General features: G+C 42.5%; 1 protein-coding gene and 1 pseudogene across 2 annotated transcripts; one reads left to right on the top strand and one right to left on the bottom strand.

The window, feature by feature from the left end:
• Nucleotides 1-4,449: 4,449 nt before the first annotated feature.
• On the bottom strand, nt 4,450-5,728 carry LOC471546 (heterogeneous nuclear ribonucleoprotein H-like; annotated as a pseudogene).
• An 11,331-nt stretch (nt 5,729-17,059) lies between these two features.
• Nucleotides 17,060-88,205, top strand: IL31RA (interleukin 31 receptor A). Of its 2 annotated transcripts, none has more exons than XM_016953300.3 (15): nt 17,060-17,340; nt 25,220-25,310; nt 34,337-34,454; nt 37,797-37,978; nt 48,550-48,701; nt 55,480-55,645; nt 61,909-61,988; nt 65,319-65,535; nt 71,511-71,693; nt 72,764-72,865; nt 73,670-73,816; nt 75,945-76,085; nt 78,888-78,981; nt 80,259-80,340; nt 82,056-88,205. In XM_016953300.3, the coding sequence occupies exons 1-15, from the start codon at nt 17,278-17,280 to the stop codon at nt 82,530-82,532; spliced, it is 2,295 nt and encodes a 764-aa protein (XP_016808789.1). In that variant the 5' UTR covers nt 17,060-17,277; the 3' UTR covers nt 82,533-88,205. The 2 variants fall into 2 exon arrangements, with proteins under 2 accessions (XP_016808789.1, XP_016808790.1); XM_016953301.4 differs by lacking the exon at nt 17,060-17,340 and adding an exon at nt 19,021-19,266.
• The last annotated feature ends 12,726 nt before the right edge of the window (nt 88,206-100,931 follow it).

Raw genomic sequence — 100,931 nt, 5'->3', positions numbered from 1 at the left:
TAAATCTTCTTGGTCTCATGGGATACACAGAGAACTGACTCTATCTTCAATAAGTCAGAGATTTTCAAGTAGAGAAAGTCACCGACTATGTGCTATCTCTGAGAGTAGGAGTGAGTCAGATTTTCATGTTGATAAGAAGAGTGGGCCAGGCACAGTGGCTCACGCTTATAATCATAGCACTTTGGGAGGCCGAGGTGGGGGGATGCAACATGGAGAAACCCCATCTCTACTAAAAATACAAAATTAGCCGGGTATGGTGGCACATGCCTATAATCCCGGCTACTCAGGAGGCCGAAGCAGGAGGATCACTTGACCATGCAGGTGGAGGTTGCAGTGGGCTGAGATCATGCCATTGCACTCCAGCCTGGGCAACAAGAGCGAAGCTCCATCTAAAAAAAAAAAAAAAAAAAGTGAACTTTTTATGTTGAGAAACATGGCTCTAGAAGAGATACAAATTTGGATATGAAAGATTGCTGTGAGATTTGCAAGAGACAGTGATTGGTCTGTCTATACCTTCATTCAATAAATATTCATGGCCTAATATATTGCCAAACGCCAAGCTGCATGGCCAACTTCCTTTTGTATTGTGGAAATTTCCTGTGCTTGCTTTACTTTGGGACTTTTGGGACATAGGGTGTTTATCAATGCCTGTTAATGGGAAGGGGCAGGAGCAGGCTTGGGCAGAGGGAGAACTCTGAATTGAGTTGCAGGTCCAACAAAGCCTGGGGATCTGCATTTCTTTTTTATTTGTTTATTCTTCTTTTAGAGACAGGGTCTCACACTGTTGCCCAGACTGGAGTGCAGGGGCACAATCATAGCCTCAAACCCCTGGTCTCAAGTGATCCTTCCTCCTCAGCCTCCTGAGTAGCTGGGACTATAGATGCATGTCACCAGTACCAGCTAACTTTTTTTTTTTTTTTGAGACAGAGTCTCACTCTGTCACCCAGACTGGAGTGCAGTGGTATGATCTCCGCTCACTGCAACCTCCACCTCCCAGGTTCAAGCAATTCTTGTGCCTCAGCGTCCTGAGTAGCTGAGATTACAGGCATGCGCCACCATGCTCAGCTCATTTTTGTATTTTTAGTAAAGACGGGGTTTCATCATGTTGACCAGGCTGGTCTCAAACTCCTGACTTCAACTGATCTGCCTGCCTCGGCCTCCCAAAGTTCTGCGATTATAGGCATGAACCACTGCACTTGGCCCAATTTTTTATTTTATTTTTATTTTTATTTTATTTTTTTTGTAGAGATGGGGGTCTCACCATGCTGCCAGGGTGATCTGAAACTCTTGGCACTAAGCAATACTCTCACCTCAGCCTCCCAAAGTGCTGGGATTACAGGCATGAGCCACCACGTCTGGCCAGAATCTGCATTTCTACACAAGTTTCCAGTTAATGCCCATGTGACTGATCATGGCCACAGTTTGAATAGCAAAGTTCTGTAGCAAACTGACTGGTTTTCAGCTGATAATAAAACAATGAAGGAAGAAATGAACAACTGCTAACTGTCTATGGGTTCTTCATGGTTTCTTTTTTAATTATAATGATGTGGAAAAACTGTGAGCTATGCTTAATTATGTGATGAAAATGCAAATAATACTTTCCCTTCATGGTCTTAAAGAAATATTTTTGAAGATTAATGAGGTGAATGATTGAAGGCTGGTAGAGTTTCCAGAAAGCATGGTACTGCTTTAGTGCTTGGCATGAATATGTAGTGGAGTCCACAGGTGAGTATTTCCTCGGAAAGTTGTTATGTGATTCTATTATATTTCAGAAAAGGAGACTTCAGAAACTGCATTTGAAAGTTTCTTATTCACATCACTGTTCTTAGGGACAGTGTGCACAGAGGTTTGGGCATTTTACTGCAGCTTTCCCTGCTGAGTTAGTGTAACCACAACCATATTCCGTGATTAGCCTATTAAGCTCCCAAGCCCTGGGAATGGGATTGTTTCTTCTTGAAGGTATAGAGTTGGAAGTGAGCACTGCAGAAGGCATAACTATACAGTCTAGAGATTTATTTTTTGAAAACAAACCAGAATTTAGTAATCTGAAAGAGTGTTATCCATCAGGGTGTCTGCTTATAAGACCACAAATGTATTTCAAGGATATTGCAGTTGCTCAACATTCAGTAATTCCGTCTGCCCTTTTGGATATCCACGTCAACTGGCCTTTCTCAGCCAGGGCTCTGTGCAAGAATTAAGCCTGATTCCCTAAAGGTATCCATTGTATATAGTACATATTGTATGTGATAGGAATTAACTTCTCTTCTGTACATTTAGATTGGTACTAATTATGTTCCATTCTTGGTAAAATAAGAGTCACTTAAATTCTTTTCTGTGTTTTGTGGTTCAGATAAGGAACCTGGATGGAAAGGCTGCCAGTGATTCTTATTGTTTTCATAGAGCTATAATTATTAACTGGCAGATTGCTGTGTAATTAGTTCCTGCTATAATTATTAATTACAATAATTTAATAATTATTAAATTGAAGGAAGAAGGAGGGAGTCAGAAGTTTAAAGAAACAGTAACATATTTGCAACCTCCATTTGAGCTGGGCCAGGAAAATAGTCTTTGACTTAACACCAAAAAGTAGTATAGTGCAGCTGAAGATTTTCAGAGGCGGAGTAGAGGAGGAGAGAGGTAGAGGCAAGTCTGGAGTAAAGATCTCGAGGAGCGCTGTCCAATAGAAATACAATGTGAGGCCGGGAGTGGTGGCTCAAGCCTGTAATCCCAGCACTTTGGGAGGCTGAGGCTGGTGGATCATGTGAGGTCAGGAGTTCAAGACCAGTCTGGCCAACATGGTGAAACCCTGTCTCTGCTAAAAATACAAAAATTAGCCAGGGGTGGTGTCGGGTAGCTGTAATCCCAGCTACTCGGGAGGCTGAGGCAGGAGAATCGCTTGGGAGGCGGAGGTTGCGGTGAGCCAAGATCACACCACTGCACTCCAGCTAGGGTGACAGAGCAAGACTCCATATTAAAAAAAAAAAAAATCACAATGTGAACCTCATTTTAAAAAGTAAAAAAGATAAAATTAACTATAATAATATATATCATTTAACCCAGTGTTTTTAAATTATGATCAATATAATTATTTTTAATGAGAATTTTACATTCTTTTTTTTCAAAACCTTGTATGTATTGGATTTCCAGCACGTCTCAGATTGGAATTGTCACATTTCAGTTGCTCAGTAGTCACCTGTAGCTAGTGCTACTGCATTGGACAGCACAGCTCTAGATGCCATATCACTACAAAGATTATGTAATTTATAATTAAACAGTAAAGTTGTATTTTTCAAAATGTCATAAAATACAAATATGCTAAAAGTAAAAATAAGTCATTTGTAGATTTTCTCTTTTTTTCCTCTCTCTCTTCCATCTTTCCTTCTCCCTCCATTCCTTCTGTCTAAGCCTTGGGGCACTCTAACATAGAGAGGTCAGGGAGAACAGGAGGCCTAGGTAAAGGGACTGAAAAAAGACCGGTGAGGCAGGAGGAGAACCAGGAGAGTGTGGTGCTCCAGAAGCCATGGTATCCTGGAACCAGCTTCTGTCAGTTCACGAGGGCTGATTGGTAAATTTTCTGGAATTTAGTAAACAGGTTGAAGTATGGTCATTAATAAAAATTATATAACTTAAATAAATTGTACTTTTAAAAAGTAGTACTCAAAACTCATTTCTTCTTAATTTTTTTTAAAAAATGAGGATTTATTTGACAAGTTTTACTTAGCGCAATATACGTAAAAGGAAATCACAGTACAATGAAAGATTTAAATCAAGGCCTCAGAATCTCATACAAACATCAAGACCAAAATCCTAAAGTATTGGTATTGCATCTCAAATTTTTCCCATTAACTTAAAAAAAAACAAAACTTAAACTTGTGTGCCTTACAGGTTATTAAATAAAACTAGAATTAACAAAGAAGCCAAAATGTTTCACTTTAATTGTAGACAGACACAGCTCCTATATTGAGTTTTACAACAAAAAATCCCATGTCTTTCAGCATGCATCTACACAGTGTTCAATGTAATGCAGCAAAGGGCAACAGTGAACATAATTCAACTCCTTTTACCTCAATACACTTACTGCTTAAGAACATCCTATAATATAACTAACTTGAGCAAAGCTGGAACTTGTTTAACAGTTATAGTTTACTCAACTTCACTGTTACATCCTAGATGAGTATTGTGTTAAAAAATACTGAGCCTTAAGTCTTCATAACAATCCTGATTTCTACTTAGAGTGTAAGCATAAATCATAAGTTTGTATTGCAGAAACTGTTAAACTGAAGTTTTGGGTTTTTCTTAAAAAAAAAATTGAGCAAGGGTCGGTGATCAATTATATTCCCCATCCACCACTCATACTGGACATGGTAGACATCCCTCCCATTCCATTCACACCTATAGATGCACAGCTTCCATTACTGTAGTAGCTGCTGTTCATTGCTCCTTGGCTACCTATGCAATGTCTGATTGAAAATCACATGAGTTTTCCTGTAAAACTTGGTCATATCCACTCATGCTGCTGTGGCCACCATAGCCACCTCCATAACCACCACTCAGCTGCGGGCTGGCTGGGCCACCATAACTGGACTGGATTGACAAACCCATGCCCCCCATCATTTGGCTACCGTAAGCAGTACCGCTGGCTCCTGCTGCAGAATTCAAGAAGGGTTCTACATAGCTGTGTTGCATATTTGCTTTATCTTTTGACATAGCTGCCACAGCATCTTCATGAGTTGCAAACTCAACATCTGCTTCACCAGTTACTCTGCCATCAGGACCAATTTCAATGTGTACCCTCACAGGATTGAGCAGTCAAAAAAAATTACAAATGTCATTCTCAGTAGCTCTGTAAGGTAATCCACACATATACACTGTGTCCTGTTGTGCTCTGGAAGGTAGAGCCACCATCCCCATATTTGTGATCAGACATTCCTGAAAAACAATAATTGAGGTATCTTCCAAATCCATCTGACCCAAATCCATAGCCATAGCCATTATAATTGTCATAGGCTCCATATCCTCCACCATAAGCACCATGCCTCATCCTCTGAAAGCCAGCTCCTCTGCCAATGCTGTTAAAACCTCTGCCAGAACCAGGTATGTCATGGGACCTGGCCGCTGCATGGCCATAAGCTTTTATGGTGGATTGTAGTGAGTTCTAACTTCAGCCCTGCTGCTCTTAAAGATTTCAATATACCTGTGCCCTATTCTTTCCTTGTGTTTCTTTAGAGCCTTTTCGGTTATTTTCTGTGAAGCAAACTGCACGAAGACCTCCCCTGTACTCCTCCCCTGGAGTCCACTGGCAATGTTATCTGATTTGGCACGATTTCCAACCCTGAGAAGAACTGAACAATTTCTTCCTTGCTGCATTCAAAGGGAAGTCCTCTAAGCTGTACAAAGCCATCATTGGCCGTGTCAGGACTATTTCGACCGGTATGCTTCAACACCCAATCCATTTCAACGTTGTTTGACTTGAATGCTTCAACAAAACGGTGTCCCATAGTTTCTCTGTCCTTTTTCAGGGCCAATTTGACTTCATCTTCTGATTCAAGTTCAACAAAAGCCTTGTCACCCAGCCTGCCTTCTCTGTTGTAGATGAAACGAATACCTTGAGCCTTATTTTGAATTTTGCAGTCAGAAAGAAACGCTGCACTTCATCGGCCAAGCAAGACCAGGGCAAGCCGTGGACCTTCAACATAAACCCCTCGCCACCTTTGCTGCCCAACATCATTGTCTCTTACGTGGTCTGGTGTCAAAACAGACCAGACACCTGACTTCGGCAGGGCTAAAAAGAAATGGCCCACTTCTTAATTATTTTGGTAGACTTTACTAGTATCTATGCTCCTGAGATTATGGCTGTTGCATCTGTGTGGTGGAAATACTACATAATGGGGTGTACTACTGTTCATCTCTTTCTAACTCAGCAGTCACGCTGGTAGACTGAAATTGGCCATAGTGGGAGTACTTACATCACAGAAATCAGCAAAGGCAACAAATCGGAACTTTTGAAAATTTTTCTGGAGAACCTGTTGTTAAACATTTACCAGCACACTACTGCCTGGAAGCCAAGAGAAGATGGAGTATCAAGGGGAGAGGAATCAGTTGTGTCAAGTGCTGCTAAGATGAGGTTAGTAACGTAAGGTTTGGGAATTGAACATTGGATTAAGCTCCATGGATTTCACAAGGACTAAAAAAGACAAAATCGCTGCCTTTGTGGAACTTACATTCTGATGATTGACTTGGAAATTTAATAGCAAATAGAACAGAAAAAAATGTCCTGCCTTCATGGGTTGGGATGTAGTAGGCATTTTGAAGGACCTGCTGTTCTTGGAATAGTAAATTTCATTCTCTCCACCTTCTAAGCTTTGTATGTTCTCTGTGTTTAGACTGCCCTTTGCTGTCTTATTCTGCTGGTGTACATCTGTCTATACATTTCTTTAGGATTCAGCTCAAATGTGTATTCCTTTGGGCAGCTGTCTCTGAACTTTGCAGGCAAAATTAAATGCTTGCCCTGAATATTCCTGTGTTTTTCTTATGCCTGTATTTTTCTCATTGCTGTAATGATGGCCCATTTCTACATCTTTCCTTGATGAGCCCACTGACTGATAATGGCTGCGATCTTCATCTTTGTATCTCAGGGCCTGCCACCATCCTTGGCACATAGTAGATGCTATGTTTCTCTACATCTTTAGAGACTGAAGGAATCAAGTAATTAATCTGGGATTAAGATATTGAGATCTGATCCAAGGCAGAGGGACCACAAGACCTACTCCATGGGGGGATGTAAATGGTTGTCAGTAGAACTGTGCTTATTTCTGTCTCTGGACCATTTGACACTCTCTCTTTATCATTCTCTCTCCTGATTTGAATATCTAATCTGGGGCCTGAAACAATCAATGTGCTATATTATAAAATAAAACTTGTTTGCTTTTCTATTCAGAGACCTTTTATTGCTAAAATTTTCCACTTGTTACCTTTTCTTTCTCAATCAATTTACACTTTGAATTTATTCATTTGTTTAGCAATTTCCATTTTATTTTCACCTCCTCATGTTTTCTTAAAACTAAGTTACTTCTTAGCATCATGGTTACATCAGGGATCATTTGGTTGCAAGGAACAAAAACATGTTCAATCTACTTTAATAAGCAGCAGTTTATTGCATTGATATAATAGGCAATGTCATGGGCATCCACAGGCAGGGACTTAATACAACAGGGTCTCTTGTGTTCCACATGAGCACCTGTACTGAACTGTCAGTCATCACATGGACTCTCACCCTTGCTTCTCTCTTTGCTTTTATTCACTCTCTCCTTAGCCATCTTTCTTTTCTCGCATGTCTAAAACAGGGCTGCCAGAACCCATCACCTGATAGCTCCACTCAGCTGACTTTGTTTCACATTCCCATGTGAGAGGATCCGGTGAGTTAGCCAGGTCTATGAACCACATGTAACCTGGGATCCTATCTCGATGAAAGGGTGTGTTCTTCATTTCCTAGTGATGTTGTAGCAAATTACCACAAACTTGGTGGCTAAAAAACCACAGAAATGTATTCTCTCACAGTTCTGGAGACCAAAAGTCCAAAATCAAGATGTCAGCAGTGTTCCTTCTGGAGTCTCTGAGGGAGAATCTGTTCCATGTTTTTCTTTAAAAAAAACAAAAAAAATTTTTTTTAAAGAGATGGTCTTGCTATGTTGCCCAAGCTGGTGTTGAACTCCTGGCCTCAAGCAATCCTCCCACATCAGCCTCCTAAAATGCTGGGATTACAGGCATGAGTCACTGCCCCTGGTCTTATTTCATGCCTCTCCTTCTCCTAGCTTGTTGTGGCTCCAGCAATCCTTGGTGCTTCTTGATTTGTAGACACATCATGCCAATCTCTACTTAGTCATGTGGTTTTTCCTTGTGTCTCTCTATGTCTGTCTCTTCTGTTTCTTACAAGGGCACTGATTATTAGATTAAGGGCCACCCTAATCCAGGATGATCACATTTCGAGATCTTTACCTTAATTATATCAGCAAAGACTCAATTCCAAGTAAGGTCATATTAGGGTACCAGGTAGACATATCTTCTGTGGGCCACTATTGGACCCACTATGGGAGGTGTATGGGAGTATATGAGAGGTATAGTCAAAGGCTACCAGCATGGCTTTGAGGCCCCATTGCAGGTGCCAGTAAATGCCTAGTTGTTCCACACCTCTACCAGGAATACTTGTCACTTTATCATTTTGAACATTTACTTTCAATTAACATGTTCTGCTGAAATGTCCCTTTCTCTAAATAACTTTCAGGGACTCACATCCCTTAGGGCGGAATTAATGACTTACCTTTCCCATTTCCCATAGCATTTTATACACACCTCTGACAACACTTGCCATTTTCATTTATAGCACTTTGTTTACGTGTCCATTTTCCCACTTAAGTTGTGGACTTTTCCTGGGTGGGGCCCGTTCCTTACTCAGTTTTGCTTCCGCAGTGTCAAGCACAGGATCCAACTTTGAGTTATGTTTGTGGAATTGCGTTGAAAGTCGGGGCTTCATGGATTAAATCTCTCCCCTTCCAGCCTTAGTGTTACTTGATTCAATTGTGTTAATTGTCCATTCCAGCCATTTTCGTCTGGGATTGTACTCTGTTGTGTTCTCTGTTACATGCTCAGCTCTGCCCTGTCTTTCCTGCTGCCACAACCTATGTTAGCCCTCATCAGCATACTTCTGCTGCCCAAATTCTTTAGGCCCTGCATTCTCAAGTTGTCCCCACGACCCCTTCTGTTCAGGTTAATCTTCCCTTTTGCATGCATGTGCCCACACATGGGGATCCACTTTACATGTTTATCTTAGCCATGGTCGATGCAGTTAGGATTTCCAAATTACATTATCAGTACCAAATTAGGTTTGAAAAAGGAGAGGGAGCATTTCTTTCTTTTGCAATCTTGTCACAGTGTTTCCTGTGGTCCCAGAAATCATGGTGGAAAGAAAATTGGGATTTCAGGAAACATTGCTTGATTCTGCAGGAAGTGAACAACGTTTTCTAATGATTTCCAGAAAAAGAAATGTCATATTTTTCTGGAGTACTTTAGGAGGAAGTAGTGCAGTCAGTGGTGGGAAATATGTCCTCCAGTCCCTGTTAAGTTCTCTGTGGCAGATCTTACATATTGCCAGTGAGTTCCTGCTCTTATTTAAAGAATGAAGATAATGATATTCTGCAGCTATGAATTTTGAGTTCAACTATGTAGTTGCTGATTTTCTGCCTACTGGGTTTGTCCATTTCCAATACAGGGGTGTCAATATCTTCAACTATCATAGTGGATTCTTCTATTTCCCATTGTAGTTCTGTCAGTTTTTGCCTTATGTATTTTGATGCTCTGTTGGTAGATGCATACAAATTAAGGACTGTTATGTCTTCTTGGAGAATTGGCCCCTTTACCATTATATAATGTCCCTCTTTATCCCTGATAACTTTTCTTGCTCTGAAGTCTGCTGTTTCTGAAATTAAGGCAGCTACTTCAACTTTCTTTTGATTAGTGTTAGCATGATATCTCTTTCTCTATCCATTTATATTTAATCTATATGTGTCTTTATATTTAAAGTTGATTTCTTTTGTTTCCTTTTGTTTGTGTATGTAAAATGCAATCTTCCTTCTGCAACTTTCTTTATTGAGGTGTTTGGTATATATTTGGTGCTAGCATGGCCATTGCTAATTCATGAATTTTTTTTTTTTACTTTATTTATTTGTAATTTCAACTTTTATTTTAGAATCATGGGGTACATGTGCCAGTTTGTTACATGGTATATTGTGTGATGCTGGGGAGCCAGAGGGGAAAATAAACCACCTTTCCTATAAAGGCACAAAAGAATTACATCCAATGTCTCCTCAGAAATCATATAAGGAAGACGAAAGTAGAATGAAATATTTAAAGTGTTAAGAGAAAAAAAACCCCACCAACCTAGAATTGTTTATCCTATAAAATTATCCTTCAAAGTGAGGGAGGAATAAAAACTCTCGGACAAAAATTGAGATAATTTGTTGCCGGTAGACCTGCCTTGCAAGAAATGTTAAAAGTTCTTCCAAGAGAAGTAAATAATATGAGTCAGAAACTCAGATCTACATAAGGAAAGGAAGAGATCACAGAAGAAATAAGTGAAGGTAAAAGAAACACTTCTATTTTTCTTATTGTGAGTTGACCTAACAGATAAGTTTGTTCAAAGTAATAATAATTATAACAATGTATCTGATTAATATAGTTTATGTGTAAGTGAAAAACAGTCATTTTACTTTTCATTTTCTACAGTTTTAATGGTATACCTAGGTGTAGTTTTTCTGGAATTTATCTCACTTGGTGTTCTCTGAGTTTATTGGATCCTTGGTTTGTTTTCTGATGTTAATTTGGGAAAGTCTCTGTTTTTACTGCTTTAAATATTGTTTCTGTTCTTTTTTCCTTCTTCCCTTTCTGGTATTCCCATTATGAGTATGTTACACCTTTTGCAGTTGTCCTGAAATTCTTAGATACTGTTGTTTATTTATTTTTAGTTTTTTTCTCTTAGCTTTTCCACTTTGCAAGTTTCCATTGTCAAATCCTCAAGCTCAGAAATTATTTCTTCAGCTATGTCCAGTCTACCTATGACCCCAATAAAGGCATTCTTCATTTTTGTTAGTGTTTTTAACCTGTAGCATCTCCTTTTTATGCTTCCTTAGAATTTCCATTCTGTGCTTACGATATCCATCTATTCTTGCAAATTGTCTACTTTTTCCACTCACCCTTAGCATATTAATCATAGTTATTTTATATTTATAGTCTGATAATTCCAACATCCATACCATATCAGGGTCTGGTTGTGATGCTTGCTTTGTCTCTTTAAACTGTGTTTTTTGCCTTTTAGTATGCCTTATAACATTTTGTTGAAAGGTGAACATGATGTACTAGGTAAAAGGAACTGGGGTAAACAGACCTTTAGTGAGGTGATGACAAGATGTGAAGGGAGAGGAAGTGTTTGACAGCCCTATGATTAGGTCTCAGTCTTTTAGTGAGCCTGTGCCTCTGGACTGTGAACTTCACAAATTGTGTTAATTGTGGTTCAGGTGGATTTCACTTAGGTGGTACAGGATGGCAAGAGAGGGCTGTAGTGGGGTATTTTCTTTCCCATTAGGTTAGGCTCTTGTAAAATAGTTTCTCTTGAGGGCAGGTGATATGGTTTGGCTGTGTCCCCACCCAAAATCTCGTCTTGAATTGTAATCCTTGTAATCCCCACATGTCAAGGGCGGGACCAGATGGAGGTAATTGGAACATGGGGGCTATTTCCCCCATGATGTTCTCATGATAATGAGTGAGTCACATGGGATCTCACGGTTTTTTAAGTGTCTGGCATTTCTCCTACTTGCACCCATTCCATCCTGTTGCCCTGTGAAGAAGGTGCCTACTTCTCCTTTGCTTTCCGCCATGATTGTAAGTTTCCTGAGACCTCCCCGAGCCATGTGGAATTTATAAAGGAAACCTCTTTCCATCATAAATTACCCAGTCTCGGGTGTTTCTTCATAGCAGTGTGAGAACGGACTAATACAGCAGGCCTTGTTAAGAAGAACGAAATGCTCTAGTATATTTCAAAATGGTTACTCCCCTCTGTCCCTCTGCTACCTGCTATTTTCTCTAATCTTTGCTATGAGAACTTGATGGTTCTTATACGAGCTCCTGTAGGTAAAACTCACAAAGTGTGAGGGCCTCTTTATGACTCGGGCTCCCTGGAGTTTTTGACTCTTATACTTGTCCACACTGAGCCTTGAGTGATTTAACAATGATAATTCAGGTTTTCCTACCCTGGTACTGGTTCCTGTGCAAATGAGTTTGTGTTCTGGGGAGCTGTGATTCTCTGTATATCCACCTGTCTGTCTCTCCAATTCTGGGGACAGTGGTTTGTCCTGTGACCTCACTTCTCTGATGGATCTAAGAAGAATTGTTGATTTTCAGTTTGTTTAGCTTTTTACTTGTTGTTAGGACAGATTGATGCCATTTAAGCTCCTTACATGGGGAACCAGAACCTGGAAGTCCCAGCTGTAAATATTGAAGGCATAATGATTTCTTAACTTTTATATTCTGATTTGTATTGTTTGGTTCTCTGCCTTTCCAAAATAGGAATTGACCCCATAATATTTCTGTACATTTTAACTGGGAGTGTTAAGACCTGGATAAATTCTAATCTTGGCTCTGCTGCTAATGATGTTACCTTGGGCAAATCAGAGACTGAGTTTTCTCATCTATAAAAGTGAAGGGTGCAGACTCATTTCTAAGTCTCCTTCTAGCTTTAAAATTCTGAGGTGGGCGGATCACGAGGTCAGGAGTTCGAGACCAGCCTGGCCAACATGGTGAAACTCCATCTCTACTAAAAATACAAAAATTAGCCAAGCTTGGTGTCATGCACCTGTAATCCCAGCTACTTGGGAGGCTGAAACAGGAGAATCGCTTGAACCCGGGCAAAGTTCAGTGAGCCGAGATCGTGCCACTGCACTCCAGCCTGGGTGACAGAGCAAGACTCCATCTTGGAAAAAAAAATCTATATTTTATGATGTTACAAAATATTCTCTGATTTTGAACACTAATACCAGTACTCTGGGTAAACCTGTGTGCTCAAGCAGGTGCCCTATTATACTTTCTGGAATTTAAAAATAAACTTTTTATTTTGGAATAAATTTAGATTTATAGAAAAGTTGTTAGCCAGACATGGTGGCTCACACCTGTAATCCCAGCACTTTGGGAGGCTGAGGCAGGCGGATCACGAGGTCAGGAGTTTGAGACCAGCCTGGCCAACATAGTGAAATCCCGTCTCTACTAAAAATACAAAAATTAGCTGGGCATGGTGGTGTGCGCCTGTAGTCCCAGCTACTTGAGAGGCTGAGGCAGGAGAATCACTTGAACCCGGGAGGTGGAGGTTGTGGTGAGCCGAGATCATGCCACTGCACTCCAGCCTGGGCAACAGAAAAATAAATAAATAAATAAATAAATAAATAAATAAATAAATAAATAGAAAAGAAAAGTTGCAAAGATAGGGCTGGGCGCAGTGGCTCACACCTGTAATTCCAGCACTTTGGGAAGCCAAGGCTGGTGGATTACTTGAAGACCAGCCTGGCCACCATGGTGAAACCCTGTCTCTACTAAAAATACAAAAATTAGGTGGGCGTGGTGGTGCACTCCTGTAATCCCAGCTATTCTGGAGGCTGAGACAGGAGAATCACTTGAACCCAGGAGGCGGAAGTTGCAGTGAGCCAAGATCGCACCACTACACTCCAGCCTGGGTGACACAGCAAGACTCTGTGCCCCCCCCAAAAAAAGTTGCAAAGATAATGCAGAGTTCCTGAATACCCCTTACTGTTTTCCCCATTGGCAACATTTTATATTATTATGGTACATTTGTCAAAACTAAAAAGCAGATCATGAATGGTACATTACTATTAGCCAAACTCTAGGCTTATATTTGGATTTCACCAGTTTTTCCATTAATGTCCTTTTTCTGTTCCAGGATCCAATGCAAGCTACCATATTACATTGAGTCGTCATATCTTTCCAATCTCCTCTGGTCTGTGACAGTTTCTCAGTCTTTCCTTGGTTTTCATGACCTTGATGGTTTCGAAGAATGTTGACTAGATATCCTGTAAAATGTCCTCAAACCTGGGTTTTTCTGATGTTTTCCTCATTACTAGACTGGGTTTGTGGGTTTTTGGAAAGAAACCACAAAGATGAAATACCTTTCTTGTCACATTATATCAGGGATTGGTTATATCTATATAACATCACTGGTGATGCTAACTTTCATTAATTGGTTAAGGTAGTGTTTGCCAGGTTTCTCCACTGTAAAATACGCTTTTTGTCTTTCCCAACTCTGTTCTTTGGAAGTGAGTCATCAAGTCTAGCATACCCTGAAGGTGGGAGAAGAGAGGGAATTAAACTTCATTCACTTCTTAAAGATAGCAGTAACTACAGATCACTTAGAATTTTTCTATAAGGAAAATTAGTCTCTTCTTCCACATTTATTTATGCAATCATTTATTAATATTAATATGAAGTAACGTATATTTATTTTATACTTTGAATTATAATCCAGCATACATTATTCACTTTTTTGCTTAAATTGTTCTGGCTTTGGCTGGAAGTTCTTTCAGACTGGTTCCTATGTCCCTTTGACATGCTCTATCCTTTTGCTTTTTCAACATTTCCTTACTTTCTGGTACTACAAGATACTCCAGGCACATTTTGTATTTTCGTTGCCCAAGTCCTGAAATCAACCTTTTCTCCAAAAAGCTCTGGGTTTTAAAACAAATTACAATTTATCTGTTTTAGTTTTTATAAGCATTGCCATGATGACCATCCTTGATGTTATATCTCTGGAAAACTCCATGATTATTTCTTTTAGATAAATATCTAAAAGTGGAATTCCGGGATTAAAGGCATCTAAAATGCTTTTACTATGTTTTCCACTAGCAAGGCATGAGATGGGGGGGCTGCCTCAGGGGCTGCAACTCAAAGACCACTTCAAATGGGAAACACTATCCATCCATCAATCAATTTATCTATCTTAGAACTCTCTTTCTATGACTTTCTTATTTTCAAAACAAACAAGGAATAAAGAAAGAAAAAAATGAAACAAGTAAACAAAAGACCTCTCATCTAGACTCTCTAACCACCCAACAAATCACATTGCTCCTCCTAGGAGGAAATGGTTGAGGTGTCAGACTGAGAATGACATCTATTTCCCTTCATGGGGAGAGCACTTGTTAATTCACCTATTAATTCACTTTTAAAATATAATTTTACATTTTATCAAAGTAATACATATACATAGTTTAAACATTCAAGTGGCACTCTAAGACTTATCACGAATAACAGCAATACAGTGCTATATCCCTTCCCATTGCCAAACTTTCTTCACAGAAAAAATCACTTTCATTTCTTTTAGCTTTTTTTTTTTTCTGGGGTTTATTTCCATATCTATAAAGAACATGTTTATACTGCAATTTAAATTTTTTTTCAATTTTAGACATTATTGACTTCTTACTAACTATGGAAGATAAAGACTGAAGTCTCTTACCAATTCTATACACAAACACACACATATGTGCATCCTTTCCTAACCCCATTCTTTCAATATAGTTATAACTTTTGTTAAATCCATTAATGTTTTCATTGTTGTGACTCTATAGTTATTTATAGCTGAGCCACATATTGGACTTTAAATATATTTTCTTATATAACATTTTCTTTTTCCTGGAATTAATAATTATGCCATTTTTTGGTTTCCTTAACTTACTGAGCCGATTACTCATCCTTCTCCAAACTTTCTAAGAGAGCTGCAAAACTTTTCAAGTTTCAACATCTGTCAGATCCATTGGGTCCCCTCCATGTATTTTTTCATTGGAAATATCCCTCCTTGAGCCTGGCGTCTGCCACTCACTTGGGCTAGTTGCTCTCCAAGCCTGCTGCACTCTTATCATCTTGGGATCTCCCTTGGCCACCATTCTTGGAATTCTCTCTCTTCTATTTGAAATTTGCTGTTTTTGGGAGCCCATTTTTCCTTTTTGTTTTGGCTTATGCTCTTGTTTTTGTAGTCACTTTTTCCAATAACATCTTGAAAATGGTCACATGGGAGGTAAAGTTCTTGAAACTTGGCATGGTGGAAAATGCAGTTTCAAGAACTTTGTTTTACCTTTCTTTCTGATGGATCATTTGGATGGGTAGAGTATCCTAGGTGAGAAATAATTTTCCAGTAGAGTTATAAAGGAATTAATCCATTGCTTTCTAGCTTCTGGTTTTGTTATTAAGTCTAAAGCCATTCTCATCCTTGATCCTTTGTGTGTGACTTATTTTTTTCCTATCTGGAAACATTTTTTTTCTGTTTATTCTTGATATTCTGAAACTTCACTGTTTTGTACTTCAGTGTAGATTTATTTTCATTTATTATGCTGTTTACAGTGGGCCCTTTCAATCTGGAAACAAATGTTCCTCAATTCTTGGGAATTTTATCGTATCACTTGTCTCATTATTTCTTTCCCTCCATTCCTCTGTTCTGTGCTTCTGGACTGCTGGTAGTCAGATGTTGGCTATTCTTCATCTCTTTGTCTTTTCTTCTATCTTCTGGAAGATTTCCTCAACTTTATTTTCTAGTCTTTAGACTTCAGCTCTCATATTTTGAATCTCCAAGAGTTCTTGTTCTCTAATTATGCCTTTATCTTAGCATCGTATTCATATTTTGTGGGTACAACATTTTTTCTTATTTTCTATGAAGGTTTAAGTAATATTTCTTTTAAAAAATATTCTGCTTTCTGCATTGCCTTTCTTTCAAGTTTTTTCCCCCCCATCTGCTGTTGGGATGGGAGAAATTTAATGAATTTGGCTTTGTGGGGTTAGGATTAGGTAGTCTGTTTCTTTTTCAGATTTTCAACCAATCTTATGATTTTTGTTTCAGAGGTATAGTCAATTCTCATTATTCCTGGCAATTATGTTCAATAAAGTCACCACGAACACTGAATTAGAAAATACTGCTGAGCGTGGTGGCTCATGCCTGTAATCCCAGCACTTTGGGAGGCCGAGGCAGGTGGATCACCTGAGGTCAGGAGTTTGAGACCAGCCTGAACAACATGGAGAAACCCCGTCTCTACTAAAAATACAAAATCAGCTGGGCTTGGTGGCGCATGCCTGTAATCCCAGATACATGGGAGGCTGGCCTGAGGCAGGAGAATCACTTCAACCCGGGAGGTGGAGGTTGCGGTGAGCTGAGATGGCGCAATTGCACTCCAGCCTAAGCAACAAGAGCGAAACTCTGTCTCAGAAAAAAAAAAAAGAAAGAAAAAAAGAAAATACTGAATTATTCTCTGTGAGGGAAATATAGAGTTAGGTGCCTGTGAGCCTCTGGTCACAACATTTTTGTCAGCTAATCAATACATAACCTTGTTTTGTGTGTGTTTCTGTTTAAAGACACCTTATTTAATATACATTGTTGATTCATCAACATTGAACTCATGGCTAATAACAGTACTATGACTCATGCCTGAATAGAGCTTATTTAACACACATATTTTCTCCATGAGGCACAGCCTCCTTCTGCTTAGGAACACCAGACAGCACTCCAGCACTCTGCTTGGGGGGCATTCGAAACAGCAAAATCACTCGTAAAAGGCAAAAAATTGCAAAAAAAAAAAAATAGTAATAACCAGCATGTCACTAAATAGACCATGAAAAGACATGTGTGTGCAGTATGAAAATTGAGACAGGAAGGCAGAGTGTCAGCTTGTTCCACCTCAGCTGGGAATGTGCATCAGGCAACTCAAGTTTTTCACCACGGCATGTGTCTGTGAATGTCCGCAAAACATTGTGAGTATTGATTTGGGGGGTTACAAATAATTCCTAGCAAGTAGGTGAATTCACAAATAAGGAAGCTGTGAGTAATGAGGGTTGATTTTACCTACCTAGTGTCTCAAATCCTGAGCCGTATGAGATTCTGTGGCATAATTATGTTTGCTTCTTGTTGGCAACCTTATTAGGCATTTCTAGGTTTCTGCTTTCTCATCTTTACCAGTTCAGTTATGGCTTGATTCATTTCTCTTTTTCCAAAGGTTTGTTGACATCTCTTATTTGCTGTTGCCTCTTCCCATTTGTTTTGTCTTGTGGTTCTATACCTTTGCCATAATTTTTGTGGAGTTTCCTGAGAGAGTGGAGATAAATGTATATACTCAATTGGTCTTGTCTTAACCAGAATTCTATTTAATACACAACACCTTTAGTGAGCTGTTATGCATGTAATAGGTGTTTACTAAGTATTGGTTGAATAAATTCAAGAAATGCTTGCTATTTTTGTGCTAGCATTTAGCTTTTCTCTATAGTATGTTATAATGGAATTTTATTTTATTTATTTTTTGAAACAGAGTTTCACTCTTGTCGCCAGGTTTGAGTACAATGGCATGATCTTGGCTCACTGCAACCTCTGCCTCCCGGGTTCAAGCGATTCTCCTGCCTCAGCCTCCCGAGTAGCTGGGATTACAGGTGCCTGCCACCATGCCTGACTAATTTTTTTGTATTTTTAGTAGAGACGGGGTTTTGCCATGTTGGTCAGGCTGGTCTCGAACTCCTGACATCAGGTGATCCGCCTGCCTCAGCCTCCCAAAGTGCTGGGATTACAGGCGTGAGCCACCACGCCTGGCTGGAATTTTAAATATCTCATAATTATAATCTGCTAGGTAAAAGACTAGCTCTCTTTCTCCCCCTTATTCCTCCTACTTAGTGGAACATTGCCTAAGGAAGATGGGGAATGGGTTAAAAATTAAAATGTGGGGCTGGAAAGCATAGCTTGTTTTAAAACTTAGTTTTCTTTCCTTTTGCATCATAATCTCTTCCCCGGTCTATTTATTTCTCGTGGTTTTGTCAGTCCATTACAAAAGGCTGCAAAATTGTGGTACTAGAAGGGATCCTAGAAATAATCTAATTTGAACCTTTGATTGCTAGGAAACTGAGAGTCAGGCTGCCTTGGTTCAAGTCTTGGCTCCACCACCCATGTAGGACATGTTGCTTACTGTTTTGACCTCAGTTTCCTTGCCTATAAAGTGGGAATAAAAATACTCCTGATGTTATAGGATTGTTGTGAAGATTAAAAGAGATAATTAATGTGAAGTTCGTAGTACTATGCCTGACACACAGTAAGAGCTCCACAAATTATTAATGATGATTATTACTAGTGGCTAAACTGAAGCTCTGGTTTCTCAGTTCAGTGTGTTTTCCTTTAGATGTAAATAAGAATTTGTAAGCCTCTTTTTGGAGTCAGCTACCATTATTTTCTTTCCTTCATCTCCTTCATTGTCTAAAGACAGTTAACATGATTGCGTATTTCTCATTTCAAGCTAAAGATACTCTCACTGTTTCAGCTATTACCACATTTGTAAGGACTTCCTGAAGAGAAAATTGAAAAGTTAGTCACTTCTTTTAGTTGTTTCTGGTCTTTCAGATGATCCTTTTTTTTTTTGTAGAGTTGAGTGTTTTTGTTTTTGCTTTTGTTTTTAGTTAACAATAATGCAATCCATTTCCCAGCATAAGTGGGTAAGTGCCACTTTGACTTGGGCTGGGCTTAAAAGCACAAGAAAAGCTCCCAGACAATCAGAGTGGAAACACTCCCACATCTTAGTGTGGATAAATTAAAGTCCAGATTGTTCTTCCTGTCCTGACTTGTGCTGTGGGAGGTGGAGTTGCCTTTGATGCAAATCCTTTGAGCCAGCAGAACATCTGTGGAACATCCCCTGATACATGAAGGTGAGTGCTAACTCATTTAGAAGAGTGATAGTTTGATCATCTTTTTCTACTCTGTAAAAGTCTTTTTCTGTTTTCTTCAGTGAAATTATGGGTCAGACCCACCACATGAATTTCTCCTTGAACTGGTTGTTGATAGTTAAGGGAATCTAATCTTTTGGCAGGCAATATTTTAAAATGCTGAGATCAGAATGGAGAATCGTGAGTGTTAGAGGTGAAGGATTGGGGAAAATATCTGAAATAATGGATTTATCTTTCAGGAAACTCTAGGCTAAAGAAAATTAGACCTAGAGGATTCAGAGGAAAATCCTTGTGTGTACTGGTATTTCATGGCAGGAGAGCTGAGAGAGAGTAAATCACTAATAGCTACCACATGATTTTAGTGGAAAGAGTCCAGGTTTGGAATAAGACAGTCGTGAGTTTGAATCTCATTTATGCTGCTTACATAAAACTATTATTTTTGGACCATTTACATGATATCTCTTGGCCTCAGATTCCACATCTGTAAACTAGAGATGAGTAATACAAACCCTACACGGATTTTTAGAAGTACAGGATGTAATTTGTATAGTGTAGTTAGCACTTTGCAGGCTGTCACTGTTCCAACATGATAGTGCTTTTGCCAGTCTCACTAGTGGCTGTCTCAGAATGTTCTTTAAATGAAGGCAGCCCACAACCCAAATGGATATTATAGACTTTGAAACTGGAGGTAGTCATCTGACAGCTCGCAATCTCATCTTGGGCAATGTATATATAATCAATATCCTCATCCAAAAAGTAAGGATGTCATTATTTTATTAGGCTGAAATTGCCAATATTTAACTGTTTTTGACTTAATAAAAATAGCAATTTCATTTGATTTAACCTAAAACATAATATAGAAATAAAATTTAAAATATGCTGGCCGGGCAAAGTGGCTCACACCTGTAATCCCACCACTTTGGGAGGCTGAGGCAGGTGGATCACCTGAGGTCAGAAGTTTGAGACCAGCCTGGCCAACATGGCGAAACTCTGTCTCTACTAAAAATACAAAAATTACCTGGGCCTGTTGGCAGGCACCTGTAGTCCCAGCTACTTGGGAGGCTGAGGCAGGAGAATCACTTGAACCCGCGAGGCAGAGGTTGCAGTGAACCGAGACTGCACCACTGCACTCCAGTCTGGGTGACAGAGTGAGACTCCATCTCCAGAAAAAAAAAAAAAAGAAATAAAATATAAAATATGCAACTATAAATAGAAAATATATAAATAGAAAATATAAAAATATCTGTCTCATTTACCTGAAGGGTGACAAGAATCTAAGGAGATAGTATACATGAAAGTGCTTGTAAATCTAAGGCCATTATTATTGCGACTATTATCATTACTGCAAGCTCCAAATAAACATTTAAAAGAGACTGAGAACAGGGCACCCTTCTACTTGATCAGTGAAAGTAAAACTATAAACCAAGTCCTGTGTGTTTTGAGGAATTCTGAGGCACTGAGAGAGGCTGAGCAGTGCATCGCTTGGCTACCTCCCTCTCAGTGTTATGAGTCTACAGGTGCTTGAACTTATGGCCATAGTGCTGGCCCTAGAAGTTACTCCCTCTTCTTTGCCATTTTTTATTTTTTTATTTGAGACAGTCTCCCTCTGCTGCCCAGGCTGGAGTGCAGTGGTGTGATCATAGCTCATTGCAGCTTCAAACTCCTGGGCCCAAGCGATTGTCCCACCTCAACCTCCCGTGTAGCTAGGACTACAGGTGTGCACCATGACACTCAGATAATTTAAAATATATATATATATTTTTTAGAGACAGAGTCTTGCTATGTTGCCCAGACTAGTCTTGAACTCCTGGTTTGCCATTCTTTAAAAACCCAGTTCTATACTGCAGGAGATAGTGTTTGGCACAGAATGAGAATCAACAAATAGTAGCTGAGTGAATGTATGAATGAATGAACCAAAGGAAGGCAAGCCCTGGGAAAATCACGTAGTGGTACATTCTTGTACAAGTGAAATGAAATGAAGCTCAGCATCCAGGACACAGCCTTGAGTGGGAGCTGAATGGCCAAAGAGCACCCTGTGAAGTATCCATTTGATGGGGGATTGCGTGGGAGTAAAACAGCCACACTCTATTTCCTTTGCTTTGGTCCTGTGAGACCGAATGTGGGGAGGCAGGGATAATTTAACATGCTGAAATGTGTAGCATTTCCCAGCAGAGGCAGTAGCTTCCGTCTTTGCTTTCTTCTCGCTGTGTTCCCAGCCACTGCTGGTAGCCAGTAATAAGTGCTTAGATTTGTTTGCAGTCGTTCTACTCCAAAGAGTAGCTGCTACTAGGTTTACATCTCTTTTGTTGTTGGTTTTGTTGTTGTTTGTTTGTTTGTTTTAAGATGGAGCCTTGGTCTGTAACCCAGGCTGGGGTGCAGTGGCACAACCTCTGCTCACTGTAACCTCTGCCTCTTGAGTTCAAGCAATTCTCCTGCCTTAGCCTCCTGAGTAGCTGGGATTACAAGTGTGGGCTACCTTGCCCAGCTAATTTTTGTATTTTTCGTTCAGATGGGGTTTTGCCATACTGGCCAGGCTGGTCTCAAACTTCTGACCTCAAGTGATCTGCCTGCCTTGGCCTCCCAAAGTGCTGGGATTACAGGCATGAGCCACCACGCCTGGCCAACATCTTTAAGCATAGGACACCACTAGTTACTTAAGTGGCATCACTGTATATTCTAAGAGTCTTTTAGTTCAATATGGCACATTTGTAGTGTTGTTGCAAGATTTTATAGAGCTCTGCTAAATGCTGTACTCAAATGAGATCCCACCAATGTGAGATTGTTTCTAGGAAATGACCCCTTTTTGAAGACCAGTTATTCAAAACTGCTGCATTTCAAAGTTAAGGCTGATGACCCAGGGATGCAGGAAATGATTGATGGCTCTCCTCAAGAGCACAGCAGAATCTTTGGGAATTTCTTATGGCCCAGATTTGGGGAGGCTGATTCACCTCATTTAAGTCTTCAAGAGACTGATATATTGAAACCAATAAGAAATAGTCTTTCTAATGCCTGGAAGGCTCATATTCTTTGTTCAGGGCCTTCTTCCGTTAAATTAGTAATCAGAGAGGGCATCAGAGAATCAGAGCAATCAGAAAGGGAGATTCGGGGTTTTGAAGTATCTTTCATCAGGTTCGTGGTGAGGTCTTGTGGCTGCCCTGTCAGAGTCTTTCGCTCCAGTGACAGGAAATTTCATAATTTCCTTTCGTAGATAGTACTGGATAAAAACTGCCAACTTCTGTCTTTTTTAACCATCAATATTTTACATTCTAAGGTGACCTCTCCTTTCTTTCCTCAAAGTCTTCAGTTTAGGATACAATTAGTTGAGTAGATTCCCGCAACTAAATGATAATGAAGGTTTTCCAAATCCAACTCTTTGAGATTATACACAGGTTTCTTTGGCTGGAGTCCTGAATGAACTCAAGCTTATCAACTGCACATCTACCCACCACAGATAACCAGGGTCACCTTGAACTCTCTACTGGACTTATTTCTAAGCCCCTGGGAGGCATCTCACCTTTTTGCATTTTTTTTTTTTTTTTTTTGAGACAGGGTCTCACTTTGTGGCCCAGGCTGAAGTGCAGTCATGAGATCACAGTTCACTGCAGCCTCAACCTCCCAGGCTCAAGCCAGCCTCCCATCTTAGCCTCCCAAATAGCTGAGACTACAGGCACATGCCACCATACCCGGCTGATTTTATTGTGTGTTTTGTAGAGATGGGGTATCACCATGTTGCTCAGGCTGGTCTTGAACTCCTGACCTCAAGTGATCTGCCCACCTCAGCCTCCCAAAGTCTTGGGATTACATGTTGTGAGCCACTGCGCCCAGCCTTTGTTCACATTTTTTACCAGCAAGCAGTCCTTTTTGTGGTGAGAGGAGAATGTGGGAAAGGCTGTGGAGGACAAGCAAGTATTAGAATGAGAGATTTCATCCTAATGGCAAGGCTTGTTGACTTCCCACAGTCATTAGCTCATTTCTCTTTTTAGATGCTCTTTGCGCTCATTTCACTATTGTAACTATACTTACTATGTGATATATGAGACTACTGTCCAGGCTTCTGTCTCTGCAAGTGGACCAGTGGTTCTTAACCCATTTCTGTTCAAACCTACTGCAGAAATATGACATGAGAGTCCTCAGTAACAGCAGTTCACTCTGAAATTGGTAGTTTCCAAAAATATTCCTGCTATCCTCTCCATCCTTTTCTCCCTTCCCTTTGTTAAAAATCACTGAACTAGAATATGAGCTCTTTGAGGTCAGAGATGTGCTCTTCTTTGATTCCAACCACCTAACACATGGCTGGGACAGTGCTGAACACATAGAAGAATGCCTGAGGTCACCAGTTTGTTTGTGAGAGGGCCAGGACCACAACTCAGGCAGTCTCAATTTCTAGAATGCTACACTTTTCAACTACTGTAACTTTTCCAGTTTTGTCTCTGGGATGATTTAGTACTGCTGATTTTTTTCTAAGGTTTTTTTTTTAAAATTTCACAAATAATAGCTGAGTATTTTTATTGTAAAGGAGTCAAGCAATAATTACCATTAACTTAAAAATATTTTAATATTTTATTCAACATTTAATATTGATAAGATTTTAAATGCAAAACCGCTTGTCAGAATAGCAATTTTAGTTTTAGCATCTATTATTATTCATTGATTCACTTATTAAGACTGCCAGCATCTTGGCTTTCATAGCCTTCCTTTTTAATGTGCTTTTAGGACTTGTAAATAATGTGAGCTAGGACTAAAGGCGTGTCTTCTTCTTAACAGATGGAGAAGATTAAGACAACATTCTGAATAATTAGACACAAAAAGAATGTTCTTAGTGTTATAGTTATTTTTAAAGACACCTTTTTTCTTCATTGAAAAATTGAAATGTTTCCCTTTGAGTTATATACCCATTTAAATCAAAATGGCTATCTTTATTATCTTAGGCATTTCCAATTCGCTAAGGATTTCAGTTGGTTCATATGTGAGAAAATGTTATCCCTCTAATTTTCTCCAGAAATCCTGCATGCACATTTTTCTAAAGTAACTTATTTTGTAAAGAACCCTTTTCTTTTTTTTTCTATAATGATCTGGCAGATGAAAATGTAACATCATTTATTTCTTCCTGAAATGAATTACTGGTTTTACATTTGCTTTATTCTTAGACTATCCCACCATCTCATCTTAGATGAGATGAAGAGCCAGCATTCTTTTTGTTCCAATAAATAAGTAAATGCCACAAACAGTATTGTCTACCAGGTACCAGGCACTGCCTTAGATACCAAGGCTTCAAAGAGGAAGAAGAGAGGTTCCACTCTTAAGAAGGTCCCTGTATGTAGGGAAGCCGTCAGGTAAATTGCTGACCACCATTCTTGTGGCAGATGCTGTAGGACACATGATATAGTGGGGCGTGGGGCACAAAGGAGGGACCAACTGGCATCTCCATGCGGGAATTCGGAGAGGGCGTCTTAGGGAAGGAGAGCCTTGAAATGAGTCTGGAAAGGTGATTAATTTGTCAGAAATAAGGGGAAAGGAGCACTGTGGGCATGCATAGAGCATGGAGATGTGAGATAGCGTGGTGCTTGGCAAAACTGTGAGTTGTTCCATTTGGCTGGAGGGCCTAGGCACTGAGGCAAGGGCCAGAGGATGGCCTCATAGCTGCACATACTCATTTTTTTTTTCTGGAGCATATTCTTGGTAGTTGGTATACTTTTCATAAGACATAGTGGAGTAGACTATGGATGAAAGGAAAACGTGTCGTAATTGCAAATCTTTAAAATGCTGACTGGGGTTGATGAAGTAATTATGAAGGATCTAGGTGATGATAGTCAACAAATAAAATAAAATAGGATCCTTCCTCCTTCCAAAATCCCCAGAATCTATTTGCCATTGGAAATAGAGCTTTTGAAAAGAGATATGAAGCAAACCAACTCTTGACTGATGTCATTTTCAGCTCTCTCCCCAGCCTTCATGTGTTAACGTGGGGATGATGTGGACCTGGGCACTGTGGATGCTCCCTTCACTCTGCAAATTCAGCCTGGCAGGTAGGTTGACCTGGGCCCTTTTACAGATCATGTGATTATTATTGCCTTCTTTGGACAAGAGTTGTTAACTTTAAAGCGACACCTGGATTATGGACATCCACAGATAGAAAAGGGGACTTGTGAACACCCTGAATTTGTGTGTGTGTCTATGTGTGCACACATGCATGCAATTTCACATATACTCATGCATGTGCAAATGTGGCAAGATGGCTTACCATATTTTCAAACGGAGACACAACCCCAAAAATGCTGAGATCTACTGTTTTAGAATATAGTAGTCTCTCCTTATCTGTGGGGGAATATGTTCCAAGATCCTCAGTGGATGCCTGAAACTGTGGATAGTACCAAACCCTATATATAGTACATTTTTCCTTCACATATATACCTATGATGAAGTTTAGGTACATTTAGGCATGAAGAGATTAAAACAATAACTAATAATAAAATGGAGCCATTATAACAATTTAATAAAAGTTAGGTGAGGTCTGGCACAGTGGCTCATGCCTGTAATCCCAGCACTTTGGGAGGCTGAGGCGGGCAGATTTTTTGAGGTCAGGAGTTCGAGAGCAGCCTGACCAACATGGTAAAACCCCGTCTCTACTAAAAATACAAAAATTAACCGAGTATGGTGGCTCACGCTTGTAATCCCAGCTACTTGGGAGGCTGAGGTGGGAAGATCACTTGAACCTGGGAGGCGGAGGTTGCAGTGAGCCTAGATTGTGCCACGGCACTCCAGCCTGGGCCAGAGCAAGACCTTGTCTCAAAAAAAAAAAAAAAAAGTTATGTGAATGTGGTCTCTCTCTCTCTAAATATCTCATTGTACTGCACTCACCCATTTTCAGATGGCGTTGATCACTAGTAACTGAAACTACAGAAAGTAAAACCATAGATAAGAGGGAACTACTATAATAGGAAGTGCTTATCTCCATAGTTTTTGTGTTGTTGTTATGGCTTCATATAATACACATACATAAATACAAAAATAAGCAGTTTTCATACTATTTGCCATAAAGGGAAATAATGAAACAACATTTCTATAGTGTTCCAACTCAAGACTACAGGCCTGATATCCATACAATAGCTTGTAGATCTAAGATCCATTTGTTTGATTATATCTTAAGTTTAAAACAATATTAAGAGCAGAGACATTGGTCTGGTAGTGGGAAGGTGGGGAAGGAGTCATGTAGCATATTCGTGTGCTTGGGCTGCCATAACAAAATACCTCAGACTGGATGGCTTAAGCAACAGAAATTTATTTTCTCACAGTTCTGGAGGCTGGAAGTCCAGTGTCAAGGTGGCAGCAGGGCTGGTTTGCAGGTGGCCTTCCTTTTGCTGCCTCTTCACATGGTCATCCCTCTGTGCCCACACAACCCTGGTGTCTCTCCTCCTCCTAAGGATGCCAGTCAGATTGGATTAGGGCCCATCATAATGGTCCCATTTTAACTTAATTACCTCTTCAAGTGCTCTATCTCCAAATATAATCACATTTTGAGGTACTGGGGGTTAGGACTTCATTATATGAATTTTGGAGAGACATAATTTAGCCTATAACATGTACTAATTGGGGTCACCAAGAGGGCAGTCATGACCCAGAGATAATGAGAATGCCTTCAGACTTCTGTCCTGGCATGGCCTGCCTTAGCCCCTTGGGGTTACACCTGTGGCACTCAGGAGCTTGATAGACCAGGGGTCCCCAACCCCCAGGCTGCAGACCATGTTAGGAACTGGGCCACACAGCAGGAGATGAGCTGCTGGTGAGCCAGAGTTACTGCCTGAGCTCCGCCTCCTGTCAAATCAGCAGCGGCATGAGATTCTCATGGGAGCACGAACCCTATTGTGAACTGTGCATATGAGGGATCTATTAATAGGTTGTGTGCTCCTTATGATAATCTAATGCCTGATGATCTGAGGTGAAACAGTTTCATCCCGAAACCACCCGTACCCCAGGTCCATGGAAAAATTATCTTCCACAAAACTGGTCCCTGGTGCCAAAATGTAGGGGACTGCTGTGATAGAAAATAGATGATACAGGCAGGCAGGACTATTGCTCTCCCTCTCATCAGCAATTGCTCCCAGTTATCTAATCTAAACTTCTAATTACAGACACTGTGGCTCCTATCAAGTCACCCTTTCCCTCCACTTGTCTTCTTCTGTTTTCTATCTCTGTTTTCCACTCTTCCTATGTTGTACATATACCAGCTCCTACAACTGGCTCCAATATCCACCATTCTTTTCATCTAGAATATCCTTCCCTTGGTCCTGCTCAGCCTTGCTCTTCTTCTATGTCAAGATATTTTTCAAAACACTGACTTTGCAACAGCACCAAAGTGATATGAGTATAGAGGGAAGGAGGGAGATGGAGAACATCTCTATAATTTTGGAAAATGTTCCTCTTGCGTATGGGAAATTCTCTGATAAGCAAGAACATTCTCCCAATTTTTCTTAGAGGAAGTGATGAATGTTTTTCCCCTTATTTCTAGAAATAGGGGAATATTGCTATGGTTCGTATTTTGAGGGTATAGGGAAAGACAGATGGGAGTGACCAGCAAGCCTAACCTTCAGTTGTTTGTATTTATAAAATAAAAATTCTATTTTCACTAATTTTAGATTTATAGAAAAACTGTGAAAATAGCATAGAGAGTTCCTTTCTACCCTCATCCAGTTTATCCATTGTTACTATCTTATAATACAATAAAAATTTGCCAAAACTAAGAAATTGATTTTGGCACATTACTATTGACTAAATTCCAAATTTTATTTGGATTTCACTAGTTTTTTCCATGAATGACTTCTTTCTACTTTATTTTTAATTTTTTTTCTGAGATGGAGTCTCGCTCTGTCGCCCTGGCTGGAGTGGAGTTCAGTGGTGCAATCTCAGCTCACTGCAACCTCTGCCTCCTGGGTTCAAGCAATTCTCCTGCCTCAGCTTCCTGAGTAGATAGGATTATAGGCGTGTGCCACCATGCCTGGCTAATTTTTGTATTTTTAGTAGAGATGGGGTTTCACCATGTTGGCCCGGCTGGTCTCCAACTCCTGAACTCGTGATCCGCCCATCTTGGCCTCCCAAAGTGCTGGGATTACAGGCACGAGCCACTATGCTGAGCCTGAATGACTTCTTCCTATTCCAGGATCCAATTTAGGGTACCATATTGCGTTGAATTGTCATGTCTCCCTGGTCTCTGCCGGTCTGTTACAGGTTCTTAGTCTTTCCTTACTATTCATGACCGTGGCAGTCTTAAGGAGTACTGACAAGTATTTCTGGGTTTAGGGGGAAAAAGGCAACAGAGGTGAAGTGTTCTTCATTGTGCATCACAATTTTACCCATGTTTGTGACAATCTTCTGAGGGAGAATTGAATAAGACTTAAAATAGGCACACTGATTGCCAACAAGGAGGAAGGCAGGACAACAGATGTGTAGGCTCTGCCAGCCAAGGCAGTTCTAGTACATAGAGCCAAGGTCGTTCAGCTATGTGGAATCACTCCAGATAACTGAAACTGGAAAAGGTAAAGAAAATCTAGAAAGTAGAAGTGAAGTCTAACGTTGTTGATTTGGTTCAATTTTATTCCAGTTTCCCTCAACCCCCTAATCTGTGATAAAATGAATCTAAAATCCTCATATGCAGAATTAAAATGTCATGAGGACACAAAACTAGGGAAAGCTATTGTTAAATTCCTCCTCCAAGTCTGAGAATACTGGAGAGAGCAGGCTATTTAGGTATTAGTCAGGGAGAGTTGTTTATGCTGTAATAATAAACAAGCCTAAAATATTAGTATTTAAAACAGCAAACTACATGTCCATCACAGGTAAGCAGGGGCTCAGGCTGGTGGGGCTCTGCTATCCTCACACACACCATGTCAGCATCCATTTTCAAGGCGTGCAGTAACAGGAGGAGGAGAGAAAAGAGAGTCATGCGCCAGCACTTGGACGCTTCCTCTCACATGGCAAAGGCCAAGGCAAATCCCATGGCCACCCTATTGATGAGCACTGGAAATATTGGTGAGCATTCATTTTATCTACCACAAATCTTTTCTGTAACACCAATATCAAGAGAGCCTTTGTAAGACTATTGTTCTGTCTTACCATGTGCCAACCAGTAAGGAAAAAACAAATGTAGTCTCATAAGAACAGCCTGGGTTGAGCGGAAAGTCATTTTTGGAGCCACTTACTCTTCTCCTGGTGGCTCCAAAAATCATTGACACCTAGTGACACTTAACGGTTCTGAAAAACAGATATTTAACTCTCTTTTTAGCTTATGGCTTCTAATATATGTTAACCAAAGCTTTTGAAGAAGCTTAGGAGAGGTATTTAAGGAAGAACAGGAAAGAGCAGGATTCACTTAGGTTTGACTGGAGTGTATTTAGATCCACGAGGATCTATTCCTCCATTGATATCTTGGTGGCTGGCTTTGGGTTCAACCAACGCAAGGGAGAGCAAGAATGAAAAGGAAACAAAATAAAATATGACTGCAGGAGGCCGTAATGAGAATGATATAAGACTAAGACTATTCTGGGGAAATGGGGAAAGGCTTCTTGTTTCCTTGTTCTCTGGCCAAGAATCAACTTTGAAATCCTCCGGCGAGTTAGTGTGACGAGTATGAGCGAAATGGGGGTGGGGCAGCCTACCCCTTTGTGAATATTTGTAAGAAACTTGGCCAGAGACTGAGGATAGATCCACATATATACACACAGACACACCACACACACACACCACACATATACATCACACACACCACACTACAGACACACATATACACCACACACACTACACACACACCGCACATATACATCACACACACCACGCACACACCACAAACATACCACACACCCCACACTACACACACACACACCACACATACTGCACATATACATCATACACACCACGCACACATCATAAACATACTACACACACCACACTACACACACACTATAAACACATCACACACACTACACACACCACACATATGTCACACATACCACACAAACACATCACACTCACCACACACACATCATAAACATACCACACACACCACATATATGTCACACATACCACACAAACACATCACACACACCATAAACATATCATACACACCACACACACACAGACCACATGCACACACCAACACACTCCAGCGGACACACACTATATACGCATTATAAACACATCACACATACTACACACATACCACACATACACCACACACACCCTGCACACACTACACACACACCACGTACACATACACACTACACACATACCACACACACCATTCACACATATACTATGCACACATACTACACATACCACACACATCACACACATACCCCACACACATTTTACACATGACATACACACCGCACACTACACACACCCCCCATACACACACATGCACTGTACATGCACTGCCCTTATCTCTGAGCCATGGAGACAGGGAGTGAGTGGGACAGTGTGTGAGTTATTTCTCCTGGGTGTTGCAAGCTAACCCTTGGTTCACCTCTTGTAGGACTTTGCACTTCCTCCTGACAGTTGGGAGGCATGAGGTTTATTAACATTCTGCTTGCTGACCCCAAAAGTCCTCAGGGAGGGTTCCAAGCTGTGTGGGCTCTTTGAGAAATGTGTTAATGGTGTAGCTTTCAATCTCTATGTAACATGCAGTATTATTTGATTCAGATCCAGTTAACTTTGGTCTTTTTAAGCATTTGGACCTGGAGATCACTGGCTTCCTCGTGGTTTTCAGCGTGCAAGTAGCAAAGATAGAAAGCCTTTGAACTGCTTGTTGGATGCGTGCTGTGGGTGCCTGGCTCATGTGCAGGACTAGGAGGAAGGCAGCTTCTCTGGAGAGAGCGAGAAAAGTTGACACAACAGGAAGCCATCTAGCTCTCCCTCACCCTCATTTGTCATTCTCAGTGGCTCCTTTACCCATGTAGACAATGCTCAGTTCATAGAACAAATACATGAATGTATATACAAACACACACATTTACAACCCTTTTAAAATCCCAAACCTAAACAAAACAAAACAATGAATGCTACCCATTCTGGAACCCCTTTACACCACCTTCTTGTTATAGGGTAATACCTCTGACAGAGTTGAAATATATATAATATTATTCAGATGTGCAGAGAAATGGAACATCCCTATTTTCTATGATCAAACGAGTCATTTTCTAAAGTCCCCTTACCACTGGAAAGTCAGGCAAGGGTGAGAAAGAGGAGGGTGTGGGTAGCACTTAAATTTGTTAACATTGTGTCATTTCTTCTGGTTTAAGATGTCTTTGGCTAGCTCAGTCTCTTTGGGGTTCCTGCCTTGCCCTCTGCTCCTCCTTAAGATTGTGTCTGAATATATGAGCAAGGCTTATGTGACTGCGGACTTGAATGCGTGGGAATAAGTCCTTGTGTTGCCCTCCGTCTTCCCTGAACTGTCTGGTGTGGTCTGATCCCCCTCTGCCATCTGCCATGGGACAGCTGGCTTTGCCTGTGCTTTGGGCCACAGCTTATGCTCCAGTTGTTTGTCCATGGTCCTGAAGTTCCTCTGTGAATGGAAGCTGCTTCATCCTCATCCCAGGCCTGGTCCAGTCTCACAGCTGTATCCTCGCCCCCGACTTTGAGGGCACAGGGAAATTTCTGGATCCCTGTGTGCTACATTCACCTGCATAGAGCTCACATGACGAGCTGCACCAGGCCACCCTCTGCCAGCACATTGTTAGGACTTCCATGCCACCATAGAGTTGGTGCTTAGTGGAACATGAGGCTTCCCCTAGACTAGTGGTCCCTAGCCTTTTTGGCACCAGGGACCGGTTTCATGGAAGACAATTTTTCCATGGACAGGGGGTGGGGTTGGGAGTTGGGGGATGGTTTCAGGATGAAACCGTTCTACCTCATATCATCAGGCATTAGTTAGAGTCTCATAAGGAGTGAGCAACCTAGATCCCTCACAAGCACAGTTCACAGTAGGGTTCAGCTCCTATGAGAATCTAATGCTGCTGCTGTTCTGACGCAGGGGTAGGGGTGGGGGCGGGGAGCTCAGGTGGTAATGCTCGCTCACCTGCTGCTCACCTCCTGCTGTGTGGCCCAGTTCCTAACAGGCCACGGACCCATACCTTGCCCAGCGGTTGAGGAATCCTGCTAGACTACAGCCTGGCAACCTCCCCCGGACTTGCTGTACCTGGTGAAATAGGCTACCAGCCAGATGACCTTGGTGCATGGGACCCATCCGCATGTTTGTACCGCTCTATCAAGAACACTGACATCAGAATTCTTTGCTTTACCTTCCTTTCATTCCCTCCCCATCCCTGCCCCCATATTTACTTGTTAGAAGTGATCAGCTTTTTCCTACTTCTTGTCTGGTAGAGACTTCCTTCCTAGGAAGCGCTAGACCTTCCTTTGATATATAAAGGTAATTTAAGAAGTTGCCCTCCTCTCTCAAAAATGCCTGCTTCTTAAGACTATGATCTTGCCAAAGGCTCAACAAAGAAGTTAGTATAAGCCTCAGAGCTGAACATGGCCCTTAGTCTAAAATTGCTCTTAGTTCTTAGTTGTGCATGTGTGTTTTTGTGTGTGTGTGTGTGTGTGTGTATATGTTTAGGATCAACCCCTTGGTCATCTAGTGAAGTCTATGGGCTGATTCTCAAAACAATGTTTGTAAATGCACAAATAAAATAAATAGCATTACAAAGATACCAAAATATACTGAAATGAAATCATCAAAATATTAATGAAATCATCAAAATATTAAAGAAACAAATTTGTGATCTGGTAATATGTGGTCTTCTTTATTAACACATTAAATAAGAAGACCTAATAATTGTCTTAATTTAGGTCTAATATTAATAATTACCTTAATTCAGAAATAGTGATAATAGTATTTCATATTTGTATTAGTCCATTTTCACGCTGCTGATAAAGACATACGTGAGACTGGGAAGAAAAAGAGGTTTAATTAGACTTACAGTTCCAATGGCTGGGGAGTCCTCAGAATCATGGTGGGAGGCAAAAGGCACTTCCTACATGGCTGCAGCAAGAGAAAATGAGAAAGAAGTAAAAGCGCAAACCCCTCATAAACCCATCAGATCTCGTGGGTTATTTACTTATTTACTATCATGAGAATAGCACAGGAAAAACCAGCTTCCATGATTCAATTACCTCCCCCTGGGTCCTCCCACAACACATGGGAATTCTGGGAGACACAATTCAAGTTAAGATTTGGGTGGGGGCACAACCAAACCATATAAATATTTTAAGGTACCTGCAGCAACGAAAATATAATATGAAAATATTTGTGATTTATAATGGTGACAAAGTCACAGGCAATGATGCTATTACTGTAGTTTGTTGATTACACTTATGATGGAAGGAAATCCTAAATTTCAACAGTAGGTTAGTGAAAATTAAAGACGTAAATTTTCCCCATTTAAGTTCATGGACCCCTGAATTCTACCCATGGACCCCTTAAAGGTCTAGGTCCCTGTTCTAGATGGTAGTATCTGGTTTCCCTATGAAAGTGTGGATGCTATGGGGTGGGGAGCTCTCAGGAGCAAGATTTCTAAGATGTGAAGATACAGTTGAAGATATTTCATAAATTTCTCTATTGTACAATCTTCTGGAAAAGAAAATTGTTGATACACATGGTTGAAGTGTGGCATGGTTGTATTCTTGCTTATGCCCACATCATCTGTTACCCATGAATTATCCAGAGTGATTCTACCATTTGATGCTTTACTGAGTATATCACAAATACTTTGTATGTATTTCTTGGTGTTTTAAAAATGCTTGCTGCTCAAATGTTACTTTTAAGTAAGAATGTAAAAAGGGATTTCTTAAAAAGTAGAAATCTAGCTCTTGAAAGGGAATAATTAAAGAGATGAAGTTAGATTCTTTCCATTGAACCTGATTGCTAGGTTATACCTAGCAACTAACCAAAAAAATCTAGCTTTTGATCAGCATATTTTCCATTAAAAATGTTCAATGCTGGCAATATTTATTGTGTACTGAAATTTTTGTGTTTGTGTGTGTGTGTGTTTAATTTATTTAGCTCTGCCAGCTAAGCCTGAGAACATTTCCTGTGTCTACTACTATAGGAAAAATTTAACCTGCACTTGGAGTCCAGGAAAGGAAACCAGTTATACCCAGTACACAGTTAAGAGAACTTAGTAAGTACAGGAGCTTGTGTTTTATCAGTCAGGGCATGGGGGAGGCAGAGGCTTCTGATTCATTCATGATTCACAACCCATATGAAGCAAAAAGTTTCCTCAGTGACAGCTTCTGGGTGATTACTGTGTGCAGCCAGTGGCTTGTGGACGGGATCTGGAGCTGCAGAGGGAGGGGAGGCATAGCCAGTGTTGACCTCTTCCTGGATTCCCCATTGGCTGAGATGAGTCACCAGTTATAAGCACAGTGGAAAAATCTGTTTATTTACTACACCCAACTATACCCTGCCTCTTTCCAGAATGTGTTATAAAACTGTTCATTCTTTCTGGATCCAGATATAGTAAGTAAGGTTGTAAACCCAGAACTAACAGGCAATTGCCCATGGTCTGCCACTAATTTGCTGTGTGACCTCTGTCAAACAGTATTCCACAGGACAATGATTCCCCAATTTTTTTTACTACCTCAAGCATCCCTCTTTATTCCAATTCTGTAGAATGAAAATTTTATAATTTTTAATTATAATTCTAGCCAAAAGCTAGATGTTTTAAGTAAATATTTGCAGGTTAAAAAAAAACTTTTTTTTTTGAGACAGAATCTCACTCTGTCACCCAGGCTGGAGTGCAGTGGTGTGATCTCAGCTCACTACAACCTCCATCTCCCAGGTTCAAGCGATTCTCCTGCCTCAGCCTCCCAAGTAGCTGGAATTATGGGTGCACACCACCATACCTGGCCAACTTTTGTATTTTTAGTAGAGACAGGGTTTTACCATGTTGGCCAGGCTGGTCTCGAACTCCGGACTTCAAGTGATCCGCCCACCTCAGCTCCCAAAAGTGCTGGGATTACAAGCATGAGCCACCGTGCCTGTCCTTTTTAACAAAAATTTTTAACATAGCTCATTACTTCCTTCTTGTGAATAATGAATAAGGGGGCCCATGTTGGGAAGCATTGTAAGATGACCTTTAGTCTTTTTCATTTCAAAACAGTCTGTGATTCCAAATTCTTTGTTTTTAAGCAAAATCTCACATTGCAAGGGAAGTCCACTTTATGTTTTCAGTGGAAGAAATGAAAAAAACAAGCAGTATTCTCAGCAGCACTGATAAAGCTACGAGAACCTATGTCAGAGAGATGCTTTAAAACAGGAGTCAGCAAATTTCTCTTCTAAAGGGCCAGATGGTAAATATAGTAATATTAAGAAGGAGATCGGTCTCTGTCAGAACTTTTCAACACTACTGTTATAGCACTCATACAGCTATAGGCAATATATAAACCAATGGGTGCGGCTGCTTTCCAATGAAACTTTATCCATGGACACTGAAATGTGAATTTAATATAATTTTCACACGCCCCAAAGTATTTTTGTTCGTTTTATTTATTTTTCAACCATTAACAGCATGTAAATAGTCTTAAGCCTACAGGCTGTGCAAGAGCAAGAGATGGGCTATATTTGACCTACAGGCTGTCGTTTGCTTATCCCTGTTTTAGAAAATAAGCATGATAAAGGCCCAATAACCCATGATCCAAATGACTTTTCTTCCAGATTTGTCAGTTCTAGTCCCAGTGTTGAATATCAATTGCTAGTAGAATGAGAGTCTGGGCACCTTTATAGGTTTACTGCTATTTTTCTGTCTTATAGAGACATTTCCCCTCTTCCTCCATCTTTCCCTTTGGGTTGTTATTATTATCACCAGTTGGACATGGAGAAATAGAAAACGCCTGGGAATCCCCAGGCCTATACCCAGCTCCCCTTGATGGCCGCAGGCCAGCTAGGCTGTCTAGAACTCCTAGGCCACTTGCATTTTTGTGAATTTATCACCAAGAGGATCTCTTCCAAGCAAAGTGGAAGGGTTTCCCTGTGGATGGCCTACCTGGGAGCACTTTTCAGTAGGTCATGGAATAAGCCAAAAACCTTCTGATGTCCAGAAACAATAGGAAAGAATTTTTCCTGGGGAGTTGGGGATGCCTTCATGGAGATAGTGATTTTTGAACTGAGGCTGAAAGGAGGTCTAGAGGTGTGGAAAAGGAGAGAAAGGTTATTTCTCAAAGGTCACAGCATGAATAAATGCAGAAATATTCAACTACAATTATAGTAATAACAGCTCACATTTATTGACTCTCTGCTGGACATTTTAAAAGTGCCTTATGTGTATTAGCTCATTTCATCCTCATAACCCTATGCTACAGATATATTACTGTCTTCATTTTACAGATGAGAAAACTAAGGCACAGAGAGGTTAAAGAACTTGCCCAAGTCACACAGTTAATAGGGGCAAAGCCACGATTCAAACCTGGTCTGATTCTAGAACCTGTGCTTATAACCACGACACATTGCCCTGGAGGCCATTTTTGTGCTGTAAAATAACCATCCACCACTCTTGAGGTCCTTTCTAGTTTCAAAATTCCATGATTCTATGTGTCTATGTCTCCCTGTATGTATTCCATGTGTATATGTCTTCCCACACACCAGCAAACACTGGTACCTTGCAAGGTGGGCCTTCTTTTCTGTTCTCAGCCTGCTTTATCTCCTCCACAACCCCCAGAACCATGTGGACTATAGCTAGAACCACCCATCTGATTCCCACTAATATGTGTATTTGTTTTCATTAAGTTACAGCTTGATAGTATATATCTAATCAATCATCTATCTATCTGTTTTAAAGATTTTTCTGAAAACAATATATACCAATGTTCAAAAATTCAACCTGAAAAATTATAAAGAATGTAAAAAGTTACCCAGAATCCCACTGCCAAGGGTAGCAGCTTGAACATTTTGATGATCTCTCTAGATATCTCCACAAAGTTATGTAAATATCTTTATGTTTATGTAACTGTGATCATTCTATACATGATATGCATCCTACTTTTTTTCACCAGCAGTAGATGCATCTTTCCATATCAATAAATACAGTATGTTAAAAACCATCACTTACATTCTATTTATGTATCTACCATAATGTATTTAACAAATCCTTACATATATGAATATATTTTTACATACATATGTAAAAGAATAAATTTTTAAGGCTAGAATCTGGAGTTTTCAGGGACCTACTCATGATTTCTTGCCAATAGGACATGCATTGCAACTATAGCTTTTCATGGCTTACAGGGATCCAAAGAGGTTTTCATGGCTCCTAAAGCATCTCAGGCGGCAGAAAGCAGGTAACCTTTACCTTTCCTTGGAGGTGAGGAAGGAATTTGGAAAGAGGATAACCAAATATCCTGGACTATACAGTTCTCAAGAAAACCCAGAGAAAAACTAACAAATTACTGCTTAATACATTAAATATGGTTATGTTTCCAAACCACTGTACTAAACTCATGTTGAATCACTTTTTCTTTCAAAGCGCTTTTGGAGAAAAACATGATAATTGTACAACCAATAGTTCTACAAGTGAAAATCGTGCTTCGTGCTCTTTTTTCCTTCCAAGAATAACGATCCCAGATAATTATACCATTGAGGTGGAAGCTGAAAATGGAGATGGTATAATTAAATCTGATATGACATACTGGAGATTAGAGAACATAGGTAAGTGTTATTTGATACTCTTATATACTCTTTATTAAATGTTTATCTCCTTCTTCTCTGTTCAAGAGGTATCTGTGGACTCAAAAGTAGGCTCATCAAGTTCAAGGATATGTGTTGTGGGTATACAGAAAATTCATCTTCTTATTAAAGAAGAAAGGAAGTGGGGGAAGGAGGGAAGGAAGGAAGGGAGGGAGGGAGGGATTCACCAAATGGGAAAAAAGGAATGAGAAACAAAAGCTATTTTGTGGGCCACTGGTTTCCTCTTGTAGTTTGTAATTGCACTCAAAGAAACAAAAAGGTCTCTCCCCACCACCCCACCCTGCCAATGTCATTGCTCATAAACGAAAAGAGCATAAAATTATTATTTTTTAAAATGCCTCACCACTTCTGACTTAAAAAAAATCTTTTTCAAAGACTCATTTTCACCATATACTTTTAAAATTATAACTGTATTGAGATATAATTCACATTATGTAAATTTCACCTTTTTAAAATGTACAGTTCAGTGGTTTTTATCGTATTCATAAAGTTGTACATATGTTACTACTGTCTAATTTCAGAACATTTTTATTGCCCTCAAAAGAAAATTCATACCCATTAGCAGTCAGTCCCCAATCCTTTGTTTTCTCTTTCCTCCATTCTCTGGCAACCACTAATCTATTTTCTGCCTGTATGGATTTGCCTATACATTTTATAAAAATATAATATGTGGTCTTTTTATCTAATTTCTTTCACTTAGCATAATGTTTTCAAGGTTCATCAATGTTGTAGCATGTATTAGTGCTTTAATTCTTTTTATAGCTAAATAATATTCCACTGGATGGATATACCACATTTTGTTTACCCATACATCAGTTTATGGACATTTGGTTTGTTGCTACCTTTTGATTATTATGAATAATGTTGCTGTGAATATTTGTATACAATTTTTTGTGTGGACATGTTTCAATTCTCTTAGATATATACCTAGTGAAATTGCTGAGTCACATGGTAACTCAATGTTTAACTTTTGGTAGAACTGCTAAACTTTATCAAAGTGACTGCACCATTTAACATTCCCACTGGCAATTTATAAAGGTTACAATTTCTGCATACCCTCACCAACACTTGTTATTGTCCATCTTTTTTTAATTATAGCCATCCTAGTGGGTGTGAAGTGATACCTTGTTATGGTTCTGATTTGCATTTATCCAATGTCTAATGATATTGAACATTTTTCATGTGTTTATTGGCCATTTGTATATCTTCTCTGGAGAAATGCTTATTCAAATCCTTTGCCTATTTATAATTGAGTTGTCTTTATTGTTGAGTTTTAAGAATTCTTTATATATTCTTGGCACAAGTTCCTTATCAGATATGTAATTTGCAAATATTTCCTCCCTGTTTGTGGGTTTTCTTTTACTTTTTAAATGGTTAAGGTAGAAAAATATTTATATGAAGTCAAAAATGTATATATTTTTTATTTGATTGTTTGTACTTTAGGTGTCATATCTAAGAAACCATTGCCTAACCTGAGGTCAGAAAGATTTACTGCTGTAGTTTTTTCTAAGAGTTTTGAAGTCTTAGTTCCTACATTTGAATTATTGATCCATTTTGAGTTAATTTTTGTATATGGTGTTAAATAGGGGTCTAACTTTATTCTTTTGCATGTGGATATCCAGTTATCCCAGAATCATTTGTTGAAAAGATGATTTCTGACCCCATGGCCCCATCCCACGTTGTTGAATTGTCTTGGCACCTTTGTAAAAATCAATTATTTCACCATAAATGTAAGGTATTTTTCAGGGTCTTCAATTCTATTCCATTGAACTATATTTTTGTAATTAGGCCAATACCACACTGTCTTGATTACTGTAGCCTTATGATAAGTTTTGAAATTGGGAAAGTGAGTCCTCCAACTGTGTTCTTTTTCAAGATTATTTTAGCTGTTGGGTCCCTTGCATTTCCATATAAATTTTAGTATTAGCTTGTCAATTTCTGCAGAGAAGTCAGCTGTGGTTTCAATACGGATATTGTCATCTTCATAATAAACAATCTTCCAATCCATGAACATGGAATATCTTTCCATTTATTTAGGCTGCCTTCAGTTTCTTTCATTAATTTGTTACAGTTTTCAGTGCAGAAGTTGTACATTTCTTTGGTTCAATTTATTCCAAAGTATTTTATTCTTTTAAATGCTATTGTAAATGGAATTGCTTTCTTAATTTTATTTTCAGATTGTTCATTGTTAGTGTATATAAATACAATTGATTTTTGTATATTGATTTGGTAATTGGCAACCTTGTTGAACTTGTTTATCGGTTCTAATAGATTTTTTAGGTGGATTCCTTAGGATTGTCTGTATACAAGGTCATGTCATCTGCAAACATAATCTTATTTCTTCCTTTATGATCTGGATATGTTTTATTTTTCTTGTCTAGTTGCCTTGTCTAGAACTTTTAGTATAGTGTTGAATAGAAGTGTTGAAAGCAGACATCATTTTCTTGTTCCTGATCTTAGGGGGAAAGCATCTAGTCTTTCACCATTTAAGTTTGATGTTAGTTTAGCTATGGGTTTTGTAGATACCCATTGCACATTGAGAAAATTTCCTTCCACTCATAGTTTGTTGAGCATTTCCTTATTGTGAATAGGTGTGGGATCTTGTCACATGCCTTTTCTTTATCTGGTGGGATGATCATATGGTTTTGTCTTTTATTAAAATGGTGTCTTACATTGACTGGTTTTCATAAGTTAAACAAACCTTGTATTTCTGTAATAAATTCCACTTGGTTGTGGTGTATAATTCTTTTTATATGTCGCTGAATTTGGATTCCTGGTTTTTTATTGAGGATTTTTGCTCCTATATTCAACATGGATATGATCTGTAGCTTTCTTGTGATATCTTTGTTTTTGGTATCAGGGTAATATTGGCCTCATAGAATGAGCTGGTAAGTGTTTCCTCATCTTCTATTTTTTGGAAAAGTCTGTGAAAGACTAGTGTTAATTATTTTTAAACCTGTCAATAGATTTCCTCAGTGAAGCCATCTGGGCCTGGGCTTTCTTTGTGGGAAGTTTTTGACTTGGTTTCTTTATAAAACATTTTTTTTAAGACCTCCCTTTGGAAGACTTACTCCACACTGTAAACATTGGTGTTAATTCATGATGATAGACCTGGAAGGCGACAAGATTATTCACTTTTTCTCAAAAACCTTCATTATTACTATTTTTACTTTCTTAAAATAAGTGTATTATTACTTTAGCAATTAAAATATTAAAAAGCAAATTCAGTTACAAAGAAAACTCAAAACAAAACAAAACAAACTTTCTAGTCCTTCTTTCAACTAGATTTAGTATCTATTTAAATATTCTGTAATTGCCACTGCTTAAAACTTTGAGGAATTTTGGCCTAAATTGATACAATACTGGAATTATAAAATTAAACTCTGAAGAAACTCTGTTTTTATAATATGTTTCTAGGACCTGGTAAAGTGTTGCTAAGTACTAAGAATTTTTTTTAATCCTTTAATGAAAGCATTTAATATCAGAATAATAAGCATAATAATTTTATAATAATTAGGTTAGTACAAAAGTAATTGTGGTTTTTGCCATTACTTTCAATAGAACTTTTCTTATTTAAATTCAAGTGGATAGAACTATGACAGTGCTTTTAAGAGCAATTAAAAATATTTTGGGCTGGCGTGGTGGCTCACGCCTGTAATCCCAGCACTTTGGGAGGCTGAGGCAGGCGAATCATGAGGTCAAGAGATTGAGACCATCCTGGCCAACATGGTGAAACCCCGTCTCTACTAAAAATACAAAAATTAGCTGGGTGTGGTGGTGCGCACCCCTCCCGAGTGGGAGGCTGAGGCAGGAAAATCACTTGCACTCGGGAAGCAGAGGTTGCAGTGAGCCGAGATCATGCCACTACACTCCAGCCTGGTAACAGAGCAAGACTCCATCTCAAAAAATATATATATTTTGATCTCTAATTGAGATACGTCCTCCCTACCCCCAGTTTACAGTGATAATTTGCTTAAACCTTTTTCACAGATAATGCCGGAGTTTACTTTGGTCCAGCCTCTGACATAAATTATTACAGTTAGTGGTATCTAAATAAATAAACTTTAGCTATGTTTGATATGCATCAGTTTTTGACTTAAAATGTATTCTGTCTGATTTTAGTATGCCCACCCTGCTCTCTTTTGTTTACTATTTGCATGGAACATCTTTTTTCATCCTTTCACTTTCAATCTATTTGTATTTTCAGATCTAAAGTTAGTCTTTGTAGATAGCATATAGTTAGATCTTTTTTTAATTTAAATTTTTTATTTTATTTTTTATAGAGACTTGCTATGTTACTCAGGCTGGTCTTGAACTTCTGGCCTCAAATGAATCCTCTGCTTTGGCCTCCCAAAATGTTGAGATTACCAGCATGAGCCCTTGTGCCCAGCCAGTTGGATTTTTTTTTCTTTAATTATCTGCTGATCTGTGTATTTGGGTTGGAGAGTTTAACCTATTTACATTTAAAGTAATTGTTGATAAGGAAGGACTTACTTTTGACATTTAAAATTTTTTCTTTTATATTTTATAGCTTTTTTATCCCTCTTTTTTTCATTATTGTCTTCTTTTGTGTTTAGTTGATTTCTTTGTGGTGACGTGTTTTGATTTCCTTTGGTGTATTTTCTATAGATACTTTCTTTGAGATTACCATGGGGACTACAAATAGCATCTAAAGTTATAACAATCTAATTTGAAATGATATCAACTTAACTTCAATTGCATATAAAACTCTACTCCTACACAGCTTCATTCCCCATCCCCATTTTATGTCATTGATGTCACAAATTACATCTGTATCCATTGTATACCATAAAGCTGTAATTGTTTGTCATACATTAGTCTTTTAAATTCTTTGGAAAATAAAAAGAGGAATTATAAACCATAATTACAATAATACTAGCTTTTATATTTGCTTGTGTATTTATACTAGAGATCTTTATATCTTCATCTGGCTCCAAGTTAATGTCTAGTGTCCTTTCATTTCAACCTGAAGGACTCCTTTTAGCATTTCTTATAGGGCAGGCCTATTGGTAATGAACTCTCTCAACTTTTATTTATTTTGGAATGTCTTAATTTCTCCCTCATTTTTGAAGAATAGTTTTGCCAGGTATGTAATTCTCAGTTGACAATTTTTTTTCTCTTTCAGCACTTTAAATGTATTATCCCACTGCCTTCTGGGCTCTAAGGTTTTTGCTGATCTTAGTTGAAGATCCATTGTATGTGATGAGTTGTATCTCTCTTGCTGCTTCCAAGATACTGTCTTTGTCTTTCTGGGGTTTGGTTGTAATGTGTCTTAGTGTGGGTCTCTTTGGGTTTATCCTACTTGGTATTCACTGGGATTCTTGGATTTGTAGATTTGTGTATTTCATCACATTTGGGGACTTTTTAGCTACTGTTTCTTCAAATAATCTCTCCACCACTTCCTCTCTCTCTTCTCTTTCAGAAACTCCCAAAATGTGTTTATTGGTTGACTTGATCCTGTTCCACAGCTCCCTTAGACTCTGTTTATTTTTCCTTATATTTTTTCTTTCTGTTCCTCAGACTCAATACTTTCAGTTGTTCTATCTTCACATTTACTGATTGTTTCTTATGCCTGCTTAAGTTTACTGCTGAACCCCTGTAGTGAATTTGTATTTCAGGTACTGTGATTTTCAACTTCAGAGTTTCTGTTTGCTTCTTTTAAAAAAAAATTTATATATTTTTGTTGATATTCTCATTTTGTTCATGTATTATTTTCCTGATTTCCTTTAGTTATTTGTCCATGTTTAACTTTAGCTCTTTGAACATATTTAAGGTGATCATTTTAGGGTCTTGGTCTAGAAATTCTGATGGCTGGGCTTCCTCAAGGACAGTTTCTGTGGATTTATTTTGTTTACTTAAATGGGCCATGTTTTCCTGTTTCTTTGTATGCCTTGCAATTTTTGTTGTTGTTGTTAAAAATTGGGCATTGGAAAAAACAGCTACCTCTCCACGTCTTTGCAGACTGACTCTGTGCTGGGGCTGTTCTTCATAGATTAGCTGGGCTTACTCTGAGCCTAGGGATCAGCCCAAGGTGAAAACTTAAAGTCTTCTCAGTTCTTTTCTGAATATACATCTTGCGTAGGCCTGGCTGGTGCTTTCTCAGTTACACTGTATATACACACAGCTGCTTTTTTTTCTTCTTTTTTTGAGACAGGGTCTGGCTCTGTTGCCCAGGCTGGAGTTCAGTGATGCCATCATAGCTCATGGCAACCTCCCCTTCCTGGTCTCAAGCCATTCTCCCACCTCAGCCTCCCAAGTGGCTGGGACTACAGGCACACACCACACCTGGCTACTTTTTATATTTTTTTGTAGAGGTGGCATTTCACCATGCTGCCCAGGCCAGTTTCAAACTTCTGAGCTCAAGTGATCTGCTTGCCTCAGCCTTTCAAAGTGTTGGGATTACAGGTGTGAGCCACTATGCCCGGCCACAGCTGCTTTTGAATGTCTTAATTTCCCAAAGAGTCTTACCCAGTTTCTCCTTAGATTTTATATAATTTATTGTATGTCTGCATACATAATCTCTTGCCCCAGGCTTCCATGTGTCTGTAGTCTCCCTGTAGCTTTTATGAGCAGTGCCTGGCTCTTTTCCTGCCTGAGATTAAAGTTAGGCGAAACAGAGACCAGTCGTTTAGTCTGCCCTCAGACAGGCTGGAATATAAGTAAGTGTGCTCTGTTCTCTTTAGTTGGTAGAAGAGAAATAGGACCTGAGATGCCACCTTCTTCAAACCAAGACCACTGATGTTTCAGGGAGAGGGTGGGGCAAGGGCAAGTAAGACAGCCACAAAACTATTTTCCTGCCACTTTGAAGGTGACTTTGTCTTGATTTGGTGTTTATAATGGTTATAAACCTTGGGTTGATTTCCAGAGCTCCTACAAGTTTAGTTCAGCCAGTTTCTGTCCTTTTTTTTTTTTTTTTTTTTTGAGATGGAGTGTTGCTCTATCACCCAGGCTGGAGTGCAGTGGCGCGATCTTGACTCAATGCAACCTCCGCCTCCCAGGTTCAAGCAATTCTCCTGCCTCAGCCTCCCAGGCAGCTGGGACTACAGGCACGCGCCACCATACCCAGCTATTTTTGTATTTTTAGTAGAGACAGGGTTTCACCATGTTGGCCAGGATGGTCTTGATCTCCTCACCTTGTGATCCACCTGCCTCAGCCTCCCAAAGTGCTGGGATTACAGGCATGAGCCTCCGAGCCCAGCCCTGTCTTTTTTTTTTTTTTTTCAATGTTTTCATGGGAGAACAAGAACTTAGAGCTACCTAGTCTGCCATTTTGCTGATGTCACTTGATATAAATCAGTTCTTAATGAGATATTCTGAGAGCTATTTTTATTCAGAGGAATAACTAATACTTTCTATCTCCTTGGTTATAGAGTATTAGAGTTAAGTGGAACTACAGTAGGTATTTGTGTTTATTCTGACTGGAGGTGGTTTAGTGTAATGAACAGGGGCAGCAACTTTGGTGTGGACACAAATGAGCCTTAGATTGGCTTCTTATTAGAAAGTTATTTTCCCTTTTCCAATACCAGTTTTATCTTCTGTAGAATGGATATAATAAATGTTAGGTGGTTGAGAGGATTCAACAAAATGATTCACCTAAAAAAATACTTATCAAGTGCTCAATACATATCAATAATTTTATGGAAATATTTAATATGTCTATTGTATACAGCTCTACTTACTAGTGGCCACATGGATTGATGACCACCCTTTAGTCCAGGCATCAGTACAAATTATTTTTTGAGTAGCTACCAAGAGTTTTCTGAATATTTTTACCCAGTTAATGTTTTAAAGTCCATGTCTTTAAGTAGGGATTTTGCTTTCTAAAACTCTTCAAGAATTACAAAGACCCCATTCTCCATGATGTGATTATTTTACATTGCATGCCTGTATCAAAACAGCTCATATGTCCCATAAATATACACACCAACTATGTACTTAAAAAATTAAAAATTTTAAAAATTAAAAAAAGAATTACAAAGACTAAAAAGATAATACTATTCAATTCTAGCTAGCAAGAGTCTGGTGAGATGGGTATTCATACAATGTTGATGGAAACTGAAATTGGTATAACCTTTCTGGAAAGCTAAATGGCACTGTGTGACAGCAGCCCTAAACATGGTCATGCCCTTTTACCCAGTCAGCCTCTGCTAAGGGGTCTAAGGAAACCACCAGAGATGTAAAGGAAAATTCAACCATCATCCATTTACTCATTCACTTAACAAATATTTGATACCTGCTAAATGTCAGGTGTTAATTCTAGACTCTGTGATCAAGACCAGCCTTTGTCCTCAAGGAGTTTTAAATGAAAAATTAGAAACACTATTGTTAGCAGTGGAAGTTATCTGAGTTACCAGCAGCAAATCCGTATGGGTCTGCAGCAACCTCAGTTCTTGCCTCCTCGGAAGAAAGAATTCAACTGAGGGGCATACGACAGAAGAAGAAACTGAGGCACGTTTTAGAGAAGGAGTGGAAGTTTATTAAAAAGCTTTAGAGGCCGGGCGCGGTGGGTCATGCCTGTAATCTCAGCACTTTGGGCGCCTGAGGCGGGCGGATCACGAGGTCAGGAGCTTGAGACCGTCTTGGCTAACATGGTGAAACCCTGTCTCTACTAAAAATACAAAAAATTAGCTGGGCGTGGTGGCAGATGCCTGTAGTCCCAGCTACTAGGGGGGCTGAGGCAGGAGAATGGCGTGAACCCGGAAGGCGGAGCTTGCAGTGAGCCGAGATGGCGCCACTGCACTCCAGCGTGGGTGACAGAGCAAGACTCCATCTCAAAAAAAAAAAAGAAAAAAAGAAAAAGAAAAAAAAGCTTTAGAGCAGGAATGGAAAGAAGGAAGAAGGTAAAGAACGCTTGGAAGAGGGCCAAGTGGGCATCCTGGAGGTCAAGTGCCCCGTTTGACCTTGGACTTTTCTACGCCTTGGGTTTTCTACGCCGGCCTACTTCTGGCACCTTGCGTCCCATTTCCCTTGATTCTTCCCTTACGGTGACGGGCCCACTTGCACGGCGGCCTGCTAGCACTTAGGAGGTGAGCATGCGCAGTGTATTTAGTGGAGTCGTACGCATGCTCAACTGAGGCGTTCTTCCCTTTTCCATTGGAATGCCCCCAGAAGCTCATATACCAGTTAAACTCTGCCATTTTGCCTCTTAATGGCCATGCTTGAGCCCACTCGCCCAGTTCCTGAGATTTTTTTTTTTTTTTTCGGAGACAGAGTCTCACTGTGTCGCCCAGGCTGGAGTGTGGTGGTGCAATCTCGGCTCACTGCCACCTCCGCCTACTGGGTTCAAGTGATTTTCCTGCCTCCTGAGTAGCTGGGATTATTGGCGCCCGCCACCATGCCCGGCTAATTTTTGTATTTTTAGTAGAGATGGTGTTTCACTATGTTGGCCAGGCTGGTCTTGAACTCCTGACCTCCTGATCTGCCTGCCTCAGCCTCCCAAAGTGCTGGGATTACAGATGTGAGCCACTGCGTCCAGCCCAATTCCTGAGATCTTACTGGGGAGCTGCCAATCACCAGTTACGGGTGTTTTTATATATTGGGAAACTGCCTTTCCCTGGTGCTGGCTACAGTCAATTATTAGGTTTGCAAGGCAGCGTGACAATGGTCTGAGCATCACCTGATGGTCACCTGACTTTCCTGGTGGGGTGTAGGGGGAGCCCTCTCCTGTCCTTCTCATGCCTGATTAGCTACCTACTGTAATACCATGAATGTGCGATAATAGAACATAAGTCAAAAAATTATGTTCGTTCATAAAGTAGAATATTATGAACCTTAAAAATCATGTTTTGAAGAATTATTAATACAAGGGGATATATGCTGATTGCATAATGTTATTTTTAAAAAACAAAAGCTTTATTTAGCGTAATACCAATTTTGTTAGAAGATAATGCAAATAATTATACAGAAAACAGCTGAAAGGAAATATACCAAAATGGTAATAAGGGTTATCTCTGGTTGATGGGATAATGGATGATTTTTAGTTTTTCTTTGTATTTTTCTACACTTAAAAAATGTTGTATAATAAGCATATGCTACATTTATAACTAGAAAAATGCATATTTTCAAAGAGAGAAATTTAAGGCTAAAATGTTTGCAGTGTGCAAGGAAAATGAGAGTTATTTTCTAGTGTTTATAGTGGGTATTCCATCATCCTAGGGGTCAAGGAAGGAGAGGCCTAGGGGAGGTGAGAGTAAATAAGAGAGGCAGCCTATTTTCTGGTTGTGTGGTCTCTTTTTACCTCCCTTCTGCTTGGCATAGCATATGACCAATCAATAAGAGGCTGATTTGCTGAAAAATCACAGGAATGCATCCTTCTCTCACTGGGTATTCCTTTTTCAGAGGTGTTGGGGTTGGGGGGGGTGACATTCCTTTTGTACTGCCTTGCAAATGCCATCTTCGTTCCATATAGCAGACCACAATGCACATATCATTTTTTTTCAATTTTGGGTGGATGCTATTAGCAAATTCTTATCTTTTTGCAGATATGAGAGTTGTATGATTTTTATTTTCAGCGAAAACTGAACCACCTAAGATTTTCAGTGTGAAACCAGTTTTGGGCATCAAACGAATGATTCAAATTGAATGGATAAAGCCTGAGTTGGCGCCTGTTTCATCTGATTTAAAATACACACTTCGATTCAGGACAGTCAACAGTACCAGCTGGGTAAGTTATGCCATTATAATAATATTCCTATTAGAGGCCCAGAGGAAAAGAATCATTGACAACTATTGTTGACCTGGAATCATTATTTCACTTTTTACATTAAAAATAGAAGAGAGACATTGCTAAGTACTTCTCCTTCCAGTTTTCCATTTTTCCATCTGGACCTTTTAGATTGGAAGAGTGTTCTACGATAGGCATTTTTGCCTTCTGAGCACAGGGACATAATAAAGAGTGAGAAATTTACTTCTGCATTATATCCAAGTTTGTGTCTGGCTATGTTGGCTACCAGAGAGTCTATGGTTTGGCCATTTTATTTTTTATTTTTCTGACCTTTTATAAAATCATGAGGTATAACATACATTTGGAAAGGTGAACAAAACATAATATTACATTTAACAAATTATGATTAAGTCAGTGCTCATGTAGAAACCACTGCGGTCAAGAATAGAACTTCTCCAGGATGCCAGAGCCCCCTGCTTGCCCTTTGTTCATGATCTCTGTTAGAGCTGTTACCCTGATTTTCATGGTAATCTTCTTTGCTTTCATTTTTTACCATTTAAGGCTGCATCACTGAAGAACATAGTTTAAGAGACTATGCCCTGTTTCCTTGAGTCCCAGGATGAAGAAGCGCCCAGTAGAAATAGAGGAGGAGCATATAAAGGGAATCCATATATTTTGTATTTTCTAATGTTTGGCTTCTATCTCTCAATATTGTGCTTTTAAGACTTATTCATGCTATATAATGCTGTAGTTTATACATTTTCATTGCTGTGTAGTATCTCATAGTATGAACATGATGGAATGGTGGCTTTAATTTGCATTTACCTGACCTTTAATGAAGTTACACACCTTTTCACATGTTTATTGGCCCTTTGGATTCCTTCTTCTGGAAGCGCTGATTTAAGCCTTTTGCATGTTTTTTCTATTGGCTGGTCTGCCTGATTTTTCAATTGATTTGTAGGCATTCCTTACATATTCTATTTATGAGTCTTTTATTTGTTACGTGTATTGCAAACATCTTTCACTATGTGGCATGACGTTTCACTCTCTTAATGGTGACTTTTGAGGAATAGTCACTTAATTTTAATATGGTTAGAGTTTTATCAGTCTTTACCTTTATGCTTAATGCCTTTTGTGTCTTAGGAAATGTTTTCTTACCTCAAAGTCGAGAAAATATTCTGCAGTTTCCATCAATGCAGCCTGAAATTCTATCACCTTTTTGTAATCATCTCATATTTATTGCCTTTTTATAAATTTTAGACAGGGTCTCACTCTGTTACCCAGGCTGGAGTGCAGTGGTGTGATTGCAGCTCATTGCAGCCTTGAACTCTTGGGCTCAAACGATCCTCCTGCCTCAGCCTCTCGAGCAGCTAGGACTACAGGCGTATGCCACCATGCCTGGCTGATTTTTAAATTTTTTTTGTAGTGTTGCCCAGGTTGGTCTGGAACTCCTGGTCTTAAGTGATCCTCCTCCCTCAGCCTCCCAAAGTTCTGAGATTACAGGTGTGAGCCATCATGAGCAGCCACATTATTGACTTTTAATCAACTATTAGCCAATTAAATCTTTAAGACTTTTTACCTCCTGAAGACTTGCTAGTAAAACATACCTCTACTATCTTATCATTTGTTGGTTTTTAACCTAAGTTCAGGTGTTTTATTTATTCTTATTGAATGTCTTCATGTTGGTCTTATCTATCATTCCAGCCTATTTAGAATCCTGTTTGGTCACCCAAAACTTATGATTAACTTTTTACTTTTTAACTTTTCAGTATCCCCAGATTTGATAACACTTCCTTCTATACCTTTATCTAATTATTAATAAAAATGGTGACTACATCAGAGCCCTGTGGTAAACCAGTAGAAACCATCCAGAGGATCAACCCCTCCTTTGGACATGGTCATTTATTCAGGTTTCTATGAATATACCTAATTACCACTATCATCATTCAGCCTACTTTTTTTTAGTCCAGGAGGCTATCATGCGACCCTTTCCCTTGTGGAAACCCATAGACACCCTGTTTACTGCAGCATGCTCTCCTTGTCTGGAACTCTTTCAGAAAAGCATTATTTGTCCTATTGATGCAGAATTTTTGCTCCTTAGTTCAGCTAAATCCGGGTTCTTGTGTCAACAGGAAAAATTAGGCACGTGGACACATTGAAGGGTGAGGAGAGAGGAATTTATTGGGCGAAAAGGAAAAAAGAGAAAAAAATTCTCAGCAAAGCAAGATGGGCTCCTGCTAACAGGCTACCACCTCACAGACTGAATATCAGGCCACCACATAGGAGCTAAAGAGGCCAGGCTCCTTCCCCCTGCACAAAGCGTGAACTTCCCGTGGCTCCACCCCATTCTCCCAGTGCACAGGCGGGTCCCCAGTCTGTTGTCGACATGCGCGGACAAGACCCTGGGCAGGTTTCCTCATCTACACAAAAGCATCTGATGTAAACACTTGGGCGGGTCAGAGATTCTCTGGGAACCCCCCTTATCTGCCTTCTGCCTCTATCACTGTGTTCAGAGAGATGATAATGGCCACTTCTCCCCCCAGCTTCCTTTCTAAGCCAGCTCTGGAACCATTCTCTTTGAACCTGCCTACGTGGAACATTGGATTCATTAATTGTAGTTTGGGAAACCCCTAAGCAGAGCAGTCCCCGGTATAGCACAAGCTCCTCTTCATACCACATGTCATGGTCTCCGTGAACCTGAGAAACTTCTGGGATAATCTACTGGCTATAAACCCTTAATTCCTTCTATTTGGCTGAGTGCAGAGTTACTACAGCTGCTGGGGGATAGGATTCAACAAGAAAAATAAACCAGGACCAGAGTGAGTCCCTCTGGAAAATTACTATACCGCATATAACACTAAGTGAGGGCAACGAGTATAAACTACCCAACCCTTGGCATCCTGTACCCCGTATCTTTGACAAACTCACCCACATCTGTACTCATCTTTGCTTCCTGCCAGTCCCAGAGGTAAAATGTCCTGCCTCCTGTTTTCCTGGAGGATGCAGGAAGGAAGGTGGAAGTCTGTACTACTCTTTCTCTCTCCTTAGCTAGCTTGCTTGCTTGCTTGCTTGCTTTTTTTTTTTTTTTTTTTTTTTTTTTTGAGGTGGAGTTTCACTCTTGTTGCCCAGGCTGGAGTGAATGGCATGATCTTGGCTCACTGCAACCTCCACCTCCGGGGTTCAAGTGATTCTCCTGCCTCAGCCTCCCAAGTAGCTGCGATTACAGGCTTGTGCCACCACACCTGGCTAATTTTTTGTATTTTTAGTAGAGATGGGGTTTCACATGTTGGTCAGACTGGTCTCGAACCCCTGACCTCAGGTGATCCACCTGCCTCAGCCTCCCAAAGTGTTGGGATTATGGGCATAAGCCACCATGCCTGGCCTTCTCCTTAGCTTTCAAATACAAGCAGTTATCCTCAGTTGCAATCCCAGCTAAACCCAACTCTGCTCTTCCCAACCTTCTATCAAAGATTTCCATTGTTGATGGAAAAGGGTCCAAATTACTAACTCTGTGAGACCTGGCCTCTACCGACCCCTTCACGCTCTTGCTCTTGCCTCTCTGGTCATTCTGAATTGCTTGTTTCCCTTGCATCATGTTCTCTCACTCTTTCTGTGCCTCTTCCTAGAACACCCTCTGCTTTTGAACCTCTCCTGCCCCAATCTCTTCACCTTTCAGAACTCAGGCCTGACATATTTCCTTCTGAGGGCCTGGGCCTGGTCCCTCCTCTGCATGCTTCTGTCATTGCACTTAACAGCAATGCATTTCAACTTTCTCTTCCAGTTACACTGTAAATTCTTCAAATGCAGGGACCTTAGTTTTCATCTGTTTTCCCTTTGCCTGGTGCATGCCTGTGCTCAATAAATATTTGTTTAAATGTAGCCATGTAAAACTAATGCTAAAATTCCAACATGTCCATATAACAAGACCCATATTTGTATGATATTATGAGTAACAAAGAGCTTCCTTATACTCCAAATTATTTAATCCTTGCAAATATCCTGTAATTGAGGCCTTGCTATCCCCATTTTTGCAGATTAGGAAATCAAGATGTTGAAAGCTTAAATGATCTATTCAAGATCACAGGGCTTGTCAGTTGCAAACCTAAGCTCAGGTTTTCTGTCTCCCATGTTTGCCATCCATGTGACCTTACCTCAACACCCTCCAGATTCTTTTGTGGCCCTAGTCTAAAGGGTTTGCACCTTTGTATAATAAAGCCATGTGAGCCTCTTAGAAAGGGATCTCAAAAGTATTTTAAGAATTTGATTTATGGACTGGGTGCAGTGGCTCACGCCTGTAATCCCAGCACTTTGGGAGGCCGAGGTAGGTGGATCACCTGAGATCAGGAGTTAGGGACCAGCCTGGCCAATATAGTGAAACCCTGTCTCTACAAAAAATACAAAAAAATTAGCCGGGAATGGCCGGGCGCGGTGGCTCACGCCTGTAATCTCAGCACTTTGGGAGGCTGAGGCAGGTGGATCACGAGGTTAGGAGATCGAGACCATCCTGGCCAACACGGTGAAACCCCGTCCCTCTAAAAATACAAAAAATTAGCCGGGCGTGTTGGCAGGCGCCTGTAGTCCCAGCTACTCGGGAGGCTGAGGCAGGAGAATGGCATGAACCCAGGAGGCGGAGCTTGCAGTGAGCCGAGATCGCCACCGTACTCCAGCCTGGGTGACAGAGCAAGACTCTGTCTCAAAAAAAAAAAGAAAAAATTAGCCCGGCCTGGTGGTGCGGACCTGTAGCCCCAGCTACTGGGGAGGCTGAGGCAGGAGAATCGCTTGAACCCGGGAGGCAGAGGTTGCAGTGAGCCAAGATCGTGCCACTGCACTCCAGCGTGGGCAACAGAGTCAGAAAAAAAAAAAAAAAACAAACCACACACACAGAATTTGATTTAGGTTTTGTATCAGAACTTCTTACTCATCTATTAAGACAAACACTTTGGGTGAGTTAGGATTTGGCTCAAAGCATAGATTGTTAACAGTGAACATGATGAAGCTAATTAATGTTTTAGTAGGGTTCCATTGCCTGTGCAGAGTTGGGGAAGTTTTGGATCTAAGCCTGTATATAAAGGATCAATTGATCCTGGATCCTGTCGGAGCCAGAGGCACCTTGGCTGGACAAAATAACAAAGTAAAGGAGCCTTACAGGCACCTTGATTAAAAGACTGAGCAGCGGTTTCATCTTCTCTGAGGCTGGGGCTGGGAGGAAGAGGCTTCCGTGGCTACATTAGGCAGAACTTTCTGTGTAATGTACGTGATGAGAACCACTACACAGGCTGAGCATGTGCTAAGGGTACAACAAAGCAGGAGGAAAAATTGAAAGGTTAAAAAGAAGAATATTATATATTTTTTAAAGCATGACAAGTAAAATAGAGGTTTATTAGACTTCCTTACACTTGCTGTATGGATTAGTATTTTTATTTTAAATCACATATGGAGGGCACCATGTGGTTGGGCCTTTCCTGGCAGTCTTAATCCTGTTCTAGTTGGATCCCTAACTAACAACAGGTTGTCTCAAGTTACGCTCTCCACAACCCTAGTCTGCCATCACAGCATCTCCGGGGCCTGTTTGAAGAGGATGCTCAGGGAACCTGGGATTTAGCCCCCAAAGTGTCATTGCCTCTTCTTGTCCCACCTCCGTCTCACCAGGCTGGGAGTTCCAAAGTCCATCTGCGGCTGTCAGCTTTCTGCCATAGACACATATCCTCCTTCTGCCCAATTTCCTTAAAGCACAGGAGCTGCAATTAGGTACTAATTTTCACAGCTGGGACATAGATGTAAGTAGTATCAGGACTTCCTTCTCTTGCAGGATCCATGGGACGATGCTGTGTGCATACTAGTTATATAGACATGCCTATTAGTGCAGTTTATTTTTTTATTAATCAGCTCAAAATAAGCTTTATAAACCTTTAGGTTTTGGGTTTTATAAACTTTAGGTTTATAAAGCTATATCGAGCTAAATGTTTATATTGAACTAAAGGTTTATATTGCAGCAACAATGACTGTGCTCAGAAAAGGAATAGCTAAATGTTTAGTTTCTCTTGGAGAGCTGAGTCCCAGAAATTATATAAAGCAACACCTTCACTTTACCAATGAGAAGCTAACATCTAGAGAAAATAACTGATTTATTTACCTCTTTCCTCCCCAAGAGAGTATCAAAATTAATTTATACATTCAGGCCATTGAGACTTTCAGCAGCTTGACTGGTCACCCAAAGACCAGTGCTTTGAAGTGAAAGATTTGGGTAAAACAAAAAAGCTGAGGAGTGAAGAAATCTGTGTTCTGATCCTATTCTGTAGATCTTCTAACTTTCATTTAAATGGTTATTTAACTTTCCTGGGTCTCGTGGATGACGTGAGGATTGCATTTGATGCAGCTAAGGTCTCTGTTTCTGCTGTTCCATGAGGCAGTATCTCTAGGTGTTGGAGTCACCTCCTAGGCCCAGGTTGCCCTGGGTCATGAGGCTTGCATCTTCTAGAACAGCAAGCAGCAGAGCTCTGCTCACTCAGACCAGGCCAGAGGCAGGAATCTCTGCCCCATAAGCTTAGATACAGGAAATGGGAAGGGAGTTGGTGGTTCATGGGGATGTTCATATCTGTGTAGGTACCAATTGTTCCCAGGCACATATGGAAGTCTGTTAATAAAAATGATATATTTTAAAATTTGATTTAGAGTGTTACTAGTTCTAAAAATGTAAAAGTACACTAGGTAGTGAAGAGGAAAATGGGAGGATAACGTGTTTTCTCCATTTCAGTTTAGGATTGTCTCTGTCTTGTAGATGGAAGTCAACTTCGCTAAGAACCGTAAGGATAAAAACCAAACGTACAACCTCACGGGGCTGCAGCCTTTTACAGAATATGTCATAGCTCTGCGATGTGCGGTCAAGGAGTCAAAGTTCTGGAGTGACTGGAGCCAAGAAAAAATGGGAATGACTGAGGAAGAAGGCAAGCTACTCCCTGCGATTCCCGTCCTGTCTGCTCTGGTGTAGGGCTGCTTTGGGCTAGACTTGGTGGAGTTTGTCACCACCTGGTTGGGAATCATGGAATCTCATGACCCCAGGGGCCCCCTGTACCCCCGAGAGTGAGCCTGCACAACTTTGTGCCCCAAAGGCAAAGGATCACATTTTAATACTCATGAGGTTCTTATACTATACATGAAAGGGTATCATATCATTTGTTTTGTTTTGTTTTGTTTTTGAGATGGAGTCTTACTCTGTCACCCAGGAGGGAGTGCAATGGTGTGATCTCGGCTCACTGCCACCACCACCTCCCGAGTTCAAGCAATTCTTGTGCCTCAGCCTCCCAAGTAGCTGGGATTACAGGGGCCCACGACCATGCCCGGTTAATTTTTGTATTTTTAGTAGAGAAGGGATATCACCATGTTGGCTAGGCTAGTCTTGAACTCCTGACCTCAGGTAATCTGCCCACCTTGACCTCCCAAAGTGTTGGGATTACAGGCGTGAGCCACTGTGCCCCGCCAGTATCATATCATCTGAAGGTATCCTGTGATAAATTAAAGATATATATTGTGAACCCTGGAGCTACTACTCAAAAAATAAATAAAGGTGTAACTAATACAATTTAAAAAATCACATTTTTAATGACAGTGAGGAAAGGAAAGAGGCATGGATTGCAGGTTGATGGAGTGCTTACTAAGTGTCAGTATGGTCATTAAGAGCAACGCTTCCAGTCAGTGGGCTTGGCTTAAATCCCAAGCCAGGTGTCTTTGGGCAAGATACCTAAACTCTCAGTTCATTCTCAGCAGTTTCCTCACATTTATTCCCCTTTTCTATATTGAAATAGAATATGTAAGTTGAGTTTATAGTAGTACCTATTTTTTAGTATTATTTTAAAGATTAAATGAAATAATGTGTTTAGCCCATAGTAGATATTCACTAACTGCTAGACTTCCTATTCTTATTATTTATCCTCCTACTATTATTTTTAATCCTCCTTAAAGCACTATAAAATATGTAGAGTCACTCCCATTTTGGAAATGAGGAAACTGAGTTTCAGAGATGCTAATAAACAGCTCAGGGTCACTCAGCGTGTGTTACTTTTCTCAAGAGCCTTGCCCAGAGTCTGACCCTCAGTGGATGATCAATAAATGTGTGATGAATGTATCAGTTTTCTATTGCTGCTGTAACAATACAAATTTAGTGGCTTAATGCAACACTAATGTATTCTTTCATAGCTCTGGAAGTCAGATGTCCAAAATCAGTTTCATTGGGCTAAAGTCAAGATGTCAGCAGGGCCATTTCCTTCTGAGACTCTGAGTGGAGAATCTGTTTCCTTGCCTGTTCCAGCTTCTAGTGGCTGCCTGCATTCTTTGGCTTGTGGTCCTTCTTCCATCTACAATACTTATCCCCCCATCATCACATCACCTTTCCCCACTCTTGTGTGTCAAACCTCTCTGCCTCCCTCTTATAAGGACTTTTGTGATCACAGTTAGGACCCACCTGGCTAATCCAAGATAATGTTCCCATCTCAAGATCCTTAACTTAATCACATCTGCAAAGTCCCTTTTACCATATAAGGAAACATTTACAGGTTCCAGGGATTTGGACAAGTTTTTTTTTTTTTTTTTTTTTTTTTTGAGATGGAGTCTCGCTTTGTCGCCCAGGCTGGAGTGCATTGGCGTGATCTCCGCTCACTGCAAGCTCCGCCTCCCGGGTTCACACCATTCTCCTGCCTCAGCCTCCCGAGTTGCTGGGACTACAGGCGCCCACAACCATGCCTGGCTAATTTTTTGTATTTTTACTAGAGATGGGGTTTCACCGTGTTAGCCAGGATAGTCTTGATCTCCTGACCTCATGATCTGCCCGCCTCAGCCTCCCAAAGTGCTGGGATTACAGGCATGAGCCACTGCGCCCGGCCTGGACAAGATATTTTGAGGGCCATTTTTCAGCCTAACAGTAAATGAATGACTAATTGGATGAATACTTGGTGATGGCCACACATCTTCTTCTGAATGATGGACAAGAAATTTTAAAATGCCCACCCTTCTAACCTTCCTCTGAGGCTTTAACCTTATTTATTTATAAGGGATGTGAGTTTTAGAATATGAATTCCCCCATGGCCATGATTTCAGGCCTCATGATTTCAGGTGGTTTAGGGATACCCATATTGTAATAGAAAATTAGATTTCAGTCTCATACCCAAGTTGCAGACTGGTCTCAGATAACATCTGGGGTCAACTTCTGTGCTACCTCATCCACACAATAATGATTTATTCCTTTGGATCCTGGTTGAGTTTCCAGTATTAACACTAGTATTAACAGATGTTTGGTGCATTCACCACTATGGTCAGATGCCTGGAACCAATTTGATGCCTTCTGAATTTTGTGTTCCCCACTGGAGATGTTCATGCGGTATCATTTAGCAAATAGTTCACTTCCTTTGCCTCACTTTTCAGCAGGCAAGCTGACTATTAAGTGCTCCCTTGGGTGCCATTGTGTTTTGCCTAGCTCTTCCCCTGCCATGGCTGTCACTCTTCTTTCTAGTGACCTCCTGGTGCCATCGTGGCTCAGAGTCTCAAGCTTATCACAGACCAGCCAGTCCCTCGTGTCAGTTTTCTCAGCTTGTTTTGCTGCCAGAAACAAGATTTGCTATTTCATCTGATTTATTAGTTCAGCTAGCTTGATTTAATTAGCAAACACCAGATGCTGGTGTTACCTATGCCTTTCGCTAATTAAACCAAATCAACACTTATTTATCAAAGTCACCACTAGAGAACTTTTGCTTTTGTCCTTCTTCATTTTTTCAGGATCCCAGAAGAAACTGATTAAAATGCACCCCCCAGCCAATCCTCATTTCTTGTTTTCAAATTTATAAAGCATGTGCTTTCCTATTTCAATGAAATGCCATTTGTTTAATGCGTACCACTTCAAACCTTTCTAATTGTTTGAAAACATGTATTCTAAGTTGAATGTGAAGCACTGCCTATTTTCTTTTGGATTTCAATATATTGATTATTAGAGTTACTTACCTATATTTAGGCATTTAAATATCTACTCACTACATGATACAGATATAATTTGATTCAAATCCTGGCTTTATTTCTTAAAAGCTTATGATATTGAATACCTGCTTAATTTCTCTATGCTTCAGAAATGATAATTAGTAACATTATTGCTGTATCTAATTACAGGGCTGTGGGCATTAAACGAGAAAATTCAGAGAAACTGACACTTGCTAAGAGTTAGCTTTTATTATTGTTGGTCTTTAGCAGGGGTACCTGTATATGTCTAACTGGTGGTGGTTGTGGGGATACCCATATTGTAATAGAAATAGTATAGTATCAATTGTTGCTGCATCAGTCCAGACAATTGATGCCTTTGAATATGTAGATATTTTGGTTGATTTGGAAATTTTTAATTTTTTTTTCGGAGTCCTTACGTTTCCCCCTTTGATTAAACTGAAAATCCATTATCAATTTATGGTTAATGGAAAGCTGGCTATAATAACTATAGAAGACTTACATGGTAGTGAGGCAGCAGTTTCACTAACAGCTGCATCTGTGGGAAGTCTATACTGAGAAGATTGTCTCTCTTTGGACCATATTTGCAGGAAATAGTGGCCTCAATGAAAGAAGAAAATATCAATTTAAACTCATTTATTATTACCATCTACGAAAACAAAATGGCTGCCTATGAGATAATTTTTTTTTTTTTTTTTTTTTTTTTTTTTGAGACAGGGTCTCACTCTGTCACCCAGACTGAAATGTAGTGGTGAGATCTCAGCCCACTGCAGCCTCCGCCTCCCAGGCTCAAGTGATCCTCCCACCTCAGCCTCCCAAATAGCTGGGACTACAGGCGTGTGCCACCATGCCCGGCTGCCTATGGGCTAAATCCAAGAAGAATTTCACTCATATTTCTAGTCAAGTGCCTGGAATGATTATTTAATAATCAGTTTAGCTTTGCCTGTATCTATCCTTGAGATGAATATTTAGGACTGGGTAGTAATGAACACCTTGTCTTTAGATTTTTTTTTTTTCTTACTCTCAATATTACTGGCCTTAAGTTTGACTCTCCACATGATTGGAACAGAGAGATTCTGCACGTGAGAGATGGAGTAAAGGTCCCTCTAATCCTGCGGGTTTCCTTGGAAGGTCTAATGACTTTGTAGCCCTGTACAAAGGCTGTCTTCTGGGAGGAACTTGGCCACTGCTTACATCTCACTGGCTTGTAGACAGGGTGAAACCAACCTGTTGCTTCCTGTCTGAGAAACTTGAGTACTGGCTGTCCTGTCTTATGATTCAATAAAAGCCTTTGAGAAATCAGAAAACTCATGGCAGAGCTTTTGAGACAACACCTCAGTGGGATTCAGATGAAATAATATGTAAAGTCAACACAGTTCAATCTCCTTATAAGCAATTCTAATGGAATTGCATTTATCTCATTGGGAGATCCTGGGCCTAACAGCTAGACTGTGTTAACTAGACTTTGGCTTCTGCAAGAGTAGTTGTAGAAGTGTGACTCTCCATTAAAGGCAAAACAAGTTATTAACTCAATTGTACTTGGTACATTTTCCTCATTATAAGATTGTCTTTAGCTGGAGTTCAATTATTTTACTTTTTTAAAAACAATTCTTTTGAGACACGACTTGCTCTGTTTCCCAGGCTGGAATGCAATGGCGTGATCTCAGCTCACCGCAATCTCCGCTTCCCGGGTTCAAGCGATTCTCCTGCCTCAGCTTCCCGAGTAGCTGGGATTACAGGCACACACCACCACACCCAGCTAATTTTTTATATTTTTTGGTAGAGACAGGGTTTCACCATTGGCCAGGCTGGTCTCGAACTCCTGACCTCAAGTGATCCACCTGCCTCGGCCTCCCAAAGTGCTGGGATTACAGGCATGAGCCACTGTGCCCAGCCAGTAATTTTACTTTAAGATATCCAATCACCTACAGTTTAAAAGATCCCTGAAGACAATCTCTTACTTCTAAAAAATAGTTTAGATCTTGGTCTGAGTAGTAGACTCATTCTTTGTGGACCTAATTACATTATCTCCAGCCATGCTACTTCCTCAAGAAAAAATTCAGAGTGCAACTACTGCAGCTTTGACTAGGGACATTTACTCTCTTCTCCAAATCGTGGGCCACTAGCCTTCTCGACATTTGTTTAGAACTCTCTGCTTTCCTCTCATGGCTAAGGTGGGTGGGTCGTTCTCTAATCAGTAGCTCAGCATTTTGATATCTCAGGTGCATGTCAGGGCATTCAACTATAAATTGCCAGTGAGCCATCTCCTGACAAAACTTGCTTGAGACAGGATATTTGAGAGAGACAGTCCAGAAATCAAGTGAAATGTAAATTCCTTGTTTTTTGTTTCATCCCTATATGGTTAGATCATCAGAAGCCTGTACACTTGGACTATTGTCTCAGACTGTGTTGTTTACTGGAAAAAGGCATGTGTCAGGATTTATGCCCTGGCTATTTATAGAAAACAACTATGAAAAATGCACATATATGATATTTCTGTGCTTTTGCTCTATTGGGATTACAGATACTGGCTTTTACGTTACTCTGTGTCCTTTTTGAAAAGATCCACGTGATAAATTCCATTTATGATTTCAGTGTTCGTAACCAGAAAATAGTTTCCCTTCATATGAATTTCTAGGTTTCCTTTTTATTGGGCCATGAGAAATAGGCACCTCAATGTGATTCTTTTTTATTTCGGGAAAACCAGCATTAAATTTACAGCTCAAGGAGGGACCTAGTGAAGCTTATTGTCTTATTCCTTTGTCATTTAATTTTTTCTTTTATTTTATAACATCTCAAGTATGTTGTTTTATTTTTTTGGAAGTAGACTTGGTATAAATTGTATATACATATATCTCCTTGTGAGTTATCTGTGTCATTCCCAGCTATAATATATATGTTAGATCTAGAGGACATGAGATAGTCACATTTTGATCTAGATTTGGGTGACAAATTATATTACAATGGGGCCTATTATACTTTTCCTTTATCTTACATTAAATCATCAGACTCAAGAGCAGTTTTATTTTTTTATCTTTGGTTGATTCCAGTTCCTTGACCACAAAATGAAGACATCTTTGGTCATTGCAAAGCTGCCATCCCTCCACTCCTCACCTTATTCCCACTGGCTCCCTCAAGCAAATCCTTCCCAACTGCCCAGCTAACCTTCCCTGTCTCCTCTGCAACTCCCTTATCTCTGGGTTGAGTACCTCATTCTTGTTCCTTACAGCTCCATGTGGCCTGGAACTGTGGAGAGTCCTGAAACCAGCTGAGGCGGATGGAAGAAGGCCAGTGCGGTTGTTATGGAAGGTGACCTCCCTCTGGATTCTTTTTCTCTCTCTTTCTTCCCCTTCCCTCCCTTCCCTTCCCTTCCCTCCCCTCCCCTCCCTTCCCCCCACCTTCCCCCTCCCCCCTCCCCCTCCCCCTCCCCTCCCCACTCCCTCCCTCCCCTCCCCGCCTCACCTTTCCCCTCCCCACTCCCTCCCCTCCCCTCCCCACTCCCCTTCCCCCTCCCCACTCCCTCCCCTCCCCTTCCCTCTCCTTCCCTTCCCTTGCCTTGCCTTGTCTTGCCTTCCCTTCCCTTCCTTTCTCTATCTCTCTCTCTCTTTCCCTCCCTCCCCACCACCGCCTTTCTTTCTTTTTGGCAGAGTCTTGCTCAATCACCCAGGCTGGAGTGCAGTAGTGAAATCATAACTCACTGCAGCCTTTAACTCCTGGGCTCAAGTGATCCTCCCACTTCACCTTCCCAAGTAGCTGGGACTACAGAAGTGTGCCAGTACACCCAGCTAATTTAAAAAAATATATATATATATATACATATATATATATATATTTTTTTTTTTTTTTGGTTGAGGCTGAGTCTTGCTGTGTTGTCCAGGCTGGTTTTGAACTCCTGGGCTCGAGAGATCCTCCCACCTTAGCCTCCCAAAGCATTGGGATTATAAGCATGAGCCACCATGCCCAGCCTGTTTCTTTATCCTGTTTAAAAGCCCTTGGTCTCTTACCCTTCTAAAAACTGTGATTCTTGAAATTTTACCTCCAGAATTTCCTTCCCTAGAGGGCTTTATGATGCCCCAAATCTCACATTGGTTGGCCAGCTCAAAAAAGCCCTATAGGTCATCTTGCAGATGGCCCAAACATGCATGACAGACGCTGGCCCCCCTCCTCTTTGGTCTGAAACATTAACATTCGGGGTGGGTAGAAAGTGAAAGTGCAGGAGGCACCATGACCTTCTGGAGGAAACGATCACTGACTAGCCTCTGCTGGAAGGCAGCGTAAGTCTCTGGAACCCCCCTCCCCACCCAGCTGTCTAAGAAGAGCTCTGATCAGGGTCAGCTTGCTAGTGTGTCCTCGAGTCATTGGCAACATATATGGCACATGTGTGTTGAAATAGTGGGGCACAAAAACAGAAGAGGGACCACATGGTCCTTCCTAGGGCGGAGGCCTGGGAGTGAGGAACAGGAGAAGTCAGGTGGGGAATGCAGAGAAGAAGAAGAGGGAAGAGGACCTGAGAGAGGGAAGTGAGAGAAGGAGTAGAAAATGGGGGGACAAGGGAATAAACAGGAAAGGAAAAGGGCAGATGGAGAAAAAAAGAGTGAAAAGATGGGGAAGAAGAAGGAGGAGAGGAGTGAGATGCCAGAATTCCTTCGTGTGCCTCCAGAATTCCCAGGAAATGCTCATGATGTTAGCTCATATTTGCTGAAGTCCAGGCAAGTTCAAAATCCTGTTGAAAATGGAGCAAGTGTCCTGCTTTGCCAGATGACATTCCAATTACCTCAGGGTTGGAGGCTCCCGCACCATCGCCCACTCCCTCCACACCCGCAGGGCTATGGGACTCCCTGGGTTGCGGAGGCGGTGCTGCCGCCGCATGGGACAACAGCCAGAGATGGCGGGGAATCCTAGAGAATCAATCCCAGATGCTGTGCTGTCTGTCTTTCTCAGCCATCAAGTATGAAAACAAATGATTGTGGCAACACATTTTTGGGGGAGGAAAGCCAACAACCGCGCACGCCCACATGTGGTCTTAGCTACATAGCAGTGGCGAAGGGCCAAGTAGGGCAGCTTGCGAAGTAGAGAAGATGGATTTCAGTGCCCGCCTCCTCCCCGTCGCCTGTTGGGTCTGGTCTTTTTCTCCACACCACCCCCCCGCCCCCCCGCACCTTCAAAAGGAAAGAGCTCTCTAAGAATTTGAGTTGGTTAAAAAAGAATGTACTAAAATGCTCTAAAATTAAATAATAGTGATAGTTGCATGACTGAACATACTATTAATAAAAGCCATTGAACTCACATTAAAACAGTGAATTTTATGGAATGTGAATTGTATCTCAATTTTTATTATTTTAAAAAGAATGTTATTTAAAAAAGTTATTTAAAATGTTAATATGTTATTTTAAAAAGATTTTAAATAACATATTAATATGTTATTTAAAAAGAATATGTGTTATTTAAAAAAGAAAATGGGGCTGGGCGTGGACTGGGCTGGTAATCCCAGCACTTTGGGAGGCCAAGGCATGGGGATCACTTGAGGTCAGAAGTTCAAGACCAGCTTGGACAACACAGCAAAACCCTGTCTCTACTAAAAATACAAAAATTAGTCGGGCATGGTGGTGCACACCTGTAATCCCAGCTACTCGGGAGGCTGAGGCAGGAGAATTGCTGGAATCCAAGAGGCGGAGGTTGCAGTGAGCCAAGATCAGGCCACTGCACTCCACCCTGGGCGACAGAGAGAGACTCTGTCTCAAAATAAATAAATAAATACAATAAACTAGAAAATGGGTCGTCTTGAGAGATAAAAGGCTCCTGGTCATTAGGAAGATTCTAGCTGACCTTTTATGCCTAGACATAAAAGTAAAGGAAATTCCTGAACTGAGAAGGCAGTGGGACGAAGTGCCTGCTAAAGTCCCACTTATAAGTCCTGGACTTATATTCAGGCATTACGCTCCATCTATGTGTATAATCAGTAACAGAAGGGGAAGCCCTATAAATTCTGGGAAATACTCACCATGCTGTCTCCTAGGCAAATGTCTGGTGAGTGGGCCCAAGTTCAAGGCTGAAAATAAGAGTTTAGCTTAAAGTCCTCAGGATTCCACCTTAAACTTCTCGCCAAGGGTTTGGGACTGGCAGTGCAGCCCTCTTAGCTAGGACGCCTGGCTGGGGCGCCTGGTCCAGGGAAGCTGGCTCCCTTCTCAGAGGGAGAGGCATGGAAATAAAAGACTAGGGCATAGGGTACTCTCCAACCTTTGGATACTCCAGGCAAGAGATGACTCAGAGCCAGACCAGACTTTGGATGGGCTGAGAGGGAATGTGTCAGCTTTTTAGCCCTTACTCCTTTACACGAGTGGGATGGAGCGAAAGATACAGGCAGAAGGAAATAAGGGTGGCTTGTTTACATTGTTTTGGGCATTCTTCTAGTTTAGCCTCATGGAATTAGAAGAAATTTAGTAAATCCCCTCTTCTGGCACTTGAAGTGTTACTATCACAGCCCAGGATCTTATTCATCCCTGGAGGGTAATTACCTGATTGTAGTTTAGTATCTAATAGTTAGCCTTATTCCCCACCCTCACCCCACCGCTTCTCACTGTCTCAATGCCTTTCTTTTTCTTTGTTATTGGCAATAAATTTTGTTTTCTTTGGGTTCAGAAGGCAAGAGGAGCCCCAGTCCTAGAGAAAACACTTGGCTACAACATATGGTACTATCCAGAAAACAACACTAACCTCACAGAAACAATGAACACCACTAACCAGCAGCTTGAACTGCATCTGGGAGGCGAGAGCTTTTGGGTGTCTATGATTTCTTATAATTCTCTTGGGAAGTCTCCAGTGGCCACCCTGAGGATTCCAGCTATTCAAGAAAAATGTAAGTAGAGCATCAACTTCTTCCTTAGGTGCCTGGTCCCATCGATTGGCCAAGGAGCAGTCCCTGTGCTCTCAAGGGTGGCTGTTTCTCTTGAGTCAAAATGAAAATGGAGTGGGGACCTTTTAGGTTGTGGTGAAGCAATGAGAATTTGCTGGTAATTAATGAATCACTTGAAGTCATGTTCCTTTGGAACAAAGCCTGCGTTAAAAATCAGAGACTTTATAAATTACAGAATACAAAGCCATACATCTAGAAGTTCTGTGTGCAGCTTTGATTTGTTCTGGTCTGAGTGAATGTAAGCTGGGTCAAGTCCTATGAAACTGTCCTATTTCTCACATTTGTCCTCCATGACCGAAGCTGCTCTTGAACTCTTCTCCCCACAAATGGGTACTCACCACATCCCCATCCTTGGTTTAATGCTTGCTGTCCTGTTTTCTTCCTTTTCCCCTTCCATTTGTCACTATGGAAAAATTCTAGTGTTTATACTTGCCAATAAATTGTTCATTACACTTTTGATTAAGTAGTTTTTGACATATTACTGCTCCCAGGCAAACTCATATTTATCCTGTTTTGGAATAAAAAACTTTCATTCAAAGAATTGCAGACAATAGATTTCCTCTTTTCTCTCTTATTGTTCTCTTTCAAACTTAGTACTATCCCTTATTCTATAAATTATCTTATTTATTTTACTGCCTTTTTCTTCCTCAATAGGATGTAAATGCCATGAGGGCAGTGTTTTTTTGTCTGTTTTCCTTTCTTTTTTTTAACCTAATTCCCAACACTTAAAATAGCATAGAGCAGTTGGCATAGAGCAGGTGTGCAGTAACTATTTGTGGAAACATATCATAGTTAGGAATGTTCTGTCCAATTCACCACCTTTCTCTATTTGCTTACACCTAGACTGGTTCAGACATTTACACAACCAGTTCTAGAATTCTCTGCCTATGCTCCCTTCCATCTCTTCTCCTTAAACCCTCATTTTATAATTCCTAGATATTTATATTTTTGTATTTTGAGCTACACTTGATATTATTTTAGTTAGCATTTAATAGTACTCCCTGTAGTCCTCATTTCCTGACATCCTAGTTCCTGCCTGTCCAACACCCTAGTGATGAAGTTCCTGACAAATGCACGTGTCAGTGGGGCACACATCCTTTGTTAATAGAGGTGCTGTTGAATAGTAACCTCAGTTTCCCAGTGTGGCCCCAGGATGGGAGGTGGTAAAGAATAGGGTATAAAAGCATGGGCTTTGGAGTCCAGCAGCCCCGGGTTCAAATCTTTGCTCTTCCACAAGATACCATTAACCTTGAGCAAGTTACCTAACTTCTCTGAAGCTTAGCTACTCGTAAAATGGAGCTATTATATAATAATACATACCTCACAGAGCTGTAGTGAAGATTAAATGAGATCACGTATATAAAATGCTTTGTCTGGTGCTAATTATTACTATTGTCATTATTATTATTATTATTATTATTATTATTAATTTTTGAGATGGAGTTTCGCTCTTGTTGCCCAGGCTGGAGTGCAATGGTGTGATCTCAGCTCACCACAACCTCCACCTCCTAGGTTCAAGCAATTATCCTGCCTCAGCCTCCTGAGTAGCTGGGATTACAGGCATGCGCCACCACGCCAGGCTCATTTTGTATTTTTAGTAGACGGGGTTTCTCCATGTTGGCCAGGCTGGTCTCGAACTCCTGACCTCAGGTGATCCACCTGCCTCGGCGTCCCAAAGTGCTGGGATTACAGGCGTGAGCCACTGCTCCTGGCTTATTGTCATTCTTAATAAAATTTCTGATTGATCAAATTTCTGTTAGACACAGATTATCAACTTTAAAAATATTATAAAATACACTTTAAAGTTATGCTAAATTCATTTAAGTTTTTTTTGGCTTTGTGTCAGATACGACTGTGTGATCATCAATTATAAGGGTCCTAGATCAGGTATTGGCACACTGCAGCTTGCAGGTTAAATCTGGTTGGACACTTGTTATTGTAAATGAAGTTTCACTCTAACACAACCACACATATTTGCTCACACATTGTTTATGGCTTCTTTTGTGCAACGGTGGCTAAGTTGAATAGTTATGACAGAGACGACCTAACCCACAAAACCTAAAATCTAAAATATTTGCTATCTGGCTCTTTACAGAGAAACTTTACAGATGCTAGTCCCAGACATTAAAGAAAATAATGTTCTGGATGTGCACGATGGCTCACACCTGTAATCCCAGCACTTTGAGGCCAAGACGGGTGGATCGCTGAGTTCAGGAGTTCAAGACAAGTCCAGGCAACATAGTGAAACCTTGTCTCTACAAAAAAAAAAAAAAAAAAAATACAAAAATTAGCCAGGCCTGGTGGCATGTGCCTGTAGTCCCAGCTACTTGAGAGGCTGAGGGGGAAGAATCTCTTGAGCCAAAGAGGTTGAGGCTGCAGTGAGCCGAGATTGTACCACTGCACTCCAACCTGAGTGACAGAGCGAGACCCTGTCTCAAAAACAAACAAAAGAAAGTAATATTCTACAGAATTTTGCTTACTAAAGTGGAGGCAACTGGAGGATGAGAATAATAACTAGAGAATAATAAGATAATTTTTGTAAGTATAACTATCATTAAGTAATAGTTATCATACATTGTCTACTAGTATGTGTCAGGAATTGTGCTAAGATAACATAGGTTTTCCCATTTTAGCCTTGACATGACTTATGATGTAGATGCTGTGAGATCTATTTTATAGATGGCAAAGGGATTCAGGCAAGCTTAGTAATGTGCCCAAGGTCTCTGGAGTGGGATGATTCCAGCTCGGATCTGCAGGATTCCCAACTTGTACCATATCCCACAACCTTAGATGTGTTATTCATAAAGTGACTTGAATTCCGGTCACAGATGCTGTATGACACTGAACTGGTTATTGACCTGTGTGGGCCTCCACGTTCCCCTCTTGGAATAAGGGCTTGGAATGAGGTTCCTTCTGCTCAGCACGCCCTGGGTTTTGTGAGACCCGAGACAGCAGGCAGCGGTGGCGTGGTCCCAGGCAGGGCATCGGAAAGCCCGGCCACTGTGTCATAAGGCCAGAGGAGGAAGATGGGCCCAAGTTGGGGCAGAGCTCAGGATGGGCCAGGACGGTTGGCAAAGGAGAAGCAGCACCAGCACGTGAGCCCCGGGTGACTGTCTTCATGCAGATCACAAGAAATCAATGGCTTCCACAGTCAAAGCCCCTCCCTGCTTCTTCAAGGAAGGATCTGTGTTTCCCACCACACCTGGGGATGTTTGGAGTAATTGCTCAGAAAGCTCTTGTTGAATGATGGAAGGACCCGGCGATTCGTTTATATTGAGTAGAGTGATGACTTGGAAATTTCCCTTTTGGCGCCTCTTGGTGTGGCCAGGCTTTCCCCTTTCAAGGTTGACTCATGGCTTCCTGGGGCCGGCGCCACGCCCCTGTGGTCTCCGCAGTCTCTGCAGTGCACTTGGCTCTTTAGACCTGGACCTCCCTGCTCCTCAGAGCTCCAGTGTTGGTGAGAAGGAGTGTGGGTTTAGACACCAACACTGGCTTCTTCAGGCCAGGATTTGTGGGCAATCATTTTTTTAAAAAGTGCCTCCAGGGAGATGAGGAAGCTGCAGAAGCAGGCCAGGACAGGGCAGAGGCTGAGATGAAGGTGGGCTTTCAGGGCTGCCAAAACAAAGCACTGCAGACTGGGGGGCTTCAAACAACAGAACTTTATTGTCTCATGGTCCTGGAGGCCAGAAGTCCCAAATCAAGGTGCTGGTTGGCCATGCTCCCTAAAGTCTCTAGGGGAGAATCCTTCCTTACCCCTTCCAGCTTGTAGTGGCCCCAGGTATTCCTTGGCTTGTGGTAGCTCCAGTAACTCCCATAAATCCAATCTCTGCTTCATTCTTCACATGGCTAGCTTCTTGTGTGTCTCTGTTTCCATGCCCAGATTCCTCTTTTCTTATAAAGGGCCCACTGTCTTAACTAATTACATCTGCAATGGCCTATTTCCAAATACAGTCACATTGTGTGGCACTGGGTATATACTTTGGGGGGATACAATTCAACCTGTAACAGGTACAATCTGAGATAAAAGCCCCAGGGAGGGGGGTTCCCACTGGATCTTGCAGGGGACTCTATCTAGAGTGTGAGTGACATCTCATAGTCATCCCAGCCAAGCAAAACACAAGCACACAGTGAGAAGGAAGCTGAGTGGGTCTGGGTGGAGCGCCAACATTGGCTGCTAGAAGAGTCTAGTTACATCTCCAAGGCTCCAGCAGGGACTTTCAGCCAGGACTGGCTGGGGATGCTTCCAGGCGGTGAGCAGGGGAAGGCTGGAAGGAGAAACTCAGAGCCCTAGGGTTAGGTGGGGTCGATCTCCAGGCTCTGTGCTTCTTGCCCCGGCCTCTGCTCCTTCTGTGGCTTCACATTTCCTCCATGCCTCAGTTGTCCTTCTCAGAGTTACCTTTTCAGGTTGACAAATTACCTGGCCTTGCTGCTAGGACTAGCCCCTGGAGTGTCTCATAAGGACCCTGTTTGGGAAAAGGATCCGTCAACTGTGGCTTACAAGAACAAGACTCCTAAATATACACACAGCCTGCTGGGGTTTGTTGCCAAGGAATAGCAGGATGCAGGACCCCTGGTCCCCACCCCAGATTCCTACATGTGGCCTAGGCTTCCAGCTTCAAAAGACTTTTGGGTTTCTTTTCTTTTTTTTTTTTTTTTGCAGGACACTTTTGTGCCTGTATCCAGGATCATCTCTGACATTCATTGAAACACTCTTCCTGGCTGGGCGTGGTGGCTCATGCCTGTAATCCCAGCACTTTGGGAGACCGACTGAGCTGGGCAGATCACTTGAGGTCAGAAGTTTGAGACCAGCCTGGCCAACATGGTGAAACCCCATCTCTACTAAAAATACAAAAAATTAGCCAGGTGTGTTAGCATGTACCTATAGTCCCAGCTACTCGGGAGGCTGAGGCACAAGAATCACTTGAACCCAGGAGGTGGAGGTTGCAGTGAGCCAAGATCATGCCACTGCACTCCAGCCTGGGTGACAGGGCGAGACTCTGCCTCAAAAAAAAAAAAAAAAAAAGAAAGAAAGAAAGAAAAAGAAAAAGAAAAAGAAACGCTCTTCCCATGGATTCGAGTTTTGCAGGTTGAGGAGTGCAACGCTGGTGAGGATTGGGTGAGGGGAGAGCATGCCCTGGAATTTCTGAGCCCCGCCCAGTTTGTACCTTCCACCTCTGCCTTGCTGCACCTCCAATAGTTCTCTTCTGTGTGTTCGAATAGTTTCAGTAAGATCTCTCTCTGATTCTGATTAAGTTCCAGATGTTGGATTGCAAGCCACACACTCAACTTTTCTATTAAATAAATCCTTGTGACCTGTTTCCAGATTATTTTGGCCAGTCCTGCAGAAAATGTTGCCATTTATGTATTGATCCATACTAGGTAATTTGGATGGCAATGTCTTTATCTTTCTGGTACAAATGCAATATTTGCTGCCTTGAGGATAGGAATTCATATCCAGTTTGTGCAGAGCCAGACTATATAGTGAAAGCGTAAAGCCATCTGCCTGGTATGATTTTAAGGTCACCATCTCCCAGCTTCCCAGCCACACAATTCCCCAGAGCCTGAAATTCTACCTTTGGAGATTCTCTGTTTCAGGTTTCCTTTCCATTTGACTTGCAGAGACACCTGTGGAAGGTAAGTCTTTTTAGTCATCAACTGTCTAGTGAGATCCTTTTCTGGAAACAGGTCAATTTGGGGTTAGGTAAAGGAAGATTAAGAAGCCACTTACTCCTCAAGGTGTTGTGTAGGGAAAAAGGATGCAATAAGGGGAGTGAAAAGAGCCCCATCCGGGGAGGCTGCAGTGGAGATCCTGAACTTTGGCCTTGTTTTACAGCTGAGGCAATGAGGATGCCAGTGTGGTTGTTGCATTTGGGGAATGAGTTGGGTAGCTGTGAAGCAGTCCTTTTCTCTCCTTTCAGCATTTCAGTGCATTGAGGTCATGCAGGCCTGCGTTGCTGAGGACCAGCTAGTGGTGAAGTGGCAAAGCTCTGCTCTAGACGTGAACACTTGGATGATTGAATGGTTTCCGGATGTGGACTCAGAGCCCACCACCCTTTCCTGGGAATCTGTGTCTCAGGCCACGAACTGGACGATCCAGCAAGGTAGCCAGGGCGGAACTCACAGGTTCCCTCAGTGCAGGGTTTGGTTTCATTTTCATCCATTTTTAGATCTTTAACTTTGGCTTCAAAGCTGTTAGTGTGGTTAATAGCATTTGTCAAGCTTGTGCAAGCTTAATGAAGTGACACGCTTCTTGGTATTTCCAAGGCAAGGCTGGCACAGAAAGCTGTGGGTGTCAAGCAGACCAGGTATCTGATCGATCTCCAGGTGGAAAACACCATCTTAACACCCACCATCAGAGAGTCCTTCCCGGATAGCTGGGTCATCCCATGGATAACTCCAGAATGTGGATCCCAGCTGGCCTACCTAGGATGCTTTCTTCAGTTCTGATTGCCTGTTTAAGAGTTAGGCCCCCTTCCCAGGTGATTGTTATAGGAATAGCCTTCTTTTCAGGAAAGTCCCTGCCCTACGTAAGATACGCGAGTGAGGCTTTACTCTTTATTTTTAATTTTGTTTAAATTTTTATTTTCTAGAGACAGGGTCTTGCTTGATTGCCAAGGATGGAGTGCAGTGGCACGATCATAGCTCACTGTAACCTCAAACTCCTGGGCTCAAGTGATCCTCCTGCCTCAGCCTCCCTAATGAGGCTTTACCCTTTTAATCCTGTCACCACAATCATTTCTTAATGCTTCAAACATCCATATTAAGAATAATACACAGGCAGGGATGCAGGCAAGTAAAGGAGATAGAAGTCACAGTGTTTGAGATCCACAGGGTGATGATATGTTGTTCTAGGACTTAATTAGGCAGCGTGTTCAGCGATCCTATGGATCTCTCTGCTGCAATAGTATTTGGTCAGAACAGACCCGGGGATTCCCTGCCTCCAAAAAAGAAAAAGCTAAAAAGCTAAATTTAAAAATAAGAATTAATTAGAAAATCTGAGAAAAGCAATAGATATTAGAGACCATTCAACCTAACCTGTTTATTTTCCGGAGGTGGAAACTGTAGAGAAATGGAATATCTTCTATAAGTGTTTGGCCATAACTCTTAGTCTAGTATTCCTCCCACTCTGCCGTGCTCTGCACTTACACTTTTTTTTCTTTCTTTTTCACAGATAAATTAAAACCTTTCTGGTGCTATAACATCTCTGTGTATCCAATGTTGCATGACAAAGTTGGCGAGCCATATTCCATCCAGGCTTATGCCAAAGAAGGCGGTATGAATGGACAAGGCCCTGTGGGGAAAAGGAAACAGTGCGACCTGTCCCACATGCCGATAAGGCTGCAAGTGCCTGTAGCTCATTCCCAGCCATCTTAGGGCTCATTTGTGCTTCATCTTGTAGTGAGCTCTGTATGTTATGAATTTGCTGAATTCTGAAGCTGAGGTAGACATTAGAGATCATTGAGTCCAATCCCCTCATTTCACAAGTGGAAAATTAAAACTCAGAGAGGTGAAATAACTTGCCCAAAGTCACAAATAAACAGTGCAAATAGAGCTGCTACCAGCAATAACACTGAATTAAGACCACATCAGGGAGCCTAGAGTTCATCCTAAGCTAGGGATGTTAAAAAATTATTTTTAATTATATAGCAATAAGCAAAGGCTTTACTGGTGAATTGCTCAAGCTTTACTTTTATCTTTTTGGAAGTTCATGTCTTCCAGATTCAACACTGGAAAATATCTTCTGCCACTCAAAGGTAGCCTATGGAGCCATATTCTTCAACTATTTGATAATAAGTACACTTTACAGATATGAATGAAAAAGCTGGGTACCAAATTGGAGACATCTATGAGAAAGGACTTTTTCAAGTGGTCTTGTTGCCACTTCTCTTCTTGCTTAAGAGAGATGGTTCTAGAAAACAATTTTCCCAAACAAGCTGATTCATCAATTCCCTACTCAACCCTCACCCGTCGCCTCCAGCACTATGGTTTGGTCTGAGTACTGGCCAGGGCCTTTGTGGGGGAACGATCTCCTGGAATGCGGTTCAGTGATTATCATTTATCCCTCTGTCCTTTCCAGTTCCATCAGAAGGTCCTGAGACCAAGGTGGAGAACATTGGCGTGAAGACGGTCACGATCACATGGAAAGAGATTCCCAAGAGTGAGAGAAAGGGTATCATCTGCAACTACACCATCTTTTACCAAGCTGAAGGTGGAAAAGGATTCTGTAAGCACGCCCATGGCGAAGTGGAAAAAAACCCCAAGCCCCAGATAGATGCTATGGATAGACCTGTTGTAGGCATGGCTCCCCCATCTCATTGTGACTTGCAACCTGGCATGAATCACTTAGCTTCTTTAAGTCTCTCTGAAAATGGGGCCAAGAGCACCCACCTTTTGGGGTTTTGGGGGTTAAATGAGAGTGAAGTGACAGTACCTGAGAGGAGAGTCCTGAGGAAATGGAAGGAGTTGTTATAATTTGTCCTGGTTGGGCCCTGAATTGACCTCCCGGGAGCTCCCCGACCATCATTCCCAGGAATGGCGTGCCTGGCTTAAAGAGTGAGGAGGAACAGACCCTGTCACCATGACTTCTACTGCCCCTGCCAAATCATGCTTTTGTTTTTCAGTCCACCTTATCTCCTGACATCTTAAATACTGGGCAAGGCTTGGATTCTTGCTTAGGCTAAATAATTTTTTCTTATGGTAAAATACATGTAAAATATTTTTCCAGTTTAAACATTTGAAAGTGTACAATTTAGTGGCATTAGAAGCATTCACAATATTGTGCAACCATCACCACTATTTCCAGAACTCTTCTATTTCTGCCCAAATAGAAGCCCTATACCCATTCATTAGTCACTCCCCATTCCTCTCCTCCCACAGCCCCTGGCAACTACCAAACTGCTTTGTGTCTCTATGGATTGCCTATTTTGGATATTTCATATACACAGAATCATAAAATATGTGGTCTTTGTGTCTGGCTTCTTTCATGTAGCATGTTTTCAAAGTTCACCCATGTTATAGCATGATTTTGTACTTATTCATTTTTATGGCTGAATAGTATTCCATTGTGTGGATATTCCATATTTTGTTTATCCATTCATCAGTTGATGAACATTTAGCGTGTTTCAACCTTTAGGCTATTGTGAATAGGACTGCTATGAACAGATGTCTGCTATGAACATATGCTGCTGTGTACAAATATGTGTTTGAGTTTGTGTTTTTCGTTCTTTGGGGCATATACCTAGAAGTTGAATTGCTGGATCATACTGTAATTCTAGTTTAACTTATTGAGGAGCCACCAAACAGTTTTCCACAGTGACTACTCCACACTATACATTTTTTACTAGCAATGTATGAGGGTTTTCATTTCCCTGCATCCTTGTCAATACGTGTTATTTTTCATTAAAAAAAAATTATTATGGGTGTCCTGGTAGGTATGTAGTGGTTATCTCATTGACTTGCATTTCCCTACTGACTAATAATGTTGGGCATCTTTTCATGTAGTTTTTGCCCATTTGTATATCTTCTTTTTTTTTTTTTTTTTCTGAGACGGAGTTTTGCTGTTGTTGCCCAGACTGGAGTGCAATGGCACGATCTTGGCTCACTGCAACCTCCACCTCCCAGGTTCAAGCGATTCTCCTGCCTCAGCCTCCCAAGTAGCTGGGATTGCAGGCGTGCGCCACCACGTCCAGCTAATTTTGTACTTTTAGTAGAGATGGAGTTTCTCCATGTTGGTCAGGCTGGTCTCGAACTCCCGACCTCAGGTGATCTGCCTGCCCCAGCTTCCCAAAGTGCTGGGATGACAGGCATGAGCCACTGCGCCCAGCCAGCCCATTTGTATATCTTCTTTGGAGAAGTGTATTTTTAATCTTTTTTCTTATGTTTAAATTGGGTTGTCTTTTTGTTATTGAATTTATAAGAGTTCTTTATATATTCTGGATATAAGTTATTTATCAGATATATGATTTGTAAATATTTTCTCCCATTCTATGGATTATCTTTTCATTCTCGATATTATCTTTTGATACACAAAAACTTTGAATTTTAGTGAAGTCCAGCTTGATCTATTTTTCTCTTTTGATGCTTGTGTTTTTGGTGCCATATCTAAGAAACCATTTGAAATTCAAGGTTGTGAAGATTTATCCTATGCTGTCTTCTAAGAGTTTTTATAGTTCTAGCTCTTATATTGAGGTCCTTGATCCATCTTGGTATTTAAGCAGGACATGAGTAGGGGTGAGAATGTGAGACAGCTGAGCTTGGAAGCACAGGTTCCAATGCTCTTATTTTGGTGCTACTGGGACACAATTTTCAGTCTGGTTTGGCTGTGGTGTTTGACCTTTGTATTTTTCCTTTAGCCAAGACAGTCAATTCCAGCATCTTGCAGTACGGCCTGGAGTCCCTGAAACGAAAGACCTCTTACATTGTTCAGGTCATGGCCAGCACCAGTGCTGGGGGAACCAACGGGACCAGCATAAATTTCAAGACATTGTCATTCAGTGAGTATTTCCTTCAAGCCTTAGGTACCTCTCCCTCACGTTTACCTTACATCAGAGAGAAATGACATCTGCCAAAAGCTGGAGGAAGCCAAATGAAAGGGCAGTGCCTAGTGCCCTGCCATCCTGCTCTCTGTTCACCAACCTTCCTGGAAAGCATATAGGTGAGGAGATGGGAGGGAAGAGCAGGCAAGTTGAGAGCCGAATTTGGAAATGCTGGTCATTTTGGTCGTTCCTCATGGGCAGCCACAAATCATCTGGAGGAGGAGGTGTCAAATTAATGCCAACTTCAGTCTTAGCACCAAACCAGCTCCCGTCTCAAGGCTGTCTCCCCGTTCACAGTCACCAGTTTCTGCATGTTGTAGGTTACGGTATGTATTAGTCTGTTTTCACGCTGCTGATAAAGACATACCCGGGACTGGGTAATTTAGAAAGAAAAAGAGGTTTAATGGACTCACAGTTCCACGTGGCTGGGGAAGCCTCACAGTCATGGTGGAAGGTGAAATGCACATCTTACATGGTGGCAGGCAAGAGAGAATGAGGACCAAGTGAAAGTGATTTCTCCCTATAAAACCATCAGATCTCATGAGATTTATTCACTACTATGAGAACAGTATGGGGGAAATTGCCCCCATGATTCAATTATCTCCCCCTGGGTCCCTCCCACAACATGTAGGAATTATGGGAGCTACAATTCAAGATGCGATTTGGGTGGGGACACAGCCAAACCATATCACTGTACAACAGGGCCTTCAAGGGAAAACCTTGGTTAACTCAGGACTACTGACCCATAGGAAGGGGCTTAACCTCATCATTTGTGGAGGTTTCTTTTGAGCAAAAAGACATATGATATATTTAACTTACCCACTTTTACATTAAAAAATAGCAAGAAAAACTTACTAGAGACAACAAATAATGTAAAATAAAATGTAGCTTCATATGATGGCTGGTGAAGGGAGATATTTAGAGGCAGGCAGATGGAATGAGGAGGGGGATGAAGCAGAAAGAAGGAAGGAGAATGGGAGAAACAGATGTATATTAATTTTGCTAAGTCCTTGAGTGACAGAGATTTGATTTTTAAGTACGTACTAAAACTGTCTTAAAGAATGAACAACCCTTTTTAGATTAAAAATGAAGGAACACTGCCAAGTTTTTGCAATAACTGAGGCAAGCTAAAAATTGCTTGAAATATTCTTGAAAGCCTCTTATGCATCACATTTTTCAAGAATAAAATGCTTTATGACTCTGGAAAATGTGAGTATGACATGTTTTTTTTTACAGAGAAAACATATTCTGTTTTGATGGACTAACATTGCCCTCTAGGAACTCTTTTTGATATGCTGTTTAAATTTTTTTAAAGCTGTATTGAATTTTTGCAACACTGGGCACAAATTTCATCAGCTCAAGGAGTTTTCTCCAAGGGTTAAATGAAGGCAAGATCCAGCCCTGGAACCTAGAAGTTTCCTACCCTGGTCTATAGATTATAAATCACCCTTCTTCCATTTTTGATCCTCTATAATCCATTTTCCACACAGCAGCCAGAGTTTCAAACCCTGAATTCTCTGCTTAAAAGCCACAGTGACTTTTATTATGTTTTAAAGAAAATCCAAACTCCTTCCTATAACTTTCAAGGTCTTTCATCATCTGTCCCTTATTGACCTCATTTTTCCTACTGCTTTCTGCCTCTATTTATCTTCCTTACCTTGTTCCTGCTTCAAAGCTTTTGCATCCACTGTTTCTTCTGCCTGGAATGCTTTTCTCCATGGTTTTGCATGGCTGGATCCTTCTCACTATTAAGATCAGCTTGAATTTCACTCCTTCCTTGGACACCTTAGCTAAAGTTGCTGTCTGGACGCAGTGGCTCATGCCTGTAACTCCAGCACTTTGGGAGGCCAAGGCAGGAGGATCACTCAAGGCCAGGAGTTCAAGACCAGCCTGGCCAACATGGTGAAACCCAGTCTCTGCCTAAAATACAAAAATTAGCCGGGCTTGGTGGCACGTGCCTGTAATCCCAGCTACCAGGGTGGCTGGGGCAGGAGAATCACTTGAACCCAGGAGGCGGAGGTTGCAGTGAGCCGAGATGCACCACTGCACTCCAGCCTGGGCAACAGAGCGAGACTCCAACTCAAAAAAAAAAAAAAAAGTCTAAAAATTAGCTGGGCATGATGGCTTGCACCTGTAAGTCCTAGGTACTTGGGAGGCTGAGGCAGGAGGTTGCTTGAGCCCAGGAGTTCGAGGCTACAGTGAGCTATGATCATGCCAGTGCACTCCAGCCTGGGCGACAGAGCAAGACCCATCTCAAAAAAAATTTATAAAAATTAAAAAGTAAGTGCTCAATAAGTATTCACTGAATGAATGCTGTTGGAATGAATGCTGCCAGGAAGACACCTAGATGGGGAGGCACAAAATTCTGTTTTTTGTTTTTGTTTTTGTTTTTGAGATGAAGTTTAGCCCTGTCGCCTAGGCTGGAGTGCAACGGCATGATCAGCGCTCACTGCAACCTCCGCCTCCCAGGTTCAAGTGATTCTTCTGCCTCAGCCTCCTGAGTAGCTGGGATTATAGGTGCACACTATCACACCCGGCTAATTTTTTGTATCTTTAGTAGAGACGGGGTTTCACTATGTTGGCCAGGCAGGTCTCAAACTCCTGATCTGGGGTTTTTTTAGTGGAAAGAAATTGAATTTAACTGAAAGAAAACTAATAAGACATTGTGTTGCTGAAGCTACTAGAAGAAAAAGTTAATCATTGATTTTTGTCAAGAAGGTGAGGAACTCACTACTGACTTTTGTTCTTTCTTTTTCAAAGGTGTCTTTGAGATTATCCTCATAACTTCTCTGATTGGTGGAGGCCTTCTTATTCTCATTATCCTGACAGTGGCATATGGTCTCAAAAAACCCAAGTGAGTCTGCAGACAACAGTGGGTGCCTTAAAAATCAGGGACAAAAAGGAGTTGAAGTCATCATAGGTGCTTCGTAGGAGAGGGCACTCTACCATTAAGGGGTGTTCATTCATTTATTAACTTGGTGCGTATTTATTGAGGTTATTAAAGGCCACGCTCAGTGGCTCATCGGAATTCTGACCAAGCAAGAGCACTTTCATTTCTCAGAGCTCCATGCCCAGGTCTAGGCCTTTTTGAGGCCAGGAGAGTGCCAGCTGCCCCACAGGCTCTGTCTGCTCCATTTGCCATCTGAGACTTGAGTTGGAGAGCAGACCCTTTCTCTCAGTGTCTAGCAGGGCCCCTGGCTGCAGCAAGAGGCCTTCTTGCAAGCTTCTGTCTCAGGCAGAGCGGGGAGCAGTGTCTCCACGGTGTTGGAGTGCTGGCCAGTCGTCTGTGGGTGCAAGCTTATTGCTTGCTTGTGGTGCAGTGTTGAGGGTCTGGCTGCAGGGGCCTTTACCCTGCTTGCCCTGGCCACTGTGGGGAAGAAAGCATGTCTTCAGGGTCTTAGACTTTCTCTCTGCAGTGAGCCTTATGGCACCCTAATGGTCCTTCCCTGGTTGAGCTGTCTCTCCAAATTAGACAGTTGTGAGTCATCTCTGTCAAGCAGCTGCACTTAGTTAATGGTCAAGCTAATATCAACCTCAGTTACCAACTGTAGGTAATAACCAAGCCACCAGCATAGATTCTTGTACATTATGCACTTAAGTAATCATTTTGATCTTAGCATGCATCAGAATCAGGCCTCACCCCCAAAGTTTCTGATTCAGTGGTTCTAGGGTAAAGCCCCAAAATGTTCATTTCTAACAAGTTCCCAGGTGATCCCAATGCTGCTGGTTGGGACCACACTTGGAGAACCATTGCAGGAAAGTGTGGGTAGCTTATAAGGTTTATAAAATGTTGTCCTTCCCAGAGGATAAGCCTCAAAGGAATGACTCTGTGATGGTGCAATTTACAGCATTGGGACCAGGTATGGAGATGCTGGGATGGGAGAGAGGGGAAGATAAGCTTTGTATGGGGAGAGTCTCCTTTGATCACATCCCACAGAGAACTTGCAATGTCACCCCCCAACACACACCGCAAAACGACTCCACTTTCCCAGGTTCTATTAGGCAGACATGCCCTTATTTAGGAGGGAACCTTACAATTCCCTTTAGCACAGCCTCACTCTTTTGACTCAGCCATATGGTGCTAATGCTTCTTGGATTCAATTCCCATCTTAAAATCTTCTCTCTCATTAGCAAATTGACTCACCTGTGTTGGCCCAGCATTCCCAACCCTGCTGAAAGTAGTATAGCCACATGGCGTGGAGATGATTTCAAGGTAAACTCTCCTGTTTTTATTAAGGAAATCATTGCCGTGGGAGGTAGACGAGGTGAATGGAGATGGGGAAAGAGTCCTAGGATGAGCTTTTTTCAAGGTTCACATCAAGAGAACTGGAGTTGAAAAGTCTCAGGGAATGGCAGGCAGGGCAGATGGACTCAGCCTTCCTGGAATGACTTTGACTTCATGCTTTGACAAGGGGAAAGGGCTTCACCAGGCTCATGAGGACCCAGTGCGTTCCCAGGTGGAACTGGTCCCATAAAGGATGCTGCAGAATAAAGACACTGGCCCTACCCTTCCTGACCTGATGGGCTAATTAGAGAGAGAGGAGCCTTGGCTATAGGATTTGAAGCCATTTACAAAGCAGCCAAGAGCACATTAATCTAAAGACTGCCTAAATATCACCAGGGAATGTTGATGGGCATGGCAGTCTGAGGCTGCCTCAGGTTGTTTTTCTCAGGTTGGGGACGTCAGAGTCAGGCTTTATTTAACTGGCATTGGGGTTTTCTAGTGAGTATTCCTTAACTAGAAACCCTCCATTTGCATAAATTTTTAAGTGGAAAACTGTTAGGGAAATTTTAAGGTTTAATTTCTTGCTTACGTAGAAACAAGCCCAATCAAATATAACCTTTAAATCCTCGTTACTGAAAGGCTGTTTCCAGTTTTTCCTTGATGCACAAATTTTAAATATTAGTCCTTGTTCCCACTCAGAAGTCTTTTTTGAGCATGGGCATTTCGTTATAATGGGCTTTCTTTCTATTTCCTCCTCTTATCAGTCCGGTATACTGGACTGATTTATACCCCCATTTACTTTCCTGCTTATTAAATGTCATTTAGAGAGTAAATGGATTCATAGGCAGTGCTCTCTGATAACTAACATGCTTTTTGAATAATCCGTAGGTTGGGCCTCTAGAGCCAGCACTTATTAATCACTCACTACATGCCAGGTGCTGGGCTAGGCCCTAGGGATACAAATGACAAAGTCACTGTCCCTGCCATGAGGCCACTTCTGATTTTCTGGTGAGGTTGAACAAGTCTGTCTCTATGATGTGGTTTTTCCATCCCTAAGAGTTCTAATTTTAGTTCTTCCATCTTAACTGGGGTTTTGTGAACATGGGATTGTGTGGAAAATAGCCTTGCACACTCTAGCAGAAGAAATTGTTTGAATTGGCTGGGTACAGCGGCTCATGCCTATAATCCCAGCATTTTGGGAGGCCAAGGCAGCGGGGATTGCTTGAGCTCAGGAGTTTAAGACCAGCCTGGGTAACATGACAAAACCCCATCTCTACAAAAAATTAAAAAGTAGCCAGGTATGGTGGTGTGCGTCTGTAGCCCCTGCTACTCAGGAAGCTGAGGGGGAAGAATTACCTGAGGCTGAGAAGTTGAGACTGCAGTGAGTGGTGATCATGCTACTGTACTCCAGCCTGGGCAACGGGAGTGAGACCCTGTCTCAAAAAAAAAAAAATTATATACATATAAATAAACAAATTTTAAAAATTGTTTGAATCTAGGGCACTGTTTCTCAGGAAATGTGCCACTCCTTCCAAGCTCTGTGGAAGGGCATGCAGAGAGGGTTGGCTACCACTTCTGGGCCTGGGAGGAAGGTGGGGGCTGTTCCAGAGGTGGGCATTTGCTGTCCCAAGCCTAACGAGTTTTTGGCTATGTCATATGTGACTCCTAAATGACCACTTGGGATGTCCCTTTTTCTTTTCCAGGATAAGCTAAACCTGAAGGAGTCTGATGACTCTGTGAACACAGAAGACAGGATCTTAAAACCATGTTCCACCCCCAGTGACAAGTTGGTGATTGACAAGTTGGTGGTGAACTTTGGGAATGTTCTGCAAGAAATTTTCACAGATGAAGCCAGAACGGGTCAGGAAAACAATTTAGGAGGGGAAAAGAATGAGTATGTGACCTACCCCTTCAGGCCTGACTGTCCCCTGGGGAAGAGTTTTGAGGAGCTCCCAGTTTCACCTGAGATTCCTCCCAGAAAATCCCAATACCTACGTTCGAGGATGCCAGAGGGAACCCGCCCGGAAGCCAAAGAGCAGCTTCTCTTTTCTGGTCAAAGTTTAGTACCAGATCATCTGTGTGAGGAAGGAGTCCCAAATCCATATTTGAAAAATTCAGTGACAGCCAGGGAATTTCTTGTGTCTGAAAAACTTCCAGAGCACACCAAGGGAGAAGTCTAAATGCGACCATAACATGAGACCCTCGGGGCCTCAGTGTGGATGGCCCTTGCCAGAGAAGATGTCAAGACTCGGCATGCAGCGCTTGCTTGGCCCTGCCACATCCTGCCTAGGTTAAAGTTTCCCCTGCCCCTGAGCTGCCAGTTGAACTTGGTCGGCAAAGATGCGACCTTGTACTGGGAAGAAGGGATGGTGATAAGCCCGAGTATTGTAAAGGAACGGCAGTCTCTTTTCGTTTGTTCAGATACCAAGCTCTCACCGAGGCCTCCTGACAGATTGACTTTGGAGGAAGGGCCCAGGTTCTGAGCCCAAAGGACCCCCAGGGTGGACATATCTGGCCTCCCAGGAAATGGGTCATGGTCCCAGCCTTTGCTGGGGCTGAGCCTCAGAGTTCCAGAAGGCCTTTCCCTGCTGCCAGAGGACAGTTGTTTTGTTGGCTCTTGGGTGGTCTGGTGGGAGCCTGGGCTCTGGTCTTCCCCTACGAGGTAGCCCTGAAGCCTTCCTCTCTCCCCATAGTTGGGGCTGGAGGTGGAGTGGACCTTCCTAAGGGGTTGTCTGAGGCTCCTCACATCCTCTTAGATCTCAAGTGTCTGTAGCAACACCGCACCTGAGAATCCTCACCCCCAATTTAGACTGCATTGACTACTAAAACATCAAGGAACGGGGAGGGCCCTGGGGAATGTACGCTGCCGGGCGCAGCTCTGTCCAGTCTCCAGGGGGCCACTTCCCAGCTGCTGCTGCCCTTCTTTCAGCACCCAGCCTGGGAGCAGAAAGGCACCTGACATTGCAGTGGTTGTCATATAGGGACGCTGGCCCCTCACACTGGTTCAGAGCCCAGGAATGCTTACTTAAAAGGCCTCTTCCCGGAAGCAACAGGGCAGGGCCTGGGAACATGCAATGCCTAGCAACTTTGCAGCCCCAACAGGAGGACTTCTGCTCCTTTTCTCTAGCTGAGCACAGAGCTTGTGACAGTTAGTGGAGCCTTTCACGAAAGTGTGGATTGCTGGCTTCAGCACTGAGATGGTACTGGGCTCCTCCTGTAACTATAGCGACAGAGTCAGCTGTGACTCCCTTGACCTTTGTGGGAGGCCACTAGGAGGCTGGTGAGATCAGGGCAGGCGAGGCAATGAGTGAGTGGCCCAAGGTGCAGTGAACCCAGCACTTGCCAGCCAGGAAGGCTGATGGTATTTTTTCTAGGAGCGTTTGAGGAATCAGTACTAGGATTGCAGGCATGAACTTCGCAAGCCACCCACTCAGGTGTGCAAAACATCACTTTACTTTCCTAAAACTAAAATTAATTGCCAGCCTGAGACCTGACACTTCAAAGTAACCTCAGCCCAGTATGATGATTTCTGAGTTGCCGTAGGTTTGTGACTCAGTCACATTTGGGGTTTTGCCCTCCCCTGTCCTGCCTGGGACTGGCTCTGAGTGCCGAGGATGTTCGATGGCGCAGCGTGCATGGGACAGAGTTGGTCACTCAGTGGCGTCCTCTGGGTCATGTATTTGTCCGGCCGTGGTTTTGTCTCTGGCCTCGTGTGTTTACTATGGTCCCTCCTGTCCCTGTTGGGTCACCTACCACTTACCTTAGCCAATTGCTGCCTCGTTACTGTGGGCACAGGAAGGTGTGGCTGCTCTCTCAAAGCTGTGTCCTCTTAACATCTCCAGCGGCTGCAGCCACCCCCCCACTACCCACCCAGGACTCAGTACTCCTGGTTTACGGAACAGTGACTTCTGGTACGCCAAGGAATGAGGGAGGCCCGAGGCAGGGCACTGGGGAATAAGACTCTAGGGCAATGCCCCTGTCCCGTTGTCCTGCACTCAAGTCCAGGTGTAGGAAGGGACCAAACAAAAGAGATGCGTCCAATTCTCATGCCGCCCCTGATGTCTGCTCTCCCTGCTCTCCCTGCTCTCCACCCCTTCTGTGGTGTGGGCTCTTCTGTGAGCCCACTGTCCCCAGAGTTCCAGATGGGGCCTTTGGCAACCCCACCTTCAGATTCATGAACATATGGGGAGATTCTAGCCTTGCCTCCTGTCTTGGCCCGAGGATGGGGGAGGGCACGGGTACCCCCACAGCTGTTCTTTCAACCCTCCTGCCCACCTGTAGTTGGGGGAATTTTCTCAAATTCTGTGGGAGGTGGGTGAGAGGAGAGCCTGGAACGAGTTCTCCCAAACTTGTCTGTCTCACACCTGGATGTAGATGAAGCTTTTGAACCTGAAATCTAAGAATTTGATGGGAGAGAAAATGGATCCCCAATGGCTCCTGTGAGTGGATTCCAGAGATAAGGATGTTGCCCTCTGGCCCCTGCTCCTTCATCATCAAAGCCGGAAGCGTCTTCTGCTGGACAATTTGCAAATCCCCACCCAGGCCTTCCTGTTTCATTTCTTCTTTCCTTTCTCTCCTCTTGCCCCTATCTTGTGCTTTGTTTTCCCCCACTGCCAGAGCTTCTCATCTTTTAACACTTGCTATTGTTTTCTTGTTTCTTTTCATTCCTTTCTCCCCTTCCATCAGCCTCCTTTGATCATTTTCCATGGTTTTATTACCTTTGAGGGGTGGGAAGATGGTGGCTCTGTTTCTTTCTAGGTGAGAGGAGCTGTTTCTATGAGTCCCCAAAAGGCACTGGTGGGCCACACCTTAGCTCTCCTGAGCAGGTTCACAGGATGTGAGCCTCAGAGTTCAGGGCGCAGGTGACTTCCTCTCCTGGATCGAGTCACCAACTGTCCCCGCTCTGGGCACCTGGGACTGCCTCTGTGGCTGGAGAAAGCCATCTGTGTTTTCCCTGTTTACTGTCAGAGACATTGTGAGGACACAAACAGGAAGACTTGTGTTTTAGCAAGGTCATTAAAAATGGATAAACCAGTTTTCTGAGACCCTGGGATCCATGCAGACAGCTAGGTTAGTGGCCTTTCTTTAACAGTAAGAGCAGAAAATTTTTAAAGAATGGCAGAGAAACCAATCTGTGGCTTAAATAAAAAGACCACAAGTTCCTTCTGGTGTCTTGGGAGGCAGCGGTGTGAAAACACCACGCAAGGGTCTGGAGGAGGCAGGAGATGGGGAGAGATGAAAAAGGAGAGGCCCACAGTATGGATGCCTCCGGCTGCTCTGCTGATGCTCTGTGTGCGAGGAAAGCCTGTGCTGGCCCGTCCACCCCAGTCTGATTCTGTCCCCATTTCCAGCACGCCCCTAGTTACTCCTGCTGCAGCAGGCACCCTGCCACCCAGGGCAGTGGCCCACAGGCCAAATCCAGGCCCTGTTTTTGTAGGTTCATGAACTAAAAGCTATAATGACCTATTTAATGGTTGAAAACAAAAAGAATAACATTTTGTGACAAGAAAAGTCCAAGAAATTCATGTAGTGTTGACAAAGTGTAACTGGAACGCAGCCATGCCCATCGTTGACCTATTCCCTATGGCGGCTTGCCCCTACAAAGGCAGAGTTGAGTAGTTTCAACACAGAGTTTTTCCCACAAAGCAGAAAACGTTTACTCTCTGACCCTTTGCAGAAAAAATTTGTGGACGCCTACCATAACCCACAGACGTGAAACTCAGACTGCCACTATGTTTCAACTTTGAATTAGCTGCAAATTAAAAAGAAATCAGGATATGTCATTCTGAATTTCTGACCAAATAAGGACTGCCCTCTTTGAAGGGCGCACACACACTTACTGGTTCCCCACCAGCCCTCCTAAATTCCTGTCCCCTTCCCATAGCTAAGGTCGAGAGTTGGTGGCTTACACCAGTGGTCTTTCAACAGGAGTGATTTTGACCCCCAGCCTCCAAACCTCAGACATTTGGTGATGCCTGGAGATATTTTTGATTGTCACGACTGGGAAGGTGCTACTGGCATCTAGTGGGTAGAGGCCGGCAATGCTGGAAATTATCTTATAATGCGCAGAACAGCCCTCACAACAAAGAATTATCTGGCAGAAAATGTCAGCAGTGCTGAGGCTGAGAAGTCGTGGCCTGAACTACCCTCTGCCTTCTAGATCCACACACAGTGTTCACATGGGTGAGACTCCCCTCTAGGTGTCCCCTCTTTTTTCTAATTTAAAATTTGTTTTAAATTCAACTTTACAGCAGTAATCCCAAGAGTTTTAAATAGCAATTATTTGTCATGCTTAATTAACTCCTAACATGATCTGTGTGCACCTGTACACATTTTTCAGCTAATTGCAAATCATACTGAATACATTAGTTCTCCCATATATAAAAATTCATGCATGAGCAAAGCATTTTGAACATCCATGAAGAACCCCATGGCGGGCCTGCATGGTGTGGTTTGCTAAGGCATCCCTTGGTTGATAGGATTCGTTTAAAGGTCCTCCTAGTATAGAGTGCAATGCGATAAACATTTATCTTTTCTTACCTTTGTCCTGTCTCTTTGGGGCTGTTTTCAAAAGTGGAATTGCTGGTCAGAATTTTATGGTTGTCACATTTTGCGTGACTGTGTCCCATCAAAGGTTATGCTGATTTACAGTATCACCAGACAAGTCTGACGGATCCTTTGTCCTTTTCCACTGAGAATCAGCTGTCTACCACTGTGAGCTTGATTTTGTCAATTTATCGGGAATAGTTAATGAAACTTTATAGTTATTTGTGTTTCTTTAATCCTTGTGAAGCCAAACTTTTCTTTTTTTATTGTTGCCATGTCCCTGTGTTGACATTACAGAATGTTCTCTGCCTCCGTGCTCCTGGGGACATTGACAGACCAGCTGAGTTGCTAGAAATAAGAGGGACTCAGTAGGCCCTTAGCACAGCGGGTGGACTTTGCCATTTGGTTGACTATTTAAAATACTTGTTTTTGTAGGGCATTTGAAAAAGAAATTTCACACTGGTGTATTTTGTTAATTGTTTCTATGTAAATGTTGATTATTGACAAGCCTACTTGTAATCAAAATGTGTAGTGTGGTCAGTGTCTTGCACTCTTATTGTTGTGGGGGGGGCGGTTCCTGAAGAGTGGAGTGTGACTAAGGATAACAGCAGTCCTCATTCCCTTTGGACACTGGGGTCAGTGGGGAGAGAGTTTGCTCCGAAGCACAAACAGCTCCAATCCATGCTGGAAGAGACCCCAGGCCACAATAGCTCTTGACACAGAGCTCTATGCAGGGCTGTGCTGCCCAAGACGCTTGCCGTGTGCTGATGAAAAGGGCTGGGGAGAAGCGAGGGGCAGGGGAGGGGCAGAACTCCACAAGAGGGCAAAACCTGCTGTCAGCAATGCTCTCGTGGCTGTTCAAGGGAAGTGAGATACTTGCACTATGCATTTCATTTTTAGGACTAGAATTCTCTCTTCCTGCCCAACTTCACTATAAGTGTGGACTAAAATGCGAGAAAGGTGTCCTGTGGTCTATGCAAATTAGAAAGGACATGCAGAGTTTTCCAACTAGGAAGACTGAATCTTTGGCCCCAAGAGAACCGTCTCTGAAGACTGGGTATGTGGTCTTTTCCACACATGGACCACCTACGGATGCAATCTGTAATGCATGTGCATGAGAAGTCTGTTATTAAGTAGAGTGTGAAAACATGGTTATGGTAATAGGAACAGCTTTTAAAATGCTTTTGTATTTGGGCCTTTCATACAAAAAAGCCATAATACCATTTTCATGTAATGCTATACTTCTATACTATTTTCATGTAATACTATACTTCTATACTATTTTCATGTAATACTATACTTCTATATTAAAGTTTTACCTACTCAGCCAGGTGCAGTGACTCACACCTTTAATCCCAGCACTTTGGGAGGCTGAGGTGGGCAGATCACTTGAGGTCAGGAGTTTGAGACCAGCCTGGGCAACATGCTGAAACCCTGTCTCTACAAAAAATACAAAAATTAGCCAGGCGTGGTGGTGCACACCTGTAATCTCAGCTACACGGGAGTCTGAGGCAGGAGAATCACTTGAACCCGCGAGGCAGAGATTGCAGTGAGCCAAGATCGTGCCTCTGCACTCCAGCCTGGGCAACAGAGCAAGACCCTGTCTTCAAGTTTTACCTACTCAGCTATCTAAACTGAGGCTCCACAATGTAAATACGTGAGAGATCAGGGAAGCCTGGTGGCTGTGGGAAAGGGCTCCAGTTGACCAGGACTCGGCAGCTCATTACACTCTTTGCTGCAGGAAATGACTCCTGCCTGCATTTCCTGTGGAGGATCCGAGACCCACGCGCAGGCTCTCATTGTCTTCCTATTCCAGACTCCTTCCCGCTCCTGGAGCTGCCTCTGGGTCTCAGCTCTCTGCTCTGAGGCTACGCCACAGCTACAGCTCCCTGACCTGTTCCTGTTCAGGCTCCCAGGAAACCTCAGAGTGGCAGGTGCCTGCTGTTTCCTCTGTCTCCCGCCCATCCCACCATGGCCTCTCCTGTACTTTCAATTTGTTTTTCTTTAGCCATTCCTTCCCTTCAGCTTCTAAACACAGTTGGGTCACTTCCATTAAAGAAAGAAAGAGCCCCCTGGATCTTCCTCTCCCTCTGGCTGCCCACAGACTCTTGTCACAGCGCAGGCCGTGGTTTAAAGGGAACGTGGTCTACAGCCCGTCTGGCAGCTTCTCCAGGCAGCTGAACTTGTTTCCGTTTTTGGTAGTGAGAAAATTGCACCGCTAGAACTTTCTAGAGGTGTAGAAAGCAGGGAGTCACTCAACCCATTCTGGTTCGGGGGACTGCCAGATTTTTTTTAAAAAAGGGGTGTAGAAAGCAAGCCCTTGAGACCAAACCATTTTGGGACAAGGAATACGGACACAGAACAGACTGGTAAGTACCCAAGTATATGACAAACATCCACCATGGATCTAGGAGAAGCCCTGGGGCAGGGCGATATTCACCCGCAGAGACCCCTGTTCATCACTAAGCTTATGAAGAACCATTGACTGGCATTTAACGCCAGGTGCTGTGCTCAAGGTGTGGCACGCAGTACCCAGTAAGCCTCACAACTGCATTGTGAGTAGGTAGCTCTGGCCAGTGGCAGATGAGGAGGCTGTGCTCAGAGAGGCTAGATGACTTGGCGGAGGCTCTCTGAGGCTCTAAGCGGGAAGTAGGGGGTTGGAGCCCAGCCCTTTGACTTTCCTTGTGCTTTTCTACCTCGGGTGAGTAAGATTACCAAGGGACTGGGGAGATCAAGAGGAGTGGAGACTCCAAGGGGACCTCTTTTTGGTGAGACGTGTAGACCATTCCCCTCTCCCCTGGGTGCCTGCAGAGCTCTTGAGACTGGTTTTAGAGCCAGTGAGGTCTAAGAAATGCTGACGGCAGGTGTGGGGATGGGGAGGGGAACCATGTCCATGTTCACAGCCCTGGTGACAAGAAGACAGAAGCCCCCAGGGACCCAGAGCTTCAGAAGGGTTTAAGATGGCTACAGAAGCAGGTAGTCCCATGACAGTGTAGAATCTGTAAGCACCCCCAGGACCTGGGCAGGGCAAAAGCAGGTCTGCTGGAAGAGTGGATGTCCCATGACTGTTGGAATAAGGTACCACGTGGGTGCCTCCTCCCACCCCTCCTTCCCCCTCCCCCACCCCCACCCGCCCTTGGGGCAAAGCGAGACTCGTATCAAAATAAAAATAAGTTATTGGCTCACGAGTTACACTTTCAGAGTCCACAGACTTAGCAAGGATTCGTGTCCTCTTGCCGCTGTAACACATTTCCATAAGCTCAATGCCTTAAACAACAGGAATTGATGATTTCACAGTTCTGCAGGTTGGAAGTCACACTGGGCTACAGTCCAGGTGCTGGCAGGGCTGTGTTCCTCTCTGGAGGCCATAGGGAAGAGTCTTCCTTGCCTCCTCCAGCTCCTAGGCGATGCCTTTATTCCTTGGCTTGCGGCTCCTTCCTCCATCTGCGGAGCCAGCGGTGTTGCGTCTCTCAGTTCTGCAGTCACGCTCGCTCTGTGTGCAGGACCTGGGCTGCACAGCATGAAGGCCCCAACTAAAGCCTCCGTCTCCGTGTAGGGACTTTCTCCCAAGATGCCAGGTTTGTCCTTTTAGGAGTTCCTGGCCCATAGAAGACTGTGGCTATATAGTCTTATGTGAGGGAGATCAGAACCCAATGGGAGCTTGATGGGAACTGAGCCCAGAAACCCATCAAAATCTCATCTTATTGTTGTCAAAGCTATAGGGCCAAAGGATCTAGGGCCTAGAAAACCTAGCCCTAGATCCATGGCCCAGGGGGCTCACTAACAGTGCCCCTAGAATTAGACATCCCAGGTCCCTGGCCCAGCTGGATTCCCACAGGCCTTGCTCTGCAGGGACAAGATCCTGAGAGAGCAGGAGAGGCAGACTCTGGGGGTAGAACCAGGGGCTGTCTTGGCCTCGGCCCATCAGAACCACAAGCGCAGGCCCATGGAAGGGCGAATAAGGGGAAGTCCAATAACAATAAGGTCCAAATGAACTTCCATCTGAATTCAGAATTCTTAAGGATTAGCAAGTGCTGGAGTTTGTGCAGGGCTCAGGGGTCCAGGAAGGTGCACCCCAGTTAGTGAAAAGCCTAGGGTGCTGGTTTAGTCAAAACCACGACTGCATATGTGCACCTCACACATCTCCCAGGGGCTTGATTTCAAACCTTCCTTCATAGGAAACAAGCCACAGGACACAAAACACATCCAGTTGGCCTTTTGAAAGAAATAATATGTATTTACTTAGAAACAAAATTGCACTTTTCCCTATAAGTCAACAAATGCTAAGGATTCTGGGCGTCAAATACCTCCCAAGACGTTTTATCAGCCAGACTTTGTTGTCCTTCAGGAAAAAATATGAGTTCCAGGAAAAATGACAGGCACGCAGGATGCTGATTTCCTTCCTGATGGTAAGACAGCAGCCTCCTAAACTGACGATTTTGTGACTTCTCAGGGGCTGGGTCCGGAGAACACCTTACTTTAAACAAAGGGAGAATGCTCTGTCCAAAGGCATCTTCTCTTGAACCCAAAGCAATGTTTTCCCATCATATATCAGAATTTTCACTCTTTTCTAGATCCTTATCCCCTCACTACCCCTTCCCCATCAAAAATATAAAACAAGAAATTTTTAAAAAATCTTTTTTTTCTTAGAAACATGGCCTAACTTTGTTGCCCAGGTCAGAGTGCAGTGGTGTGATCATGGCTCACTGTAGCCTCCATCTCCTGGGCTCAAGGAATCCTCCCACTTCAGTCTCCCACATAGCTGGGATTGTGCCACCACACCCGGCTGATTGTTTTGTTTTTTTGTAGAGATAGGGGTCTTGCTTTGTTACTCAGACCAGACTGGTCTTGAACTCCTGGCCTCAAGCAATCCTGCTGCTTCAGCCTCCCGAAGTGCTGAAATTACAGGCATGAGCCACTGTGCCCGGCACAAAATCTTCCAAAAAACGAAACAAAATGAAAACCCCAGGAGTCCTGAATATCATCCTTCGAGTCCTCCTGACCTCCTTGTCTGGGAGAGCCCTGAGTGAAGGAGCTCAGGACGGTACCCCTGAGGCCTGCACTCCAGCCTAGGTGACTGAGCATGGGTGACCCGTCACTGTGCTGCCGACAGCAGAATGGACTGACAGGGCTTCCAGATGGACACCGTCCCTGTAAGAGCATCTTAATGCCTCAGGCTAAGTCCCATGTCAGAGTCAGGGCTTAGCTAACTTAACAGGTGGGAAGCTAACTTAACTCACGGCATGTTTACAAGTGTGATAACATTTATAAATTCTAAAATAATAAAGCTGATTTTATTAGTCTGTTCTCACACTTCTAATAAAGACATACTTGAGACTGGGTAATTAATAAAGGAAAGAGGTTTAATGGACTCACAGTTCCACATGGCTGGGGAAGCTTCACAATCATGGTGGAAGGCAAAAGGCACGTCTTACATGGCAGCAGGCAAGAGAGAAGGAGAACCAAGTGAAAGGGGAAACTCCTTATAAAACCATCAGATCGGCCAGGTATGGTGGCTCCTGCCTGTAATCCTAGCACTTTGGGAGGCCGAGGCAGGCGGATCACCTGAGGTCAGGAGTTCGAGACCAACCTGACCAACATGGAGAAACCCTGTCTCTACTAAAAATACAAAATTAGCCTGGCGTGGTGGCACATGCCTGTAATCCCACTTACTCAGGAGGCTGAGGCAGGAGAATCACTTGAACCTGGAAGGTGGAGGTTGCGGTGAGCTGAGATCGTGCCATTGCACTCCAGCCTGGGTAACAAGAGTGAAACTCCATCGCAAAAAACAAACAAACAAACAAAAAACAAAAAAACACCATCAGATCACGTGAGACTTACTCATTACCACGAGAACAGTTTGGGGGAATTGCCCCCATGATTCAATTATCTCCCACTAAGTCCCTCCCACAACACGTAGGAATTATGAGAATATAATTCAAGATGAGGTTTGGGTGGGGACACAGCCAAATCATATCACTAATGAACCCACTTAATTAAATATTCTTCAATTTTGTGATTTTCTTTTCTTGGTTATTTGCCATCAATTGTTTTCTTCAGGTCAAGCATATTTTTGCAGGTCCCCAAAAAAACTCACTGGCCTGGGAGCCTGCCTCTCTGTTGCCAGGTGGATAGAATATCTCTGGCTAAGTGTTGTAATGAAAATGCCCTGCTGGCGTCTAATTGGAGACCATTGCCAGGTGGTCCCAGGTGGAGGGCATGGGGTTGGGGTCAGCTTGGGCTGTGGGTGGAGAGGCAGGAAGTCACCTGCAGGCTGACAGGACCCAGCCATCATTTCCCCTCGTCCATATTTCCCAGTAGAGCTGGTCCCAGACTGGGTGTTAAACGTGAAGCATTAACAGGTAGTCCTGATGGGCCTTTCTGGAGTTTGCTAAACTGAGGTCTGGTGAGTGAGTCTGACGCTTTGGGTGGTTCTGTGTGCAACTATCACCTGGACCCTCCTGTGAACACTGTCACCGCAGATAAGGACCACGCCCAAAGTGTCCCAATTCTGAATGCTGTATTTGTACAGGGATGGGGTTAGGAATGGAACCTTAGGTTAAGTCCCCCCAAAGCAAATCCTGAGACAAACATCCAGGTGTAACTAATTCATCCAGGGCACATTCCCAAGAGAAACTGGTGAGCGAGTGAGGGAGGCTTGAGAGGAGGGGAAGACGCCAGGGCAGGGTGGGATTTCAGGCAGAGCCCTGCAGGTCAGCGCCAGTCTCATCCCCAGATGATGCTGGAGGTAAGTGACTCAGTCCTTGGCGCGTGTCCTCCCCAGGCAAGGGGCCTGGGCTATCACACTCCTAAGCTCCTCAGTCTACTAACAGCTGTCCCCACAGGGTATGAAACCTCCAGGCACATTTGACTGTGTGCTTGGAGGCCAGGAGTCAGGCTCCGGTAGCCTGAGGGAAGCTGTGGAAAGATAACTGCAGGTGCCCGCAGTGGAAAGCAAAGCCCAGGGAAGCTGGTGGAGATGGGGGCAGATCCTGTTGCCAGATTTGGCAATACAAAATGCAGAGCATGTGTTTACATAACACGCACCGGGTACTGTCCTGTGTGTTTTTCAAAGACTATCTCGTTTAATCCCAGCCTGGCCAGCTCTGGAGTGGGTGCTCCCCTAGTTGTTTTTTTTGTTTGTTTGTTTGTTTGTTTTTGAGACGGAGTTTTGCTCTTGTTGCCCAGGCTGGAGTGCAGTGGCGCAATCTCGGCTCACCACAACGTCCGCCTCCCAGGTTCAAGTGATTCTCCTGCTTCAGCCTCCCGAGTAGCTGGGATTACAGGCATGCGCCACCACACCTGGCTCATTTTGTATTTTTAGTAGAGACGGGGTTTTTCCATGTTGGTCAGGCTGGTCTCGAACTCCTGACCTCAGGTGATCCGCCCGCCTCAGCCTCCCAAAGTGCTGGGATTACAGGCGTGAGCCACCACGCCCAGCCCAGTGCGCCCCTATTTTGAAGGTAGAATGTAGTCATTTGAAGCAGGAGCACTGGGGTCAGACTGAATTTTAAGCCCCAGCGTTGCTCCCTGCTCCTCTGTTGCCTTCCACGAGTTCCTCAACCTCTCTAAGCCTCAGTTGCTTTATCTGTAAAATGGGTAAATTAGTATCACCACAACAATTTGGGCAGTGAAATGAAGCAGTGATTCTACCACTTCATTCTACCACTGTTTGCTGCACATAGTGCTTGGCACATAGTAAGCGCGGGGTGAGTAACAGTGGGGCTTGTTGTCATCATTACAGATGAGGTAACTGAGGTGAGGAAAGCCCATGCTGTTTCTAAGGGGTGGCTTTGCATTGGTTTTCATTTCTGTGTGGGGCCAGGGGAGGGGTGGACTCTGGGGAGGTGTGAACCTGGCTGTGAGTGCATAGGGCAAGAGTCCCCTATTTTCCAGCCCCCTCTCAGGGTCTCCTTCCTGATACTGTCCACAAACAAGAAGGGGTCCGCCCAGTCTGAAGGACCCCAGAACCTCACGGCAGGCCTGGGGAGGCTAGGCGGCGATGCTGAAATAAAGGAGGAGGCAAGGAGGAGAAGCCGGGCAGGGGATTGTCTAGAATTGTCCAAAAAGAGGAAACGAGCTATTTCTCAGCTCTTTGCCTTTAGTGCTTGCCTGGAGATGCCATTGTTAGGGTCCCAGGCCAGTCCCACAATCTAGAAACCCTCCCTCCCCACATTTCATAGACACAGCCATAGTCGTGGCATGGACACTGCATGAGCCCCTGCAAGCAACGCACAGGCCTCCTCAGGAGGGGAGGTGCCACCTGGTTTCTGGAGCCTCAGGCCTCCCTCACCCTCCGCAGGATGCTTCTCCTTGGACATGATGTTCCCAGGCTTGGAAGCAGCTACCCTTCCTTCACCTCACAGACTCATTGCCCCTCTCTTTCCCTGGAGCCTCCAGCTAACCAGTCGCCACGTCTGGCCGCGCTGCTCCTGAGCTGGCTTTGCTTTCCTATTTTTCTCCTGGCCTCAGCCCCCTTCAGACTTCACCCTGATGAGAAAAGTGCTCCTGAGTAGTGTCCTGTCTCAGGCTTACCCTCTCTTGTCCATTCCTCAAGTAGGTGTTACAATAATCTCAAAGACAAGAAAGGACTAGAATAGTCCCCATCTCATGGGATGAATGACGGAAAGCCCAGCTCCCCAGCTGGCGACATCATCACCAAGCAGGGCCTGGACTGGGGCGAGTCTAGGGCTCCCAACAGAAGGAGGTGCTCACTTTCGGGGTCACGCAAGGGCACCAAGTACCTCCCATGACTGTGTGCCCGGGGTACCTCTCTTATCTCACCCACTGTGTTTCTTACTCTTCTCTCTGCTACGGGAGGCCCTTTGACATCACCAGATTGTGACCTTTCATTTACCATGGAATCAGTAGAAAATCTGACACCTGCAGAATTATCTGCACGAAGAAAGCCTCCTTGTTTGGAAATGGGGCTGGCTTACATTCACGCATGACTCTATTGGAGAAGACAGAAACCTGTTTGATGTTGCCTTAAATGTAGTAAAAATGTTGTGGTTGGACTGGCACAGTGGCTCACAACTGTAATCTCAGCACTTTGGGAGGCCAAGGCAGGAGCATCACTTGAGGCCAGGATGTTGAGGCTAGCCTGGGCAACATAGTGACACTCCGTCTCTACAAAACTTTTTTTAAAAAATTAGCCAGGTCTGGTGGCACATGTCTGTCGTCCCAGTTGCTTTGGGGGCTGAGGCAGGAGGATTGCTCCCGCCCACGAATTCGAGGTTGCAGTTACCTAAGAGCGCATAACTGCACTCCAGCCTGGGCCACAGCATGAGATTGTGTTTCAAAAACACGGTGGTGATTAGACGTCTCTTTTGAACCTGCCTCAATTAAGGTCAGAGGTGCATGATTAGGTGCCACCTTGGGCATTCCTTTCTGTCCTGGGAGTAGAAAAAGTGTAAGATTACCTCCCCACGAGCACTTGAGCATGGGTTGTAGATAAATCCATCTGTGTCCCTGCTGGGGCTGATGGAGATATGAGGACTGAGGGGTCCTCCTTGCTTGAAGTCATATCTTTGGCAAAGGGCTGGAAAGAGGGCAGGGAATATCTGGATGTTGCTCAGAGGGGTCAACAAAAATTCTTCCGGCCAGTCCTGAAATACAAGTCTCATTGTAACAATAAGAATTATAGTTTAGTCTGACCCAGAGAACTGAGGCAACATTGATTTGAAAACAGTTTGTGCACACTGCTGGCTCTCCTGGTCACCAGCTCATGCCTGCACGACAAAATTCTACAGAAGATGCTTTTCCTCCAGGAAGGCATCCCGATGAGCACAGCTTTTTGCCTGAACATAAAATGTTTTCTGAAAAATCTTTCCCCAGAAAAGAGGGAGTGCTTTAGTAAAGTACTTACAAAGTTTCTCATATCACAGTTTCTCTCTTCTTATTTATTTATTTATTATTTTTCTGAGACAGATTCTCGCTCTGTCACCCAGGCTGGAGTGCAGTGGCATGACCTTGGCTCACTGCAGCCTCCGCCTCCCGGGTTCAAGTGATTCTCCTGCCTCAGGCACCCAAGTAGCTGGGATTACAGGTGCCGCACCACCACGCCAGGCTAATTCTTGTATTTTTAGTAGAGACGGGGTTTCACCATGTTGGCCAGGCTGGTCTCAAATTCCTGACCTCAAGTGATCTGCCCACTTTGGCCTCCGAAAGTGCTGGGATTACAGGCGTGAGCCTCTGTGCCTGGCCTCTCTTTGTTATTTAAACACAAAAGTTCTGTTTGCGAAAGACCCATTCACCAAAATGACCTCATTCAATGTTAATTTTTAATTTTGAGAATCACATGGAGATCACCAGAAGGAACTGGCATAAAAGGAGACAAGGGATTTAGTCATTATTCCTGGGATATGATCTCAATATTAACTAGGTTAGATTTCAGTATAAAGTTTTTTAAAGACCATTTTAAAAAGCAAAATGGTAACAGGTTACATTACTGGGATGGGGGGAAAGTCTCTTAAGATAAAAGTGGATACTTAAGGCTTGAATACTGTTTTCCACGACAGCGTTGTCTGCTGTCTCTCACACAACTAGATGGAAATGTTAGGAACGAGCTCCCAAAACCTGTGCCTATGATTCACAAAGGGGATCTGGTAATGACGAGGAAGGATCTCAGTGTCCAATTGCAAGTGAAGAGTTGCATGGAACTATCTTCATAAAGTACGAGTGAAAAAAATCAATTATATATTTCTGCATTGTTCCACATCATCTTATTTAAAATATGGATCATAGGCAGACATCTGACTATTTAATCAACATCTGTAAAGCTCACACAGTTAAGCTGTCCAAAAACTTTTCTTGGGATCTTCTCGTTGAGGAATTGGGGGATTGTTTTATACTGGGAGCTGCCTGGTGTTTGGCCAGGGGTTAGTCGTAGCCTGGTTTGTAGGGCCTGAGCCTACTTGCACTTTCTGATGTGTTCTTAAGGCGGAGCCTGATCCTGGTTCACTCCGTCTTCCTCACTAGACAGTAACTTCCCAAAGGGCAGGGCTGTCCTTTTATAACCCACAAACCCAGCGTTTTCTCCTGTGCTGTTGGAAAGTTTGCTGGCCCCTCTTCTCTGGACCTCATTTTCCTCGTCCAGGATGAGGAGTTTGGATAAAATGATTTAATAAGGATCCATCTGACTTTAATTTTCTCTAAATTTTTGCTTTTGGATTGAGTATATATTTTGCTTCAAATGAAAGCTCTTGCCAAGGCACGGTGGCTCAGAGATGTAATCACAGCACTTTGGAAGGCCAAGGATGGAAGATAGCTTGAAGCCAGGCATTTGAGACCAGCCTGGGCAACAAAGTGAGCCCGTGTCTACAAAAAAGAAAAAAGAAAAATTAGCCGGGCATGGCAGTGCTGCCTGTAGTCTGAGCTACTTGAGAGGCTGAGGTGGGAGGATTGCTTGAGCCTGGGCAACAGAGCAAGACTCTCTCTCTCGGTGGGGGGAAGCTCTTGCCTGTAGCCAGGGTGGGATGGGAATCAGGAAATGATCCCAGGTTTGAGATGCGAAGGAGGCAGATTCCTGACTGCCCATGGCACTGTGCAACTCTGGATTAGAAGAAACCTGAGACACATTTTAAACATTTTTTAAAATTAAAAATAACTTGTTTATTCACCCACTTACCTGTTCATATAAGCAAGCTCTGCCAAACACCGAGCACTATGCTGGGCCAGGAGAGGACTGAGCTGGGGCCCTCTCTCCAGAGGCCCAGCAGTAGGTGCCAGGATATAGAAGGCCCTTAACTCAGGGGGAAGGAGAGAGAAGAATGGAAGATTTCCCTCAAGAGGGTATCTGAGTTGATTTTTGGTGAACCAGTAAGAATTTCCCAGCTTAACAGGGATTGGGGACTGGAGAACATTCTAGGGGAGGAAATCATGTGCATGGGCTAGGTTAGAAGAAACTCAGTATGTTCTGGAAACTATAAAGTGTGCAGCTGGGGGGCTGGAAAGGTCCAGCGAGGCCCCAAAAGGACAGAAAGCAAATGTGGGGAATGAGGTCAGCACAGCGGGGCATCAGCAGGCAGCCCCTCCGGGAGTGGCAGGAGATAGAGAGGAGTGGCTGGCGGCACCGTGAAGGTGAGGCAGGCTGGAACGGGTGCTCGCGCTAGGCAGCGGGCCCGGGGAAGTCTGTGGACAGAACCACCTGGGGTAGGACCGTGGTCTGAGCACCCAGGAAAAGCCCCTGCCGGAGATCCTCCTGTCACTAGTTGCCATGGGCTAGATTCCACCATTAGAGGAGTCTTTCTTTGGCCAAAAGAATGAGACTCCAGGGGTCGGGTGAGGGTGCATTCTCAGGAAAGTGGGACACATTGACCTCTTTTGTAGGGGTTGCTCTATAGGGTCAGAGCAAATGTATGTGCTAGTAGGGGTGGGGAGCCAGCCTCGGAGTAAACCTTGAGGGCATAAGGAGAAGCACTGCTCTGGGCTCGAGGCTCAGTTAGGACACTTCAAGGTAGGCAGTTGCAGGGGGCTGCTTGAGGGCACAAGGTGCCCCATATTCACAAACAAGGGTGGTGGGGAGGGAGATGAGGGGAAGAGAAACTCAGAAGAGTTTGAAGGGCCTGGGAAGCAGGTGTGCATTCTCCTTAAGCTAGCCTGGGCATGACGTCATCAAGAATTTTGCTTAAGTGGTTGGGTACAATTGGTGTACACATCAAAGAATGCGGACTTTGGATCAGGTTGGAGTTGGAACTCCACTGTTTGTCAACCACATGACCCTGGGCAAGTTATTCAACCTCTTGGAGGCTGCATTTGTAAATGGTGCTGGTATTTACTTCATAAGTTTCTAGGATTTCATAACCCACAGTAAACACTTCATAGATGGCATATATTTGCTCACCTTTGGACACCCTGCTCCGGCATGTGGCCCCCAGCAGGTGATCAGAAAGGTCTGCTGGTTCATTTGAAGAGGAGCAGCCCCTCACCCCCAGCAGCAATGTCTAGTCTTGATTCTGACCGTGGCAGTTAATAGTTTCTTGGAGGTCCTTTCCTAGGCACTGATGCTGGCCGGGTAGCCCTGGTGTTCGTATGTCTAGATTGAACAACTGGCAAAATCCACACTGACTTTGACCTGAAGAGTGGCTGACTTTTCATTCTCGGAACGCTTCTGCAGAATTATGGTTTCTATTGTCAGAATCTCAGTGCCTTTTTATTTAAATATTCCCCTTCATGCCATTCCTTTAAAAGCATTATCCCTCTCATAAAGCTTATAGAGCCTATTTCCAAGAATTTTCTATAAATTCATTTAAAAGCTATCATTAGTCAACAGGCTGCTTCTGACTACAGGCAAGACTGCAGGGAAAACCTTTTCCTACGGGGACGGGACCCAGATGTATACTTAATAGTTGTGTCTTGGACCTGTTACTAAGTGAAGATTGTTCTAGGAAAGTAGGCCTGGACTGAGGTATTAGATTTCTAATCAACAGGCTGGTCTCATTCAGAGTTTGAACCAGCACTCTGGGGGAGAAACCACTTGTGGCCATTGAATTACTCTGGCTAGCCTGTCTCAGAAAGACCATCCACAGCCAGGGCTAATGAGACAGTTGAAGAAAGAGAAATACTTTACCTGAGGGTTTTGGTTTTTTTTTTTTTGGCTTTTATTTTTGTGTGTGTGGATTACCACCATATAGCTCACCATGTTATCCCAGAAAGACTACAATTTCATACAGAATGCACAGATGTTTAAATAAAAAAGCCATTTAAGTGAGGGGATAATTCTCACTAAAAAAAGCTCAAAAATAAGAAATGACAATTCTAGATACACTTTTTTGACATGTAAAATGACATAACCATAGTCACAGGGAATAAAGAATCAGGTTTGAATGTCCACAGGTTTCTAAAACTAAGCTCTGGCTTCGTATCTGTTGAAAATCTTTAGCGGTTGGGGAAAATAGCTATATTTAAAAACAAATATTGAATTTTGAGTTGAAAGGTACATTTTCCTCCCTTGATGGAGACAGAACTTTTCAGCTATGGAGAACCCAAGCAGCCTTTCCATGATCTTACTAAGTTGTCCAAGAGCCAACCCC

This window comes from Pan troglodytes, chromosome 4 (genome assembly GCF_028858775.2).
Source record: "Pan troglodytes isolate AG18354 chromosome 4, NHGRI_mPanTro3-v2.0_pri, whole genome shotgun sequence".
Lineage (NCBI taxonomy): Eukaryota > Metazoa > Chordata > Mammalia > Primates > Hominidae > Pan > Pan troglodytes.
The sequence above is the reverse complement of the archived record's forward strand: the minus strand, read 5'-3'. Positions and strand labels throughout refer to the sequence as shown.

Coding starts and splice junctions, on each gene's coding strand:
- IL31RA (XM_016953300.3), top strand. CDS start 17,278: ATGTGCATCAGGCAACTCAAGTTTTTCACCACGGCATGTGTCTGTGAA. Junction 25,311..34,336: donor CTGCAAATTCAGCCTGGCAG/GTAGGTTGACCT, acceptor TAATTTATTTAG/CTCTGCCAGCTAAGCCTGAG. Junction 37,979..48,549: donor CTGGAGATTAGAGAACATAG/GTAAGTGTTATT, acceptor TTTTATTTTCAG/CGAAAACTGAACCACCTAAG.